We start from the raw sequence: 119,721 nt of genomic DNA on the forward strand, positions 1-119,721 counted from the left end.
GGCTGGCCCAGCTCTGTGGGTTAGGTGTTAGGTCTGTCAGTTCAAAATGATTGTGCCTGGTCCAGTGAATGGAGCCAGTGAAGCGGACGCCAATCCGACCCCAATGAGCGTTATCCCTGTCGACAGAGGCCTTACGATGACTGTGCCTAAAAGTAATCAGGCCCAAATAAAAGCTGCATCCGACAAACGCTGACCCCCATAGAACCCAACAACCTGGTGGGATTAATGCTGTGGAGGTGTGTGTGTGTGTGTGTGTGTGTGTCTGGGAGAGGACTGAGCGAACAGGGGAGTTTGGATGAGGGGGTTACTGTAGTGGAAAGTAACCGAGTACATTCACTCAAGTACTGCAGCTTTGTTTTAAAGTAAGAGTCAGTATATTTATTTTGTGAGAGAACTTTGTTGCCATAAATCAGCTAATACTGTGGCTGCACCACTATACAATATCCATCTGTGTGACAGAATCACTGTTGCTTAATTGGATCACTGGATTCAGAGTCTTAAATAAAGCAAGTTTAGTTCTTCAACCTGCATTTGTACTCTCTGAAAAAGTATCTGCTGGCCTTTGTTAGAATGTGGAAAAAATAAAGGTTTGCAATAATAGCAAATAAGAGCAACAGCAGGTAAAAATTATTTACCAAATCACCAGAATGCCTTGCATACTGCCACATCAGAAGACTTCACAGTGTGTATTTTATAGGCTGAAGCCATAACTAATCTGTTCTATCTTTGCTCTTTTGAGTCAACACAGGTTAATAATACAGTGAACCCCTGTAGACGAGCCATCTTAGTCTGTGGAGCAACATTGCTGAGTGAAGCAGTGCATTCTTTGAAACATTTAAAACCAGGCTGTGTCTAATGTGACACTTTAGTGCACGTCCTGTTGGCACAGAGCTCATGAGCTTGCTCTGGGAGACTCAAGTTTACTTTAGACATTTACATTCCTCCTCCTGCTGCTAATTTCCGTGCAGATGCTTGAACACACAGTATGCATGGTGGCAGACAGACCCATCTATGAGCGTATTTAATTTTTTTACCCCTCAGAAAGTCTGTGCACATCACTAAGTGTGAGATAGACAGGAGGTGACTGGTGTGAGGTTCACACAGTTCATACAGCTCTTGTGAACAAAAATGTTTGCTGTGTCTGTACAGGATGCGTGCCATGCTCCTAGACGTACACTAAGGGAACAAGGTCGTCATGTAATTGCTCAGAAAGACAGTATGAGAACTACATTTTCTTTGTTGCTGGTCTTAATGTGTGTTTTTTTGGGTTTTTTTACAAGACAAAGACGCTCTTTTCTGACATTGTTTAGATCTTAAATGAAAAACTCATTTTCTTTGCAATTGATGAACGCATGTATGTGGGCTTCTTTGCTAAGGAGGCCATCAGACATGACGTCAGTTAGTGTAAGGGGCCTTACTCAAGTAACTTGTCTTCGCTAAAGGAATAACTGAACATTTCCTTGCCAAGTGTTAAATCTGACGTACAGCCAACAGGCAGTTAGCTTAGCTTAGCCTAAAACTAAATGGTTGAAGCCTCATGGCAACTACAAGAATCCAGGAAGTCACTAAAGTTTTCGAAGTGCAGCTAGCTGGTTTTTATAGGCTAGGCTAGCTGTAGCCTTACATTCACAGACATGAGGGTGGTATCTGACTCTTCCCATCTATTTGCTAAAATGTATAACAGCTCCTTTATCAACAATTGGGTTTGTAATGAATGTTTTAACTGCTTGTCCTGTTTGTCCACGACCTCATGACTTTGCAGAAAAGAAATAATATAATTATTATTTAGGCGGAGAGTTTTCTTTGGAAATTCTTATGATTTTCAATTTTAAGTCAACTGCTTTGTTCATCATACAACTAGCACACCTGAATTAAATTAAGTGGCATTTGCCTTCTAGCAGGCTTTACTCTCAGTGCTGCCCGTTTACAAAGACTACCGAAGTTGTGGTGATTTCAGCCAGTAGATAACAACATATAACAGGTATTAGCCACCAATGAAAAATGTCAGAAAGCCCATGCAAGGGAAATGTTCCACTCTTGTTCATGTCAAGAACAAGAACAAGGTTTCTACAGATTTGGCTTTATTCTATGCTCATGAGTTTACTGGCATGTTGCCTTGTACAGCCACGCACCAGTTTAAGCTTTAAGTGCACACAAAGGTTGCAGCACAGTGATTGTGTTTGTGTTTAGTGGGTCGCGGGTTAAAGAAATGAAATAAGCCTTTGTAAGTCGTCCGGTGAATTTGGGGAAAGGGGTCACTTATATCCAGTTTTGAGCTACTGAGTTGATTTATGTATAAGTTACCAACGCTGTTTGTATGATGGTGTCCATCAACAGCTACAACACTAAGATGTTCTTCACAGTCTTAAATAGGATCAATTTGTTAATTTCAGGCAGGGATCAAAGAATGTTTATACAGTTGTTCCTTTCCTGTAATTTGGCTTGTACCTCTTTAAATGAGCCAAATGACCCAGACTGCGATAATAAACATTGCTTTGTGCCATTAAACCACAGAAAATGGGACTGGAGCAAAGTACTGACAGGAAAATCGACTTCATCTGCTGAGACAGCAGAGGAAAGTCCTCACTCCTTTTGGCCCAGAGAAGAGAAAAATCCCTCTTAGATTCTGTTGCTCTGTCATATGTGTAACAGTGAGAACCAATTAAGTGAATTATGTTCGCTTCCCTGGAGCCCTGACAGGAACACCCAAGGGGAGAGTGAGAGTATGACTGCTCTCCCACCGACTCCTGCTTCAAGCAAACTCGCGTCATCCACCTCCTCTTTGTCTCCTCATCCTTCACCTAATCCTCTATATTTCCGGCTCCTTCAACGTTTCGCTCACCTTTCCCCCACTGTTGGCACTCTGTAATGAGGAGGTGAGAGGTTTGTTCATGTACAGTCACAGTAACACCGCTAACACCCCTCTTCCTTTAAAACCATGTTCCTTTCCTTCCCCTTTCTGTTCACTGTCCAGCGTCAAATAGCAAAATTAGCAGCCAATAGAGCATCTAGCAGCTAAATAGTCTGATATAATGGAGACAAAAACAGAGCTGAAAGGACAGTGAATAGTGGACTAACATGTCACAGAGGGTCACAAACAGAACTCAAGGTTTAAGGGCAAAGATGTGCGCCAAAGTCACAAAAGCAAAAGAGTCCAACCAGTTCCCAAGACTGTTTCAGCCAGGCCAACAGATCATAACATGAAGGTTAAGTTAATGTTATTATTTTCAAATAAAGTCTCATTTCTTCTTTCTGTTGCTCCCTCTAAAACAACAATGCACTCTAAAGAAGAAGTCTTTTTCTACGTGCTCTCCAGACTAGCTGACGAGTTATTCCGATGTCTCAGGTTGTTTCACCATGTCTCACTTTAACCTCCCTCTCCACCATCGTCATCTTTCATTTCACAGCACTGGTGTCAGGATCTTGACTTCTCGTCACATGCTCCACTTTCCCTTCTGCTTTCCGCCCCCCCCCCACCACCTCAAACATGCCTGACAAGACAAAGATCTAACAACAAGAGTTGACCCACAGAAGGTCCTTGTGTGTTTAACGTGCAGCTGAGCATTGCGGGGAAGGCAGCTGACTTCTTTCCTGGTGAGTTTCACACGGGCGTCGACTAAAACACCTGTAAACCCATAGACCTCAGATTTATGGTTATAAAGTTGAGTTTCATAAAGAAGCTTAGAGCATACAGTCATGTCTGTCTACAAACATGGCTGCTTCATAGCTTTTATGGGAGTTGTGTTACCCTACATTGAAAGCACTGTCAGTACCATGACTGTCCAACGATTCTCACCTTGGGAATAGACACGACAATAAGCTTATGAAAAACTTTGCAGTGGTTTAATAAGTCTCGCCTGACTGTTTGGATTTATCGTGCCGAAAGGCCTGTTGAGAAACCACTTGGAGAAAGGTCAGCCTGTAATTAATAGTGTCCCTTTTCCTCCCACCTATTAAAGGCTGTGGTTATCTCTTCAGTGTATCTTAAGGAAGTCCCGGTTGTCTTCGGCACGTCTCAAAGTCTCCGTCAGGCCACATTTCCTGATGGCCTATTGTTTGTTTGACAAAGCCTACAAAGCTGAGTCCAAACAGTCTGCGCTCTGTCAGTGACAAAATGTAACCTCATTTACTTAATGTATACATAACAACATTGACATACTTAATGTAGATGAGGACTCGAAGGTCTTCATTAAAGCTTCTACCATATATTCACTTATGATTAAAGCTTGGCGATAAGCAGCTAATTTGAATAGTAAGAACATCCTCTCAAGAACTGACAAACATACCCCAGCTATACGGTACACAAACAGATTGATCTGGAGTGAAAGTCTAAACTTCATCAGCTCTTGTTTCATTCTCCGCTTCTGTTTGCAGTTACATGACTTGAAAAAAATTGTAAATCATTGAAACCGGGGCAGACAAACAGTGTAGTCTGACCTTTAAAATATCAACCCCATTCAGCCTTACCACCTGCAATAGAAGGTCAGTGTGTCTGTGTGTGTACTCCTTCATTGCTCTATCCACTTAGACTGCTTCAAGTCTTACTTTGTTTGTGTTATCATGAGCAACAGATAGTCTGCTGTATCGTCTGGATGCCCAGTTTCTTTTATTTTTACGAAAAGGTGACAGATTAGACAGACAAAGATGTAACAGAAAATACAGACACCGAGACAAAACAGACGGACATAACAGACAGAGGTTATGAGCTTTATCATTTGGATTTGATATTGATTTATTTTTGTTTTAGAGGCAACACTGTATATGTTTGCATGTATCAGAGTGTGTTGTGTATTCATATGTGTGAGTGGAGGAACGAGTGAGGGGGAAAAGTGAGTAAATAAATAAAGGAAATAATAATAATGATGAAAAAAGAAAAGAAAAAGCAAGCGTGGTGAAGAAAACACCTTCACATGCACCGATACACAACATGAAGACTCCGATGCAAATTTTCAAGGGTTGAGGCTGATTTCGTTTTCTCTCCATTTGTTGCTTTTAATGCTAAAATGTACATTTCCAGTAGGCGTACATATCATATTCTAATGCATAAGCGAATTTAATCCGTAACGTCCCTACGGCTGAGCATGTAAAATGCGTACAGTTTACCGTTCCACAGATTTGATTTTGTAATTACGTAGTGTTTGAAGTCAGTCTCCCCTCACAGAAGTTCCGTTCACACTCTTCATGCTGTGGCCAGAAAATAAACTGCTCTGCATGTTACAGAGTCACTGAGTTCTTTCTGAGGGTTGAGCACAAAGAATGCTTGATGTGAACAAACAGGGATTTACAGTACATTATTTCCCATCTGGTTTTACACACACACACACATACACACACACACACACACACGGATTTCAAAGATCACCCCATTCCTCACTCGCCCATCACCATCACCCCATCCAGATTACAGATCACATGTCCCGTCACACAGTAGTCATAGGGGGAGGAGGAGGAGCAGATAAGCCCAACACTGTGATGACTTGTAGTGGATTCAGAGCAGAAAATGCCAACACTTCCTGACTTTTTATTGCCTGGAAAGACATTTCTTTCTGCTTTTTTGAGTAGAAATGTCCAGGCATTGACACATGGATAAAAGAGCAGGCTGGTAAAACACGCTTGTATATGTATGTGAAAGACACTGTGGGTTGCAGTGTACTCTACAGGGGAAACCATTGTCTTGGATCTGGTTTGTATAGCTTCACTTTAAAGATTTCCCTCATCCTTCCTCTGAGCTTTACAGTCACTCGCAGGGGTCTCGCACTACACTTAGCTTTGACAGGAACTCCTGGTGGGACACCTTGAAAAACAATGATTCTTTGTGGTGTTCTCAAAGGCAAAAATGTATTTCCTCATATACAGCACAGAGCAGAGGCCCTTAGAAGTTATATTTTGAGCAGTTCCATACACCATGTAAAAACAACAGCAGCTTCACTAAGAATAAAGGCTGAAGCATTAAGAACGTTCTCTTAATGTCCTCATTGTTTGTCAGGAATTAATGCAAAGGCACAGGAGTATGTCTCGTACTAGTTGGATTTCTGCCCACATTCTTTAGCTGAGCCTGTGACCTCTGACCTCTCTGTGTGGGAGACCAAAACGAAAAGATTTTTCCTTGTTACTTAGCTGAGATTGACATTAATCCTGCAGAAGCAAGTATGTATAAATCAACCGTGTATACGTAAACAGTGGGCCAGTAAGATGAGAAATGACTGGCCTGAATTGAATATTGGTATTATATGATTCTGTAAACCAGGCCTACTTTAAATCTGTGTTTCATATGTATCACATGAACATTTCTACACTATGTTCAGATTACATGTATGTGAGCTGACTTTCTCATCTGGAGGAGAAGAAGGAAGGGATGGTGGCGGCGTGGCAACAAAACTGATTATTTTAAGCCCAAAGATGAAATGATTTTAGTGCCTAAAGCTGAAACTTAAAGAAACAGTCGAACTAGTTTGCAGGGGAAAAAAAGCATTAATGGCTAGCAACTTTTGATCCCAAACAAAGTCCCTTCCTGGAATCTGAGACATTTCTCTCTGAGTGTTTTGGGGAGATAATAGCACAGTCTGCCTCTGTGCGACCAGACAGGGCACAGCTTGCACAACATTCAGGCACTTGTTGATGAATTCAGAGTTCGGTATTGCGAGGTGCAGTGGAAAGAAAGCCTCCCCTGCAGTTCAGTGGGGCCTCGGCTGTCATAGTTCTGCCCAGCTGTTTGGTTGCTCCTGGAGACTGATCGTGGGTCAGAATAGGTGCCACAGGGCATGTGGAGAGGATTGAGGAAAAATTCATGTGTGTTTTAAGTTTTGGGTGAATGTGCAGGCGTATACTTCGCAACAAACGTATGGATCTGGGTGGGGGTTGATCCCGAGGTCGCACCCACCCTCCAGCAGAGAGTTAAAAAAATACAAAGAGCGGGATTTGTGTTTCATACGCATCGTTTCATGCGTATTCATTTGCAGTCTGGAATTTTAATGTGGATTTTGTGACTGAAAAATGGTGTTTGTTTCTGAAGTCTATTTTGACAGGTGAAATGTTTGAGGACACACATAAAGCCTGTCAAGATTGCTCCTCTGCACATCCTTCAATTCAAACATCACAACTACAAAGCTGTCTCGTCACGCACGGAAATGATCTTGCTTTTTACAAACTGTTATCTGTAACACGGGCCTAATCTTCGCATTCCTTCATATGTGGAAACATTTTGTCCTTGAGTTTGTTCCTAACTTTCCAGGGTTTTGTATTTCCTGTCATCCTTGGTTAGAAAAACCCAAATTTCCCTCGCCTCTTCCTCACAGATTAGATTGTTGCGACTGAAAATTTGTGTCACCATACACTGTGGTCTACACATCAGGTTCACTCGTTGGACCACAGCTTAGAAGCCCTGAATTAAAGAATGAGTGTGAGAGTGACAAGTGATTCCTCTTTAAGCCCTGGCAAAATAAAAAAATACAAAATGGCTGAAATGATAGAAAATCTGCTCAGATGTCATCACTAAAGTGCAGTATTTTGGTACTGCAACGTAATGGACAGTAAAATTACATCATAATGTGGCATGAGAATTAAAGCTCAGACATCGTGTACCTTTAGTCCTGTCAAACAAAAGCTGTCGGAGCATGACAGAGTTTAAGTTTAGGACAAGCAGAGGAAGGGTGTCAACACTGGAACTCAAGTGGAGTTTTCCAGATGTTATGCAAAGGATGTGAGTTCATTCTTCCAAAGTTCAAGACAATCTTTCTTAACACAAAACAACCGCAATGTCAACAAGATATCTTCGCCCATAGGAGCATGAGAACACACAAACACAAACACAGGCAATAAAGGGAAAATTATCAGTTTACATTGTGTAAGTTGTATTAAACATTATTTATTTATCTGATCGTATATTCCTGTACACGACATACAGAGAATGCAAGTACATTTGCTCAAGTTCTGTACAAATTTGAGGTACGTGTACTCAATATCTTGTGCGTTTTATTCAGCTACTTTTTTTTTTCGGACAACTTAAAATAGTTTAAACTTTGCACACAAAACAAATGAAGAGAAATTCTGATATTTTATCATAAATGAAACCACCCAACAGAATATACAAGAGGAGCTGGAACACTCTCAACGCTAGTTGATTGACAGAAAATGAACTGGCAACTATTTTCATACATGCTTTTACTAAAGTAGCCTTTTAAATGCAGGACTTGTACTTGCAGTTACAGCGTTCGTACACTTTTGTGTTTTGCTGTAACTCTCAGCAGGCTTGTCACTATCATGCTCCTTCCTGAACTGTTTCCTAATTTGCCCTCTGAAACCACTCTGCTGATGTCCGGTTTGCCTCCTTCAACTGGGGGCAGCGGAGGAGGATCGGGACCTTTCCCCTCCAGTGGAATACCTCCCTTTCTATCCTGTTTGGCCCCAGGTTAATAAGAGTATTATTTCAGATGGCTGGCCTCATGCACACTGTTAATGTTCGTGGTTGTGTGTTATTTACACTGTCCAGTTCCTGCCTTTTCGAATATCAAAGCTTCAAATGCTAAAAACCATCTTGGAAAGCTACTTGCAGAATGAACTTGATGTCTTGTTGAGCTGAAATCCATGAATAATTAAGAAACACAAGGGATCATCAAATCAAGATGTCGAAGATGAAACAGCGAGGTGGAGATCTGCCTCATTTCCCGCAGATATCCAAACAAAGTGACGGAGATGCCTGTGGATCACAAGCACTGCACCTGTAAGTCAATCTGTTGCAGATGTGATCTTTTCTCTCTCTGGCTGTGAGAAAATGCTCAAGCTTTTGGAGTTTGCTCGCAATGTGCATACAGAAAGCCGAGTATTTTGAACAGTGGGCACAAGGACATTAAGAGAGGACCAAAGCAGGACCTCTTCAGATGAATTTGATCAAGCTTTAGCAACAGACTGCAGACCATTCCCAGCATGCAGTTCACAGAATCACTGTGTTCTCATCACTTTTGCTGCATGTACGTTAGAGGCCATCATACTGGTGGAAAGTAAAATGTTATGTCTTTCTCTTTGCATCCTTTAGAGTAGATCTCTGTTCTTTGTGTCCAACAAAGATAACGCATGATCACATTTCCAGATGTTTGGAGAGTTTGTGGCACATCTAGATGAACCTGTTCGGGGGACCTTGTCAAACCTCCTGGTCCTCATGCAGCAACATTTGATGAGGACCAGCAAATGCGGCTCATTGCAGGCGGCTGCTTCACTGTATTTTGAAGACCCCTAAACCAACTATCAACCACATAGCTGGGCCAAAATTTTCTGAATGTTTTTTGAGGTAACATACCTTCATTCAGACAAATGCATCAGATGAGAACAATACACTACTAGACCATATTTCAATGTCAATAACCAGATTGTGACACAGACAGTGGTATGATAATTTAAGATGTAAGTTTATTTTCAGTGGTACAAAAAAATAATAACAAATCAGTTGTTTTACTGGATGGGAATAGTTCAAGTGTATAACAAAAAATGTAATTATTTTAACCAATTCAGGAAAATGTCTTTGAAGAATTAGAACCATGGCCAATGACACACATAACACAGCTCTACACTGGTGACCTTTGCTTTTAACTTACTGTGATATCTCATCCACTTGGCAACTCCCCAAAACTTCGAATACTGTACATCCTAGACTGCTGCCAGCACCATTGTCCACGCAAAAGGGGAACAACAATGTCGGCCCACAAGACCACCTGTTTTGGCTGTTTTGGCCATTAGGTCCAATCAGGGCTATCTTTTCCCTTTCCTGTCATGGGAAAGTGGTCGTTGCCTCTGGAACAACCCCTACACCACCCCCACCCCCCCCCACACCACCCCAACGCACACACTTGATAAGTGGCCAAAGGGTGGGGACAACCCATAATGCTTTTCGTTTCTCCATGTGCGTACAGCTGCCAGTACATGTGCAATGGGAAATGTTCGACCTCCCAAAAAGGAAGAAGGGACACATTTCCTCACTGACCTCTCTCCATGATGCTATCAATACCACTACAAATAAAGGAGTCTGTGTTTCTCATGGAGTCCCTGTCGACAGACACCATACATCATCATGATGGCTGACAGTTTACTTTGTGACCCTCTAAATAGAAAATATATTTTTGCTTTTGTCTTCTCACCAAAATAAGGAAGCGTGAAAGAAATGCATAAGCCATCGTAGCTGGAAAAAGTGATTTCATGTGGAATAATTACACACACACATACACCATTAAACCATTTAAGTCAGGAAATCAGCTTGTCAGATTAGGTGGTATGTTCTCATTAGAGTACTTTTTTGTACAGCATTCCTCAGCATGCCCTACTAACTGGAATGCTTTCAAGAATGTCATAATTGAATTCAAACGAACTGCAGAAAAACTGACTTACAGTCAACCAACACCAACTCACATCAAAGAAACTCACAAGAGACACAATTTTTCGACAAAATCTCATTTTATTTCAAATCACCACAACAATTCCAAATGAAACCAAATGTGTCATGTTGGAGAACAGAGGCACAGAAATTTGATTTTGGCAACACAGTGAAGATAAAAGAATAGGAAGAGCAGAACACGCCATTACTTTAATTTGGTATTAAGCTCATTGAACTGAGCCTGACTGTCATCCTGCAATGCATCTGACGAGAGGGCTCAAGGCACCCCCCCTCACGCCTCCTTTACATATGTCCTCACTGCGACCACGTCTCCCATTACGCATTTCTGTGGGAAAAGAGGGGGATCAGGTGAGGGCGGATGACCAAAAGAGGTGTATCTGTTAAGATGGTTATGATAAATTCCTGCAAAAGTCTTAAGTTTGTGGAAGAACTTAGTCTGCAGTTATCAGGCAGAGACTAATTTCATATAACTCTGTGTGCGGTATTTCTACAGTTAGTGTTAGACCATATTCCTATTGGGGTGTTTGTGTGCAGTGACTTCCTTTATACAACTGTCTTTTATGATGTAAGGGGCTACTCTTTATAGTGCATCATTATATTGTTTCACCAAGTGAGGCTACATTATCATTTCCTGTAGTTCAATGACATTTTAATTCATCTTTTTTTTCTGAACGTTAGATGCACCATTGGTGGGAATGACTGGTCATGAACACAACACATTTGCATTATGCATTTGAATGGACAGCATATTTATTGCGACAAATGTGAAAAGAGGAAAGAAGAAAAGAAGAAAATATCATGCAGTGATGAGGAGGCACTTTAGAAAAATAAAATCCTTACCGCTATCAATTTCCCATCCGCGATCTCCCTCTCGATATTCGTTTCTTTGCCATCCCAGCTTTGTTTCTGCACAAGTTTGCCGTTTTCCAGAGTCACCACGGACTGCAGAACAACAGAACAGAGACAAGCCGTTAGCTCCAGCACAGAAAAGACCCCCAGGCTTTTTGTTTCTGCCCTTAGACCACACTAACCCTTGTCTTCCTGTCGTCAGCGGTCGTCTCCTCAAATGGCTCGTTGAGCTTGAATTTTATTTCAGTAGTTTTGAAGGTGCTCTGAGTTTTCATGCATACATTCCCTTGATCGTCCACGGTCACGACCAGATTGGGCTTGGTCCGATTCCCCACCTGCCGGGTCGCAAATCCCACACCTGCGGGGCGGGAGGGCAAGACGTGCAAGAAATAATCCTTTTAATCAAACAATCAACATTTCTATCAGATAATTCAATTGGACTTTATCAATGAAACTACAACTACAAATTACACAGCAATATATCCAACATGAAATCAATAGCCTATAGGTTAGATGTAACTTTTAAATAAGTTTAAGTTTAAAGTGCACAATCTCCTACCAATTGCTTTCATGTAGTCATCAAAGTTCTCACTGGAGACCATCTTCCACGTCCCAACAAACCTCTCAACCATTTTTGCAGTTTCTGATGCGATACCCTCAACAACAATCTGTGGAGTGTCCCTGGGTTCAAGTCTCTTCAGTGTGGGAACAGACTCGTTTTTAAAGGGCCAGCTCGACATGCAGCGCCGCAGTGAGAACCAATTAACGACTGCCACGTCACACGGAGCCTGAATTCCCACCTCTAGCCGCCTAGCTGCTAGCATCTGAAAATGAGCTTTCTCATTAAAGGGAGGTCTAGATTCCCCTAAAGCTGTGACATTACGAATTTTTTGTTGATATTCTAAGCTAAATGCATACTATGTCATCTTTCTGGATAGGAAAATTTGAACATTGCCATTTTAATCAAGGAAAACCATGGTTATTATGTTAGCATGTAGCAATAACATATCACTTGAAGCTGCAGATACACTATGAAAATCTCATGGGGAAGTGTAGTCCTCTGTGGGTATAAATGGTTATCAGTGACTTTGTTAATGGTTCAATTTTTCTTTACTTTTTGTGTATTTATTTAATCTGCTTAAAAGACACAGCGTACAGCTCAAATATAAATGCCACCATTTGTTTCTTGCATAATACAAAAGTAGGCACAAAAGCACATCACAGTTTGCTTTAAGTTGGTTTTGAAAGTTCTGATTGGGCTGCTGCTCTTCACGGTGTCAAACGGTGGCTGTTACAGACAAATCTGATGTTATTAGTGCTTTAGCATATAGAGCAATTAAATTAAAACATCTGGGTTGCCAGGTTCAGAGAGATCCCTTTTGGTCCGATGCAGACTTGATGGTTAAAACACTTTATTCCATTCACTTTATAGTATGAATGTTAAAATCCATGCTTCATCCTATCAGGAAAACTATCATACAAAATATTAATGTCATAATAAATTATCCGTGGAGAAAATCCATTATGTCACAGATGCTAATAGGACAGGGCAGCTAACAGAGGAGACTGGATTTCCATGATTAAATGAAAGGTTTTTTGTTTGTTTTTATTTTCTTTTCACTGGGGTGCATCCATCTAAAACCCTGTGCCAAATTACAATGAAGCCAGCAGGGTCAAAGGTTGGATCTTGCATAATGTTCTCTCAAATGCTGGAATGGTCTCTTTAATCAGGAAAATGGCACATTACACAAGTACACACCACGACCTGCTACTGATCATAGCACGTTTTTAGCAGTTAAAGCATTTCAATTGATGTCTGTAATACAGTGAAAAGAAACCGATAGACTAATGTGGAAACTACTGGCCCTTAACAAGAGGGTACAACAATTTTCAGTTTGACAGCAGTAAAGTCTATGTTGACAGCAAAGAACATCTCATTCATACATGGTGGGAGAATTTGGAATTTGTGACTCAAGGAGGAGGAGGAGTAACTGATTCAGTGTGAGGCCTGTCCAAATTTTGTGACTGAATCATGTAAGTCAAAAGGTTATTACACTGCAGAATCATCACACTTATACAAAACCAGTTTATTATAAACATTCAATAATATGTTCATACATACAGATAAATTCTACATATTTAACATGAGGTTCATTCATTTTTCGTTTGCAGCTTTTGCCTGTGGATCCTTGGCTGTGCATCGTAACTGAAAAGCACCCAGCATCTCTCTGCAGGTCAAGTTTGCCCCCTTCATCACCAGCCTCTCTCCATCTACTGTGGTGAACAAAAACACAATGAGATGATTCATAAAGCCACAATGACTGCTCTCTCTGTATAAGGAGTACAAGAAGGAAAAAGGTGAAAAGTTAACTCTGAGCAAAAGTCAAGTAACACAATGGGCAACATCCGCAAAATATTCTGCTGACCTAAGGCAGACATGTTTTTAACTCTGTTTAAGTACTTGACTCACTGTGTGTGAACAAGCCCTGATTTGTATATGCTTGGTGTTGTGTTGCATGTACAGAGCCTCTTTTGTATTTAATGAACAAGCATGGTTACTACTGATGCTGCTTTTTTCCAGTTACATCCCCTACACTACAGGGGTTTCAAAGACAGAACCCCCACCCCCCTGACTAGTCCACATACCGGTGTGCACAACATCAGTCAGCTTCATACTGCCCCCATAATGTCTGACATACATATTACATCATGTTACATATCTTCTCCTATATATCTGTCGCTGGTCAGGTAATACTTACCATACGTAACATCCACTACTGGTTCAGATTTGTCATGTTTCACCGTGGTTGTCACCTCACAGTTAATGTTAGTAGCTCTCGCCTTCTCTGAGCCCACCAAGGCCAGGAACTCTCTATGGGGCAAGAGGAGCTTATTACAAGCTGATCACATGACAGCAACGATGGAAAATGAGGTAAATTTGTTTAAGTACAAGTTGAAGACCCATTTTCTTCTCCTTTACACTTTAACATTATGCAAATTTATACGGTATTAAGAAGTAAGTGAAAACACCTGTGCGGGTCTTCTACTGCTTAAAATTAGATCCACTTCAACCTTTTTTTAAAGTCCAAACCAAATATTTCCCTTTTCCTCCTCAGCAGCAAAGTGTAGTAAGGGAGAATATGTACTAAATATGTTAGGGGTAATGTGTATATGTAGAGGAGACAACGGGTAGGCTAATATTCTTACGCAGTCTGTTTTAGCAACTTATTATGTAATTAAAGCACAGCCGAGAAGACTGAACTAGCTAACAGAGCTAGCTAACCTGCTGTCAGTGACTGCTGTGTGCAAACGCTGCCGCTAACTGTTTGTCCACAGTCCGGTCACTTAAAACGAGCCCTCCACACAACGACACATTAAACGCACATTTCTTACCGCGTCGACCGAACATTAGACTCGAATGGAGAAAACTGAATAGCTATTTTCTTCACAGCCTTCAACACCACGGTCGTTTTACTGGAGGCAGCCATGTTTCCCGTCGTGACCTCAGTTGTGACGGAGATTGGCGTCTCCCGCCTGGGCCACTAGAAGGCGCCAGAGGACAACAAACTCATCAGTGATGGCTGAAAACCGGTGCTCGTAAAGCACACAAATTTAACTAATTGGCACAAAATGAGACAAGAGGACAGTGGATTAAGTCTGAACCATGTAGGTCTAAATGTGAAAATCTGTGAAAATCCTGTAGCTTATGTTTATGTCGATTCATTAGTTAAATTCAATTTTAATCCTCAGCTAACAGGCTTTTTAGTGATCCATTTTAAGCCTCCACCTCCATAGTTTCATTAACGTGTAGGCAGGGCACCTGACTAACAGATGTTTTCTTCCTTATAATCCCTCAAAACATTTGATTCGCATGTTATCCCTGTATCTGTGTCAATATTTGTGAGTTGAGTTGTGAAATGTATTTGTTGTGGTGCAGTGTGCCTTATGTGTTAATGTATTTCAGCATGGGGTCTAGGGAAGGTGTTGTCTAAGACCTTGTTTTTGGTGGTTCAGTATCAGACTAGTGCTGGAGGTGTCCACATAATTTAAAGAGTCCGTGTGTATCCATACAGATAGTATTACGACTCGCAGCCTTTATACTGGAATTTTAAAATGTCAGTGACATGACAGAGGACATTAAAGCAAACTCGCAGGGAAACGAGCTGTGGCACCTTCCTGTAATAATCTGACAATCTATGTCCAGGTCAGAATTGCATTAGGAAGAAAGATTGGGGTGTCTGTCAGGCGCTAAGTCAATAAAGGAGGTGCTGCTCTCCAAATAGACAATCAAACAGACACATCTCATAATCAAATAGACAAGGATGGGAGATGGTCCCAGGCTACTGCTGCTTCCTGCACTCAGCAGATGAAAAAGGTCAAAAGCCTGTCAGGGTGTAAAGACCACATGTCAGAAATGGGAATGCATTTGAATTTTGACTGTCTTAGCACTTCAGTCCAATGTAATCAGGCCATCGACTGCTTCTGTTAAATCAAAGAGCACCTGCTGGTGATGAAGGAGTTTGGAGCATCAAATCAAAAGAACGCTTTTTGCTGGCGAAGGTTGTCAGATTTGATTTTCAAGGTGAAGAGTATAACCTAGTGAGTGTGCGTATGTGTGTGTGTGTTCATCTCTTAGCCACATTTTGTTCTCCGCTGTAAATTCAGTCTTTTCTCAATAAACTGTTAAGTTTCAAGTCAGATATTTTTCTCTCACATCTAAAAACTCCAAAAAATAGAGAGAGAGAAAACACTGCATACTAATCACCTATAACAGCTCATATTTTGTACAAAAAAAAAAAAAAAAAATTAAAAAAAACAATTCAGCATTGCATTCGCACTTCCCTCTCCTCTAGTCAGTACATTTGGGTATTTATAGCCAGCCTGTTTTCAGGGCGTGTGAAGAACAAATGTGTTATTCTCAGATCAGCACACCCGAGCTCATACAATTTATCCTGACTTCGACATGCCTCAAGTCTCTTTCCTGAGGGGCCGACAAGCCGACCCAGCCTGTGACGGCTGGACAGCGGAGGCACGGGGCTCTAAATTTAGACATGGGACCACTGAAAGGCAGAAGCATTTCCTATACACTCCCCATACCCACCCCAACACACACACACACACACATTCTTATTAAGTAGAGTCCAGCAATAAGACAGTGGGGAAGAGGGCCCTCAGACACAATGAATGCTCAGGGGGATTATTGACCTCAGAGAAAAAAAAGGGGGTATTGTCTTGTTGCAGGATTTCATCTATCAAGCTCTCTGCCCGAGCACAATAATAAGTCATGAAATGTCCTTTTCATTATGATCTTGCAGGAAACACTGTTGTTTGGGGTGCTCTGCTTGTGTCCTTTTGCAAAACTGCTGATGCTGCTCATAAACGCGGTGCTGCTTGTGACTGCGCTCACTGTCGAAGATTCAACAGTGTATGTGGGAGCGTTGGAGAGGTTTCTTAAGAAATGCAGTTATGTTCACTCTTTGAGGGGAGGTATTTCGCCCTCGAGAATGACACACAGTACGCAAGGACGTGGCACCGTATTCGTTAGTCACCGTTCAGGTTCTGTCTGCCGAAGGAACTCGCAGAAGGTGTGAAGACACGCTGATAGACACAAAACAGCAATTTGCATTTTGAATTATATTTCTTACTTGTTTCACGCTTCTCTCCACTGGTGAAATATGCAACTCATAAATCAACATAAACATTTTTTGTCAGCAAAAAACAAAAATCTCCACAAGTTGTTTTAATGCTGTCAGCAACAGGCATCAGCGAAGCTTCTTCGTTTGAATCCTGTGAGGTGTTTTGGTCGTCAGTAAAAATACTAATTTGTCAAGTCAGTTTTATTTCTATGCTGTGGCCTAAAATCTCAAATCAGCCTCAAGAGGCTTACAGTCTGTGAGCAACCACAGACCACACGTCAGACCTTTAGTTATTATACTTTTAATATGTTATATTTCTACACAACTCTCTGTTGACTTGGTGCACTTGTCTGCTCATTCTGTGTGTTTCTTCTTCCTTTCATTTCCGTGGGGTTTTGCTGAGTCTTGTAGCTGTAGTTTAGCCTTTTTTTTCCCTTTTGTTCTCTTTTTTCCCCCCAGCATTCAGGTCTGTTGTGCAAGCCTGTGGTTTCTTGAGCTCTGCTGTCACATCTGTTTTATTTCTTTTATCTGGCTCAGACATACATATATTTTCTCACATTCTTTTATGTACCATTTATTCTGTACATCTCCAAATACATCTAATATATATTTTTGATATATTCAGTTCATTTATTTATTATATAGTGTTTGTATATCATTTGGCATTAAATTATTATGTGTCGAGATTTCACTTTATAAGCCTCCACCTCACATTCTGTTTGTTATATTGTTGTTATATTTTATTTTGCCAAACATAACATTAACATTGAAAACATTTCCAATCTTTAACGACATATTTCTGCTTATCAGGCTATAATAATAATAATTAATTAATTAATTAAATTTTGACATGCCTTGCAACGTATCTACCAAGAGCCAGCCAGTCTTAAACTGTTTACCCGCAGTGAACTACATATCCCATGAAGCCCGGCGCGGCAGCTCTGTGGCCCTCCCCCCTCCACCGCCGCCTCCCAGCAGCGTCCTGCCCGCCTGCCTGGCGGAGCTCAGAGTGGAGCAGACAGATGAGCAGCTCCGTGTGTCTCTCACGTCCAGAAAATGTGCGCAGGGTGAGGACCGAGTCGCGTCTCCCTCTGCAGCGCCCGTCAGTGTACACTTCAGCCTCGCTGGGAGCTTTGACGCCACGGACGAACGAAACGAACCCGAACACTTTCCTGTCCGAGCAGCCGCTGAATGCTGATTTGTGCGGACGGTCCCTTTTCTCTGGTAAGCGCTCGTTTCATGTCTTCACTTCTGCATGTAAAAGTTGTGTTGTGGTTTATTTATCCTGTCACTGGTGCACCGACCTGAGGATATGAGTGTGTGTGTGTTAGTGTGTGTGTGTGTGTGTGTGTGTGTGTGGAGGGACGCAAACTTCACTGACACAGTCTGTAGTTGTGGACTGCGGCAACCTCAATGGGCGCAGCGAAGCCTAATTTGAGAAGCGGCGACAGTCGAGCCGGAACAGGGACTTGTTGCCTTCCACCCAAACATTTCTGGTTTCCTGTTAATATCAATCAGCCCAGTGACAGTTAAATAATCTGGGCGCAGCCGTCTGTCGCTCTCTTGTACCTTCTGTATTTGCTCTCATTTAAAATTGACTAGCAGTTTGTTTGTCAGTCTTATCGGGGAAAATTCAATCTGATTGTGTCGATTAAATATTTAGCAAATATAACTGCATGACCCTGGTGATAAACCTCCATGTTCAGTTATATAAACTGACTTATATCTGAGGTTAAAATGCCACCCTGCCTGGCTGCATTCACATATGAATTTGGTTATGTTTTGTCGTGTGTTGTCCTGCTCAGCGCGACATTTATGGGAAAGTGTTTCATCTTCTTTACAGTGAGATGTGCCTGTACTTGTTTGTGACATGAAAAATCAACTTCTCCCATAGTGACAGATAGACTGGTTTTAGACACAGACTGGCACACACGCACAAGACACACAGAGACGCGCACATCTTAGCCTACCATATACTGTATGGACTTGTGTGTGTGTGTGTGTGTGTGTGTGTGTGTGTGTGTGTGTGTGTTGCTGAGCCCTCTGGTTATCCTCAGACGTGCATAAACGCCTCTATCCTCATTCATGCTGACAAGTACATGACATTGCCTTCCTGAAATGCAAGCATGCGCGAGCCAACATGCAACTGTATGTTTATATGTGATGCACACACACACACACACACACAGACACACACATGCTGTTGTACACACTTCATCCTCTGTAATTGTAAAGGAGAATTTCATCTCTGCCAACCTGCCACATAAATAAACACCTCTTTTCACACTCTGTCAGTTCTCCTCGAGGTCTGCCCTTTACCCCCCCAACTCTCTCTCTCTCTCACACACACACACACACACACACACACACACACACACACACACACGGGCACATAGAGCCACCAATAGACCCCCCCCCTCCACCAGTCTGGGCTGATGTTGTTGAATAGGCACTGTTGGCAGCCCCTCTACCCTGCAGCAGACTAGCTTTCACAGAAGTTGACATTCACTTCAGCAAACACAATTTGCACTTTGTTTTTAGATTCCCTTTGCTTTCACTGCACTTCCCTGTGCTATACGCATAAACATTCATAAACCTGGCACTTCCCTGTCATCTTTCAACATGAATATGGTTAAGAAAATCCAAAAAAAAAATAAACAAATAAACAGCCGCTCTGCTGAAACTTGCAGCAATCGTGTTCTGAATCCTAAATCTGTAGCTGAGCCTGACATGAGTGTGGAGGTCTGTTTTCTGTGTTTAAGTCCAGCGTGGACACAAAATGGCGTAAATGATGCCAAAAAAAAAAATCCTAAATGTTTACCTTTCTTTGTTTTTCTTTGTTTGGTGTTAAGAAATTAGCTGGTGGATCCTACAGCACGCACCTGTCAGGGTTGGAGCTGGATGTTAGTGTGTGACCAAAAAGCAGGATGACAAATGCTTTGTGACAATTTTAACATCAGAGTATTCATAGCATGCAGCTAATGCTGGCATTTGGATGGAGACAAGGTCGGGCACGTGCAGCTGTTGCACGTAACAAGGAAGATGAGCGAGGAGCAAAGTGGGCCAAGAGCGTTCGGCAGGTTTAGCGCTTTATCACACTGCACCAACAAGTCCAAGGGGTTTGTTTTATGGTGAAAGGATCACATTCAAGCTGACCAAACGTTTTTCCATCCGGCTTGGAAGGGAGGGTGTAGCCTCACGTTAAATCTCAAAACGCTGCTCTGATTATCTGTGGTAAGCTGGAGTCAGCAGTCACTTAGCTTAGCTTAGCTTAAAGACTTGAAATGAGGGGAAATGACTAGCCTGTCCCAAAAGTTAAAAAGAGTTGCCTTCCAGCACCCTTAAAACTCTCTAATGAACACACTGGATCTTTTTCTTGTCGTTGTTTAGACATACAAAACAAAAAGCCTTGCATATTTTTTGCCTGGCAACAAGCAGAGACTAGGAAGTCACATCTTTTGGCCAACAAACTGTCCTGCTCATAAACTCTCTGAAAACCACAACTTGACCTTTTCACACATCAGCTCAAACAGCAGAGATATAACATGTTACTTAATGAAGTTTCTATGCAAACAGAGCCAGACTGTCTGTTCCCAGTCTCTCTGCTATGCTAATAACGTCTCCTGGTTCCAGCTTTACATTGAGCCGATGTGGGAATTTTGTCAGTCTGTTCATCGAACCGTTTCTGTGTTTGTCAGTTGCTCTCTCTAAGTAATTCAGAGCAAAACCATTCAAATCTGCTCTTTTTTTTTTAAAACCTCAGCAGACCTGTTCAGTCCTTGATGTAGGCTTTTGAGTCATAGCACCTTCTGGTAAAATTATTATGTAGAAAGTCATTTGCATGATCTGGACTGTTTCCTGTTCAGGATGGGCGAGGCTGAACATCTGCCTGCGGTTCTGCCCTCATTAGAAGTGTTGCTAATGTGTCTGGACCGACGGGAGAACACAGCGTTATGTTGCCACACTGGGCCTGCAGGTTGTGCTGCTGAAAGGAGAGAATATAATCGCACCCTGTCTGACTGCTGTGACAGTTGAGTTTCATCATAGGCTGTCAAGATGTCGTTTAGCAGACTACTCACATTTCACACTCACTTAGGCTTTAACAAGCAATAACCCCATTCCCCCGTCTTTGGTAGGCAAACAGCGGAGCGTTCGGCTCTGCACCCCAGGTTTTGCAATTACCCAGCACGGGCTGTTTGACACCCCTGTCCATCTCAGACGTACACCCCAGGGGATCATAGGCCGAGGATTGAGTCTGGTGGAAGCGGGTGTTGCTGCGAGGCTACCTGAGAATTTCTGTTAAATGTCAAGCTTGCTTTGGATTGAGCAGGATTTTCACGTGAGAATGGAGAATAGTCTTATGTGCTGTTATTGGAAAGAGTATTTCATCTTTGGCTGATCTGGAGTGGAACTAGAGGAGCTAAACGTTCTATGTTCCCTTTGCGTGCCGTCCCTGCTGTGTTGGTCACAGCTGAAGTGCCGTCTCCTAAAGGATGTAAGCGAACCCAAATCAACCCGTCGACCTCTGCTCTGTTTTCATACTACTTTGCGTGGTATATGTTGTTAAATTGAAAGTCGTTTGAGTTCTCACATTTGATATGTGGTTTTCGCTAACAAAGGGGAAATACACTCACAAACCAAAGGCCTTTCATAGTCAGCACACTGATGGAGCGCCGCCTCTGTGGGCTGAAACCTGTTAGATGATACTTGTTAACCGTCAAGGAACCGCCCGTTGGTCTTACTTTGGAGTTATTACTTTACACATAACATTTACAGGCACTACATATACACAGCTTCATGGGCTGAGCTGATGAGGTTTCAGCTGCATTAAAATAAAATCAATTTTCTAAGTGATTTTAATTTAAGGCCTCACCAAGCTGCAGTGCAACAAGTCTGCGGTGAATATTTCCCTGTGATATAAGCGGCTGATAATCATTACTGTCTGTTTTAGATTCAGCTCTTTCATTTGGTGTGATTGCGTGAAGTGATGCTCATTTATCTTTAATCTCGTAGTTTTGCTCTGTGTGGCCTGTCATTTTAGAAAGCACGAGGCGTTCTCTGCTGGTGCAGAAACCATCAGTAACTTCGCGCGTATTCGCTGCTGTTGAATTAGAGGCGGCTGCTGCAAACTGCCTCGTCTCCTCTGCTTGTAAGGATTAGAGGGTGCAGAGTGACAAATGGGACAGAGGAGCAGGGATTCAGTCGGAAAAGTGAAGTAGGATTTGATAAAGAAAAAAAGCAATTCTGCGGAGTATGACAGAGCAGAATAAAAAATGAAAACCACAACTGCAAGAATAAAAAGAGGATATTGATGTACAGTGCATCAGTCGGGTTACTACCAGCGTTCTCCTCAACACTATTGACCCTTGTAGGATTGATTTTTCATCTGTTCTGCACAGTGTAATGCTCTTTGAAATCCCATTTGTGGTGGTTATTAGAGCGCCCAAAGTGCCGCCGCTACTTCTTCTGAGGGGACAGAAGTATACAATCATCAAAGGGTTCACTCCACAGGGTTCACGGATCTGCAAAAGGTTAAGAGCTGCACTCGCCTCAGAAATGCAAATTCCCACAGCGAATTGGGCCCAGGTCGAGAGAGAGACAGATGACAAATGTCTTTTCACACCTCACTGAGATCAGGAAATGCTCCTAACAGCTTATTCAAGGCAGGGAAACTCCCTAATGTTATGCTGAGTTAAAGCATTACCCCGGTTCATCTATGATGGATTAAAACCGTTAACCCCTAACTTAGCATCCAGTGAGGGAGTTTGTAGTGGAGATGAACTTTGAACAGCATTTTATTCCAGTAAAGGGAGGGTTGGTGCATTTATTACTTTGATTATTTCTCTGTTCTCTGTCTGTGATTGGGGTACATAAGAAAGACAAGGAAAGTGTGTGTGTGTGTGTGTGTGTGTGTACATGGTTCATTTTTAAGAGTAGGAGGTAACGCCACTGAGACAAGAAACAGCTGAGCTCATTATGTAAGCATACCAAGCTCAGGAATGCCAAACCTCACGCATGTGTTTACGTTTGTGTCTTTGCCGGCAACACGTCACTCATTGTTGTAGCGAGACTTGTTTGTCCTGACGCACAGCAGTTGGAATCCTGCCCAGTCCTGCTCAGAAACACATAAAGCCACAACGCACAAGTCCTGACAGACATACACCGATCAGCTGCAACATTAATTTTTGTAGGTTCCCCCTTGTGCTACCAAAACAGCTCTGAGCTGTCAGGGGAAGGGACACGGGACCTCTGGGGGGATTTTGTGGTCACCGTGGTCCTGTGCATTGAGGGTGGGATTTCCCTTATTCTGGTGCATCCCACAGATTCCCCATCAGGTTGGGGTCTGGTCAGTCTGCAGGGCTGCTGCTGACGGGAAGCGCTTTTGCCATGGGGAGGATGTATTTGGTCTGCAATGTTTAGGTGGGTGGAGTGTGTCAAAGAGCATCCACATGATTGCCAGAACCCGACACACACACACACAGAGTCACACACTGCAGGGGTGGGATGCTATAGTGTTACACAAGGGGAGGATCCTCATCTCGCAGAACATTGCACTGTAAACACACGATTAAACAGATATTCACTTCACCTGTCAGTGGCGTTAATGTTGTGGCTCATCGGCGTACAGCACACGTGCACCAGTGACTTTCTCTAATACACATAAGCAAGTCCCCAACTTCAAACACACTTGCCTGCACATCAGTTTTCCCTTACACACATATTACACCATAGTTTAGCTCCTGCATACATACAGCACACAAAGCCACGCGCTGTTATCAACTCAAGGCAAACCAGGCGTTTCAGCTTGTATTCATCAGTTCTGCAGCCTTGTGTTTGTGTTCAGACTTTCTCTATGCTACAGCAGGAAGACCTCTGCGCTGCTGCTGCGTGACAGAGCAAGAGAGAGGGAGAGCGAGGGGCCGAGGGAGAGCGTGGCGTGTTCGAGGCAAGTAAACACTGACGGATGCGATTAACTGAGATTGCCCTGGGAAAGCTCTAATGGGAAATCAGAGTCCCTCTTCCCAGGAAAGGTGGGGAACACAAGTTGCAATGTATTCACCCGCTGATGATAGAAGCTACTTTGAGAGAGGCGACAGGTTGCATTGTGGTACGCTGTCACTGTCTTTTTTTTGATGTGGGAAAAGATTAAAGCTCTATTTAGAGCTTTCAAATGTACCGCACACTCTTCATCAGGGAATAGAGTTTGCTCAGCTGGGATGAAGATGCAACTTGACATGAAAAAGTATAGACTGACACCACGTTTTACTGGTTGTACTGCATTTTCACTGCTTTCGTGGGCTGCTATTGTTGCCTCTTTCCCTTCTAGTCAAATGAAGTGATGTTGCCAATGGCTGGGAAATGGGGTTGGGTACTGAACTCTCTACTTTTAAGGACGCCTACAGAAGTACTTTGGTACTATGGAGTACCAATTCATGTTAAATCAGTGACAAATTTCAGCACTTGAGAGCACATCTGGGTGAGAGAGTAATTCAAAGATAGTTCAACTCTCCGTGAATGATAGAACTTTAAGTGAACTTCACTGACATCTTCATTTAATTTAACCGGCTAGTTTGGATTTGTTGTTGTTGGAAATCCGTAGGCTAGGATGATGCATTTTTTTCCACGGTTAGCCTTCACTCAGCCACCGAAATTCCTGACCAACCTCCTGTTAAATATGCCTAAAATGGTTAGTACGGCTGGAACCTTATGAACCAGTAGTATGTGAGTTGCGTACTGTTTATGAGGAAATATTACATCATATACATTGGCACTTATACAACTTGTAACAGTAAAAGTAACTGTAACTGTAAAAGCTCCTGGCATGTGTCATGTATTAACAAGCTCATATGGTGTCCAAATGATGAGCAGAGTGCAGTGGAGAGGTAAGGTGAGGTGATGGACAGGAGACACGGGTGACTGAACAGAATGTGTATAGATTGTCCCCTCTCCTCTGTGTAAAGTGCTGCTGATGCAGCAGACGTACACACACCCACCCACACACACACACACAGAGTCACACACTGCAGGGGTGGGATGCTATAGTGTTACACAAGGGGAGGATCCTCATCTCACACTCTGCTGGCTAAAGCACTGCAGGGAGGGTTCACACACATACATGTACATTAAACACACACGTACGATCCACATGAAGGTGCATACACGCTTCTTCTTGTACTGAGCCTGATTTGTATTCCATGCATCCTGCTTGTTTTTTCTCATCTTTGTGAGAACAATATCAGTTTCTGTGTGTTTGCCTTTCTGTTAGACTCACCTGTGTGGCTTTCTGCATATGCAGTCAAGTCTTTGTTCTCGTCTTCATCTCTGTCTCTGGGCATATTTGCCTTTAAAAACAAATGCACAGTACAGCAGCATAGTGTTCTGTCAGTGTTAATAAGGTCATCATGTGTTTATGGGGTCAAGTATTTGACATCGTGTGCTTGGAGAGAAACAGAATATCTGTTCATGTTACAGTTTGTAACTGCAGCTGAATGAGGGTCATTGGGGACATGCAGAAAAGACAAAGACATGATTGTTGGTTGGCTTTGTGACATCTTTCTGTGTGTACATATTGTATTTATCTGCCTTGTGTGCAGCGAGGTGTGTGTGTTTGGTCTGTGTTTATGTGTATTCCATCTAAATTGAACACAGCGGTGAGGCACACGCATATCAGGTTATAGTGTAGTGAGGGTGTGTGTGTTTTACGGGGCGGTTGTTTGCACCGTCTCTGTACAGATGAACAGTGGATTGACTTCCATCCATCACCAAGGACCTCAGGCTGGCTGACATGGCTTTGCACCTTTTTTCTCTGTCAGTCTAAGTCTGCTATTCCCTCTTTCTTATCCCCTCCTCTTTCGTTCATACTTTGGCTGCATTTTATCAGTTTATTCCATCTTCCATCCAATATACCTTATTTTCCTTCACCACCCTCCCTCCTCCTTTTTCTGTCTCCACCCATCTCTCATCTTCATCTCTTCTTGCATTCCAGTCCTCCTCTTCTTTAACCCCCTGCCAACATGTCTCACACTTATTCACTGGTGTCTTTTATTTGTAACCTTTCCATTCTTCTTTTTATATTTAGCACCCATCCCTCCTCTGCCACTTTTTTTGTCTTTCTTTCTTAGGGTCTGAAAACCTGCATCGTTGCCACCGGTATCAACCCTGAGCAAAGGCAGTGGGACAGACTCACACACACGCACACACGCACACACACACAAAGTCAGTCCTGCTTACAATTAAAGCGTACCTCCCTCTTCCCTTTTCCCAAGCAGGCTCATAATAGGAAATGCCCCTGTTATCTCTACGGGCACCGACGTATTAATATAAGCCGTAGACAAACAAGGTGTGGGTACGTGCTTCGCTATGATCTGCACTCTGATGCAATAGTACGAGGCCGAAAATTGCATAGGCTGCCATTTCAGGCTGTTATCCCCGAGTGATTTGTACTTGTCAGTGTGGTAGTGTGCTGGGAAAAGGTGAAGAACAGGCGGGGGTCGGGGGATAAAAGCGAGAAATGTGGAAAATGAAGTGAAACATAGAGCCCTCCAGGGTCAAACGGCGGTTTTTAAGTGCCGTTTTGGCTTTTTATTTTGTTGATTTGATAGTTTAGAGAACTGAGATTGGAGCATAAGGAAAGATGAATGATAAAAGCCAAAGGGCTGGAATCAAACTGTCACATCTGGTAAGGTCACTTGTGTTAAATATCTTGTCTTTATGGGTTGATAATGGAGGACTCTTACGTGCTACGTGAAACAGGTCAGTTCAGGGATTTTCTGAGGCTACTAATGATGCCAATTTGACCAGCAAACCTGATAAAACCAACAGCTATGAAACACTGGCAGATAAACTTGCTAATTTGTTATCTCCGTGACTGTGACTTTGACTCTGTCTAACATTAGTAATAAAGGAAGTGATCACTTTTGATTTCTAGCCTCAGACTGGATGATTTTTTTATTTATTTATTTTTTTTTAAAAAGCCATTATCTGGCTGGTGCAGAGGAAATGAGCATCTAGTTTTATCTAATTTTCTCTGGAGAGTAGCCTTTAGCCTGATTGTAAATGACTGTTTACTGCTGGGACAGTGTTTGTTAATGGACTATAGGGCATTATGTCACCAGAGAGCGTGATGTGTGTGTTTGTTTGTGTGTGTGGGAGAGAGAGAACGAGCCAGACAGTGAGTGTGTTTGTGCAGTCGAGTTTGAATGCATTTGATTTGAAATCTTGATAAGGATACAATTTTAGTCATTAGGACTTTTTTCACATGTTGTATTTTCCCTGAAATGAGGCTGTTGCTTACTGATACACACAAGTCATACAGGGAATTTACTCTCCGTCTCCCTCGGTCTTTCCCCACTCCGTCCTCCTCCTTCCTTCTTCCATCTCTGTCAATGCCGAACCCTTTGAATAGGCTGCTTGTTTGCCTCTGCTGGCTGCTAGTAAATATGCTTCAGCGTCCAAGAGTAGACAATAGCACAGCCAAAACATATAGGATGGGAAGGAAAAAATAAAAAGAGAGGGATACGCAGAGAGTGACACAGACTGAGAGGGAGTTCTGAATGAATGAGTAAATAGATTTGGAGAAAAGATGTTTGAGCCAAGTGGGAGAACAAAGAGTTGATTGTTGAGGTGAGTCTGAGACCTTTCAGTTCCCGGACAATCAGTCCCTGATGTTTTTCTTAGATTCCCTGACGAAAAGCTAGAAGGATGAGAATGTTCACTGTGCTGATAGTTTCCCTCCATGCTGCCCATCAAGGAAAAGGGGGCAGTGTACAGTTTAATTTAACTATTTAAACCCACAGTATGTTATTTCTGCTGCAGTATGCACCATGGAATCAGGGTGAGTTGTCTTCATTTTTAAATTCTTTCTATTTGATAATAACACTTTTAGGAATGGTGGGAATTGATTAATGAATTAGTAAATGATCAAGTGTTAACAAAGAGACTTTGGTCCAGATCCCTTGCAGGCTTTTTTCCAAAGGTAAGTCATCATTTATTTTTCGCAACCTGGTAACAATGAAGTTGCTCATTTAATTGTTCATAACTCATCAATAAAGCTTTAGTAAATAATATATTAACCATACATGAAGCCATTCGTTGGAACTTATTATACTGGCAGGTTTTGATTTAAATAGTTTGCATAAATTTTACTGTTTTTGTAGGCAAAGTTTTTGTATGTCTGCTTGTATTCAGGCAACATTAGAAATCTGCAAGGGATGCATGCAAAGCAGTTTTATTTTGGTGTGGGACCTCAAAACATTTTCAAACAATATCCAGCCTAGAGTATACAGTAGAGCTGAAACCACTTGCTCGATGAATCATTTAAATCATTTTTAAGTCAAAATGCCCTGTTGCAACCCGAACACAAGCAGGGTTTTGACTGTTGGTTGGACAAAACAATAAAACAATAAATAATAGACTAGTTGTGATGCAAAAATACAGCTGCTGACTGTTACAATCTGCACTCAGCTTTGTCAAATGTCAAATCTTTTTCTGCTCAGCTCAGTGAGGTCGTGATGAGTGGCTCGGGGAGGAGCACAGTCGAAAAATGCCTGCAAAGCTCAGCCGCTGAAGTTGCGTTGCGGAAGCTGCACCTTTTCTTGGATAACAGGAGTGGGAGTTTTGACAAGAGGAAGAGAAAGAGGGAAGGGAAGATGAAAGAGGTTTACCTTCCAGCTTTGGGTAACGGAAGGAATGCGAGTGTCGAAGAGAGGGAGAGGGAGAGGGAGATGGACCCCAGCAGGGCGCTCTGCTGAGCTGCAGTCAACGGTGACATGAAAAGGTTTTGAACCACAGCCGGGCCTCTGAACTTTCTACAAATACTGAGGGACCAAGCAGAGGAGGAAAAAAGGGAAGGAAATGATGGGAGGAGAGAAAAGTTTGTTAGAAAATGGAGGATTAGAAGGGAGGGGTGAAGATAAAAAGAGCAGCATGGAAACAAGAAGAGAAGAGGAAAATAGGAAAGGACAGTGAGAGAAAAAAGTCTTGAAGGAAAGTGCTTTCCAGCATGTTGTTTCAAGTTGACAGAGTTTGGGATGAAGCTTGGGAGAGATGACTGATTTGTAATGCAGGGCTTTAACTCTGTGGGATACTTTCTTTCTTTTATCAACTACTAAGATTCTTTGTATGCAAGGGAGGCAAGAATGTGCAAGCTCCCTTAGACGATGTGAGGAGATAACAGTTGAACTTGTTAAAAGCTGTACTTTGGGAGGAGGTTTTGATATAACTTACACAACTTAGAAATGCGTTCAGGAGCGCCTCTGGATCCAGAGGAATGTAGGATTGGAAGGATGGAAGTGTGGATGAGTGATGAAATGGAGAGGAGGAGGAGGAGGAATTTGGGGAAATGAACCAATTGCAAATCAGACAGACTAGGAAGTAACAGCAGGATATCCAAGCTGTAATCAGACCTACTCGAAGCTGAAGACATAATAGACATAACAGTTTTAGCCCTCAGATGTAAAGTTTACATAATCCTGAAATGAAGGACCGAATACGTCATAGTTTTTAGGATAAAAATTTGGATCATCTGAAAAATATCAAAGCTTCGGTGAAATGTCTTTGGAAATGATTGGGAAATGAGGTTGACTTGTTTGGCTTTTAGCAAAATGTTTTGAAAGCTATTGGATAAATTGCCATAAAGTTTGGTAGAAACATTTATGCCCCCCTTAGGATGAGTTGTAAAAACTCTCCTTGACTTTTCCCATAGTACCATCATCAGGCCAACATTTGTTCAGTACTCTGTGTGTGTGTGTGTGTGTGTTTAGGGCAAATTAGCAAATGCTAGCATGCTCACAGTGATTCCAAAGCAAAACAGTGATGGATCAATTGTATGAAAATCCATTATTATATGTACTTTCATATGATTAGTAGGTAAATAATTTCCAGTTTGGGCTGGGAAACAACTGAGCTAACACACTAAGCTAACATGGTAAACATTACACCTGCTAAACAGCTGCATGCTAGCGTTGTCCTTGTTAACAGGCTGAAATTGACATGGCATTGGCTTGAATCGTTTGTTTTGTCAGAACATCAGTCCAAATCCCTAAGATTAGGATGAAGTTTATTATAATATATATGCCAAAAAACAGTAAAATCTTTACACTGAGAAGCAAGAACCAACTATGTGTTTTTCATTTCTGCTTGGGAGGAAGGACTGAAATAACTTATAAATTAATCAAGGTAGTTGCTGTTCTTGTTCCTGATGATCAACTAATTGATTAATGAATACATTCAGCTTTATTCCCTGCACTTAAATGAATACTGAAAACTACAGTGGTTCACTTGGACCAAAAAGCTTGCTAACGTTTAAGCTGATGATGAATCTGTGTGTACAGGCGTAGCTGCTTGTTGGCGTTTCTCTGTTTGCTGTGTGCTGTGCTGCTGAATTCTCGATCTGATTTGAATAAATGTTCAGAGAATTGTTCCCTCTCAAGTTGTCAGGGGCAATAAAGAATGGCCTGTTTTTATCTCACAGTAAATAGTGCCTATTCATTCCTCCTGTGTTGCGTTTGATAAAAACAGGCTGCAGTGGCTGCTGCAGTGCTGAAGCAGGAGAGACGCAGGATGGGTGGGGGGGGATTCCACAACAGCTCTCACTGTATGTTATTTGTCTCCCATCTCACACAGTCACCTTTCCCTTTCTGCGTGACAATGAACAAACACACAGACACACTGACTCTGGGCGGTAGATACACACCCGGTCATAAACCGCTAAAATAAAAGCCTGACTCAGAGCAACAAATGAGGCTGGGGGATTAGCTTCTTTTCAACCCTGTTATGAAGGTTATTTTTAGGCTCCTCTCTACCACACAATCCCTCATAAACAAAACAAAGTGTGTAGCGTTTGGCTCTTGAATACACATCTCTGGCTCTGCGTCTGTCAGATGGGCTTCAGTGGCATCTCATTGAGTTTGACTTCCAGTTAATTTTTTTCTTTCCCCTAAATCCACATGACATAAGAGAGTTTCTTGTGAAATATACATGAAAAGTGACCGTATTTAAAATACATGTGGGGTTTTGTGTCTCTGCTCGTCTGTCTCAGTTTCAAACACACGCTAATGGACCTTTCCCTCTGAAAAACGGACAAACCCCCTGCCTTGTGCACATACACATTGAAATCAGTTTGGGCCCTCTGCCTCCACAGTAACTAATCTCTCAGACAGCGTGGCCGTGCCCTCTCATTAAGCATGCTGTGTGCTGAAAGCAACATCACTAACGACTCTGCATTGCCTGTTACACACACGATACGCTTAGACTTAATGTCATAAAAGCTTGTTTGTGCTACACAAACTCTGCAGACAGACAGATGACACTCCTGCCCGGCTCTTTTTGCCTCTGCGGGGGTGTGTTGCCAAGTCGCAAAGTGCTTGAGAACATGTGAGTTCTTACCATGAGATATTGAAACTAGTGGAACAAAGCTGCCAGTTAATTTCATGCAGATAAGTGCTGTGCTTTTCTGTTCTCTGTCTGTAAAAGAAGCTATGCAGAGATGGTAACCTAAAGCCCCCCTGTGGGGCTCTCCCAGCAACACCATCAGCAATACCATCACTGTTCCAGAAACTTCACATCCCATTTGTTCTGACGTCGGTGCTGCAGCTTTACTCTGAGGTTTTTTCTTCGTCTTCATGCTGTCATCTTGCATCTGCTGATGGCTGGAGGTTAGCATATAGCAGAGTTTATTCTGGTGGAGATGGCCTGGTTGCGAATCATGAACTTGACATTGTTAGCCGAGCACGCACGGATTCCAGCTACAAGAATTTGCAGCGAAGCGGATCACAGCGGTGTTGAAGTCACTATTGTACAATCTTTTGTATAGCTCTCTGCAAACATTTGGTTCAGAAATACAAAGATTTTCTTTTTTCTTTTCTCCTTTACAAATTCATTTGGACATGCATTACTCAACAGACTATTGCTGACAGAAGTGTCCCCACTTTGTGGCACTTCATGCTCTGTCTTTCGACTCTTGTTTGCCAACTCTCCCGAAACAGAATGTCATTTTGAATTGTCTTGTGCTGTTAGCTGGTGATGAATTGCACGGATAGCATAACAGCATCGATTTCTCTTCGGTCAATGTGAGGAAGCATATTGACTCTCTCAGTAACTCAGTTGCTCGGATAATAGCACACAGGAATGAGTGTGAGTTTGTACACAGACTTGTGCTTGATATTGTCTTTAATTTTTTCATGTTGTGATTGTGTGCAAGTATGACAACATGAAAACATATGAATTTGGAGGAGGTATTTGTCCATGTCTTTGCATACTCAAGTGTTTTTCATGCTCTGTGTGTGTGTGTGCAGATCTGAAAGGTCTGCATTACCAGACTCTTGGCAACAAGTAAAGCCAGGACCACTGAGTTCTGTTCAGTGTTCATCAGCAGGGTTGCTAGGGGATGGTTGGACAGGCTTGCATCACCAAAGTGCCAGTGAGGAGTGTGCAGGCTTATGTATCATGGTATTTCTGCTCTTTTTCCTCGCTGTCTTGCACCTTCATATTGTACCTGGAGATGCCTGTGTTTTTATTAAACTGGTTGTCAAGGAGTCATAAGGCTTGGACACAAAAGTGATGATGCAGTATAGAAGCTAGCATGGAGTTTAATATATACTAGTCTGTTTTCCTCGGCAGGTGTGACTGAAAAAGGCACTCCCCCAGCAGGGAATTGCAGATGCTAATACTGAGCCTAATACCAAACAATTTGGGGATTAGGAAGCAAAGTTTGTGGGCTTGAGAATATTTGCCTGTTAAAATAAAACCGCTGCATGAACAGGGCGTCTTCTGTCCTGACAAACAGGAAGCGAGCTCGGCGTTTCATCTTCCTCCAGTCCGAACCAGCCCAGTGATTCTCATTCTGTCACAATTAGCAGGCGACAAATCCTACATTATGAACGGAGTTCCTGTTTGCTTCAGTTATCGAGTTGTCCTGGTGATGAATGTGCGTGTTTGTGCATTGTAGTCAATTAATAGACGACATCATTTATTATTACTGGTCCATAAATAATCGAGATGCAACATCGGGGTGAATGTTGTTTTAAGATATGTTGTGGTTGTAAAGTGTGTGTGTGTGTGTGTGTGTGGGAGGGGGAGAGAGAGAGAGGGGAAAGGAGTGGAGGTTTGAGGCGCCAGCAAAGAGGATATGTCTGGCAGCTGTGTCATTTCGTAGAGTAAAGGATTATGGGAGAATTACAATGAATGAGCAAGAGTTAGCGGGACTGTTTGTAATGCTCATTGCTCAGTTGCTGCTGATGACTCGATGCTGTGGCATTCACTGCAGCTGGCACCGCTTCAGTCACAGTCTACCTGGGAATTCCTGCAAATGCACACATTAACATTAAGCCATGACACGCCTAGTGAACACAGGCAGGTAAACAAAATAAAACAAATAACTTCAAGCTTTGCAGGGTGACAACAAGGCTTAATAGATTATTTACTTTACGTTTACCAGATATGAAGGGTTACCACAGTCTTCTGGTCTGCATTACTGTATGGTTACTTTAAAATCTAATTTTAAGTTGTGGGCTTATTTTAAGACTCTAGTAGATATTGACAGGGGCTTGTAATCCTCCATTCTGCTCTTTTCAATCTTAGCAACACTTAGTTGCAGAATATCTCATTAACTTGTCATCAGGCCAAACCCACACAGACACATTAACTCTCTCTCTCTCACACACACACACACACACCCCAGACACACTCCAGCGATGTCCAAAGCCAGCCAGTCATCAGAGATAATCGGTGTGTAATTCGTCTGTGCTTTCTTTGTGTCATCTCACATCTGCTATTAAGCCACACTTTGAAGGCTGTTCGATACCCGCCGACGCCTCCCCGAGTGTTCGTCATGCATTGTCGTTTTTACACAATGTTATTGGGACACGCTGCTTTGGTGTGACGCGGCCTGCCAAGCAGTGACAAGACTTGGGGAGGATGTCCGACCTCTGAGCATCAGGAGGGGTTTTAACAAGCTTTTCCTGATCCGCAGGGTGTTTGTCATACAACACACACACTTTTAGCACAGACTATAATATAGTCACTATAATATAGACACACAATTCAGAATTCATTGACACGAGGACAGTCGGAGAGCTTCAGTATCTTGCATATTAAACAGCTGCTTGGAGTCCAGTCATCGATTCACTTTGGTACCTAAAACTTTGACTGTGCAGTGGATTTGAGCAGACTGCTCTGTTGTTTTTAGGGCTGTGACTAAATTAATTATTTATTAAAATATTATTGTTGTTCTTTTTTATTTTAATTAATTGGTTAATAATATACGTAGGGTCAAACATAGTGACAGATGTTCAACCAAAAGTGACTTCAGTTACCATATTTCTTCTGACAGTTGATCGGTGGTCCACAGTGATACTGAACATGAGGCTGTTTTCATCAAATCTTTACATGGCTGGTTTGCATTGTATTTGATAAAGACTAAAAAAGTAATCCATAATTTATTCCACATTTTTTCGATAAGTATGTCGTGTATCCCATCAAGAGTCATGGGAAAACGAAAATGTTTTCATTACTGGGTAATCTGCCAAGTTCTTTTCCTCAGTCAAACAATTCATTGTTTGGTCTGTTCATCAGTTAGAAAACACCTGAAAACACCAGCTCTCTTCCAGTAAGTCTTGTCACTCCATCTTGTACGCCATGAAAACAGACTTTGACAGCAAACATGTTGGTGGTTGGTTTTCTGTCTGTGGACGTTTCTGTCAATCTCACTTTAGGACCACAAAGCTGCGTTCAAATACTGGAGGACTATAAATCTGGCTGCTTCATCAGCAGTTCCTCCGTATGGGTGAGCGCACTAATGAACACCATGTGTGTGGCCGGTTTGAGTCCAGGTTGTAACATATGTCACATATCACACCTTTTAGCACATCCTATCTTTGCTTGTTGCTTTTAACATTGCAGCCAACAAAATCTATGTCCGCTCAGAGGCTGTGTGATGCTCCACTCAACAAATCCCAAGATCAGGCCCTGGAGCTCATTATTGAACCATCATATGGATCAGCAGCTCCACATGCAGATTAATTATTCAGAAGAATTAGTCTGAGTTGAATGACAAGCGCCTAATTATTCAGTCACTACTGTGTACGTTTGTAAAACATCAGCCAGAGATCTGAAGTCAATAACTTTCTATTACAAGGGCTTTATTTGCCTCCCAAAGAGGGTGAGATTATGCGCTTTACTCAGGGGACCAGACTGAGTAGGTCGTGCTTCAGCAGTCAGTTCATGTCTTCTTATACTTCCCTTCCTCTATATCTCTTTCATTTCCTGTAGAAATCTCAGAGGATGAGGTGGGGCCTATTTGGACCGACTCCAAACATCTGCCATAACTTTTTTTACCTACATGGATCTGCACATGAAAGGCCTCTCAGCTTGACAGTTTTTTTCTTTTCCTGTTGCAGTCTGGAGAACTTAATGGGCCATAATGACCACACAGTGAAATATGAGGCCAGTATAACTTCATACAGTGTGAGTTGCTGACTGTCTTTCTTCTCTCCTTTTAATTAATGAAGTAAGGAGATCAATGGGAAGAGAGCTTTTAAAGCTAAGTAGTGATTTATACACAATTGGTAAGAAAGGTTATGAGTAATGATGAAGTGAAACTTTCAGTCACAGCAGGTTTCCGTTGTTAGTCTCTTTTTTTCCTCAGATCTTGAAGTGTTCTTGGGTTTTAGATCCCTGAGTCACTGAGAGGAAATTCACTATTAAAGGTTGAAAATACATTTTACTTTTCCTGCTAGCTGTTAAAAAATAGTGTGATCTCTCATGGCTTTTATATTTCCTCTGATGCATTTCTTTTCATTCACCACTGAGGTTTTTCCAAACAAATCTGTCAGCCGATTTTGCAGACAAAACACACTATAAAAGGACTTGAAAGCTGAAATGACGCAGTCTCTCTCCAACTTGAAACAATGGGAAAATTCAGCCCTTCAAAAGCAGACAACTCCTTGGGAGCTTTATATGCAACAGTTGTGGCTTAGTGTGACCACAGAAACATGGGGCGCCACCAGCTGTTTATTTGTGGCCTGTCAGAGGAACAATAGCTGTGGCAGCCACAAGCAGGAGGAAAGCTACCTCTGCTAAGCTAAGAGGCAAAAGTAACCACGAGACAAGGCCAGGAGGAGCCAAAACAGAGGAAATTAGCGTCTATTTACTTTCGCTTGTCTAGACTTGTTCCTACTAATTAAGAGCAAACCCCCCCTGTGAATTTCTGATCTCTAAGGGATGAACTTTCAAGGTTACCGCTGGGTGTTTCATTGTTTGTGCTGCTTTTGAGTTGAAGCAGTGTTTGACCCATTTGTGGCCCCCAGGACTGTGCGCCGAGGCGTTAGCCCTACTGTAATCCCCCCACGACCCAGAAAGTAATTTCTAGAGCAGCTGGTTATGTGGGCCATAGGCCTAATAACACAACAATGTCATCGTACGGCTGGGAAAGTGTAAAAGACAGCAGGGGTTTGGCAACTCTGTGTGCATTATTAAAAGCACAGTGCCTGAGAGTCACGTCACTGACCACCACACTGCTCCTGCAGTTTAGCCGTCCTACGAGTGTAATCGATTATAGCAGCTGAAATGCATCTTGGGAATGTGAACTGCCACAGAGCACACACACACACTCGGCATTGTAGCAACTGTCTGTGACCCAGAGGGTTTTATTACCAGAAGAAGAACTGATGTCCCTCATCTGAGCTACGCACAGGATTAGAAGGAAGTATTGTTTGTGTGTGTGTGTGACAGGGATAATAAAAACAATGCAGCTGATCATTTTACCCATAATCCTGCAAGATTTTGTACACAGGAAGTTTATTTGACTCTTTTCCCAGTATGGAGTCATATTCCTTTAGTTTCTCACGGGGAGTTTTGGAGGACGGTGCGAGGATGACAAGGGGACAGTCCCAACAAACTGTTCTCTGGGGCGTCTTTTCCGGATGAGGCCATCGTCTCATGGCCTCTGATTAATTACTCTGAAAGTAACTGTGTGTGTGTGTGTGTGTGTGTGTGTGTGTGTGGAGGGGGGTGGCCTGTTTACATTCCACTGATTCCTCACGGGAATCCTGCTCTCTATCCCCAGTTCCCTGACTTATTTGCCCGAGAAGGTACGTGTGTGTGTATGTGTGTTTAGGATATTTTTAGACTTCTCACTGGAATACAATTGGCAGCTGTCCTCACACCAGAGCTCACCCCTGGCCAAACTTCACTCCCTCACAAACACAAACAAACATCCTGATAGACTCTTTAACCTTGAGTGGACTGCTGTTGGAGTTGCAAGCGGGAATGCAGTGCTCATTTGTACATCCGCTGTGCACCCCAAACGCATCGTAAGTCTCTCTTCAATTTAATGATTCCAGTTGTGCATTTCTAGGAAAATCTTGCACAACGTATTTGTCGTGGGAAATGAGAGGATTGCAGATGTCATTTTTGTGCCCAAGCAGCTTATTGCAAAATCTGCAATCTCCTCTCTGGCTCTGTTAGCACTTTTAATTCCTCCTTCAAGACATGATTTCATGCTCTTTGCTGTGTCACTGATGGTTAACTGGTTAATTTCCCCTTAATCTTCAGAAGCAACAATCACGTAAAGTTGACCTGGGTTTTTTCAAAGTTTAGTTTTTTATTATATTTAGATTTTGTTGCATAATAAACAGCAGAGACAGACTGGAGGAGCAGCTGATAGTGAGGATGACATCTACGAAAGATTAAGTGGTGGTTTATTTCACTCAGCATCCTGCAACATCCTGTCTGCTCTGATTGCCTGATTCACAGTAACTGATGTGATACTGATAGACAAAGTTCTTAAGTAACCAAACCATAAAGTCAAGTCATTATCACCATGATATGATGTCATAAGTTGCTTTACACACTTCTCCCAGGGTGAAATCAGCATGAGGAATCACCATCAGCAGCACTCTGTGGGTCAGAGCTGAGTGGAGTGTGTGTGTTGTGTAGAGTGTGTTAAGCATCCAGGGCATTGCTAATGGCCAAATATGAGTGTGTGGTCACGAGCACAGAGAGGTAATTTACAAATGCTGCAATGTAATGGCTCTCGATATCAAGAAGCACTTCAGAAGAGTGTGTATATGGTTGGAGTTCAGGTGTGTGTGTGTGTGTGTGTGCGTGTGTGCTTTGTCAGGTCACTTAAATGTTTTGTTTAAGTGACCTGACGGTGCCAGATTCAGTTACATTTACAGGTGCCAAAAATCATGTTTTACACACCCAAACAGTTAAAAGGCATAGATTTCCTCACTTGCCCATATATGTCAGCTTCTGTATGTGCAGACTGTACACACAAACAGTATACAAGTGGGTCAGGGTTAAGACAGCACATCAGTAAACATGGCCACCTTTGCTGGCACCCAGTGTAGCCTGAACAAAACCACTACTCGTGGTGGTGGTGTAGATTGTGATGTAGACTAAACTGCTAATTATTTTCTTGAGTCATTATTTAGTGGAGAATATTTTTGACATTTTTTGCTTGAAAAATGACTTAAATCCTGAATAAATTATCAAAAGGTCCAGAGACTGTTGGCATTTATACCAAAGAACACAGAAACTGTTCTGAAACTTTTTGACTCAACATATTTCTAAGACTTGGATGGGTTTAACTTTGAATTGTCACTTGTCTGTACTCAGGACTATCCATTTTATGAAAGTCAGGGTCAGTACTCCACTTACTTTTCCCCCTCCGTGTCACTCTGTGAATAATACAAGTGAGTGTCACCCCTGCCCGTCCTGCTCTCTCCACACATCTTGCCACATTATCCACCCACTGTGGCAGGACGGATTTGCCTCTGGCCACCTCAGATGCCTTGAAAGTGTCAGAGTGTGAAGGTGTCTCAGTTGCATCTTCCCTCTCAGGCTGCTGCCGGCACACTGACTGCTTTAATGTATTCTTTCACTTCGCTCACTCCTTCCTTCTCCCTCCATCTCTCTCTCTCTCTCTCTCTCTCTGTCACGCTGATGTCTGTCGCCTGCTAATTGGTTCATCTGTGTGTGAGTGTGCATGTGTGTCTCCTTCATGCTCTATTTTTGTGTCTAAATTCCCAAGTGTGCCCGTGTGTGCATGTGTGTAAATAATTGTGTACGTGTGTGTGTGTGTGACTGACAGCAGATTTTCCGCCACCAGCAGACATTCTGTTTGCTGCTCTGATGCACATTCAGTTGGTTCATTTGGTTTTCAGCTCTCCTTCGGGACACACTGAGCTGCCCCCATTAACTGACTTGTGAAGGGCTGTGGCAGCCACCACCGCTTTGTAAATAAATATTCTATCGTGTTATATGTTTATTATACACAGTTTGGCCCTCTAGTTCGTGCAGTTGTTGAATATAGAGCATAGTTTGTGGATAAAGGAGGTTCATCAGTGTGATTTTGCAGGCTTTGTGGTTGTGAAGAGACACCTGTGGTGTTGAACAACAGGTGATAGTCTTGGTTAATAGTGGGTCAGACTGCTTTGACTGTTAGTTTAATGAAGTTTGACATTTTGAGAAATTTGCAAAATTTGTCTTCTCGCTGAGAGTCAAATGAGAAGATTGATGTACCACCAGCAGGCGGTTAGCTTAGCGTAGCTTAGCTTAGCGTAGTGTAGCTTAGCTTAGCGCAAAGTCTGAAAACAAGAGGAGACTGCTAAGCTGGCTCTCTAAACTAAGCCAACCAGCTGCTGGCTCTAGCATCATATTTAACATACAAACATGAGAGTGATGTCAATCTTCTCTTCTAATTCTTTGCATAAAAAGGAACAAAAACAAAAATTTGTGCACATTCTCTCGCTGGTTTTGATTCCCCTTGTCAGACCTGAGGTGCCTCTTCATCAGTGAACACCTCTCCTACTTACCTCCATGAAATATGGAATAAGCTTTTGGCTTGTGAAATGAGAAATCAAATGGAATTGCGAAAAAGGTGGCAGCAGAACCTTCTCTACCTCGTACAATCTTCCAGAGTTGCTCAGGCGTACGGATTTAACCAGAAACCTGAAGATTGCTGTCTGAGGATTGCCATGTATGTTTGACTTCAACTCCCCTCCTCCCCACGGACACCACAGCCATCCACCCCATCCCCCAGCTGCTGTTTCCGATTGTAGATATGCCCTTTGAGTCCCTGCAGGCTTCCATATTTTACCATATCTTTATGGGCTAGCAGACGTGTTGAATATGCTATGGTCTGCAGAGGGACATGGCTCTGGAGCGACGGAGGGAGAGGTGAGAGGAGAGGTTAAGGGCGAAAGATGAAGCAAGAGAGATGGAGGGAAAACAGACCAACGTGTTTGGACCTGGACAAAGAGAGGGAGAGACGATGAGAACAGAGAGACAAACTGTAGAAAGAGCAGAGCAGGTAAGACAGTTAAAGAACTGGTGGTTTATGTGAGGCAGAGGACAAGGGAGAGGTGCATCGCCTGAGCCAGACAGGGAGGAAGAGGGCTGAGTGTGTGCGTGGTGTGATATTAAACGATCCCTGCAAGTACTCTGAAGTACGTCTAAAAAATGTCTCACGCCGAAAGGTCACAAGCTGCATCAGCGTGCCTCAGCCTCCCTTCACTCCTTCACTTTTTCATCCCTAACTCTTTACCATCCTCCCTCCTCCCTCCTCTCTGGCCCTTAACCTCTCCTCAAATATGCACAGCCGCACTCCCATTAGCACACCAGACCCGTGTTCCCTCTCAAGCACATCAACAATGTGTGACCGTCCAAAGCTGCAGAGGGTTGAAAGGGTCCGACCCCCTGCCATTCGCCCCGTCTGGGTAGTCTAATAAACCCACCCCTGCTGTGGTTAGAGCCTTGTAAAGACGGATCACATTTCCATTTCAGTTGCTCATCAGCTCTCTCTCACATGGACACACACACACAGATACACACCTCCTATAAATTTCCCCTATTGGCCTGTGCCTTTTGTCCAAAAGGCTGGTGTCACAGGGGGAGATAAATGAAGTGCTGCCTTGCGGCGTTTTTTCAGAGCAGCAGGGATGGTGTGCAGCCTCCACAGCTTTGGGGTGTGTCTGGAAGTCCTGGAAGAAGAAAGAATGATATCAGGGCTTGTTAATGCGTCTTTGATAAGCAAAGTGTGTGTGTGTGTGTGTGTGTGTGTGTATGTGTTGTTCATGCATATTTGCAAGAGCGAGAATGGGAACATGCGTCTGTAAGCATCTGTTGCATCTCATTAGCAGCATTAAGAATGAATTACCTCACACATCTCTCTCTCTCTCTCTCTCTCTCTCTCTCACACACACACACACACACACACACACACACACATGCATGCATACATCCTTCATCCTATTCCATCCACCCTGATAATCCCTTTATCTTGGCGGCGATTCAACACATAAAGGCCAGTGCCACTGAATAATGATGTGGTTGTATCTGCTCCTCATTCACTCTAATGCTAATCTTCATCTCAAGGTGACAGCGACAGAGAAGTTTAATGCACACAGTCATTCAGCGAGGAATACATTTAATGCTTCCTAATCGAAGGTGTCCTGTGTGTGTGTGTGTGTGTGCGTGTGTGTCCTCGGTTTGTATGAGCACAGTTAAAGGTCTGGGTTTCGAGTTGAGTTAGTTTAGCTGGAGAACAGGAGTCACAGTGACACACGGACAAGACACACGCATGCACACACACACGCACACACTCTCTCACACACTCACACATGGACACCCTTTTGTTAGGAATTTGCTTTGCTGCCCTGTCCTTGCTCTTCATCCTCAAATTCCCAGAGTTCAACAGTTCAGCATCCCCCTCTGACCCCCCACCCTCCATTAGTGTTTGCAGAGGAGGTCACTTACAAAGTGAGTGACAGTCCCTGAAATCATTACAACAATCCGTCTCTTTTTTTCACGCTGCGCGATCTCATTTACATATTTGGATGACACGCCTGACTGGTTTGTTTAATCACAGAAAATTGCTCCACTGCACAATTACTGAAGTATTTTTTTTGTTTGTTTGTTTGTTTTGTTTTAGCCTTTTGTTATTAGCTGAGTGGCAGCTCTGTCACCAAGCTAATCAATTTGAGATGACATTTTTTTTCTGCCGCAGCGAGGGGAATAGCAGTGCTTCATCAGGACATGGAGAAAGGGGGGGAATAAAAGAAAAAACAGCTCATGTGCTCTCATGTGGAGTTTAGCACAGTTCTGTGAATTTCAGTTGAAACGATGTTTGCTCGCGAAGCAGTGTGGCAAGAACATGAGCATTAAATTTGTGCTGAGGAGGTTCTTGCTTGTCATCATTTTGGGAGTTGCAGACAGCCTGTCTGTACTGATGGGTGAGGTGCTTAGCAGCAGTCAGTTCTGTACGCTTCCCCTTTTCGAGGAGCTGAAGACAGTGTGAGCGCTAGAATTGAAATCGAAAGACTTCTCATGTGTACATAAGAGAGACACAATGAGGCGAGCCTGAGAAAATCTGTTTATCATGAGGACCAAAGAAAGGAGGGAAGGAGAAAAGTGGAACTGAAATTGAAAGGCTGTAAGAGGACGTGCATTATTTCTGTAGAGTGTGTGACACAGACACACACTGTTGGGCTCAGTTAAAATGTTTTTAATAAACAGCAACGGTCTTGGTCAAAAAATTGGCAAAGAAACAAGATAATATGATAAATAAAGGAGGAGAAAGAAGGGTAAAAGCCAACCAGCAATGCAAGCAGCTGAACAAGTGCAATTTATATTCCAAATACTGTCCTTTATTTGTCACAAAAACAACCAGAATTTCAGAGCTTAATGTTTTACGCCCAGTAGTCTGATAACTAAAACATGAGACGAGCTCCAGCATCAACTGAGTTGCAGCTTTGTGTTCATACAGTTAAAATATTATAGATTCTGTTTCACTGGAGTTTCTGTGCGCAAGAACGTCTGCAGGCCTTTCGAAGGCTTCATGGTCATCAGTGTCCTCAAAAACAGATGGAGAGGAAGACAGGAAATGTTTCTTTCCCACGGGGCTGTGTGATATTAACTAGAGGCTGATGTTACAGGCACACACACATGTTTACACAAAGCCTACACATATACAGAGCCTCTGTGGACTGTAATGGGTCCTGACAGGACATAGAAAAAGCTCAGGGAGAGAAGGGACGTGGTTGTATTTATGGTGAGGACGTAAGACACATCTTGCTGCTTCTGTGGCCTTCCAGCTGGTAGACATTCAAGAGGAGTAAAGGTGAGGTTGAATTCTTGAAACCAGATTTTCCTGTTAACCACGAGAACCTGTAAAATGTTATCTTGAAGTAGACCAGTGCAAATACTGGAGGGCATAGTTAAGATGTAGACAGTCTTTTGTTTAAAAAAAAAAAAAGAAGCTTGCATGTGTGCAAATGTTCAGTGTACTTTGCAGAGTGAAAGATAAGATGCTCGGCTGTCGTATCTCTTTGAATGTTCAGGGAGTGAACTGTTTATCTGCTCGGTCGAAAACGCTTCATATTTCGTTTATGTGTCCCCAGCAGGAGATCGATATAAACGCTGCCACTAGCACACAATGCTGCTGTGTCTTGCAGGCAAGAGGAGCTCAGTCCTGCGTATGGATGAACACATAACATGTATATTTGAAATATGAGAGAGGGAGAGGGAAAGAAACGAGGAAGCCTTGCTAAATTATGCAGTTTCAATTTCCCCATTTAGGTAGGATGGATCAATTTCTTACGTTAAAACCATTCACCCTGAGGATGGGCAGAGTCGCCATGGCAACATGAATTATGTCCCTTGATCAAAAGCACCTGTTTTCATCCTCGCACAATCTTGCAAACACACACGTACACAGGCATTAGTTAGTAAGTTAGATTCACTAGTTTCTTTCTGTGTGTTTGTGTCTGTGTACTTAATTGCATTGTCTCAGCCAGGGCAGGGTCCCTCTTGCATTGCAGCCTGTGGGGAGTTGTATTTCATCAACCTTCCCCTGGGATGGGTGTATGTGTTTGTATCTGTGCCTCTATGGCTATGCACACACAGCGCATGCAGACACCTTTCCCTGTGTTTCCTTTCTCACTTCTTTCTGTATTTTTTTAAGCATTTCTTCCAAGTGTTGCCTTTTCTTTCGGTTGCATCATCTGTGAATCTTGATGACCCCCACACCCCCCTTTCTCTTTTAATCTTCCCTTCTCTCCTCCCTTGGCAGCAGTCCTCTATCCGTCGTCTCCCCTCCCCCACATCTCCCTTCCCCACCATCCAAATGGCCCTCCGGTCAGGACACAAGATGGTCAGTGGGTTGTTATGTTATGTGGTGCGTCTGTGTTCATTGTTTTACTGTTTCTGTAATTACCAGTTTAAAATCCCTTAGCTATTTGAGCAAATGTTTTTTTCTGCTTGTAACTTCTGTGCATACTCTATGTATTCTTTGTCAGTGATTAACCTCAGCCATGCTCACATCACCGTGGTGATATTATAATGTCAACAAACGTGCTGTGACAACCACTAGCCGGCCAACAACGCTGGGGCACAATGCTGCATGCTGCTGGTGGGGGGCGGGGTGGCGTGGAGATGACAGTGGCAGATGGAGGTTGTTTGAGGAGGCTCTGATGTATAAAAGTTATTTTTCTTCTTTAAATGTGATTTTATTTGGTACTCGGGGTACACAACAGTACAGAGAGATGCTCGTGTGTTGTTGTTAGTGAGCATAAGGGCTTTGGGTTGTGTTTACTCCCTGCAGAACTGCAGAAAGTGTAGTGTCTGTGGTAGCATGTGTGTACTGCTTAATGTGCATCGTGTGTGTTTATATTTGTATATATATCTATTTCCCAAAACACTGCACAAAAAAGATTGTCTGCAAGCGTAGCACAAAAAAAACCTCATTGTTTCCACTGAACTCCAGTTATTACTTTCTTCTCTCCTAACTCCTTTTTATAATTGTAGTAATGCTTCTTTGCCTCACTAGCATGACTACTTAAAGAAAGTTGAGGCTCTTGCTCCCCTAAAAACTGGATTATTTATTATTGTGGAAATGCCTCTGGCTCTCCTCTGAGAAGCTTCCTGGGGCTCATTTCTCATCAGCCATCCAGCTGTAAACCTTCGCCGTCTGTGTGCACCCAGAGGACCCTGCAGAGGGAGGCGTCACACAGCCACAAAAGCTGTATTTCTAATTCTGTATTTCTCCCTCTTCTGCTGCCGTCCAACATCTTGTCCAACAGATGAAACTCACAGACACACACACACACACTCTTCCTGGCTGGTATGCCTCACTGCAGTGTCAGGTAGGGTGTCTGCCTGTAGAGCAGCAGGGTTCAGATTGGATTCCTTGGCTCCCTGGCTCTAGTTTCTTGCATGGAAGGTTGTGCGTTGATGTGGCTTTTGGTTAGTCTCAGGTCTGTGTGGGTGTTTGTGTGTATACAGCTGTGCAAGGGTAGAAATTGGATTTCTGCCTTTTATCCCAGAACACATTCCTTTTCAAATGGCTTTTCCAGTCATTTATTTTCTATGGCATGAAACACAAGACAGCCACACTGATTGTCTCTCCTCCAAAGCTTCTGTTTTCTTTCATCGAAGTGCCGGGAGAAAGAGAATGATAGCATGACAGAATACGGTTATAGACCTTGGCTTGGTGTCGTGTATCACATGCTGGTTTCCCATGGGGCGTTTTCCACCGTGAAAAAGATTTTCAGAGCTTTCATGTAAAATGTTTGTCAAGTGTCTAGGAGTGCAGTGTGTCCTCAGAGGGAAGAATAGATGGTTTAATAGATGGCTCAACATTGAAATATTTCAGCAATTTTATCCAAAGCTGGATCTGTGTTTGTACCCAACAGGTTCTTCATTTTATTTGAGATGAGATTGTGCAGACGTGACATAAACGGTGGCATAGCACAGTCTGAGACAGGGAGTGCTGTAACAAAAGGGGATCAGGAATGTGCTGGAGTGTTTTCAGCTGATTTGGTTTATCCTGCTAGTTACAGCATCACCTGTGCAAAGAGCTGCTTGCTTTTAATTTTTTCACGTCATTATAAATTTAGCACCATTTTTGCAGTGCATCTAACAGTTAAGTAATCTAGGAATGCGCCAGTCTGACCTGCTAGATTGAACTGGTCCAGTGATCTACAGTGTTGTGTTCCCTCTGTAGAAACACTAACCAGCACTCACTTTTTACTTCATATTATGCTAACACATAAAATTGATCCTAATGAATACCATACAATGTTATATCATGTATACTGGTACCCAAAACTCAGTTCATCTATGGGAAACAAAACTGGGAGAGTAGAATCAGATCAGCTTCAGTGTAATCATGTCAAGGTAGTTTCACTGGTTCATTGAAATTTAATGAGAGATTATCTAAATTATTTAGTTTGTAAATAGTCTCAACGTTTTCATTTATTATTTTGTTGGGCCTGCTCAAATTAGAAATTTAATTTTGAGGTTAAGTTTAGTTCATTAAACTAAACTTAATTAAATTAAACTAAGCTCACATAAACTAGCCTCTGTCCGATGCCGGCGACCACACCATGACAGAGACCTGTTATGATATCTCCCCATAATTTCCAAACTCTGGTCACATCATAATGACTAAACCATCCCAATGACCACTTGAAGGCCATAAGATGTGGTTGCAGCCTTCCAAGTAGTCTAGAAGCAGACCATCAGCTTTTAAATTGACTTCATCTCCCTCATTGTCATCCGGTACAACAAAGGCTGATCTAAAAACCAGTGTAAAGACATAAACATGCACATTAAAAAGCAATAACACACACAACACCACAACCTGCAGTTTAATATTCCTACACAGTACAAGTTGCATTCAAAACATTTCTGTGGAGTTTTTTTTTTCCTCTTTGCCACCAGAAATAGCGCCGATGGGAAGAAGGGGATGTTGTTGCCATGGTGACAAAGTGCTGTGGCAGCCGGTAATTATTCTGGTTTAAGTGCCAGCAGAGACGCATGCGAGCTGGCACACAGTGGCTGATAGTGGCACCTGGACACGAGCCTCTCGGACGAGACCCAGTGAAGGAATTCATCGGGCTCATCAGTGTTAAGGGTGGAAGCCCGGCCGACCACATGTAGGCTCTGATTGCAAGAAATTTCAGGAAAAACATTCGAAATTCAAGGTCAAAATCTTACCAAGTTTGCACAGACTGAGACACAGCAGTTTAGGGATTGTATGTGTGTGTGTGTGTGTGTGTGTGTGTGTGTGTGTCTGTGATCCGTGATCTTACACATGTGATATGTGATACAGTGATGTCACCTGGTTATTATCCTCTCAGTTACATGGGCAGACTGGTCAATAAAGTGGACATTTGAGTGTGAGAGAGTATTGCAGAGACTGCACATGGATGAAGGTGTGTGTGTGTGTGTAGGTTGTAGGCAGCCTGTGTGTGTGTGTGTAGGTTGTAGGCAGCCTGTTGTCCAAAATGTATTTGATATGGGTATTAAAAAGCACAAACATACAACTCCCTCGCTGCTCTCCCAGTCACACACTTGCCTAGCCTATGTTCATGCATCCACACACACACACACACACACGCGCACACACCCTCAAGGGATAATATTCAGCTCAGTGCTTTACTTTACCAAGCAGTAATCCCCCCTTCCTTCTCGTTTTTATCTGCTCTCTTCCAGGCGAGGCCAACCTGACTAATCATCCAAGGTGTCAAGGTAAGGTTGTGTTTGCCTCTCAACTGCCACTCACACTGATAGCAACATGAGCCCCGGTGTATTTTTCATCTGGGAAAACACAACCCGGCGTTTCAATAAAAACAGGAATTTCTCTGTGTCCTTTTGAAGAAGAAGTTAAAATTGGCTTCTGCATCCTCCATTTGATTCCCTGCAAAACTTTCTGCGCTGCTAGAAGACGGAGGAGCGCTACCCCAACCCCCTCAGTCCCCAGTCACATTAGCATAGGCGAGCACAGATACACAATGGAGTTGTTCACCACCGGCACAAAATACACATTCTGTGAGCACATACACATTGCTGCAAACAGGAGTTTTGCTCCTGCATACGTCATAGAAGAAGAGACACATTTTTATCACCATCTCCCAATCCTTCTGCTGTAGCTGTCATGTTGTGGGAAGAAGTCACAATCTGGGAGAAAACACTCCTGGTTTTGTGTGTGTGTGTGTGTGTGTGTGTGTGTGTGTGTGTGTGTTTTACTCCCTGTCTTTCCCTGTCAGTCAACCTGCACATCACTTTGTCTTTTTGATCATCTTTTTGCCTCTCTGACACTGCAATGCCAAATGTCCTCACACACACATATCCTCCACTCTACATTTATTTGTTTTATTCTGAGTTTTCTGACGCTCACAGTAGCACACGAGCTCATCCCTGCCACCCCCTGTCCCGCCGTGAGTCGCCTGCAACGCCATCAATCACCCATGATAACGTCAGGGGTTCCATCAGTTCAGTGAAAGCCAACTTTGGCTGTTAGAGACGTGATGAGGTTGCTTATGCTCTGGTGTGAGGGCCACTGCAGCAGACTCCCTGTCTGCACTGCAGTCAGACTCTGCCATGTGCTGCCACCTGCTGGGCATAATATGCAGTTGAGCTCATTAACAGAAGATTTGAGAATATTATTAAACCTTTTTTTCCTTCATTAATGTTTATGAAGGGGTTAAGAGGTTGTGGATATTTCAGGACCTGCAGGAAAGTATGGTTGCTGGGTGTCAGATGATAAAACATGTTTGATTAAAGATATCAAATTGTCTACAATGGTCAGAGTCAAGGGTTCATCTCGCCAGTCTTTACTGTTTTCTAAACATATTGGTGGATGATGCAGTGAAACAGCTGCACCAAAAATCTATTGTGTGTTTTTTTTTTTTTTGACATATAAGGCAGTTTGCACAGTCAGGTTGGTTGTGTCCCTTAGAGAATGAAATACTAATCCTCAACCAGCTGAAAAAGATTTGTCCACTACACATTTAATCTCACTTATGGTAAAAAAGTGTGGGTGTTCCACGTGATTTGTTGCTTAAAGCTGTCAGTGCCTTTTGCAGAGAAGGAATGACCTCACAAGAAAATCATGATTTTGTTTGTGGGTTTTCTGCAAAGAGCTGAAGAAGTGATTTTTAATGTGTTTCTTTTTCATTGTGTTTCCCCAGCTGGTGCCGCCGATGTCCTCTCCTGTGTGATGTGTCATGGCTCCGGTGCTGAGTGGAGTGTGGTGGGGGCCGGAGGCGGGTGTCGTCGGGTCCGGGGCGGCAGCTGCGACTGGGGTGGCGTCGTGGCTGGGCAGTGGGCAGCTGGTCCTGGCCATCACCCTCAGCACCCTCACTGTCCTTCTGCTGGTCTCTGTGCTGCTGCTGCTGTGTGCCAGCTGCCAGGGGTGAGCGTCACCTCTCACACACACACACACACACACGCACATATGCAGACACACAGGCTACATGAACACTACTGATCCACGTGATTGTATCTGCTGTTGTTCTGGAAAACTCTCACATCCGCAGAAGATTTCCGGAAAGTCTGACATGTTTCCTGGTTTTACTTAATGACACGCCCTGCAGCCAACTATCTAACCAAAATCTACTCCTGTTCTAAATGCCAGGTCTGCACTGTAGTGTTGCAAATAGCACAAATACCTAAGAGGGCATTCTTAACTATAGTAATTGGTGCAGCAGAGAACAGTTCTGCTGAGTCCCAGAATGTCCTCAAGGATATTATAGCTTTGATATAACAATTATGAGTAAGTATGTGTGCTGTCAAAATGGGCTAGTATGTCAGAGACTAAAACCTAAAAGGTCAAGTACAAGCAATGAATAAAACCATTAATGTGCACAAGCTAGTGCCAACATTGTAGATGTTATTGTCACCCTGAGAAAGCAGCAAGATAAGCCTGAAATCTGCAGAGCACTCATTCTGTTTAATAGGTAATAGAAAAATGTCTCCAAAACAACTCTGAAAACCAGCACCTCACAGTTATTGTTTCACTGAAGTCAAGAGCCAAAACAATGAATAATGCTGAGGCCTGCACCTGATCCGAGGAGAGAAGCAGCTTCATTTTCCTTTTAGATTCACACAAGACGCTGACACCACAGATTGCAACATTGGGACCGTCTGGTGTCCTCCGTGTTTTGTAATCCACCTTTTTTCCCCCATCTCTCTATTCTCTCATCTCTCCATCCCTCCCTCGTTTCAGGCAGAAGAAGGCAGCCAATGGACATCCAGTAGGAGACCATGAGAACCTCATGAATGGCGTGAGTTAGACTTGAGCGTTTCTCTTGTAGTAGTACAATAGATTGCCCGTTAGCTTAGCTTAGCATAAAGCCTGAGGACCAGTCAAACAGCTAAAATTGTCTCTGTAAAAAGGAAACAAAATCCACCTATCAGCACCTGCTCACTGGTTAACATGCTATTTTTCCTTTGTTTAATCTATGCAAAACCCAGATTGTGAAAACAATAGGGTTTATGGGGTTTTTTTGGGAGAAATGAGTTGGACCAGTTCTTGACTTGGTGCATTCGTTGCCTGACAAACAGCAGAGACACATTTTAAAGGCATACTGACATATCTACATCAGGTTTCAAGTTTCGCTTCCTTTGCTGTCTTTGTTTCTGATGTATATGTGTGTGTGTGTGTAAGTGTTATCTGTGTTATATCAGATGTGGAGAGGAACAGCTGTGAGTTTTGAGTCAGATTGTCGCGATGTGTCAGACAGATTGGTAATGACGTGAATGTGAGCATTCATTCTTTTATACACGTACATGCACATTCGCCCTCCTCTCTCTCACACGTATGCAAATAACCATGTGTAGGGTTCAGGAGCACCTGGGGATTTTGGGAATTTCAAGAAACTCAAAAAATTAAATCTAAACATGCTCACACTCACATACAGTCCCCATTAGTCCCAGCGTGTGATATCTGCAGTCAGGCAACGTAACCACTCGTAAATGAGACTGTGGAGCTTCCACATTATCTGTGTGCCTGAATTACGCTTACACACAAACACACACCCTCTGACATTTCTTCTAACCTGCTTCCATCACACAGACATAGAAACAAACACTACACACAGCTGATTGACAGCCTCCGGTTGTTGCAGAGATTGTCTCTAATTTGGCAGCAGCCGCTGATGGGGAAGCTGTCACTCCTACTATGAGAACACATGTGGGAGATTCCATCAAATGCTATTCACATGTCATGATATTATAATACTGAAGCATGCAATCTTTTTTTTTTTTTTTCGTAAGTCATTAAAAAGACAGATTGAAATTAAATCCAATAAAACAATGAGTCACGGGACGAGAGATCAAGATATATACTACTCATAATGACGCTACGTGTTCTTGAACATCGTGTCATGGGTGTAGATGGTAACTGTCTTCGGTAACCAAGCAACATTGAAGTGTGATAAATGCCTGGCTTTCACATACTAAGTGACATCCACTTACTCTCTTATTCTGTCACTCCCCCTGGGGCTGTGTGTCAGCCTACATGCTCCCATGTGCACATACACATTCCTTAAAGCCTTTTTCCCTTTGATGGATATCTTCACTGTAACCCGCAATTGCAGGGTGGTCAGCTCGTGTTCGAGATGAGCCCATTTAAATGACGGACCATGTCACAGCCTGATAGGTTCAACGGGGGTCTTTGTCTTTGCGGATGAGTAGTTTGTCTCTTCTCGTTCATCTGCAATCAGTCCGGCTGTCCTCCGCTGTGGCCGCGTCCTAACACTGTGAAGGAACTGCCTCCCTTGTCTTCCCCTGTTAAAATGTTTAGCCCATTTTCATTTTGCAGCTAGACTTAGTAAAACACCACGACTCATGTTTTTGTGAGATCCAGCCAGAAAAAATATCCTTGTGAAGATGATAAAATGTCTGAAGCACAGTTGTAGGTTATAAGGAAAATGCGATTTCCCACATGTTCCTGACTCTCTGAAATTATTATCAGTCACTCGACCATGAGACCTTTGATAAGGATTTGGATGTGGAATAAAATGAGAAAAGATGAAACTTGAATGACACTGAGACTAAGAGAGAAATCTTGTTTTCCTCATTTTGTGACTGTTTCCTGCCTTGGTCAGGGGAGTAAAACAAAAGAATAACAAGAGATATTCGGGTCATAAAACAGTTAAAAGATTACATCATTAATACTGGTAGTTATGAGAGTAATTGGCCACTAGGTGGGGTTGCAGAACTTCGAATAGACACCCTTTTGCCCACACAGAAGGAAAACAACAAACCTGAACAAAGAGAATCTTGGCTTGCACTGCTTGATAATATTTTCAGAGCATTTTTAAACCTGTTAGTAGCGAGTGATGGAGTGATATCTTTGCCTACAGAAACAGGGACTTTAAGTTTATGTTTAAAGTACATTTCGATAAGTCACGGCTCAATGCAGCAGGTGCTCGACACATGTGATGTCCGTCAGTACAGTTTCTTTTTAGACTCTGTTATCGGGAATGTCAATTTGAGTGTTTGCTCACTCGTCGAGCTGATTCGGCTGCTGATTTCGCCATGTGATGTGGCAAATGTGGACACAGCCTTCACCTGGAGGACGTAAAGGTGTAAAGACTCAGTGTTAGAAAAATCTGCTCTGCTGAAGAGTGAATCCCTGCCAGCTGCAGGGTTGCTGTTCTGTGGAGAGGGTGGTAGAGAAGCAAATGTCCTTGTGGGTATCCATAAAGTATCATCTGCTATGGTTTTCATTTTTATTCATGTCATACCGCTAATGCTTGCGACTTAAGCTTCCTCATTCGCACGGTGCTGTTATTCTTGACTTGGTTTCAGTGTTTCTTATTAATGAGCCAAAGTGACAATAAAAATCTAAAGTAAGACGTGTCCTTGCAAGGTTTTAGACACTATAAGAGCGATGTCAGTTCAGCTCAGCCACAGACAAACCTGATTACATTATAAGATAAAAATAAACAGTGCTGTGTCTTCACTGCGTACATCAATCAAAAGTTTTGCTTTCTTACACTTGCGAAAATTGTGAGCATCTCTAAATATGTTTTCTTGCTGGGTAAAAATACACTGCATTTAATTAAGCTTGTGTAACTGATAATGAGCATGAAGTAATCAGTAATGCGATTGGAAAAGCTAAGAAAAGCAGAGATAAAGAGTAGGGGAGCGAGAAAAATTTAATCAGTGCTGCAAATGTGAGAGGTGTCCTCAAAACCCTGAAGATCCTAAAAAATAATTTTCCAAACACATTGCAGTCAAAGGTGTGAAAGTCATCCAGCTTGTGTAAGCTGACAAGTGCAGATTGAATCTTGAGCTGCCACCTCAGAGCTTAACCCAGCAGTGACAAACATCTTATCCTTTGTTGTGCAGGTGTCAGAGAGAGACACGGTCAGCCAATCAGCAGACAGTCCCACGACTGATGTGGCCGTCAGCAGCTCTCACAATGGTCCTCTAACCAGCGGTACAAGTAAGCCAGTTAGCTTTAGCTTAACAGGTCACGTGTTTGTTGTTGTTGTGGTTGTGATATGAGCGCCACTGCTGCCAAAGTGCAGCATGTTTCTGCTGTCCTTTGCTTTTGTAGTTCAGCTTCATGATAATGACATTTGCTTAGCAGCTGGTGTTATGCAATGTCTTTGATGTCTTTCAGCTCTGGTTCATTTTAGACATCAGCTGTTGTTTTTTACAATCATACCTATGTAACGTTCTTAGTCATTTTAACCCAGGTGGGTAGTAAATATCAGTGACAGATAACTGTAGATACCAGTGAATCTATTCTGCAGTGATGAATAAGGAAAATGTGACTCATTACAAAACCTGAAATAAATGCTAAAAATACATCTTTCTCTCATAAAAAACACAGTTAAAGTCATCAGCTGAGAAGCTTTTTACTCACTCTGACTCTATTTTTTTTTCCCCCTGCACTCCACCAGTCCTCACGGACACACAGGACACCAGTCCCCAGCCGTCAGAGGAGATGCTCTCCAGCCAATCAGAGCTCCGGTCCTCCAAGTGTCCTCAGGACCGAGAGCTTCCCAGCATTCCTCCCAATAACGCCCTTATTGGGGAGGGACCTCCAGCCTCGGGGGACGGCACCTATGAGGTCAGTGTTGAAGTCAGACAGAATCATGTCTTTACTTGCGCTGAGCTTGAATGTGACTATTACAGGATATTGAAACTCTGATTGGCTGAGCTGGTGATTGATTATTTCACTCGACTGAGCTCAGGGTCAAAATACAGGGAGAAAGAATTAGATTTTTCCTCCACAAGCTGATTGATTAAGTTTATAGTGAGAAAACAGAAGGATCAAATGTATTTTGATACTTGAGAGGCATATTAAAGAAATCAATCTTGTATATGATATCCAGATGGTCAAGGAGATTGCGGCGACATCACGTGATGTCAGTGCTGAAGACTCCCTGTACGAGACTGTCAAGGAACTCAAAGACCCCCCAGCACAGTTCGGTCTCCCCAATGGTACCATCCAGCTGAGCCCCGATGAACTTCCCCATCATCCCCCTGCCCTTCTCAACGGCCACCTTAGCCCCTGCACACCTGAGCAGGGACCCCTGTGCACAGGGGCAGAGTACGCCTCCATCGACCTGAACAAGAAGACCCGCCACAGCGCTGACATGGAGGCCAAAAGGCGTTCCGATAGTGCCAGCATTCCCTCCCACAGGCCTCTGGAGGAACCAGAGGAGGACTTACCTCCGCCGGTACCAGAGAAGGTTCTGGATGAAAATGACAACCAGCCAGTGGTGATGAATGGGCTAGTGGGGGCTGGGCTTCACAACGGAGAGGTGAGAAGCATTTGTGTGTGCATGTGTGTGTGTGTAGAGACTTCTGTAGGTTTTAGTGAGCCTTTATTTCCATAACGCAGGTTCAGACCTAATTTAATGGAACTGAGGTAATGATGAAAATCAGCTTTTTGACGATGAAAAAGTACTCTCAAGTTAGTTTCTGCTCACTCTTGGAGTTCGATAAAATCTTAAATTATGAGGGTTCGAAACTTAAAACTGAGCAACATTACATGATCTTTTTTAACTCCTTTAACCGTGGTGTGATATTCTTTCTTTCATCTTAATAACCTCATCCTACTAACACAGTTTATCCCCATTTAAACCTGAGGTGCTGCATCTGCTCTGCAGCACTGTGTGAAAGAACCAGTGTTGCTGGCTTGAGAAAGACACCAAGGAGAACAAAGAAAAGGGGTGATATGTCGCCACTGCAATTATCATCTGCTAAGCTGCCAGCTCAGTGCTGCTTTAGGGAGAGTGATAGACCAAGGAGGGGAGAGAGAGCGAGAGGCAATGGTGTAACAGTGGAGGGAGAGGAGAAGAATGAAAATGGGAGCTGGAGTGGGATGAGCTGGAGAGAGAGTAACAGATGAAACAGAGATAGTGGCAGAGAGATGATGGGAGATTGACTCAAAAAGAGATGTGAGGACCGGGAGGCATAAGGGGTAAGAGATAAAGACAGCCAAGAAGAGTGAGAGACGGTGACACACAGGGAAAAAGAAACCCAGTAGCATACAAATATAGCCATCTGTAGTAGTGAGGAAGGGAAGATGGGAGGATGATGAAGAAGAAACGGCAGCGTGAAAGATGGAGGAGAGAGAGGTGAATAGAAAGGTAACAGTTCAGTGTCATGCACTGAACAGAGCTGCTCTCAGCATGCTGCCTTCCACATGTGGAGATACACACCTGGAGGACACACTAACACACACAAACCAACAAACACGTGCACGGACACACTCTCAGAGCTCGCAAACATCATATTATCACTCTGTCACAAAGCTGCACGAAGAGGCAACTGTTCCTCTCTACTGTTCATTCTCTTTGTCTCCTGTTGCAACACTTTGTTTTAAAGGATAATTACAGCTTATTATAACTTACCACATGGCTTGACCGACTAAAGTACCCCAACAACCACTGGATGGATTGCTATTAAATACAGATGACATTGATATAGCTGTCCATGGTGCCTTGAGGACACCATGAACTTTAAGTAAGCATAACAGGGCAAACAGGGTGGGTCAACATGAGGCACCAACTTGCTACTGATGAAAGTTCTCTCCTGTGAACGTTGGTTAGTTATAGTGGCACTGTGTGCACAACTGCCAACTCCAGTACATCGTGATGCTCTGAGCTAGGCAGCTATCCTGGTGCTTCTGCTAGCTAACAATTAGCCGCATGCTGGTAGTTGTACCCAGCTACACCCAACAAATGTTGGTGTTGCTGGTTCGCATTAAATTAAACCACTGGTTTAAGCTCGTACGCTTACTGTTATTTATCTTAACCAAAGAAATTGTGCCAAATCTATGAAAATGTGATTCATTATAATAAACCAGAAGCATCCTTTAATATGCTGTATCTCCTTGGTGGTACTCATCTCTTCCCCTCCTCTCAGTTCTCTTTTCTCCTTCTAGTCACATCCCTCCATTCCTTTGTCTCTGCTGTGGTAGCCAATTAGATAATCACTGCTACTCATTTGGACAGCAGGCGAGTCTAGCCTCATCTGACCCCCATATCCATGATGAAATCTTCATCTACTGAGATACAATAGAGCTCCACATCCAGCCACACACACACACAGACACACACACAAACACACAATGTACTCTCTTATAGATACACCACCATGTACCTTGTTGACATGTCTAGTCAGCATGAATTCTGTTATTTCTCTCCATCCCCCCATATTACACAGACACACACACACACACACACACACACACACACACACACACACACACACACACACACATACGCAGATACAACGACATGTGTGTGTTTACATATATTCTGCAACATAGACTCCCATGGGCTGATTTAAGGTTAACCCTGAATGTTCCCGGCTCCCTGTGGTTTACGCTCGTGTATGACCAGGAGCTGTCGGTGATTTGTCTTGTCAAACCAAGTGTGTGTGTTGGCCGTGTGTGTGTGTGTCTGAGCCTAGTGAGCGCCAGCTGGCCACCATCACTATGACAGTTAGTCTGGCTTCATGATGGATGATACGTGCTGGAGAAACTCTCTCTCTCTGTCTCGGTCTCTCTCTCTCTCTCTCTCACACACACACACACACACACACACACACGCACACACACACACTCATCTGTGCAAACGATGGGGTGCCTGTATGCAAAAGACGAATCCCCTCAGGTAACAGCTCTGTAAATGCTGCTAACACACACAGAGGTGAGCTATCTCATATGCACACATTCTTCCATACACATACCAGGTTTGTGGTTGAACGTTCATTGCAGATGCACTCAGAAACTCTCTCTCACACACACACACACACACACACACATGCTCACACAGTTTTTTGTGACCTTTCATTCACAGTTTATTTGATCCTGTGCAGTTGTGCAGTTATTGAACCGTCATAAACAGCAGTAACACTTGTTTGCAGTCATTTGCTTGCGTGTCGCCTGTGGGCTTTTCATGTGAGGTGCAGGAAATGAATTTGACCCAGCCGGTGGGCTGCTGGGATATACACTAGGGACAAGTAAACTGCTGGTCAGCACTGTTGAGCTGCTAAAGGGAATCACCATTGTTAGACAGAGGATTTAAGTATGTAATATGTGTGTGAAAGTGTGCGTTATAAGCTAGAATTTGAGTTGGTGTTGACATGGTTTAAATATTTTGTATGTCTAGAGTTTGTTTGGAGTCAGACAGGGAATGCAGATAATCTGAGCTGATGTATTCATACTGATTTATATGTGCGTATGTCAACACTGCACGTCAGCACGACTGACACACTGACACCTGAGTCGTCCGTCTTCTGAGTAATCAGCTTACTGTCATACTTGCATGTCCTGTACGTCATTGTATCTCCTGCGTACACATCAACATATTCCCATAATCCCATCTCTCATACACACATGCGAACATCTTACTGTAACATACCAAAATCTTAATCTCTCAGATGTAAGGCCTCCGTGTGTACTGACACGACACCACCGACACCACCACCTGTTTGCTTACTGTTATAGGTCTTAATGTTACTTTGATATGCATAAAATAAAGTTTATAAAACTCACATCGAATGCATCATGTTTATTGCTGATTATGCGACGAGCTTCATTAAAATTCCACTTTAATTTGCAGTAATATCTCAACCAATAATGCAGAGGCTGCAAATTAGATGAACAAATATGGTAAGACACACTCAGAAATGCAGTAACTGGGTCAAGTCACCTTTATGTGTTTCATACGAAGTCTTCTCCGGGGCACTCTGCTTAATTGGCCGGCTAATTAAAGCGAAATGAAAAAGGCATCTGCTGCATTACGGAGTGTGCGTGTCGGATCTATAAAAGTAATCATGTCTTCAAACATACGTTATCCATAAAGTAATCGCATTGATTTAATCTCTTTGAGACAATGCTGGAGAAACATGTACCTGCATGAAGGTACTCCGACACGCAGCCGGTGCTGGCGGCTTGATGGATGATCCCTGTGCACAGTTTTTCATTCAGAACGTAAGAGCGGAGCTTGTGTGAAGACGTGCCCTTGAGGAGCACCAAACACTGGGCCTCGACAAGTGAACAGCTTTCCCTTCTTTCAAATGCATCAGCATTAACCTTGGTGCCTCTAACCAAGGACTTAGTAAATGTGAATTTATTCTTTGCCTCCAGTCAGAAAAATAACACAAAGAGCAATGTTGTGTCTAAAAATTTCACGAGAAATGAACTGTTTAGTCAACGCTGGCAGCAATATTGAGCTTCTTGTTAGACTCCTGAGGTGTTTGCCAGCGCTGTCAGATGTGTTTTCTTGATTAATGGTTCCCTCATCGATCATAAGGCAGACAGAGGCTGTGTGCAAAAACATCACACTCTCTGTCACTGCCTATTGACTTTCACTCAATAATTTTCTTAATGAATGGGTGGTTATATACAACATTAGCTTCATATGTATAACAGCAGAAACGGCAAATGCGGAGCTTGTTTCTCTCCCACTGCTGGGAATAGTTTAGTGGTTCACCTTATTGATTGCTTACCGAACACTCTCCTAAGACACTCAAAGAGATTTTCCGCTGGTGTTTTTGAGAACTTGTCAATAGTTTATCAGCATGTTTTAGTAATGCATATCGATAAGAACTGCAGCCATATCTTAATTGCAGTCCTGCAAAATTGTTTGTAACAGCTATGTTACTACTAAGTTTCACCAGGTTACCACTGTACTGCTTTTGATTATGAGAGAAAGGTGACATCCCTGCAAATGTTCCCAAAAGCCACTTTCAAGAACAGTAAAGCATCTACTCAGGAGCCTTAGGAGTGTTTTTAACATCTGAACCTGCGCTCAGTCCTTTCCTTCTGCCAAATCTAAACTGCCTTTTTGTTTTTTTTCTCCTCCAGTTACACTCCCCTCTGTCTCCTGCACAAGGGTTCGACAACCACATTCTGTCAGACAATGAGGTAAGTGGGCATCAAACTCCCTCTGCCTGCCGTTTTCGGTCCCCAAACAGCAGCACTTTACTCTGTGAATGCCAAATGCTCCAAATACCAAAAAGATAAAAAGAAGGAAAAATGCAGCTAAAACAACCATACAACATCAGACAGCTTGCCATGAGGGAAAAACCTAGCAGAGATCTTTTGGCACAAATGCATCAGTGTTCACATTCTTGTGAAATGTAGTTATGCTTATGACACTTTTATAGAAATAATAACCACAATAAGCAATTCACATGAACCTTGTCTGTCCTCTCTGTCCTTCAGTCAGCAATGTACTCTACAGTCAACAAAACAAACTGTGACAATGCTGTGAACGAGGACGACAAGGAGCACGACTACAGCAGCATCGCAGAGATCAAAGGCCTCGTCTCGACCTCTTCCTCCAGTGACCTGTACGCCACTGTCCGAGATATCTACACCCAGCCCGACGAGCCCCTGTCGGGTGAGGACCCCGTCTTGGACAGCACAGATCCCGGCTACGAAACCATCCGCATCCCAAAGACTAGCTCAGGTGATGACCACAGGGCTGGGCTGGGGGAAGAAGGGTCAGACGCTGCCAAGGCAGAGCCCGACTATGAGAGCGTCGGAGAGTTGGGTCTGGGTCGGGAGACGTCCCGCCTTTGAGTTTTTCCTCCTTGTCGTTAGGGCAACCCTCATTTGTGACACCTGGGCAGAGGCTCCCTCTCTGACAGATGTGACTGTAGTGCTGTGAACCTGCCACCAAGCATGCTTTTGGTGCATGACTTGGGGCGGGGACGGCTGTAATGGCTCCTCATAGCGTCTGTCATCAACATATGAGTATCCTCTTTACAGTTATGGTTTGTGATACCGCAACTTTTAACTTATCAACCAGGGTGAATGTCATTGGTACTGGTAGGCCTGCTAGATCATGAACTGTAGCACCTCAGCCATTGGGCATTAATTATGTGGAAGAGTGCACTTTGGATCATCATTAAATTCTCCTTTTGTCTTTTTGACACATGCATCACATGGATTGCAACAGCGGAATATGAAAAAAGATCAAATAAATAAACTATCAAATCAATTTCTAACCGCAGCACACATGCAGAATTTTAAGGGTTAGCTGAGGACATTGTCAGTGCCTGTGATACAAAAACAAAAAAAGAAATCAGTGCCATATAATCATAAAATCCATGCACTTAGTGTACATATGAAGGTATTATTATTTGTATGCGCTTATTGAAGCTGCTATTGACTTTCCTACTAGGTGACTCTCAGTGTCATGTTTTATTGAGGTGTCAGATAGTGTATTTCTTGGCTTCTCTTTGTCCAGTACCTCCATTGTGCATTTTGCATCGCTCAAAATTCCTGTGAAAGGCTTCTAGGCATGGGAAGCAAAAGTCAGTCTTATCTGTGACCAAATGCTCAATAAAAACAAACATAGCATTCGATAGATGTGACGGGACAGGAGATATGAAAAGTGATCGTCTTCAGAACCAAAATGTAAACAAGACGTGAGGGAAGGCGAGCAGTTTCAAAAATACTTTTTGAAGCATTTTTAGGTGTTTTACAGTCCATATCAGTGTTTTTTGTGAGATTCATATTTATTTGAAGATACATATTGTCGTGTAATTGTGAAATATTACAGAGCGTCTGTGAGAGAAAAGTAAATAGGGTTTTATAGAAGTTTCTAGCATTTTTTTATTAAGACATGAAAGTGAGTTGTAAGATAAAGACAGTTGTAAAGGTACGCTCCCCCTGGCTTTTTTATTTGCTGTTTTAAAAAATACATACGATGAGACCGTATTTTCTCTTTTTTTTTAGTTTTGCACAGGGATCAAAACAAATTCAAAAGACATGTAATGTGCAAATCTGTTGATCAGCTCTATGTTGTTTTTTTGTTGTTGTTATTGTTGTTGTCATGTTTTTTGAGCCTACTCTCGGTACAGAATGCAGACTTCAGTTGGCATCCCGGATGATTTTAAAGCACAAGGTTTGATATCATGGTACTGCATTCATGTACAGCTTAGCAAAAGCAGCATCACAAGCCAGATGCACAGTTTGAATATGCTTTTAACTTAGTAGAAGCACTCTGAGAAAACCGTATCAGTCTGTCTGTAGCTTGTACTGACGACATGCCAACCAAGGCCTGTATATAGTTAGAGCACTATTTTAACCAATGTTACTCGCTGGAAGTTTTATGTATGCTTTTACTTATTTGTACAATGTCCAGAATGGTATCATTTCAAAATCAGCCTGTTAAGAGCACAATGTCTGCAACCCTGCTTTTTACCTTGTGTTGTTACTCAGAGTTATCAGATTTCAGCTTTTGAGTTCTGAGAAGTAGTAACCAGTCAAATTTTGGAAGTATGGTACAACATTTTGGTACATGCATTTTAAGAAACAGCAAGTGTGGTACTTTTATTTAAAAAAAAAATTAATCAGTGTCTCAATACTGTTGTTTGGCTTTTGTTTTCCCATTGACAGGGAGACTAAAGCTTCTTGCTATAAATATATCTTTCACTTGCTCACGACAGTATCTCTTTGCAGGAAAAAAAAAAATGGTGTCAACTCATCTGTTTCCACCCACATCAAAATATTGCAGTCTTACAGTAACTCTAGCCTCACTACATGTTTCATCAGACATGCAGGAGCATGTTGCTGGCTAAAACAAACACTGCTAGCCTGCACTGACTGGTATTAGATACATAAATGATATCAGACATTTGAAATGCTGTTGCATCCCCCAGCAAGACTACAGTGAAAGAGGATTTTAAATGCACTCCACTCCTGGTATTTTAGGAAGGAAAACGGATAAATGGAGCCCTAAAAAATTCCATTCATTTCTGCAAAGAGGTAATTATCACTGTTATTTACACCCCCAAAAACATTGTTCCTACCAAGTGATGTGTCTGTGTGTCAGGGTGGGGGCCACCATTTAGATATAATGGTGTTCATAGAATGTTATAAATGACCTCAAAAGAAATTATCTGTCAAGGGTGGTGGTGGTGGTTTAGTGCCAAATTGAATAAGAACAGCACACACACAGTTAATAGATACTTACCTAAAATCACTTATGCTCTCTAGCTGTCTATCTTGGTCATTTAAACACACACACACACAGAGAAATGGGGGTGTGGTAGACGGTTGGAGATGCTCCCTCACTGCCCCTCCTTCAGCTCCGCCACTCCTGTAATGAGACCATTTGTTCCCCCTACAACCAGCAGACGACTCCATGGTGACACCTGCCTTTTATCACAGGGCAAAGCCTGTTTTGGAAGTTATGGCCCCATCTGTCACTCTGCTCTGTCCGATTTCCATTTTCTGCATGTAAATATTTTATGACACGAATTGTTCTATTAAAATATATATATAATAAATTGTGTCACTGTGTGTTTTTATTCACTCGGGGTGGTGTCAAGGAAAGATTGTAAGCGGCATATGATTTTCCAGAAACATTAAGGTTGACATTAATTAGGCTATTCGTTACTGTGATAACATTTGCTGGTATATTCCCTCTGTCACAGTGGATGATAATCACGATGAGTGAATAGGTCTTTTGGTAAAGATTTATCAAAGCACTGTGAACTTTCTAATGAAAAGGAAGAGATATGTTCTCTTATTTTCTCAGCGATCAGCGACTGGTGTCTCATTGTGAGATCTCACTCTCTTATTTAGAACAGGTTGAAGCTTTCAGGAGAGTGTTAGCCACCTGAGAGTGCTGTCATGTGCAGAGTTGTAATGAAAAGCACAGCACTCTTTAAGTTACCCGATGGCACAGAGGCTTGGACTTGGTTGGCTCTCGCCTGGGCAGATGTTGATGCAATGCCTTTAATAAAATCAGCATCTTAATGAAAACCACATAAGCAATTAAATAACCTGTTGTGTTCACAATCACAAAACCAGACTGGTGGAGTCCATTACTTTCATTTTAAAATCAGATCATAGTAATTTAGAAGTCCCATGGCATCTGGAAAGTAGGCCATACACGCCTTGAACAACTAGGTTATAGCATAAAGCCTGCCTGTCTGGTCGAAGTTTTCCTTTCCTCAGCCTAAATTCCCCTTTTCCCTTTCTTTCCCTCTACCAAACCCCCTCCCGTCTCGTTTCCTCTCCATCCTTGCGTCATTGTTTTGAATGGAGCATCCTCCCGGCTTGCATTACCTTCTGTCGGAGGAGAACGGGGAGCGGTGGGGGCTTGTGGAGGCGTGTGCTGCATCGACCAATTGCAGCCCGCCTTCGCCGCCGGACCGCACATGTTTACAGGCAGCATTCCGCCGGTAGAGGCTCTGCTCGGTCGTAGCCACTCACGGAGTGGAGCCCCCCTGTAGCCGGAGCTGGAGTCCCCTAACGCTCGTATTTCAACTGTTTTCAACATCTGCGGAGGAATGGCGATGTATACGGCCGAGCGAAGTGAAATAATTCGACGTATTTTCTTCCGCCCTCCAATGTCCAAGTCGTATTTTTATGTATAAGCCGCCATTTTGTTAAATCGTGTACAAATGTCATCTCGGTTCCTGAAGGTCGTGATTGGTCCGTGTTTTCCCGCCGCCCGCTCAGCTCGCAGGGAGCAGTGGGGAAAACAAACAGGTCGAACGGAGGAAGATTGGTAGCCGGTTGGATGTGGAGGTTGTTAGCGGCGAATGAATCGTCTTCGTGTTGTTGGTTTTTGACGGGTGCTAATTCAAACTTGTTCAGTTTTCGGTGCTTTTGAGTACGGTGCATTTAGGACCTTGTTTGGAGTTTTCGCCTTCCGAGTATGTTGCCGCTTTCTAACATTTTATCAGGGCTGTTGGAGCGCGTAGTCTACCCGCTGCGGTTTTGTGTTTTCCTCGACGTTGTTTACCGGCTATAATTCGACGTTTAGTGTTATAAATTCACCGGTTCGCCGGCTCTGAATTCGGTGAGACACTTTTAGACATGCATACGAGGCGTTTGGTGAAGCGGTCGATCCTGGGCAGCCGCGTTTATGCGCCGAGTCCGACGGGGGACGGTGCCCCGGTGACAGGAGTGGTCCAGGCTGTCAAGCAGGAAAACAGAGACGTGTCGGCCGTAGGAGCGCGGCGCAGCGTCTACACTGTGCTCATGCAAGACGGGAGTCTCAAGGAGTTCTCCGAGGAGGAGATAGCCACCGGGTTCAACCACACTGCAACCAAAGGGCCCCTCAAGTCCAGCCTGAAGGTGTGTGTGTGAGTGAGAGAGAGTGCGGGGAAAGCGCCCCGGCCGGCAGGCAGCGCTTCACTGTTTTTGTTGTGCGGTGTTTTGCAGCGTTTAACCGCTTCCTGCACGCAGCCGATTTAACGGTGTCACCGCGCTTGCTGCCGCTGTTGGCAGATTTGACCAACATGGAGAAAACCACATTTATTCAGAATAACCATGATGCAAATTCGCTTGCATATTGCATCAAATCACGAGCTGTCATGTCATTTGGCGACACCAGATACATGGGACAAAGGGCTTGAGAGGGCCTGCGCAATGTTTATGTGGGCTAGTGGGTGGGTAAGCCGAGGCAAACAAACACGCTCTGACTGCAGCGTTTTGGACTGGTGTAAAGAACCGGTCCGAGGTTTTTGCACATAGGCTCGTGATTTGTATATCACGTTTATTACGGAAAATTCTGTGCACCATGCCTCTCATTGCAAAATTGCACTCAAAGAATATATTATTGGTATTTTTATTGATAGATGGTGAAGCCTGTCACTCAGTTAACTGCTGTATGTCTTTTTGTGAAGTCACTCTGCACAACAAAGCTAGTATTGTTTAGCAACAGTTACAAATAGATCATGCGGGCTTCCTGTGGTACTGGGGGTAGAATAGGATGTTGTGATGATGTGCATATTTGTAGTCGTGATATGGACCAAATCAACAGTGACCCAATTGCCTTCATATCCAACTTGTGTGCTTTAGTGTCCCATGGCCTCAAATAAAGATTGTATGAGGAAGACAAGTCATTTAAGATTTTGGATTAAAATACTGTCTCTGGGATTGGGGAAGTTTGTGTGTGTGTGTTCTGTCCTTTTTATAGTGAGGGAGACACTAAGGAATGCATGTGATTAAATAACCACTTGTTTATAGTCTAATTTTGATTTATTTTGATCGGTGTGGTTTTGTGCCTTCTTGCGTTCGTGTGTATCGTGTTGTGATATTTGATGAAGTAACTTTCAAGCTGTAATCATAATGCTTATTTCTGTAACCAAAACGGAAGTGTTCAGCCACTGTTTGTTACCACACATGCTGGACTGCTCACATTTCCTTTATTTTGTTTATGTAAATGTGAGTTATGGAGATGGGGGGCAGGGGACTTTTACAGATACAGTTGCAAGACACTGAAATGCTTGTAAATCTCAAATGAAGTTGTAAAAATATTGTTTATTACTTTATACAGACGTCTCAAACCTTAACAAAGGGGAAGGCAGCAGCACTGTATGGACACTTTTCAGAGCTTGGGGTGATTGGAAATGCAATGCAAACTCAGGTTCCCTTGTTTTGCATTTGCATTTTGCGAATTTGCAAATTTGTATATGCAGTGCTGCACTTAGAAAAGCTGTTGCACAATACAGCTACAGTCACCAGTGCAGGCAGGAGTAATGCAGCCTGAGAGAGAGAGCGTAGTCCTGTCAGCAACAATGGTCAAGTCTCTCTCAGTGCTCCGTTCGCACTGAGGTCGAAAACAAGCCATAAAACGAGGAGGAGGGGTTTGCAGCATGTTTGTGTGTGAGTGCGTGGATTCACATGTGCATCTGTGTGGCTTTTTTGTGTGCATGGATGGGCTTTCTCTCACGTGTGTATTTTTATATTTAATGAGTTAGAGCTGATTATTTGACATTTTGGAGTGGGGGTTGTTTGTGAGGGCATGTGCCCCGTCTGAGCAGCAGCTGTACAGGCAATAAAGGAGGCACCCCCAGGTTGGCATTGGGTGGCATCCTCCAAAGAATCTCGATGCCTGGCACATTGCCCAGAACGACAAAAGAATGCCTCCTGTTGTCGGGGTAGGATTGTGGGGTGGGGTTTCGGGGGGGCATGGGGGGGACCACTTGTTGACTCATTGGTTTATGTAGCAATGTCACACAGATCTCCTATGCTAACAAAGAGGGGCCACTTGTTTTTGTTTTGCTGGTGCTTTTGTTGCTTTTGTCATGTGGGAGTCAATGAACAAGCTGGTTGACAGGAGCTGAGTGACTCCGTTCTGAAGCGCCAATCCCAGGCATGCTGTAGACGGCCTGTCCTTATTGATTGGCTGAGTAGCATCAGCACGAAGCACAGCGACCACAGGGTTAAGTCCGGCTGCAGCTCACCTGCCCTGTGATGATGTTTGAGTAATTTGTTTAGGGTATAGTTGCTGTATGTGTTAAATGCATTCTGTGAATGCACAAGCACAGGTTTAACACACATATTTAATCCCCTTGACTCAGTCTTATTCTTACATATGTACTGTACCTCTGGAGTATTTCTCTAATTGGCAAAAATACTTCCCGTATTACACCAAAAAGGGAATAGGTTAGGAGCAGGTTGTGCAGTTTGTAAAAATTGCTAGTTTTGTTATAAAAACATCTGCACCAATTTAGCTCATATTTAGCATACTTATTCAGTTATAACGATCTCTGCATTACATGAGAAATTGTAATTTGGACATCTCTTGGAGTTGACATTAATTAGTAAGTAGCTACAGTGCGGGAAATTTTCTGCCATGTGAATTCAGTATGAAACAACTGTTCAGCCCTAAACTCATAAGTTATGTTGATCGCAGCATGAGACCACTGATTAATCATTACCGTAATGTAATACCGTAACCTAATCCTTAAAATCTTCACCGAATGTGGTAATACCAATACTTCCTAACAATAAAGAAATATTTTAGTCAAAAGACACGGTCGGTTTGGGATTTATGACATTCGGTCCACGGGATTCAGTTTATGGTATGTGTCAGCTTGCTTTATTATGACCTTTGACCCATGAGGGTTCAACAGTCTTTACATTTGACAAACTGCCCAAAGCAAGTAGGTTATTAAGAGTTTCTCTGTGAGTGGGAGAGAGAAGGAGGGGGAGAGTTAAAGAGACGAGGGATATGAGAGACACTTGAGGCATTTGTTCATGTACACACACACACACACACACATACTGTACATACACCAGCTTTGACACATGCAACTCAAATTTCACAACCGATTTGGCATGCTTCACAATTTCCTGGCTCCGTGAAATGCCATCATTCATAAGTCTGGCGAAAGGATGGAATCGCCGTTTGTTTTATCCGAGAAGTACACTCGTCCTACACACAACACCTAATCTCTATCGAGCTGGTGTAATCCATCTTGTTGTTTTATTCAAGTCTGTGTTTTCACAGTGCATTTTGCGCACCAGCGAGTGTTTGAGCGACCAGTTTCTATCATGAGTGAAACTGGATACTCATTTCTCATGTTTTTTTTTTTTTTTTACCTCATTAATCGAAGTAAATTGTTCTCCGTGCGTTTGTGTGTGCATGTGTGTGATTTACTAGGCTGCCATTGCTTCTTCTACAGTCAAGCCTAATCGTGTTACAGTGCTTTGAGATAATGATCTAGATCACACACATGCAGACACACACACACACACACACTGTCCTGCATGTCATATTCCTCAATGCACTGTTGGCACAGGCAACCTTGCGTGTCACTCTGGCCATGTTGACTTTAGTATTTACAGAGACGTGTGTGTGTGTTGGTGTGTGCGTAGGTACATGCAGGTATTCATGTGCAGAAGGATGTCATTCTTTGCTGTTGTGTAAGAGAAGTTTTTTATATACATTGCTACAGGTAGGCGTTTTCAGAGCATTGTGATGGGAGAAATGGTTTTCTTTTCTGACTGTGTGTCAGTAACGGTATGTGGCATGGGAAAATGTTTGGTGTATTGCAGTCTTGCTCTATGAAGTATGTCTTTGTGTTTGTTTGTGTGTGTTATTGCACGTGGTTTACAGAGCTGCTGTGTATGTGTATTTTGTGGGTGGACCCGAAAGGGCTGAAAAAAACCCACAGGATCTATTTCCAACACCTTGACGACGTCGCCTTGAGCTTTAAATTTTATTGTTGTCAAAAATGTAATTTCTGCAAGAAGAAACCAATGGTGATGTAAGATACAAACAAAAAGGGGACCTGCTCATGAAACCATTCATACAAAAACTCCACAGTGTACCTTTAAGTAATGGTTTTAGAGCTACCATCAACAATGGTTTATATCACAGATGTATAGTTTAGTTTACTTTTGATCATGACAGGTCAGTTTTGGTGGAACTGTAAACAGTATCTTGTGGTTTGAAACCTCATATCTCCAAAATATCTACAGGAAGTAAGAAAAACAGTCTTGTTTTATAACTGACCGCTGAGGAAAGGTTTTTTTTAAAGCTCAGGAGGATGGAAAATTTTCTTAAACCATATTGGACCATGTTCTCCTTCATTTGAAATGTAAACAAGAAAATCTTCGAAATTTGGATTACAAGCTTTCAACAGCCAGATCCAGAGACCAAAACTATGTGTATGGTGTTTTGCATGTAATTTAAATGCTTTTAGTCTGTTTACTTGCAGTAGAAATACAAAATATGACACATTCATCACCCAAGCAGGCTTGTTTCTGTACTTCTTATCAACATTTCCCACCACTCATTCCTTTGTCAGCATTGTTACTACCCTGCATGCATGGTTCTCTACCCAAATACTGATGTATTCATCTTTGCGTCCCTCTCCAGCAGAGCTCAAGTAATGGAGCTCCAGAGAGCCTGAAGGTAGAAGGCAGCTCCCTCAGCCCTGAGGCGGTGGAGGAGCAGCGGGTGGTGGACGGCAAGCGTGCTGGCCGGGACCCCGACACCCGATCAGTGTCCCTGCTAGAGCAGAAACGTAAAGTGGTCTCCTCCAGCATCGATGTTCCTCACTCCAGGTAGGACTGTGTGTGTGTGTAAGTGCGTGTGCGTGCACGTGCACATGCATGCTCACGTATACGAGGGGCCAGTTCTTTGACAATGAGAGTCTGATTCCTGTCTAGAGGGAGTTTGGCTTGGGATCATACATGCAAAGTTCACTGAAGGTTTATGACATAGATATGTCATCTCATAAATAGGACAGAGTTTATATGGGTTTATATCCCATTTTTTCATCTGATCCTCAAAGCCATTTTGACAGAGGACCGAATTCAATGTAATTTGACAGGAGTCCATTTTTGTTCCATTACATACTTTGTGCATATATATTTTATCACATGCCATCATCCATCATGTGCTGCACATCAGTGGTGTCAGTATGTTGGCTTGGGTGTATTTATCCCTGTCCCACATATTTAAGCGTTTGTGTGCAAAATGTCATTTTTGGAAGAATCCCATGCTGTTGCCTTAACTTGCTGGAGCAATTATGGTTATGGTTATTTAAATGGCATGCCTCTGGTGGTTTCCCAAATTGTGAAAGTGGCGCAACACGGACTCAAGGCCATGAGAGTCAACTAAAACAGTAAATCACATCAGTTACTTTCTTGCATGTTGTATGTTCTGTAGCAAAGACAGTATGGACTCAGACATACAGTAGCCATATAGCCAAGATAGACATAACAGTAAATATGTTTGAAATTTGTATGGGAGAACTGTTATCTCATGACTTATCGCTCAAGTATTATTATTATTAAAACTGGGGCACATAATCCATTTGATCCTGCAGTATGTAACACAGAGTCCCACACAAATGAAAAAAGTTATTATGTTGTGATGCATGAGATGTTCCCTCACACATTCAGTGATTGTCCTTACACCACACACACACAAATATTATTTTAAGATAGTCAGCATAATCCACCACTGAGGCTGATCCACAATGGGGCAATTAAACATTAATAGGCAGCAGTGCACGATATTGAAGAGCCATCCAATAAAGAGACAACACTCTTTCACTATTAAATGTGAAACACTAATACCTTGTAAAGCACCACACCATTATTGAACGCTACTCCCCATTACTTATACTCATGCCACCGCAGTAGTCCAATCGATGACAACTTCCTGAAAAAAGTACACTAAAAGTCTCCCATTTGGGCAGCTTTATCGCCACAGCCTGAGCCCCTGCTTTAAATTTAATAGTTATTTGCTGATGAATCATTGATTTGGCCTTCTCTCTTGTTGCCTATTAAGAGGAAAAAATTCTTTTTAAATTGAATCCATCTCATGGATTGGGCAGAAGTTATACACCTTTCCTACTATAATTACCTCCTTGCATAGGGATTGCTATAATATTGATATTTATATTGTTATTGTGGGATGGATTATTGATCGTCTCACTGCCTTTGCACAAGTTTAGCTATTTGCCTCAGCACTGGGACGATCATTTTATAAACCCAGTTCCTGTCTGTCCTAATGAGACTGACGGACAACAACCAAAGCCATGGGGAATGTCTTATAAATCAGAACTAGCCCTCAGCATACAATAAGCCTGATACAGTGGTTAAGAGAAACCACAATCTTTTTGAAAGCTGCACATCTTTTCAGTTATCACTGGGCACACATACAAAATTCCAATAACCCACCCAAGTTGTTTTACTATCCAAAATTCCAGCAGAAATGTGCTAGATTATGTTTCTATTTTGGCTGTCCAGGCATCTTTGAAACATCATTAGTGTCAGAATTTTCAGCCAAACCCCCCACTTTTGTATAAACAACTAGAGACAAAGGTTAGATTTACTTTAGGATCTTTGTATTGTATGCACAAATATCAGCTGTGCCTAGTTTTGGGGGACAGCCGTGATGAGAAAATATCCACATCCTTTGAAAACATATGATGATGTGGCATATCAACCCGAAAAGCTATGAGTGTATTTAGAGTTTTTATTCTGTTTCGTCTCCTGACAGGACCAGCGCTTTTTCTTGCCACTACCACTGATTCAGTGATCTCCTGTCAGGTACAAAAGAAAAGAGTAACTGTAAGCATGGGAAGGCCATGTGTAGGGAGGAAGCCCTTGAAATGATCAAAGACATCCTGGATTGTGTGCGTATGTCTTTGTGTGCTCAATATGTAATATTACAGTTAAAGCGCGAGTGTAAAGTAATCCCATCTCATCTACCTGTTGTGTGTGCCTCATAATTTACTTTCTGTAACTGAGATTTAGAGAGTAGCACTTAACTCTCTTATTACATGATTCTTGCTTTGAAATGTCCTCACAGTTAAAGTTCAGCCAGTTCGTCCCCTCATAATGTCATGGGCTTTTTTATGTGTTAATGAAAGGCCGATTTCTAGCCAGCAGCACAGACTTGACAAGCCTGATACTCAAGGTCCAAAGATCTATTGTTCCTGTCAAGCACTAAATCAAAACAAGTGCAAAAATCCATTTCAGTCCAAATTATAAAGTGTGCTCACACAATGGAGAACATGAAAAGTTCATTCCTGCCACATCTTTGGAACATGTATGAGAGACTGAGCTGCTTTCACGGATATCCCTATAGTGACCTCTTCAGTGCACAGCCCCATTATTGCCTTAAGATTAAGATCCATGGCTCTCATCTTCGGCACACCTGCGACCGATTTTCAGCCTCGCTCTGGAACTGGGGAAGAAATGGTGTCGCCACCGACCACAGAGTAACGTTTATCTGTAATGGAGACAAGAGGGGGGAGAAGGAGGGAGGAAGGAAGCTTGGAGGGACGGTGGAAAGGGGACGAAGGAGTAACAAGGGAAAAGAGCGAAGGGACTGTGTGTGTGTGGAGAGGAGGGCAAGAGGGTAAAGGAGATGGAGAGAATGTGTAGCCATGAGGATAACAACAGGAGAGAGAAGAGAAAGAGAATGCCTCAGGATTTTTTTTTTCCAATGCTAACTCTCCAGAGAAGTCTGACCTTGAGGTTGTTAATTGCACTCTCAAAAGTTCCCTCTCTGCTGGTGATTTACCAAGAAAATGTCTGACTGTTTGATGGCTCTCCAGGTCCCTTGTAACCCAGATTGAATAGGTTTCCTACCTCAGTGGGAGACACTGAAGTACCCCAATGCCTTGTCTGCAGTCACTGGGAAAATGGAGGAAAAATGACATTGTGTCATATAGATGTTAGGCCTCGGGGGTTTGTGTAGGTACATTTTATGATTCTGTCAGCCGGTCCCACTCTCATTACTTTATCGAGTAGTCTCCTCCATTGTATTTGTTTACAGCACATTTACTACGCCTGCATTTTGGCAGATCTTGCTCCAAAAATCAATAGGTGTCATTCAGTGATTGACCTATTTTCTGTGTTGCCCCAACTCCCAAATTCCCAAAGAAATGGATTCCTGTAAGATTTTTTTTTTAAATGAGCTTTGTCTCAAAATTCAGAGGCAGGAATTGCTCACAGTGGCAGATTTTTGATTTGTTTGAGCCATATTTATGGTCCTAGTCTCTCTTTGCTGAAAGTTCAGACATCTCCACACATTGTCACACTGTGGTCTTAACCAGCTGCTGGGCCTTCTCCTTCCTCCGAGGGCTTATGTTTTCTCTATGCAGGAAACAGTCAATTGTAACAAGAGCTGGCGGGGGCAGACCAGTGGAAACGAATGGCTTGGCTTTTGACAAATAGCATTCTGGAGACTAATTGCTAGCAGGGGAAGTGAAGTATGACCTTAGTTGAAGGGGAAATCAAGCGAGTACTCGACTTATTATTGCAAAACCCAAAAACAACAGATCTGAGGGTTCAAATCTTTTCTTCAGACTGCCAACAGTCAACTTTCCCTTTCTAGTATGGACTGAGGTTACTCGCGTTTCTGAAAATAACTGGACACCTTGTTGAGCCTTTGTGATGTTAAAATTTCTTCTTCTTCAAATCCAACGCAATGAAGGCATTTACTTTGATTTGTGGTAACTGATTCCATTTAGCTGTAATTTAAAGCAAGGAAACTGTGGGGGTCAGTCAGACTTCAAAACCCAGTTCATTGCCAGATCAAAACTGTTTGTTATTGTTGATAATTTTTATTGTTGATCGTTGTGCTTGCAGTTTACTATGCTGAGCCAACCATGTGTTCCACACTAGCAGCTCGGCGCATCAGCCAACTCAGACATGGAATGAGGCCAAATACTCCCCATCCTGTGCAAAAAGAGGCCCAAAAGGCCTGTCAAATTATCGTTTGTCTTTTGATGAATTGTCATGGCTTTTTGATTCTTTTATTTCCCCTTGTGGTTTTGGTTGTCTTTGTGGTCATTTCTTACCTTTGTTTGGAACACTGTTACTGATATTGTTCCTTTTGCACAATGTGTTTTTGTGTTTGTGGCGAAAGAGGGCGTTTGAGTTTCCAAACAAGAGATAGGAGGGGAGGAATGGGGCGTGTACGTGAGAGCAGTGGGTTCTCCAGAGAGTGAGTGACAGAGAGAGAGAGTGAGAGAGATGCTTAGTGTTTGCCAAAGAAAACAGTTTTCCTGGTTTGGATGCCAGTGGAGTTCAGAAACCATGCGATTACCATCTGAAAAGACAGCTCTCTCTCAGCTCTCTCTCTTTCTCCCTCCCTCCCTCCCTCCCTCTCTCTCTCTCTCTCTCTCTCTCTCTCTCTCTCTCTCATTCACGGTCTCGCTCTCCCAGACTCAATATACTACTATCTGATTGAACACTGAGGTTTTTTCCTGTAACAATTTACTTGACCAAACCCAGTGTGTTGATTCAAATATTCTCTTAAACTGTATCAGATTGGCCAAACTACACACAGCTAAATATATCAAACAGAAATGTGCTTGTCTTGGAGGGTAATTGAAGGTTTTCTTTTTTAGGCACAACAATGGTTTACAAACCTGAAGGGGGATGATTTTGCTACATCCTTCGAGAAAAGTGGCAAACAAAATGGCTATAAAACAGTTGTATTTGATGTGAAGGGTTGCCTGTGGTGTATTGCACAAAATCTGAATAGTCAGCAGAAACACAAAGCACTTTGCAAAGTAGTAAACAGACCAACAGTAAAAGTGAAAATAAATACAGGTGTTTTTAGTAGTTTTTAAGAAGGGGTTTAAAGAAATGTACAGATTTTGCCAGCATGAGCTCATCTAGCTCATCCAGGAGCATTGATGGGAAAAGCCTGATGTTGTTTTTAATCCCATCCTTAGAACAGCCAGTAGGGATCAAAGTCAGGGTCCAGAGTTGGGCTCATAACAAGTTAAAAAGTCTGTGTTCATATCTTGGTACCAGGTGCTTCATGTTTTAAAAGGGATAAGCAAAATCCTCTGAATCAATTTTGGGAGTATCAGATAACCAGTGCAAACAGGCTAAAATTAGAGTGGTATGAACTCATTTTGGCCAAGCTTCACATTAACCACCACACACACCATCCTCTCAGCTCCCACTTTCAATCTTTATAATATAAAAATGCATAGTATAATATTAACTCGAAGTAATGGGATAAAATGAGATCTTCTCTGTGGTGTAGAAGAATAAATGCACAAGAGAAAACCAGATGAGACAAAAAGCACCATGTGTAGTGTAGATTGCCTCTATGATTTTCTAGCATGAAGGATTTCCTTGAGGGAGCATCTTATGACACAGTGGCCTGTGTGAATCACTTAAATATCGCATGCATGTTTATTGGCTCCTTTTGTCTTCACATGGCTTGATCCGTTTATTCATTGGAGTTTGCTTTGTTCAAGGCTTGAAAACCACCTCACACTGAATCTCTGATCACACATAGGATTGTTGGGTATTTATGGACCCACCCTGCTGTTAACTCCACTTTAGATTTATTGCACATAGACTAATCAAAGGGAAAGCCCTCACTCTTTGTCAATACCCGTGGCACACTGGTGGGAGCTACATCGTGTTTGGTCTACGTGGGCTCATTCGACGGGTTCTGGCTCCTGAGAAAACTACCACCTGTGATGCCGCAGGAGTGGAATTGTGAGTTTAAATTTATATGCAAATTGGCTCTTTAATTAAGCGTGTTGAATATCACTGAGTGCATGAGTTGGAGGATGGTTGGCCTCCGCACAACTGAGCATTTGCAATAGTGCTGGACCCTGGCAAGTGTATGTAGGCAATGCGTGCACTGTTGTTATCTCAGTTCAGGATTTACATTCACTTTAAAAAATAATTTGTCAGAGTACATCCAACACACTAATTACATTATCAGGTATTGAGAATAGAAGAATTGTCATAACATCTGTGCTGTATTTTCCATCGAAGGCTTGCTTAACTGCACCTTAAATGAAATCCATAGTGTCTACAATTTGTCTAAATAATGTATTTGACATTAAAAGTCATATGCTTATTACTTTGACGTTAGCAGTGGAATTGAGTATGTGTGTGTAAGCGTAATATTCATTTTGGAGTCATCAGCAAAAATTTGTTTGCAGGTTATTGAAGTCGTAAATAAAAACAACGCTGCTTCTTAGGAGTTTGAACACTCTTTATAGCTGTCCAGGGAGCGTGGCAAAATGCATCAGCCTGACAGCATCAATGTCATGAATCAACAGACAAATCAATCTGAAGCCTCACAGAAAATGTCAGTAATATGCTAATATGCTATTTGTCCTACATCGCCGTTGTTGTATCTTTTAAGGTAGTTTTGTGCTCTGTGATGCACAGTGCACTCAAAGAGACTCAAAGCCTGTGTTTATGTGACAGTGGGCTTTGTTTGGCCTCTGCTGCTTCAGACTAATCCATAGTCCCCAGCTTTAATGGACTGATGGCACAGAGTGCTACAAGGGGAAAAAAAAAGCTCTAATTGATTCTATTGACGGACGTGCATTATGGTCATCTATAGTGTATATATACGAGGTGGTACTAATTGACGGCAGTGTCAAGTGTCACACACTGCATCCAAACAGAAGCACTAATGAGGAGGTGAAATTAGTGCAGCATTAACTGAACATCCATTCTTCTAGGTACGAAGTGAGAATTTTACTTGCACTGGGCACCGCCTGAAATGATGAAAACTATATTGACTATATTTGCATTATATCAGATTTAATTCAATCAATTAAGTTGTTTTCTGATAATGCAGTGGCAAATTAGCCACATTTGTTTTTTACCTCATGTCCAAAAAAGAGAAAATTCACTCTTTCTTTGTTTTTTGCTTTCAAGAGATTAATCTTTTGTGCTGTACAATAAGTTGCAATAAATGTTCTAACTATAATAAAGAAGAAAAATACAAAACTACACTCAAGCAACACACAAACAACACAAATCTGTAGTACAGAATGAGCTACATAGGGATTGCTAGTTGAATAATTGTGCACCTTCTACCATGATTTGGTATTAATATTACTGTACAGACCCGTGCAAAGTTTTGGTTTGGGGCAAAGACACTGTGACACAGTGGGGAGGCAACATGATTCTAACCTATTAAAAAACAAACCCAGCCCTGCAGAAGTACCTTCTCCCCACGTTATTTCTAATTATGGCCATCAATTTTGATGCTCCATTGACCTGTCTGTTTTGAATTATTGATATCTGTCAGGCTGACAGGCTTTATTAATTAAAATGGAGATGTACTAATTAAGAGCACGGCATGAGAGTGTCATAATTGTAGCCCCGATTTAATTTGAGTGTCACTCATCAATTTTATCGCGGTTTAGCAGAATAGGCGCGGCGTGACAGAGGAGTAGGTAGAGGTGCCCTCATGTGACGTGTGTGTGTGTGTGTGTGTGTGTGTGTGTGTGTGTGTTTCGATATACGTGTGCTAGCTATCATTTGATACCACTCCACTTTTCAGATTGTGAGAACCGCTTGCTTTAAAGACCAGATGTTATAATGACTTCCTTTCTTTTGCGTGACAGTTTGCATGAGAACATTAATTATTCTTTGTCATAATCTGAGGAGATAAGTGCAAATTAAATTGAAAAGCAGACCCATCCAGCAGCAGAACGTATCAGTTTCTCCCATGAGCTGCTCGCCACATATTTGTGATGTGGGGGCCACTTAAATGTACTTTTAATCGATTAAGACGCTGAATCTCTTTCCGAAGCCGTGATCTAAAACAGTTTGTCTGCTTCACCAATTTTTCTTTTTCTCATGCATTCGCATATTTCAGAAAGGAATGATTCCTTGCGAAGGGTCCCCCAGATGAGAGTCTGTTTTCTGGGCTTGGAAGGAAGCATGGAAAAATGCTGTGAAGTACTGTGACTGCCAAAGAGTTTTGTATGGCTTGTTTAGTACGGTTCAGTACATCTGTTTATCACAGTACTTGTGTGTGTGCTTGTTCGTTTAATCTAACTTGCAGACTTGAACTGGCAATCTGGCAATTCTGGAAAATGCCAGATGGGCCGGCTCAGTTATTATGGGGCTGCAAGGCCGCCACAAGCAATGTGAGAAAAATAATGTGAGGGGGAAAAAATTGACCGGACGCAGACCGCTTGATGTTTGAACAGCCAACCTGATTGGGGTTACATGGTTGCAAAATTGTCGGTCGACTACCTACGGTATACTGTAAGGCAGATGCAGGAAATGGTAATAGCTGGCCTCACCTCCGCTCACCCCATCCATCCATGTAATGTCAGAGGTCAAGCAGGAAATAATCAAATGAAGGAAAGGCACAAAGAGCAAAGTTTGAATTGAAAATAAAGCTAAATATAGACGACAAACTGAAAAAGTGAGGCACTAAAGCTCAGAAAAAAATCTTTTGGAAGCTGATGCTGTAAAAATGTTAATGCACTTATTATTCAAAAATAATATTCCTGCCAGCTGTAGTGATAACATTAACTGACAGCTCCGAATGAAGCTTGTGGTTCATGCTATATTTGTTATCTTTAGTCTTTTGTTATCTTTTCCATGCTGCCCAACCTGGCATGGACATCTGATTTCTATGATCCACATATTGGATTCAGCATAGCCTTTTTACATTGGTTCCCTTCCCAATGCAACCCTGCCATTTATCCAGACTTGGACCTGGCAATTGGAATGCTGGCTTAAGGAACCAGGTTTAGTGCCTTGCCCAAGGACACTTTCACATGTGGACAGGAGGAGGCTAGGATCGAACTGCCAACCCTATGATCATTAGAGTACCCGCTGTACCTCCTGCCAGCTGCCCCCAAAGGCATGTAGAGTTACTCACCCTTCGCCCCTTCGAGTCATATCAGGTCAGAAGACAGGTGTTTCTGCTTTCCCAACAAATGTTAGGCTGTGCTAGCTGTTCAGACAAATCTCACATCCTCCCACATGTCCTCCAAGTCCCTTAGGAATGTCTGGACCACCTTTGATCCTGTCAGTAGTGTCTGTACTGGTGTAATGACATCTGAGTCATTGATAATGAAAGGACACTTGTTACCTGCAAATTTAACATTTGAAAGGGCAGGATATAATAACGTCTTGCTGCAGACCTTGAATGATTCAGCTGCCCTTCAGCACTGTCGAAAGCACCCATATTGTAAGCAGCAAGTTAACATCATTTTTTTTTAAATGTTGACAGTAGTTTATGAAAGCAGGTTCCTGCACATTTCACAGTCACAGCTGCCAAGTACTGAAAGGGGTGTCACAGATTTGTAGACCAAACCGTTCCTTCATATGATCCTAACTTGTGTAATGAATCAAAACCGTGGTGCCTGCACTAGTGTTAATTCCCAGATGTGGTATGAATTCACCTTCTGGACTAACAGATGTATCAAAGGTATTGACACTGCAGGAGTGGCCATAATGTGTTTAGTGCAGTGGCATGTAATTTCACCTCCAAGAGAGCAAAGAGATAATTTTTCACACAAGTGGCAATCATGCAAACTTAGAGTGGTAATAGTGCAATGGTGCATTAGAAGATCTTTCAGCACACACTTGCTTGATTTACTGATTCAGATTCTTGGCCAGTTTCATGTTTGATGACAGGAATAACATCTACAGGGAGTTATAAAGCTATTTGATATGCAGCATCTCAACAGTTGGCATCGTTCAACTGTTGCTCAACACTTGCATCCAGTGCACGGTTAGATAAACAAGACATTTATTCAAAACAATCCCACAGATGTCTTCCTCAACAAAAAGACCTTCTGTTGTGAGGAGGGAGCGATAAAGTTAATTGAAAGTTAGCCATTAGTTAGCCTGACATCTAACAGCCATCTGCTGGGGCCGATCTACATAAATTGTTCCTGAATAGGACAACAGTGGAATATCCTCTTACTTCATAATCCAATAAGGCGTCTCCATGGTCTTTGGTGTCTCCAGTAAGATCTAAAGCTGCAAGTAGGCAGCAGACCAGAACTGTAAATAAGAGACTAGGCACTTCCAAAAGAAAATTTAAAAGGTAATCCATCATCTGTTTGGTTTCCAGCTCATGCTCTTGGCCACATGTACAGTGCAGCCTAACAAAGAGAAACAGAGATGGCAGCTATTTTACATGGTTGAACTTTTGTTTTATTGAAGCATGAGGCTTAATATTTGGAAAAGTGAAATTTTGTGAAATCTTTTAACAGCTGTTTTATTTTTCCAGTTGCCTGCAAACTATTCCTATTCGCTTTTGCATTCCTGTTTACACCAAATTATTAAATGTTGCCCAGTCTCTTATGATTTTCCCTCAGAAATCATTGTGACATTTAAAAGCCTTGAAATGCATGAACTTCCTCTTTGTGATGCTAAAATTGTCAACTTAAAATGGAGTGGACCCCCATCTGCTTCATAAATATACCCGATCATAATTGGCCCTTGCCATAACCCATCCAGCCTTTCAAATAAGATAAAGCTTAGGTTGTTGTTTCTCTTCTCTGTTGGTCCTGTATAATATTCTCTCTCTCTTTCTCTGTATGTTTTACACACACTCACTTTCTCTTTGTCTCTCCCTCCCTCTCTCTGCCGTCCTTTGTTCTTCAGAGACATTTGTCATTAGCTTCACCAGCTTCACCTGCAAGCTGGCTTGCAGTGGCATGGTTCACATTCACACACATGCTCATAGACACACACACACACACGCATACAACTCTCTGAAGGTAAAGGTTAGTTTTTCACTGTTCTGCTTATCTTCAGGTTGTCCCTTGTCACTGTACAGAACAGCTTGGAAGGGGGTGAACGGTCAGCCGTGGCACTTCTTGCTCTGGGGGTTGATATAGTGTGTGTGTGTGTTAGTGTGGGTCGTGGGTGTGCACATTCGGGTTGATGTTGGAATCCTAAAGACAGCTGGTAGAGTTTCCCCCTCTACCCCCATTTGGAGAGGTTGTTCAGACCATCTCCTGTTTTCCTGAACACACACAGACACGCACACACACACACACACACACACACACACACACACGCAACCCCCACCATCATAGAGGTCTTAATATCATCAAGGCAGGAGTTTGCCTGAACTACATATTTGTCACCTCCTCCCCCTTCCTCCCATTCCTCCCTCCGTTCTGGTAAACATTGGAAGCTAGTGGCTTTGGTCACGTGGACTACCAGCATTTGCAGATGAGGTTGTTATTGTTTTGATTTGGGTTCCACATGCCGAACCCGTCTCCCATGTGAGCGGGCTGTCTGTGGGTCGGGCGGGACCATAGCATTCTGCCAAACTTGAGGGCTGTCTGCAGAACTTTGTGTGTCTGGGCGTGTGTTTGTGTGTATGCTTGAGGATCGTGGTAGTTCTGGCAGAAATGGATGGTCTATCCCCCCCTCTTTCTCTCTCTTTCTCCGTCACTGTCGCTTATTTTCCCTCTTGCAGGCTTTTGAGGCTCACAGTTTTGATGGAGGGAAACCAAACGTTACTCGTTAAACTTGAGACATACACACGCACACACACTTAAAAGCATTTTCTGGAGTTTAGGACTGCAAACATTAAATGCACAGACATACTCTCATGCATACAGATACACACAAACCATGTTATAGAGCCATACTCCTCCCTATAGCATGCATAATTTATGACCTCCCATTGACATCTAAGTAAACATGGGTGCTTCCTTCAGCTGCTCTGTGGTGGGTCTTTGTTGGATACTTTCATCCAGTAACAACTTACCTCAAGGAAGTCACTGTTTTTATTTCCTCTGCTGACTTGTGCTGAGTTACATGTTAGTTAAAGCCACAACTTTCACTCATGCAAATACAACTAGACTGTCTATTTTTAATTTTTAATTATTTAATGTGCAGCACACGTCAAAATGATACCAAGATTTTATTTAGAAGGCTGTGTGACTCTTCTGTCTGTGCTTCCGTGTTTGGAAAAAGTCAGACTTGATTGTGAGTGTATTAAATTATATTGGATTAGAATTTTGCTGTGGTAAGAAATAATGTCTCTTCACTAAAACAAAGAGCTCAACCTGAAACTGATAACCTACTCCTCTTCCTCCCTGTCTCCCTTTCTTTCTTCCCCTTTTGTCTCTGTTTCTCCCACTCACACTACATGTTCCCCTCCCACTGTCCAATTTTCATTCTTTCTGTTTTTATTCTTTCCATTTATCTCTCATTAGCTGCTTTGCCCCAGATGGCTGAACATGCTTTCTAATGTTGTTTTCCACCTTTGCTCTTCCTTTTTCTCCTTTTTTCCCTTTCCTTCTCTTCCTCTCTGCTTTCACCTCCCCGGACTTGCTGTTTTCTATCTTGCTTTCTTCATCTCTGCTTTCCCGCTCATTTCCCCCCTTGGTTCCCCCCATGATCGGTGTGTCTCCCACCCTCCCTCACTCTAGCCCTCCCTCTCTTCCTTTGTCTCCTCTCACTGCTGCTTGCTTTGTGTGTGTGTGTGTGTATGTGCGCGCGCGTGTGTGTTTTTCCTCTGACAGACAGAGAGAGATGTTAGCCCACTGCTGAGCTGTGTGCTGGCACTGTAGAAGAGGTAGTGTGGCTAACTTGCACTAGCATATGAAATCAGTAGCGACAACCACAGCAAAGCGAGTACAGTTTGCTTTACCTCAGCTTTGTCTGTCAAACAAACTTGTGTTGAGTTTTGGTACCAAAACATTCTCCAAAAAAACATCAAATCCGCCTGCACACGGCTCACTTTCCACTACTGTCTAATTGCTTCCAGTTGTCTGTTTTCACAAGGGAAATTTAGTTATGTAGAGAATAGCGGTAATTAATAATCCACACAGAAATTAGCATGCAGTTTGCTAAACATACATGCGGATTCTATACCCACCAAACACACCCACACATGCACATTTCCTATTATGTATGCAAATATGCCAATCATTTGCAGTTAACCCCCACAGGAAGGGTTAATGATTAATGCTGGGTGCACAATCACACATTTACAAGTGATTATGATATCATAGACAGTAAGGAGGAATCCCCTGCGCAGTTGTTTCAAGTTGTTTACAGTTTGTTTTTCATGCATTTCTTTGCTTTTATTGGATTGTTATCAACTGATTGTTATTTTCTTCTGCTCATTTTGTGTGCTTTTTTATTTTTTTTGTTGTAATTGTGTATTCTTTTTATATTACTTGTTTTTCTCCTTATGAGAGGTGAGGTCCTTTGTATAATCTTGTGGCTTCTTGAACACTCCTGACATGTTTTTTCATCATCTGGATTTTGTGCAGCCTTATGTGTGTACCAACAAGAAAAGAAACATCCACTTTGTTGTATCTGTCTCTTTTTTTGCTTTGTTTTTGTTTACATTTTGAATTCAGGCAATTGTGAGCAAAGGCACGCAGCATTGACCCAAATTCTAAGTGACAATTGGCACGTTGGCTGGCTGAAACTGTCCATCAATTCGCTGCCTTGCCTACGGCTGCTCGGGGTTGTAGCAATGAGGACGTGTGAGGCATACTGACACACACACAGGTGGTGGGAGTGCAGCTCCGGAGTCCAGATATATTTACATATGTTGGCTGAAGGGTTTTATTCATGCCGTTTTGTGTTGTGCCGTTATGTTTTGTGTTAAAACTTGTAATTGGGGGCTTATTTAAAAATCCATTTGTAGGTTAAAATCACACTGCACATCAAAGCGCAGGCTATGCTGAAGAATGCTGATATTCTACACAGTAAAGACCAATAAATAACGTGACATGTAATAATGTGAATGTGTCATTTGAAGAATTTTTATGCTATAATATGTTTCAGAAGTCAAACATATATATACTGTGATATTGTGTGCAGGTTAGTCAATTTTCTTTTGTCTTTAGCACCCTAGTGCATTGTTTTAATCTTTTCGACAGGGGGTTAATTTCCACTGCAGACACTTTTCAAAATCAGTTTTGTGTCCCCCACCTACAGTTTGAGTGGTGTCATCTTACTGGCTTTGGCTCTGAGTTGATAAAAATTCAGGAAAACACATCTGTTCCAACACACGTGCACACACACACACACACACACACACACACAAAAGAGAGAAAGAAAACCGTCACTGGCACAGCCTGTTCTGTTCCTAATAAAGCTCAAATGAGGAAGCCATGTCACCAAAATAAGATCACAAGAGAAATACAGATTCTGACATGCTACATGTTTATGTGGATTTACAACAACCGGGTTACTGCAGTGCATGTAAACGTGCTCTCCGGGTTACCTGTGTAACCTGGTTTCTTTGAGTAATCTGGTTTCTAAAGTGCATGTCAACACACCGTTAGTTGCTTTTACCTGTTTCCCTGCCTTCACAGCAACTAAGCGCATGAACTGCAGGGAGCCTTTCGTGCCTCTTTGTCCCAAACTGTCATGTTTGATTGAATACCTCCTGTAAGGCTGCATACAAGCAGCCCTAACTCTCGGTCTGGTTGGGCTTGCTTGTGTGTGTGTCTGACCCTTGTTAGGCAGCGGTATGTTATTAGAGTCGAGGCACGGTCTTAGCTAAACAAAAGCTTAAACCTTTGAAGCCTGTGCTCTTCATATGAGCATTGACAGCTCTAACTATGTGTAGTTGTCTTAATTGATTAAAATGTTTGCTTTCTTTTTATAATTTAAATCAAAATACAAAAATATCTCTACTTACCCATGATATTAAATTTGATGTTTGCTGGAGTTACAAAAGAACCTGTTATTAGACAAGAGTGAAGTTGATATTGTTTTTAAATAGTTGCACTTAGAAATGTGAGCATTTGTCTGGTATGGATGCGTCAGTACAGATTTATACAACGGAGTGGAGGAGTCTTTGTGTGGACTTGTTGACATGGTTGAGAGGGAAGAAGGAAGGGGTGGGTTCTCTCTCTCGCTCTCTGTCTCTCGCTCCCTGTTTTCTTTTTTTTGTCATGGCTGTGTCTTCACGCTCAGTGTCACATCCTCATACCACACAGCAGTAAATTAATCAGAGATAATGCTTGCCTGATGGAGACCCCCCACCCCACCCCACCCCAAAAAAAAACAAACAACCCCCCCCCCCCCCCCCCGTCTGTCATTTTTTTGTTCTCTTTTCAACAGAATTTCCATTGTCAAAGAATGTCTAACAATAAAGGTCATCTAAACATGCTTTGTGACTCAGATTGATTATCTGACCACTAATGAGGGATTCTCTCTGTCCTTTATGAACCACTATTAAGGTGCCAATGGGTGAGACAGAGAAAACCACACGTCAGTTCACTTTCCCTGGGCAAGTCAAGGTTAACAATCGCACATATCGTGAATAAACTGGAGAGGAAGAGAGGGAGAATGAAATGGGGAGAGCGGGGGTGAGGGTAAAGGGGGAGGGGTGTAAGTTAAAGGCCTTTAGGTAAATGTTGAAGTGGCGGGCAGATCCTTTGTCCTGCCTTGGGGCTGTGTGAGGCGATTGGACCAGCTGATAGGCCTTTTATAATGCCCTCCATCAGCTCAATCTCCGGGGCTTTTATGAGCACCTTCAGCAAACACACACACACACACACGCACTCTGACACACACATCTACCCCCCTCCCTCTTTCGAGGTGTAATTGGGAAAGAGGCCCCTTCCTCCAGTGTGTGTATCGCTCTCCTGGGAGCTGAGGGGCTGGAGGTGTGTATGGAAGTGTGGGTGTGTGTCAGTCTGCTGTGGTCGAAGGCAAGGTGTTTATAATCAAACTCGGTGGTGATAAAAGGGTGCTTGTGTGTGTTTATGTCTGTGTGGTTTATGGCACTTATTGGCAGGTTGCAGGTTGTGTCCAGAGGGCTTGTGGAGAGAAAGGAGCACTCCAGTGGGCGAAATCGCACTGCTGTTGCGACCCCCATTATCACCACTGCACTTGCCACTAAACACTAATGAACACACAAGCGCACACACACTCAAACACGCTGATGAAGTGAAAGGTAGCTGGAGAAGCAGGTTACCCTGATCCTCCTCAGGATTCAGCTGAGGTCAAGGTGATTTTTCATTAACCTTCATTTAGAAAATCATTTTCCACTATGAGTCTTAGTTCAGATTATTTAATGAAACAAAGCAAGTAGAGTCATTATAGCTTCTTACATGTCAACTAACTGTGATAACTTGTCATAATTACTGTCAGTGAGACAGTTAATAAGCATGTCTTTTTGTGTGTGAAATGCTTGATCCCGATAGGTGTTTTATTACTCTTACAAATGAATGTGGGAATGATATTGTAATTCTACAGTGTTAAGGCAAGTCTTGTTTTAAGCTTCGAGTCTATTTTCTTTGATTTCGTGCATGTCATAAGAGTGATTGTGTGTTGGGCTCTGAATGCTGCCAAATCACATGTAGCCCGCTCTTGGTTCGGAGCCTGAATACATCCTGTGTAGGCACTGATGGAGGACTGAAGCTGCTGCTGTGCCAACGTGTTGCATTTTTGCACCACACTTTTACAATAACTGAAACATGTTTTTGTGGTTTGTGACACGTTTACGGCAGTGGGTATACCAATATCCATGGATACCATTTTATATTTTGTTTTGTTTTGATATTTCGCAGATTTTCATTGCTAATGTTTGACTAGTGCTTAATTAAGTATCACATAAATGTATTCAATATATTTGTAAAATATCACACAAGCATGCATTTCAGACCAGTTAGGGTCAAGGCTTATAGTTTTGATAGTGGAGCTTCTTTTGAACCATACCTGTCTCCAGATTATGCTAGTGTGTTTAATCAATTCCCAGAGCCTGAACTATAATCAGAACCAGAGTACGTCTACCAGAACACAAATAAATGATGTTATACCATGCAGGAAAAAAGGGCAGGAGGGCGACGGAGAGAAGACATCCTCTCATGTGAGTTACTCACTCTCAGGCTCTTCATACACTCATTCCTCTAGCCGCTTCCTTTTGTTCACTCCAGCAGTGCATTGCATGGATGAAGGGTGTCGATCCAACATGAGAGAGAAATGGAGGTGGAGGTCGGAGAGTTGGAGGTCATACAAAGATGAGTGAAAGAGAGGAGGGAGTAGAGGGACATGGGGGGGGAGAAAGGAAAAGAGGAATGGAGTCAAGGTGCCGGGGGTTCACTCTCAGCTGCTGCCTTTGTTCATATCAGTGATGACCTCGTCACAGCTATACCAACTCTCTCTCTCTCTCTCTCTCTGTCTCATCATATACAGCATGCATTCGGGCATCCATGCATTCAGGCACTTACAAGCAGAAACATAAACATCTCACAGAAAGTGACACATTTACTCACACATGCACACACGCAGTCATATGCGTGCACATGAGACCAATTGAAGAGCTCGGAGCAGTGAGATCCTGCGTATTCCCTCTGCTCATTAGGGCATACAGGAACATCAATTCAGGGAAAGCCCATCACTCTCTCTCTGTGTGTGTGTGTGTGTGTGTGTGTGTGAGAGAGAGAGAGAGAGAGAGAGAGAGAGAATGGCCTATCCTTGCTCCCAGCTCCTAGACCTCTCATCCTCCATGTCCCTCATCATCACACTTTGCATTTTAAATTTCTCTCCATCATTACACCTTTTGTTTTCTTTGTATCTAAGTATTTTGGGGACTCTTTTGCTGTAATTAAATTGAATGCAGGAGGAGAATCCCCATACGGTTGTTTTGTTTTTTGTTTTTTTTTTTTCTTTAATTGTGCTGAATGGTGGCAGAGGCTATGTGACATGCTGTACAACAGAGAGCTCAGAGTCCCAATTTTCTTTTTCATGGAATAAAATTCTGAGTGCATAAGTTCAGGTAGCAAACATTCGATTGAAATCGCAGCTTTTTAAAGCTGCGGATATGGGATGCCCCTTAGCCTTAAAGGAGGAGACAAGATTGTGTTTGTTGTCCATGCTTTCACAGTATGTTGAAACCTGTTTGTCAAGATGCTTATTTGATTCATGAGGAGATTCACTCGTGAGAAAAGCACGCTGAGATGCAGTGATAGCATTGTCACGGGATTACTTCAGTACAGCAAGATATGAGATAAATGCAGAAAAGTATATCAAAACATAGCTGTGCAAAAACAACTAGGTATGTAATCATATACCCAGTATTGCATAGATAAGGTGGAAGCTGCATTAGACTGGAAGTGGGGAGAAGTAGTTAATTGTTAATTATTTCCTTTATTGATTATTTCCATGATCAGTCATTAATTGTTTTTAAAATATTAAAAATTATTTGGGCGTATTTTGCCCAAACAACAGTCCAAAAAGAATTTTCATTTACTAATATAAATGACTAAGAAAAACAGCATATCCATACATGTAAAAAACTGGAACAATCATATGTTTGACTTTTTTGCTTGGCAAAATGGCTCCATAATTTATCAATTATCAAAATAATTTTCTTTCAATCAACTTATCCATTCATCGCCTAATTGCTGCAGCTCTATACATTCAACAGCTTGAGACTTGAAATTGTGTAAATGAATTTGCTGAAACACTACGCAGTCTGCATGTAGGAAAACCTCTCTTTCCTCATCAACCTCACTTTTCAGTGTTTTTGTTTATCTGCCACCAAGTGTGCTTCCACCTGTCGTTCTCCTCACCTGCTACTGTGATATTGGATTAAGGGGAACCTTGATAGCTGTGTGTGTGTGTGTGAGTGTGTTCTGTGACTGTGACTTGTACATAAGTGAGACCTCCAACCTATATCCCCTATCTAGGGCATAACCACCAAGTGTGTGTGTGTGTGTGTGTGTGTGAGTTCACCCAAAGCCCATAGGGTAGGCTGCATGTCGGAACCCCAACCTATAGTGCAAATCTAGGGCACGCTACTGAAGTGTGTATGTGTGTGTGTGTGTCAATCAAAAGGCGAATTAAAAGGTAAAGTGCAGCGGAGAGAGCGGATGATCATATTCCCTCATCTCTGTCGCTCAAGGGCTTAACTCTTTATGGATGTGAAATAGGAAGAAATCAGGACTTATATACATCAACCTGACACACACACTTGCTGAAGACCTGGTTCTCTGCCCTGTGGCTGTTTTCCTATAAACACATACACACACTACCTGGAGACTGAAAACTTTCTTATGCTTATGCATCCCTGTATGTCGCTGCACACAACCTTTGATATAACGTTTACCTTCAGGTTCAAAGGTTATCCATTCAGACAAAATAGGTTAGCAGCGTACCTCTTTTTATTGCCCTTTGTTTTAATAGAAAGGCAAAAGGAGAAACCGATAAGGAATATTGACATATTTTAAAGAGCTGAGCAAGCTGGGAATCAATTCAGTCAGTAGACCCGCACTAATGTTTAGAATTTGTAGCAAAAAATAAATGAAAAAACAAACTGATGTAGAAGATACTTGTTTACTGGATACTTGATACTAGTTTATAAACAACGGTTAGCAGCATCCTTCAGAAGCTTTAATGATACACAGCATACCTGAGAACACCTTTAAATGTTTTTTAATCAACACCTTCTTAGTCCCACTAATGCGCCGAGTCTGTCAGAGCTTGAGTGCAGCTCAAAGACTTTGTGCTCCAGATGATGATATAAACATCACGTTTTAATCTGTCAAAAATGGAAACTAAATGAGCCTAAGGGCTTTTTTTTAAACACATTTATTTGTGCATTTGTTTAGCTGTTGCATGTAAGTGGAAATATCTGTTTCTCCCAAGTGCATGTGTCTCTGTTTACATGTATGATCTAATTTCCAATTTTGTTTGTGCATGGGTGTTAGTCTTATTCCCTTGCATATGTGTGTGTGTTTGTGCTTGCATGTCTGCCAGCGGTGTGGTGTGTGTGCGATTGAGTGTGTTTGTGCTTGTATGTCTGCCAGCGGTGTAGTGTGTGTGTGTATGTGTGTGTGTGGCTGGATATCTGGGCTAAAGAGCAACACAGAAGAGGGAGACTGTTTTCTTTCTTACTGTGAGACTGTAGACCTGCTTTACTAAAAGAGAGAGCGAGGAGGAGAGATTGAAAAGTGCTCAGTCTCTACCTGTTTGAATTAGACACTGAGAAGAACGTCTGCGTGTGTCAGTAGGTCAGTGTCGACTTATTTGATCCATTCACGCCATGAAACGTATCTCATCCAGTCTTGGCACATTAGAAGCAGAAAAGAACAAAGCCAAAGTACAACGTGGACACATGCACTGGTGAAGCCGTGGTCTGTTGATATGCAGATAGATCAGTGTAGCCACCGTACAGCTGTAACTGTCTGTCTGCATGAGTAACACACACACATTATACACGTACACAGAGGGTCTTTGGCTCCATGCCCAGCTAATGTACGCCACGCCCTGTTTGCTCTCACCAGAGGGCGTTCACTGTGAAGTGTGTGTCCGTCTGAGAATGTTGTTTAAAAAAAGGGAATTGACAAATGCTGTTTCCATCTGCACATACTGTTGCTTACTCATGTATAAAAATGTGTTTGTATGTAGCTCTGTGTCCTTTAGTGAGTGCATGTTGGTGTGTGTTTGGAGGACAAGCAGAAAGAGAAGCAGCTAAATGAAGCATGCTAATGTGTAATCAGCTAGTAATTAGCTACTAGCAAATGTCAATGATTAGGCACAGTGAAGATCTTAGCAATAATATTGTTGAGTGTTAATAACTTCATCATATTGACTATTCTATACGTGACCAGCCTTATATGTTCAATCAGCCATTCTCTGTACTAGTCGATGCTGTGCAGGATTTTCTTAGCTTTTAAAGATGGTGGAAGTTGAAGAAGAGGAGCCATAACCTGTTAGATACTTCTTATTCCCCTCAATCAATACATTCCTCTGTTCTTTTTCTTGATGGTTTATAAAGAAGAAACTAGCAATGCCTTGTTTTTCATGTCTGCAGAATAATCAGTGTTCTCTGATTGATATTAATTGTACAAAGCAATTTCCCAAACACAGTCCTGTTTCCGGCTTTGATCTTAAAAGCTTTGAAAGTCAGCAACCGTCTGTAATGATGTCTTCATTGCCCTCTCTTTGCAAATGAACGTGCGTTCTAGCAGCTACGCATCACAGGAATCTTCTGAGGCCCAGCTGTCTTTTTAAATTTCTAAAGAAAGGAAGAACAGCAACAAGTTTGCTCATCAAATCTTCTCGCTTTTGTTAAAAATATCATGTTAAAGTCCACTGTGAAAATGTAGGCAATACACTGTTAGACCTCGATATTTGCCAAAATCTTGGAAGGTGCAGAACATCATGCAAACATATCTTCATTGCAGGTCAACTGAAAGAGCGTGGAGAGAGAAGGTGGATGTATTTCGAACTTGGCTGCTTTTTTTAAAGAAAAGATTGCTTCTTTCTATTAGTCAACTGTTTCAACATGTTTGTAGCATTGTCCGCCAAATAGCCATCTATATCTTTATAAATATGTGCAACATGGGACAACTTTTCAGTGCAAGATTAATGAGGGATTACTACACAATTGCATTATTGATTAAATATGACAGAAAATACCACAAAGGAGTAACTTTGCGTGGGATAACTTTGTTTTCTAGTTAGATAATGCTCAGTCTCTCATTCTTCGAGTCCCTTTACATGTTGTAATATAAACCATCTTCTTCATGAATGTTTCAAAAGTGAAGCATCAACGCTGTATCAACTTTGTAATGAGGGTATCTTGACATTTCTGAGAAAACGGTATGATCTTTTACCAGTGGAGGAACACTGATCCGGGCTACAGTTCATTGTAAAGCTCGAGTTACAGTGAATCAGATGGAGATTTGGCACTTCTCCCAGCTGAAGTTGAGTCTGTGTGAAGGGAAAGATTCCCATAGCTCCTATTTCAACAGTTTCAAGGAGCTTTCTGCCGTTATTAAGGTGAAGAAGATAAGAAGATGACTTGGTCCTTTGATTGTCTTTGTGCTCTTCCAGAGCAGATGTGAAGTTCATACATACTGAAAAGACATATGGGTGAGTAACATATTTAGATCTACATTTTAATACCTGCACCAACACTATGTAAATCCGATACCTTTAAAAAACAGCTTCAGAATCATTTTGACGGTACACTGACTTGTAAAGGGGGCCGTGGTTCCTCTCTCATTCCCACTACTACCTGAATGCCTGTTCTTGCACTATAGCTTGCATGAGCAGGTAGGATACCTCCTGAGAAGCAGAACAGCGGAGAAGAGCAGAATGATTCACAGCACTACATCCATTACCTTTACCATTACCATTACCTACCTATTGAAACTGAAGCATATGTTATGATGGAAATGTTTTCTGATTTTTTCCCCCTGATGTCCTCTCGCTGCCTCAACTCTTGGTGATTTACAAAGTTTCCAGATGGGCCGATAGCTTTACTTGTTGCTACAGTAACCGCTAGCTGCTACTAATTTCAGCTTCCATTAGCTACTTATCTCAGTTAGTCATGCAGGTATACTGTAGCTGACTGTGTCCAGACTGCACTGGGGGCTCTTAGTACCAGAGGATTGTTGGTGTTTACACTGCTAGTGTGGTAACTTTGAACCACTTTTTTGCATAATGTTGCTTTAACTTGTAAATTGTTACCACTTGTGGAGTTGACACTGTGGTAACCAACCAAACTTTTAAGTAAACTAAAAGCACTAAAACCTTGCCAGTAGTGCGTGTTGAGCATTACAGAATGAGTAATAACAAGTTTCAGTACAATAAAAATGTATCCCACTTATAAAACGTGCTCTGCTCTACAGTAAGGGAAACATCAGCCTGCAGCTGTCAGCAGCACCTGTCCAAACCTCACATAGAGCTTTGTTTATGATAGGTGTAGGCTGCACACGTACAGAACTCTTCACAGGAAATTGAATAAGCAATACAATAATGTAATATGCTTCTGTGTGTATTTCTCAGGGCTTATTGAAAAGCTGTTTTTGTGGATGTATGTGTTTCCCAACAAAGGACTTTTATCTGTGGGATCTCTAGAGCCTGAATGATGCACACAAGCATGTCAAAGAAAATTCCTGTGTGTCCCCCTTTATACACATCTGCCAATCAAGAGCTGTGCCCTTCATGCATGTTAGCTCCGTGTCATATGCAGATTCCTTTTGTGGTTTTGATGTCATCTGTGTGTGTGTGTGTGTGCGCATGCGTGGGTAGGGGGCGATCAGATAAGTACATGGTAGAGGAGGAGCTTTCTGATTTATAGGAGCTTATTGAGGAGGAAATAGTCGTCATAGTCCAGTGGCTGTAATAAATGAGTAGACCTCCCTCCACTACTCAGCATCAAAGAGACAGGCCAACCACAACACACATGCACACACACACACACACACACACACACACACACAGTCACACTCGTTGTTGTTGTCTTCCTTGCTTGCTTACTTTGCTCACAGTGAGACTCGGAGCAACAAAAGTTGAAGAAGCTCAAAGTGTGGGAGGGGAAAGGCAGCAAGGGACAGAGACAGTTTAAAGTCAGTCCAGCAGGGGTAAAGGGAAGAAGAGGACAGAGAGAGTGAAGTGGAGTGTAAGCAGCACAGTGTAGGAGTGAGGGGTGAGCTTGGCAATTCAGGGGAATTCCTGTTAACCACCACACCTATCAACTGCCTTCATTAGAACTGATTGATAGTTTTTGGGTAACATACAAACTGAAGCTACAGGGATTTTTTTTTGTGTGTGTGTGTGTATGTGTGTGTGTGTGTGAGAGAGAGAGAGAGAGAAAATTGTCCTTGGCCCATTTAGTCTAAATTAGTTTGGAGAGGGAGTTTGTTTAAAAAAAATATATGAATTTTAAATGATGTATTGCACTGTGGCTTCATGTGAAACATCAACTGCACCATTTCTGAACTTGTCAAGAATTTGACCTGTGATAATCTTGTTGACTCTGGACAGAAGTTTTCCCTCATTAGCCAGAAGCGGAGAGATGTTGAGTTGTGTGTCTGGAGCTAAATATTGTACCAGGAGAAGTAGAGAAACTTTCCCTTGAAAGCTTGAAGTAGTGTGACCGACTGCCTTATTCCACAAGACACAACTGCAGTGCGCCTCCTGTAGCTGATACTAGCAATGAAAGAATATCTATTAGAATTCTTAATAATGTACACAAAGAAACAGACAGAAGCCTATATTAGTATTTGAAGATTTACCTGCCACCATCCAGGTAAAATGGCAATTCCTTAAATTACTCAGTGTTGTTCTGAAAAGAAAGAGGTTTACATTAGAACATAATTGCACTTTGTTCATGCTGGATGTCTAATGTAAACGTGATGAAAAGCAAAAACCAAACCCCCCGGTTCACTGGATCACATCTGCCTGTCAAACTAAGACATCCACAGTAACTCGAACCCATGTTATTGTCTCTCTGTCCCTGCTTAGTGTTTTGTTTGTAACTGGACACTGCCTGTCCTCCATGATGGTGGAGACTTGGCCTCACTCACCTACACCCCCCCTCATGTCTTACTCTTTCCCGTGCAGGCTCTTTGTTTTGTTGAATTCACTGGTACCTAAATTATGAGTTGACACATCTGTCCAGGGAAATGCAGCACATGACACACACACACACACACACCTCCAAACTCATCAGAACCCCTGAAGAGGGAGCTGTTGTTTTACTTGTACCTCCATACCCTCACTGAGAGGAATGATCTATTTTTCTAATTTTAACTCCTTTGGTTTCTAATTTCTGTTTTCAGCATGTTCCCATGATTTTTACTGATTTTCTCAGATTGTTTCTACTTGCTCTGTACCTCCTCTGTTTTTGATGCTCTCAGGTCCATGCCCACCAGCCAGCCTGAGCTTTAACTGCTATCTAGTTACAAATCTTCCTCAGTCACAACTCAAGTCAAGTTCTCTGGAAGTTTTGTTTGTTAATACAGAAATCTTCTTCAGCCCTGTTTACATTTTTGACACAAAAATAACCGGGCCATATTAACTCTGTATTAACTGTAATGTGAATGCTGTTTAAATACAAAGGAAATAGAGTCTGCTGCCCAGTGGAATAGAATGTCTTCAAAGTCCAGTGACATAGATGTAGTAACCATTTCGATCACTCATTCAGTCTTTCAAAAGTCTTTTGTCAAATATTCTCTGGTTTCAGCCTCTCAAGTGTGAATATTTTCTAGTTTTCTATGTCTTGAGAAAATAGCATTCAGATTAAGCAACAATGAAAATAGTTGTTAGTTGTCTTTCCAATTGTATTTGTCTTGTCCTGTTTCCGTTATCGCCATTAAGAGAGGAGTTTAAAGAGTTAAAGCTTTTGGGAATGAAGAAAACTCCGTTGTGGCTATTTATTGTGTGCAGGGGTTGCTCTTTTTGTACCTGAAAGCATCTCATAATATGAGTGACAGTCAAGGTAAGGTATAAAATGAACACAGATATTTGTTACTGCATAATGATGCTACCTCAATAGTACATCAGTTTATAAGTCAATGGCTTTTTTCAGGTCATTAAAAAAACTTTCTTTAAAGGTGTTAACGACATTAGCAGCATCAATAGTAATATGTTTGTTTGGACCCTGAAGATAAACTCATTTTCCATTTATGAATAGCCTGCAGCAAGATACGCATGGTTCTGTTTCATGTAATCTGCATTAGTAAACAAGCTCCGTACTTTCACTGTGCATCCATGATATTGTTCCTTTTAAGAAGCCTCGGGGATCAGATATTGGAGGATGTTTTATTGCAAGTTAGTGAAGTAAGAATATTAAAATTCATGCACACACACACACACACTGGCACATACAGCAGCACACAAACATACCAACATATGAAACTCATTTATCAGAATTCACTTACCAATCCATTAACCATCCCAGCATGTCTCCCGTGTCACATACATCATGCATTTTAACATGCCTCTCTAACACACACACACATGCACATATGCTCCCAGTGTGTGTTAATTATAGCCATAATAAGCACTTGGATGAAAACTAAGTTTGATAAGACGACTAATGGCAAATGTGATTTGGGAAATTCCCTTCCCACTCTCTTTCTTTTCCTCCCTGTCATACATTACACCTTAATTATTAGTCCTCCTAATGTGTTTTCCTGAGATTTACTCTTTCACATTTCAAGATAAACGAAGCACCCAGTAATTATTGTCTGTCACTGTTGCCGTAGAGATAACATCTACAATCACATGTTGGCCTCCCAAGGTGACCAGGAAGTGGTTTTACAGCAACATAAGGTGGTGGTGGGGGTGTAAAAGTGTGTGCTTGGCTTAATTTCTTGATTTATGTGGAGGCTGTAATGACATCATAATCAGACATCAGCTAATGGAGGCTGAGGCTGTTTTCTTTGTTAGCTGACGCTCTTCTCTACTCTTCTCTTCTCTTCTCTTCTCACGGGGTGACCCAGTTTCTCTATTTTGCCTGTAAAGTAAATAAACTTTTAGCTTTTGCATTAATGTTGAAACTATGATTTATTCACAATGAAATTATTGATAACAAGCCACTAACTTCTGAGAGTCCATAACTTTAACTGTAGGGCAAATCTTGAGATCTTTGTGCACTAATGAAACCAAATGGCTTGGATTATATTAATAAATGTTCAAATGTTTTGCTATTTTACCTGTGGTCTGGTAATATTTTTAGTTGAAATGATCTGGCTTGTGTTTTATATCATTGTTCTGGCACAGATTAATCAAAATTCTACAGGTAATTAGCTCTTTTTAATTGTTGCTTTAATTGTTGGAACATTTTTCACTCTGTATGGAAAATGTTTATTCTTAGGATCCATATGGATACTTTATGTGCACTGAAAAATTTATGATGTGACAATGCGTCCTTGTAGTCAGAAATATCTAATTTAAACCACATTTGCTTCTCTGTGGAGTTTTGGCAGCTTTAAGCACTTTAATTCATCTTCAACACATCTGTGTTAGTTTTGGGAATTTCTTTTTTTCTAGATTTGCTAAAGCTCGGTCAACTCGGATAGGAAGCGTCTGTGCCTTAAGGCCATTCTAAAAATAAACATGGGGAGTCACGTCTGGGCCTGGAGTGGGCCACTCAACAAGTTTAACACTGCTGTTTTTAACCCTCTCAACTGCTTGGTTTTGGTTGTACAGTATTCTTTTGGTAATGCTGGGGTGTAAATTGTCACCCCAGGTTTAAAATGACTGAGGACCTCAATATTAACTTAATTAGATCCTGTAATTATATGTAAACTGAAATGTCATTGGAAATGAACTGGGAAGACACGGTTGCAGAGTTTCTACATTCATTCCCACATCTCTAATCTCAGTGTGTCATTGAACTGAGCAGATGTTTATGCAGTTTACCAGGGAATCCAACTTTTCTTACATTCCTTGTTCCCTCTTTTTCTTACTATTTATCAAGTAGAGTCAACTGTTTTATATATATAATGTATAAAACAAATGTAATTGTTAAAATCTTCATTCGTCGGGCGGTATATGCTCAAATTTTGATGGGTGATTTTGATCATTTCTCTTGCTTTCATTGATTTGATTGATTGATTGATTATTATTGATATTTATATGTGTTCAACATGTGGTTTACCTCCAATCTGTTTGTTACTTTACTTTAATGAAATAATTTAAATAGTTACGTTGAAGAGGTGCATGTCTGACACACTTTCTCTAATTAAATAGTTCTCAACTTACAAATTAAAATTAAAATTTGCCTTGATCAGACAAGAAAAAATGTATTGTTAAGACCAGAGAAGCCAGCATATGAGTGATAAGTAGTAAATATTGCATATTCTAACAGATTTTACATAACTTTTAGAATTACCTCACTTTTACATGGGCATTTATTTGTTGTTTGACAGCCCATAGAAAAGTAAAAGATGGGTTATTTATTCCAACAGTTTGTTGCCATAGTGGCAACATGCCAATTAAGATGCAGTGTAACCTACCATTTGATCTCAGCAGCAGTCAGAACGCGGTGATGGCTGATGTCATGTTTTTCCAAGGCAGCAGGAGATTTCATCATTGTAATAGAGTTGACTTTGATCAACACACACATACAACCCTTGCAGAACAAAACACACTTGTGCATGCACAGACACACACACAGACATACACACAGCTTGTCACCTCAATGTTGAGCATGTAAGTATACTGACAGTAAAACGGCTATTCACATCTCTTTGATCACCGGGACTTCCTCCCTCTGGGGAATACATGTGAGAGGATTAAGACACCTGTCTTTGAGTGCATGTTTGCTTTGCGCTAATTAGAACAGACAAATACTCGTGTTGTGTGTGGTAACAGTCTGTCATTTGGATTGGCTAGTGTGCTTACTGTGCAGCTTATTTTGATAATGCAGGTTTTAGTGATCGAACACAAGACCCACATCTGTCCAGTGTATTTTTGCATGTATTTTCTATTGTACAGGAGCATTTCAGCTGCTGGCTGTTGATTTTTATAATGGTGTCTTGGCAATTGCATCAGTCACCCACATAGGACAAAAAATAGATAAAAAAAAAAATAAAAATCTAGACCACCATGTAATTAGCAGCTCATGTTGCAGACAGTGTAGCAGATGGCAATGCTGAGTAAGTTTAAGACCAGAAAGAAATGATTTTCATCTGAAAACGAAGAGACACTCACTCACACACTTGATGTCCACCTTAAGATTTTGCTGTGTGTTTGTATGTGAGTGTGTGTTGCGGCCTGTTTAAAATCTGCATCTTTGTCGTGGTGTAATGTTTTGGGAGCAGAAGATGCTCAGTAAAATTCTCCCATTTTCCTCTTGTGTTTTTACAGACGGTCTGATGAGGAAGTGGACATGGACAAGGTGACGGCTGCCATGGTGCTGACAAGTCTCTCCACCAGCCCGCTGGTCAGGAGTCCTCCGGTCAAAGTCAACGGTGAGTATCACCACTAGTTAGCAACTCGCTAAGTGAAGGTGTCTTTGAGACAAATACAACATGCTTTAAACTTCACACCTTGAAAAAATACACAGAAAGTCGTCCAGTCTAAGTGTGTAATTTGTATGTTCTTCTCTACACTGATGGTTCCTCACAGCTGTTATCTTATGAATACATGTGGAAGCTTAGGTTGATAAATTACTGCCACCTGCTGTGCTTTAGAATTCTGTTATCAATGACTTCGGCAAATCCACAGAAAAGCACTGGATCGCTGCCACTCGTCACAGAGGCGGAAATCCAAAGAGCTCCCTGTAACTGCAATCACGTGCAACCACTTAGATCATCAGTGCAACCGACCGACTGCCCATTCAACCAAGCAGCCAACCCTCCAACCACCATGCATGCAGTCACACACATGTGCTCACAGACACACACACACACACACACAGTCAGATGTTAAAATGTACGTCTCATACGTCATGCACAGGTGCACTGAGTGGATTATAGACTAACTGTACAGTTTCATCTTAATGAAGTCACACAGATGTCACACTCATGTGCCCATGTTGGAGATCATACAATGTGCTTTTACATCAATGCTCTCAGTAGGTTCTCATGCATACTTAGAGAGTCTAGTCAAGCCAAGCGTACTGGTTGTCATTTATTTCTCATAATCTGCCATATGTTGTGGAATCAATTCAAACTCTAATTGACAAGTGTTTTCTTATCTTTACATTATTAGCTTTTCTGCATGACAAAGCCAAATGCATATCCCTGTTTTCTTATTGTCAGTGAGCCACTTTCTTTGTTCTGTTAAATGTAGTGAAGAGACAAGACTGAGAGCAGAGAAAATAAACCAAACAAACTAGGTCTGTTCTCAACAACTCACATAAAACCCCATAAACTTTCTCATACACACTCGTTTACACACTCCAAGGATTTCCCCAGCCTCAACCTTCACAAAGTGAAAAGCCTCTTGCATTCAAAAGAAACATTTCTTTGATCTTAAAAAAAACCTTGGAAGAGTCTCAGTGGAATCACAGAACAAGAAAGTAACCTTTATTTTCTTGTGTCACAGTCAAAAGTCGGGCTGGTGTGAAGTGCAAATAGAGCCGTCTGAACTTAATTGAATGTCTTGATGTCCCGTCATTGACAGAGGAACCTGTTTTGATGTGATTATTTTTCATCTACACACGACTGAAGCAGTTGGATTTATTGTTCGAGTTACTCTCACGCTTTACGTCTCATGTTCACTTCCATTTCCTCTCCCTGATGTCCTCCTCCTTTCTTCCCTTCCCACCATCCCTGCATCTGTCCCCTCTCCATCCTCTTAGAGGGTCTGAGTGGTTCGTGGAAGGACAACGGCTCAGCTGGCCCCTTTACCCCTTCAAGCAACAGCTCTTCCGGGGGCTACTGGAGCTGGTCTGCCCCCAGTGACCAATCTAACCCCTCCACACCTTCTCCACCACTGTCCGCTGACAGCTTCAAGCCCTTCCGTGTGCCCAGTCTGGGTGGTGTGGGACCTGGTCCTGCAGGGCCCGAAGACCCCAGTCTGGATGAGCAAGATGGCAGCAGTCTGCTCTTCGATGAGCCCATCCCTCGCAAGCGCAAGGTGAATACTGTAGTCTGTAGTACTGCCTGTTCTGCTGCTGTACGATGAAAACAAACCTTGGTGAATTAGTAATAAAAGAAATGAGCACACGCAAGGTGTTACATTTGAATGAATGATTTTGTCCTCACTGAAAACACCAGACAGTAAGAAAAGTGCTAAATTTCTTCTTATTATTATTGTTGGTTGGCAAACATCAGAATTGTTCATGACGGCCTTCTGATGAAAAGTGCCACAGACACAGCCTGTTTCCTCCACTGAAACGCCGGTGGTTGAAGCTGCTGTTCCTCATCAGTGACTGTGCTGTCTTTTCACACCTGAACTCCGGATTTAGTTGTGCTCATTTACATGTTTTCTGTTTCAGCACAGAACAGTGATTTCATTAAGGTTTTAAAAGACCCCGTCTTAACCATGTTATTAGTAATTTGTGCACTACACTACTGAGACATCAATTAAGCAGATTTTTTTAAATTGTGTAATTAAACAGCCTACACATAACAAATAGCAAGTCTGTCCGGTTATTCACCAAACATGAAGACTCGCATTCAAGACTGCTGAGTGAACAGAAACTTGTAGGAAACAGGAAGTTGTCTTGCTTATCCAAAAGTTCTGTTTTTCCGGAAGGTGACGTGTATCCGCTCACATAAAGTATTCTTTTAAAAGATTTGTTCTGGGGTGTGAGAAATATAACGCAAGTGGTGGTTTAGCGTGGACAAAGGCCAAAGTGGAGAGGAAAAAAATGCCTTTTCAAATTTGAGGCTTCAATAGCATTCAGAATAATAAACCTTCATTCATTTTTTTAAAAGCCATTTTCTCTCTCTGGCTGTGAGTTCCAGTTAAATTGGCCATTTACCAACTCAATCTTCTCACATTCTAGGAAACTGGAAAAACGCTGTTTTGTGATCATGACCTTATAGGCAGCCATAGCAGTACTCTAAGACTTTTATTTCAGCGTGGCTCTGTCACAGACTCACATATTAAAGGAGTTTTAAAGAGAATGGCAGCAGCTCTTCTGATAACAGGCGAATCTCTCAGCAAGAAAAACGGTCGTGACTCTTGTCTTTGATAAGTTGTCAGATGGTACACGAGCTGCTTGATTCCCCTTCTTCTACACACTGTGATGTTAACCACTGAGGTTATGAGACCAGACTGTGACTGACTGATTGGCAGAGATGAAAATACGTCAGGAGAGGACACGCAGACTTTTGCTCCAGTTGTAGTTTTGTCTTTGCTGCCTAGCTGTTAGGAGCTCAACAAACACACACGCACACATGCACACATGCACAGTTTCTTTGTCACTCATCTTTTCAGTAATTTCTACGCACCGCTGACAGCTCATCACATCCACGGCTCAGTGTCACTCTCATTATCTTTTCAGATGTATATTGCTGCTCTCTCCTCTATATCTCTATCTCCTTATCTGCTTGCCGGTTTGTTGTCCGTTGTCGGTCTCATCCATCCATCCCTTCTTTGTCTACCCCCCCTCCTCCCCGTTTTTCTCCCTTCGCTCTGTATGTGTGCATCCTCCCCAGACATTTGCAATGGCAATAATGATTTTAATAACGGCTACAGCAAACATAAAGATCCTACCGGCTTCAAGTCTCCTCTAAAAATCGATTAAGACTCTTGCATGAGCTCCACATCGGCACATCACATTTATTGAGGACTTACCACAGAAGAAGGGTATGGAGAGGATGAGAGAGACATTTAGACATTTAGAAGTGGGGAAGAGGTTACAGATGAAGAATTAAAGAGGGACTAACAGGAATTAAACGGACAACAAAGCGAGAATGGAGCGTTGATGGAGACAAAAACAGGTTCTCTAATAGCTTGGATGACAATGTAGCTGACTCGGATAAACACACACATGTGCCATATGTGCAATGCCAAGGTTTCCACATGAAATTATCTACATGCTCCTTTTGTGCTCTCGCTTCTCTCGTGGCAAGACAATACCGTTTGGAGCTCACCATTTAATTAACTGTGAAATGCTTCCTTTAAAGGGAATAACACACACACTAACGCACAGAACGGCCCTTTTGTTAACCAAGGACAAAACAATGCAGCGATGGGGGGGGGGAGCAGATGATTGTTGTGTGTGCGTGTGTTTCTGAAGGAGGAGGAAAATTAAAAAAAAAATAAGAGTCTAACATGTTGTCAAAATCAAATCAGCCCTGCTCAACAATAGTTTGATAGACAGGCCTGTAAAACCATTTATAATGGCCCCAAGCAGGGGAGCAGGTGGGCTGGGAGAAAGCTCACAGGGCTTTTCTCTCTAAGCAAAACAATGTACAGTCTCTCTAGGAGCCCACCAGTGTAATTACAGTAGACAGGTAAAAGATAGAGGAACCTCACCAGCTTACCACCAGAGGAAAACCTACTGTTATTCAATGTCATTCAGCTCTGAGGTAAACAGACGGGAAAGGATAGAAATGAAGTAGCAAAAAGCCGTGTGTCCATTTTGCACATTTGAACAAAGATGAAGGAGTATGTAGAATAAAGTTGTTTTCTTCCTTTGTTCACCGTATATTATGAATGTTCACTTTTTTTTACTGAGGTTTGACAGGTTAAGTTTGACAGCGTCGGCGAAATGGCACGAAAAACAACCATTCCATTTGTCCATTTGTTGGTCAATTTTATACCGTGTTTTAAAAATGAAAATCAAAAATTCCAGAAAAATTGCATTACCAACATAGAGGTGTACCAGAAATCATCACTGCAATCTGAAGGGCCTGAAGTGTGCTCCTCAGGTTATTTCACTGTCCAGTTTCTCGGTGATGTTTCATGTGAACTCTCTGTTCCTCACCAACTGCATTTGCCTGTACAACACGTCTGTTTTGTGTTGTGGGTGTTTGTTCAAATAAATGATCCACAATGCAGTTTCTGTATTTGTTTTGGATAGAGCTCCTGGAGTTCCCTGAAAAGTCAGTAAACACTCACATCTGCCATAGTTTTTATTTCATCAACTAGACATTAGCATGTGAGCGAAAGGATAACACGGACTGTAATAACCATAGATCTCATTCAAAAAAAAAATGAAATAAAATCTAAAACCGACTCCTTAAAATTTTTGAGTTGGTTAGATAAAGAGCCTCAGTTGCATTGACCAGCCGCAGTGTATTTACATTATGTTATTCTATTACTTGCCTGATAATGTGGAAGAACTTGAAAAGATGCTGTTACTTTTGCGGAGCTGATCAACCCTTTAGGGTCTATAGAGATGTAGTGAATGACTGAGGGAGATTCATATATAAATACATATAATATGAAAGAACAGCACAGGGAGTTGATCTGCACACTGTGATGTCAACGATGATAAATTCAGAAAGGAAAGATCCTCAGAGGAGAGAAATTTGTTTTGTTGTTATTGTCATCTTCTCAGTGGTTACATGAGAACACCACCCACACAAACAACAAAACGTTTATGTGTGACTGCGGCTGCTCCGTGTGTGTTTGTTACAGAACTCCATGAAGGTGATGTTCAAGTGCCTGTGGAAGAACTGTGGCAAGGTGCTGAGTACCGCTGCTGGCATCCAGAGACACATCCGCACCATCCACCTGGGGTAAGACACCAACACACACACACACACACACACTCTGCATATCTTAGCTCGAGTTCACTGAAAGCTACTTTGTCACTTCCTCTCTGACCCTTCCAGCCAGCTTCATTGTCAAAACAGCAGATTAATGGTTGATGGATTATCACCGCGGTAACACGTCCTGCTCCAGATGCGAGCAGGAGGTGACAGGTGAAAGGAAAATGAGTGTGGCGGAAGACAATGATATCACACATTTTTACTGACATTCATTTAAACTGCAGCCACTCTGCTCCACACTGATTAACTGCAGATGACAGCGTTTAGTAGGTTGTAGGCATGACATTAATGTTGAAGGGAGAGTGGGGGTCTTGTGTGATTGCTATGACACGTTTTGCATGTACATGTGGAGTACCCAGCATCCATAGGGAAAGTTCTCATTATTTTCCTTTTATTTGTTTTCACCCGTATGCAGGCGTAACTGTGACTCGGACTGCAGCGACGGCGAGGAGGACTTCTACTATACAGAGATCAAGCTCAACACGGACTCTGTGGCCGACGGGCTGAGCAGCCTCTCCCCTGTGTCTCCGTCCGTCCTCTCTCCTCCTCCCCCACCCTCCCCTCTCCCCTCTCTCAGCCAGCTGCCGGACTCCCACAGACCTCCACAGCCCTCTGACACCAAGGAGCCTCACACTGGGGGCACCACTCCGCTCAGCCGCTCTGCACCCAGCGCACTCTACCTCATCCACACGGACCATGCCTACCAGGTAATCACACACACACACACACACACACACACACACACACAGTGGCAGAGATTAAGATCAATGTACAGCACACACTGTTGTACTCGACGTGAAGATAAAAAGATCAATGCTCTCTCTCTGGATCAATATACACACCACACTTATCAGACCACACACATACGCACACAAAATGCAGAGCTTTTCTGGCACACACACACACACACACTACTATCAGGGTCCTCATTATCCTGATTATATGTCACAGTGTTTACAAAAAAACTAATGATGTCACAGCCACTTGTGGTCCCTCGCTCCCGTCAGCAGCTGTGCTAACAGTTGTGGTGTATCGACACACGGCAGCAGGTTTGAACAAGCAGTTAAGAGTGGAATAATAACACAATCTATCGTTTTCAACTCAACTTTCACGCATATTAATCTGTAAATCTGACTGGCAAAAAAATGTAACGACTGCATGTGCATAGCTACATGTGTAATTGAAGATATTTTAAAATGTGAGGAATATGTGAGAGACAAACATCCTTTCTTGAAACCAAACACATCCACACAACTCTAGGTACTATTGCACAGAGCTTTTGGTTCCCTTCTCAGCCTCACCTATAATAAAAAGCTCACATATTATTTGTAAAACAATTTTCACTGAAAGATAATCCAGATGCTACAATTTAAAACCTGACGTGAGTCAATCAGCAATTAAAACCACAAGAAAAATTACAACATGAGCTTTGAGGAGGCCATAGAAATACTACATGTACATTGTTCTGTGTGGATAGCAGATACGACCATGTTGACCTCTGACCTCTGCCTTCAGGCCACAGCTCCAGTGTCCATCCCATCCAGCAACAGTAACTCGGCCGGCTCAGCCTCCACCAGCTTCACTCCTACTAACAGCTCCAGCTTTAGCATCTCCTGGCAGTCACCGCCCGTCACTTTCACTGGGAACACGGTGAGGAAACGTCAATGTGCGTGCAAAGACCTGGCAGACATGACTCTACTTAAGTTCTTAACATCACAAATATGTCTGCCCCCTCAGGTGTCTCCCAGTAAAAGCCAGGGCTTCGGTGAGCAGCGCTCCCAAACCATCGCTGCCCTCTCATCCCCTCCCCGAGCCACCACCGCCCTCAGGTACCAGATCCTCACTGCTCGCTGAGTCTTACCTGACATTTACTTCTCGGCTTTAGTTAAAGGCCAAACAAATATTAGATATTAACAATAAATGCATGTAATAGGATATTCAACTTGAATTCAAGTGAGTGAAAATAACATCATGTGAAAAATGGAATATTGACAAATCAGCTCAATGTCTCCTAATTAAAAGGAAGTTGTGTTCAGTCGGCTCAGTTCAGCCTTTGATTTGGCTAATCCACGTCAATACAGAAAAAAGCTGCTTTAGATGGTGTGATTTATGTGGTGTCTCCTATTTACCTCATTAGGACATGAATAATTATTGCTGGACTCAAGATGGGCCAAAGTTAATGTGTATTGAAGTCATTGTTGTCTGCTCATGGTGGTTTAGCTGCTGTTTAAAAACACTGAAGACTGTTAATGTGAATGACATTTGGAGAAAGATGCTTGTCGGCTTACTTTAATTGGATGAGATGTTTGATTACCGCACTCATATATGTGTGGTGAAGCTACAGCCAGCAGTGGGTTAGCTTAACTTAATGACTGAAAACAGAGGGAAACCGTTAGCATCGTTCTCTCCAAAGGTATCAATCTTCTCTCAGCAAGCAAATAAGGATATTTCCTAAAATGTTCATCCGCCTGTTATTCTCCACCTCTCCTCTCCAGTAGGAAGGTGCGTGGTGAAGGGAAAAAGTGCCGTAAGGTGTATGGGATGGAGAACCGCGACATGTGGTGCACCGCCTGTCGCTGGAAAAAGGCCTGCCAGAGATTCACCGACTGAGTGTCTCCCCGCCAGCGTCGCGGCGCAGCACGCCAACAGGCTCTGCTGCCTTTCGCCAGAGAACGGGGGGGAGTGGCATCATTTTGCATGCATTTGGTTTTCTTCAGCTCAAAGTCGCAACTGTCCGTCAAGCTCCAGCTCCGTTCCCCCCTCAGCTCCGCTGAACCACTTCAGGTGTGGAAGGAACCTAAGGACAGCGGAGTCACCTTTTACATTGCCGTCCAGGATTCCCAGTAATGCCTCGCCATTCCTGTCATTCCCAGTTTTGGGAAACCCCAGTGCAGCTAAACAGTGTAAAGAGAAAAATAGATCTAAAAGATTTCTCCTGTTTTTTATGTTGGGTTCAGTGTTGCATCTTTCTATGTTTTGTAAAGCTCTGGTTTTTAAATGGAAAGTCTTGTCAAAGAAGGGGTCCAGAACAAAGGCCAAAAGCTTTTTTTGTGTGTGTGTTTTGTTAAAAGAAAAACATTTTTATCCAAAAGAAGAATGGGCCTCTTTGCTGCGGTTTTTGAAGAACATTATGAAAAAGCATGGAGGCAAGGCTCGCAGTTTTTTGTTCTTCCTTGTTCATCTCTTGTTTTATTTCTGGACTCTTTGGAGGTGATCTTTTATCACCGACTTCACAGCCTCTTCCTGTATCTCACCTGCTCTTCACTCCTGACAGCCCCGAGGGAATGTACGGCAGAGCCGGGAAGGGCAGGTTGACATGCAGAAAGAAAGGAAGGAAAGGAGACACACAAGGTGAATGATCAATGCAAAAAAAAAAAGATAAAATTTACAGTCAGGGAAAGCAGATGGACCATGCCAGTGATTTGCCACATAAAAACAGCATTAACACACACACACATACACACACACACACACTCAAACAAACAAACACACAATCAAAGCAGAAGACAGGAACTGTTTTCTATGTCACTTTGATTCATTTTCTTTGTTTTATCAGGGATGTGATTCTAAAGAAAGCAAAAACCAGCAGCTAAAAACTTGGGGTTATACTGTATACAGCACTAACTCAATTGTTTCTCTTTTTCATCACACATGACAACTTTGCAACCAAAAACTACTTTATCTTATTTTTTCTGTTTTTGGTTTTTGTTAAGGTGCCATGTTTACTGTTGTTGATGTGGTTCTAGTCCCCCTGCCCCATTTTGGGTGAAACCAAGACTGTTTACCTACAACCTGCTAAAGCAAGTGTGTTTAAAGACCTTCCCGACAGCACTGGAAGCATGAAGTCAGCAGTGTGTGAGGCCATAAAAAGTCTAAACATTTTTAATCACATACAGAGAGACGAGATTGCCCTCCTCCTCGACTTTTACACCTTCCCAAAGGGAACAAAATATCTTTATGTTTACGTTTGCCACAGAGGCGCATCTTAATGATCTGTTAACCAAAGGGGGAGGGCTGAAAACCAAAAGTGAGGCACTTGCACTGTATGTGTGTGTAACGGAGCACTTGGTACATTTGTTGCTACTTCTGCAGAGTTGAAAATGTTCCTGTGTTCCACAAACACAAATACTTGACCACCCAGACGTGGCTACTTCCCCTTTGTCAAACCATTATGTGCTCCAAGAGTTTTGAAAAAGTGTGGAATAAGATATAAGCACTTGATTAGATCACTCCCTTCGTTGTTTAATGTGCAATGCACGCTTCATTCACTCGGCAACGTGCAAGCAAAGCTTCGGCTCAAGCTCCCGTGAGAGTCGTCGGGATCGACACGTGAACTCGTCACAACGTAAAGAGTGGCATTGGTTGAACTCATGCAGTTATCTGATTTGTCATTTGAATGTGTTTATTTGAATTCCAGCCTCCTTGTTGAGTCAAAGGCAGGAAACTAAATTATAAGGCCAAATAGTGTACGGATGTTCACTTTGTACTGATAAATGGACCAACTGGGGCTGCGTTCAGCTTTGTTCATGTACTCAGATTGATAGAAATGTCCTGTGTTCAAGCTGAGACAAATGTTTCCACCAACAGGAATATTGTGATTCTGTTTCTGCATTTATTATCTGCGTTATATGAAATGTTGCCGAATGCGCGCTGAAACCTTTATTGGCATTTCTGTCAGATATATACACACACACACACACACATACACACGCGCAGGTTTGTTCAACAACAGAATTATTCAGAACCAACACCAGCTAATACGCTCACATGCTCCCTCCATTTAATACACAGTACTTCCGCACCTGAAAATCGTAGCTCTGTCATGTTTGCTCAACTGTTTCTATTTTGTCATTTTTTTGTGTGTCTCTTCATGTATGTATATGTAGTTCTTGTATTTTCTTTAAGCTTCACGTCTATGACCAGTTAGCTCGGTCATCACATCTGCCACGTTATGAACAAGGTTCGAGTGTGACGTCGTGTGAGGAAGTGATGTTCCTGTTCACCGTGTCGGGCTACTATTGTTTTGAATATATGGATAGCCTTAAAGTCACTTTTTAAAAAGAATCATTGTGCTTCTTCCATGTCTTTACATTGATGTTTCAGTAAGAAATATTTAGATTATCTCAAAACTGATTTGCCATTGTATTATGTGAACGTATTATTGTTTAAGAAAAGATAAATCTATATATACATAAAGAAAAAAAACACGTTGGAATTTTAGATTCAAAGCAAACAAAACATTAATTTGGCTGCTTTTTTCATATATATATATATATATATGAATATATATATTCTGTTTATGAATTTTGTTTTCATGTTCTGCTGAAGGTTTTTTTTTTGTGTGGTTATTGTAACTATAGGAGGGAGCCCAGGAGTAATCCTCACTGCAAGCCAAGCTTGTTATGCTCTTTTCAGTCAGTGTGACCCACACGCTCCCGCCTGGAGCTCCTTCACATCACGCTCCCCGCTGCTGGCGCTGCTAAGCAGTCGAAAACCGCGGCTGATTAAAACCTTTATCTTATTTCCAATTCTCCCCTGCCGGAGTCACACGAGCCCACTTTCAATTAGTTTGATTGACATCTCGGTGTGTTTGCAGCCGTGTGCGCATTTGCACGCTTCTGTTTGTGAACGTGAAGGAGCCCCTGGCAAAGTATCCCTCCCTCCCAAGTATTTCTCTCGCTCCTCCTGAGGAGTTACACACCTTTATCAAATGGCCTGTGGCGTTTAGGTGTCAGGGTGTGTGCCGGTCGAGTCCATGGCGAGTCACCTGACAAACATGCTTTGGGGGTTCAAGGATGTTTTTGTTGCTCCAGACCTCAGTGGCTGATGTGTTTTTTTTGTTTTTTTCATGCACTTCCCATTCCCCATCATTGTGGTGCTTCGTGTCTTTGTTCGGACCGTCTCCTCCACTGGTGCGTGGAAATATCTGGCAGCCAATCGGATTCTTTCAGGATTCTGTCTAGGAACAAGTCCCTGTTTTGATTCTGTAAATGGCAGCATCTCCAGGCAGCTAATTTTAAAAGAAGTTCTCTCTTGATTGCTGATCCTAGATCAGCATTGAGTCGATCAAATGGCTTGTAATAAAATTTGTCCAAAATAAGCTAATGTCGCACCCTTGTTCAGGGTGAATCCAAATGACCTCAAAAGATATTTGCTGCCATCTCCTTGTCGGTCAGTGCGGAACTCGGGATTTGTTTGTGGGCTGCATCCTGGCCTGAGAACACCTTGGTCCCATTCACTGCCAGTGGCACAAAGATGGCCTTCACTTTAAGGGGCTTTCAAAGACACTCAGCCCAGGTCTGTCTCTGCATACTGTACATTCTGGTGCTGTGGCGGGGGAGACATGGAGGTGCTATGCTCCCATGCAGTGCTGTTTCTCCCATGTGTCTTCTGATCATATTGACTCCATTTTGTACAACGTGTTATGCTGTAGAACATGAAAATAAAAACACCCTGCCTCAAGTATACCAAGTGTCCAGACACGAGTTAGTGAATGGGTCACCCCGGAACCTCTGTTCGCTCTCCTGCTTCCTCATCAGTTTTGATGGTTGAGTTCATTTCTGTCTCCTCATTTGTTGGGTTCAGATGCGTAGGTCAGCACAAACCGGATGAACGTCATAGATTAAGAAATAAGTGCATTTTGTAAGCATTTTGTATACTGCTACATATGGGAAAATTATATTCAGTGTATTCCAAAGTGGCAAAAATATCCAGCACTCAGACTAAGCTGATGCTTCATCAATGACCTTAGAGGCAACAGCTTCAACTCAAAGCCACTGGTTCTGGAGCTTTTGACTCCATCACGCAGTCTTCATCACCAGATTGAGTTGTCATGTACCTGTTGTCATGCAGCTATAGGTGTTCAAACTTTTCTTTCATCTCATAACAACTGAGCCATGTGATATGGTTAAAAGCTCCAGGGCGAGTGAGTGAATGGGCTGTTTTGTTGACTTGTTCTTAATTTTCCCGTGATGTACATTTTCTTTGCAAAAATGAAACAAATGATCAACTGATATCATCGAGTCTTTGCTGTCTAATACTTTAAATTCATACCCAGCAGATGAACATGTTGCAGAGAAGTTTGGGATATTGGATAATTTACTTACTTGGGGGCAAAACTGGCAGACACAGAGTGATCAAGACTCAATTTTTATTCCCAAATGATGCCAAACATGCCATATGGCATCGTCCTCCTGATCATTTAACTTATTCATATTGGAACAGAAGTGAGCTCTCAGTCCTGAACCTGGAGGGGGGGCGGCTGCTAAACACGAGCTCAGGAACGGGCTGCCATCATAAACATGTGTTCGCACAGCAGAATTAAAACTGGTATCAAAGAGCCACAATAGGCCGTCTTGTAGCTCTGCTGAGAGTGATTTGAATACTTATGAGGACCCTTTCTCTTCAAACGGAGCGGCAGCGGCTGTTCTGGCTTTTGTTCTCCGGCGTGTTTACCCCCTCCGCTGCCGCCTATTAAAGGGTTGAGTGTTCAACCATGATTTATAAGCTGAATAAAACGAGATAGCATTATTCTGCTTACGGATGGTATAAAACTCAACTCTTGTGAATTATGAGGGACCCTAAATGTCTTCACATGCGCACGCACGCGCACACACAGACACACATACACGTTATGTCCATGCAGGGTTGTCCAGCTTAGTTACTGAGCAGTGATGGCTTTAACAGCAGTTGACAGTTTTATTAGCATTCCTGGTTTATGTATCTGATCCCGACTGAGATCAATATTTCATACAGGACAAGACTTGTTTGTGACAAGAAGCTGACACTTATTATACCTTATATCATCCAAGTATAGCTCAATATGTGCTACAGTATGTACAAAATAAGCTGCAGTATAGTGTATCTAAGCTACAGTATCAGTGTGTATCAGTATATTTATGTGATATCCCTGACTTTAAAACTCTCAGAGTTCCTACTTATTTCCATTTTGGTTTGCACTCTCAGCCCAAACCGCTCTGAAGTCAGCGTGGTTTGCCTTTAGTCAGGAGGCCCTCAGCACTTCTAGCAGGCGATAAAACATGTGAGCAGATGCCCTCAGGGTCATTATCTGCCTCGCTGGCCTGCAGCTCCTTCACACAGAGCCTCCTCTGTTCTGCAGTAATACTACTCAACAATAGAATGACAGCAGGTGGCTCACTGTGGAGTCATGTGAAAACGACTGGAAATGCATTTACACCTATTTTGAAACTGTGCTTTAAAAGCACAGAAACTGACCGTGTGTGTGCAGCTGCATACACCTGAGCAGTCATTGCGTTGCCTTGCGTGACCCCTCATATAGTAGCCGTGTGTCGGGGCAGGGTGGCATTGTGGTCAGTAAAAAGAGGAGGGGACCCTCCATCCTTCAGTCATTCATTCATTCATTCATTTGTTCAGGAATGTGAAGGAGGAGGAGGGTCGAGAAGTGGATGAAATGGCTTCTGCAAACACTCTGGGGCCGTTTTTGGGTTTGGCCATTAATGATTAAAAAGAAATCTTTTGTGTGTGTTTCCAGGAGCTGCCTCAGACCCGTTATGTTTATCTTTAGGGGAATATAGGAGTCCTGAATGTGCCTTGATGAGTGCAGAGTTTCTAGAGTGGACCTCAGCAGTCGCCACGTTATTTCTAGAAACTCTGTGTGGAGGTGTGTTGCTGTGATATGCAGGGCCACAGCGACGGTGATGGAATGTCTCTGGTGCTGGCTAGTCTGAGTTCTGCTTTCTGTACCTGTAATTCAAAGATTTGTGATACAAAGAAATGTCCCGTGAGTTGCATTCAGAGGCTCTTTTGGCCCCTTCTTGGTTCTAGGAAGATGTTGCAAAGTCCAAGAGTGACTTTTTTTTTTTTTACTCCGTGTTGTAACTTGTAAACTTTTTTCTTTTTTTTTTGACGATGATGATGATTCTATATTTCATTGTGTTTATTTGTCTCTTTCTGTCTCTTTGTTTTCCCAAACATGACTCCTCGCTCCCTTTTGTACAAGGGCTTGTAGATAAATGTATATCGGTGTGACGAATCGTTGTTGTGGTGCAATCTATAAATGTTTGGGAATTCAAGGAAGCCTCTCTCAGCCAACAGCACGTGAAACAGTCGGGTGAGATGATCCATTTTTAGCGTGGAGCCGCTAAATGATTTCCACAAGAACCCGAAAAGGCTTCACGTGCTTTGTGTGAAGGTGGGTGAATAATTACAGGCAGATAGAAAGACACTCTCACAAGCCTGACTTCTATTATTGGGTTTCATTAATATTCATTCTGAATATTAATAAACACTAAAGGGTAGCCTATTTCTGCCTCAGCTCCTTCAGTTTTAACTTGGATATGCAACAGAGAGCGTGCTGACCCGCCCTCTCTTCAAACTGGATCATCTCATTGGCTGTTTTATCTAATTACAATCATGTAGACCTCAAGAACTCAATGACTGTCGCACTGGATTTTTACACACTTTTTTCAAACAGTATATATATACTAAATGCTCTGGTCTAACTGTATTTTTAATACTGCATGTGCATGCAAAGAAGAAACTTATGTGACTTTATATAAATGTGCTCGGTTTGTGCTTTGACGTCCGTGACAGGGTTTGAGAGCAGCCAGCGGTTGCATCCGTTTATTTTATTGCGAGCTACACACTATATTGTGGTTTCCAAAATTCAAGATTGGAATAGAAAAAGAAATCCATGTGTCATGTTTTCAAATTAATACAAGAGAGTCCAAAGTAGCTGTGATTCCCTGCCGGCTCAGACCAATCTGCCACAGTCTGAGTAAAGCTCTCGCCATCCTTGTTGTGAGTGTATTAACAGTTCGCTGGTCCTGGGAGAGTTTAGTGGGATGCTTGTGGAAGACAGATCACTGGGCTGTGTGTCAAAGCCTGCAGCTCACAATGTTGCAGCGATGGGAAAATTGCCAGCTGGAGTTGAGAGGAAGTCTTAAGTGTCAAGTCCCAGTTCTTCTCCTTCTTCTTCTTCTTCTTCCCTGCTGCATCCCAGACCCTCTCTTTGCTCGATTGATATTTTTGGTGATATTTTTCATCTGTGTGTAATCAGATGAGGCCAAAATCACATGGTACTTGTCAAGCATTATGAAAAGCACCTAGGTCTGTGTGGAAGCCTGTAGTATACAACCTTAATATGATACGAAAGGCTGTGATTATTTTAAAAAACTATGCCTGAAATCATACAGCACTCCTGTGTTTGTGTATACAAAGACTTCAGATGACAGCGGCTGCTCTCCACCCCGACATGGCCGCCACAGTATGTTTTATATCCTTTTGAAGCCTCTTAATGTTAAAATTTGATATCATACTATCGTCCTTCTCCAGATGTGTTCATGCCATGGACAGGGCATTAGGGTGGCATGTTGATACTACCTTGTCTAACAGAAACATGGAAGATGGTTTTGGGGATAGTGTTTCTGTGCTGAGGTGAAGCCAAGCTCAGGATGCTATTTCACAAAACTCCGTCAGTTCAGCTTTTGGTTCACTATAAAGTACGGAAACATTTTAAATGAATCGTTGGACATTTGGCGGAAAGTACGAATTGGCTAGCTTACCTTAGCATAAAAACTGGGAGAAACATCCAGCCAGGCTCTGTCAAAAGCTGACAAAATCCACCTACCAGCGGCTTTAAATTCATGAATGGATACATTAGGTTGTTTAAATAGCTATGCAGCTAACTGAGACTCCTAGAAGTTTGTGGTGCTGGCCAAGAAATACTGCAGCACGTAAAATGTGGTTTTACGCCTAAATAAAAGGATTGAGCAAAAAAGATTTATCGTGTCATTTAGTAAGCTTTAGAGGTACTAGTAGGCGGATCTTATCAGCTTTTGACTGAGCCAGTTAGCCCGTCCACCATCTTTCCAGTCTAAGCAGCGCTAAGCTAACTGGGTGTTAGCTCCAGCCACATACTGTGTACTGTGCAAATCGGAATCCTTTTAGTGATTTCCATAAATTTGTCTTGTCCAGTCACTACTATTTATCTGAACTTTATGATTCTGAAACAACAGCACCAGAGGGAAAAGTTTCATTTTTTCCAAAGGCTGGGGAATTATTTACAAAACCAGAGTGCTCTGATATCTTAAACGCTGTAAGCTCAAATAGGAGTACTTGCCCCCCCACCCCCAAGATTCTCCTTACAGCTCTACTTGTTTTATATTTATGTGGAGAAAAGAAGTCTGGGAGCTGTTTGAAAACTACAGGATGAGTCCCACAGGTGTACTTCCTCTGGGTCGTCAGGAGTAGCAGTGTGTTTTCATCAGCCTGGTGTTTCATGGCTGCGGGATGAATGAGACAACAATCATTCTGCACCAGGAAGGCTGGCAATAGTGTGTGCTTCATGTTTACAGCAATTGGCGAGGCTAACCCTTTTCCAATCCACGTTTCAAGCAATTGCGACATTCCTATTAGTCTGCATCATTTAAAGCATTTGAATATGCAACTAGATATCTTAGCTGCAAACATTTTGTTGCCTGTGATTTATTTTTCATAAATACCTTTTGGGCAGGTTTTCTTTCACTGCGCTCATGCATAAGCTGATATTACACAACCGCAGAGCAATCCCTCCACACACACACTCACACAGGAATGTTATGAGTGAAAGAAGTGTGAAAGCCAACAGTGTGTTAGATCATGTCGCAGGGCCAACATGTGCCCATCCTGCTCAACATATGTCCCCGTGGCTTCAGGTCTCTTCCTGTGATGATGTGAAGAGCTCGCTGGTGGAAGCTGCTTGCGTCTCACCGGGCCGCTGGTCCAAACGCACAGCTCCACCAAGGAGTTGATAGCATCTTAAAGTGTGTGTGTGTGTGTGTGTGTGTGCAGCGTGAGAGGATGGAGTGTGTATTTCAGATGACCGCCTGAGGTATGTCCCATCTGCTCAATGTAGCATTTATACCTCCTCCTGTTTATCTGTGTGTTTCTGTAAGGAAAGTGTGAGCACAAAAGCTTATTGTGTCTCTATGTGTGTGTGTGTGTGTGTGTGTGTGCACCTCTACTCCCTGATCAAGCCATTTCTGAGGCCATAAGTGCACATGTTTGAATGTGCAAGCTGTCATACCTCATGCATTATCAACTAGTCCATTGATATAATATAATAAACCTCCCCCTGCTGCTTTTTATCCCAACCAGAGCCTGTGTGCTTCATTATCATGCCCTCCATCAGATGACCAACATGAAATGTAAGGAGCTCATGTGTTTATGATGCTAAACATAAGGTCACATTGTACCTGGTTTAAAACCCCCCTCCAGTCAAAAATGTGTTTTACTTCTCGCTCCAGTTGTTGAATGTTTGAGCTTCACGGTGTAGAATGATAAATTTTCTCTGTGCTCTATGAAAATCTGAAGAGGTGGAGCTCATGAGCAAGATTTGTGACATCACAAATAGTTTTGAAGCCAGTCCTGGTCCAGTGTTTAGTGTACACAAGTGCGATGTGGAAACTCACATACGTACACTGAGAGTGGGCTTTACAGTGAAGCGGGAGACATTTTGTGTACAGCAATTAAAACTGTGAAATGAAAAATATTCACATAATCTGGATTTTTTTAAAGAAGGAGAAGGAATAAGTGCCATTTTACAGATTTTAATGTGGTAATTATACGTTTTTTTTCCCTGTAAAAACATGTCAGACACACATTAGAGAATATTCATGTGTGCCTTAATTTATATGTGGAGGGGATGTTCAAGCTCACTGACATTTCACATGATTCAGTGACTGCCGTGTTTATCCGCGCCGTGGACACATGCTGTGCACTTGTCTGTCTGCTCTTATGAGCCATTTGAGCAGCAGGTTGAAGAGCAACGAAGGCATCGGTGAATCAGGCTCACATAAGATGTTTTGTGCACAGGGAGCTGTTTACGTGGACGTGTGTGTCCAAGTCATTGAATAATTGATGAGGGCGATGAGAAACAACACATGTGCTCAGGCTCCATCTGTGACCTCAGCCGATAAGAATCGCTGCCGTCCACGAAATTGGTAGCTTCCCTTTTGCCGTGAGGTTCAGGAGGTTCAAACCAGGGGGAGGCTGGGGAGGAAGAAGTAGAGTAACATATGGATCGGTTTTATACAAGCCATGTAGCTTTTTTACATTTGAAACCTCAAGGCAAAGAGAGACTCCTGCAGTTGCAATAGGAAGATCTGGTTTAGGAGAGAGTCAAAAATTAGAATCTAATCAGATTCTGCTGTCAGAAATATCTCCAAACCGTAGGTCATCAGGGTACCCGTTTCTTCAGAAGGAAAAATGCCCTATTGCAGGATCTTTCATTTTATTTTAGATGAAGTCACAACTGACTCCCTGCTCTTTGAAAAGTGCTCAAACTTAAAATTAAAAAATTTTGGCTTGAAATATAAGTTACGAGATGTAGATGTTAGCTTAGCCTAGCATAAAGATTAGAAACGAGTAAATGGCTTGTAACAAAAAATTGGCCTAACAGCACCTGTAAGCTGAATTTTTCTTGTCTATTTTTCTTGCTGAGAGTAAACTGAGAGGAGACTGACACCACTCTCATGTCTGTACAGTGTGAAGCTAACGCCACCGGCTAATTAGCTTAGCTTAGCCCAAGAAACATGTTGTTTTTTTACTTGGTTTTTGTACAGATTAAACAACTGAGATGAAATGTGTTCATCAGTGAGCTTCAGAGGCGCCGGTCGGACCGAGCCAGGCTGACTGTTTCCCCTCCTGTTTCCAATCTTTGAGCTAAAGCTAATAGCTTTATATGTAACACACAGGCATGAGTGTGGTGTCAACAGATTTCCCAAAACGTCAGCTAATTCCTACGAACTGTACACTCTCACTCTACTGGGTAGCGGGAAGTCATTTGAGACAGTTTCTGGAGGATTTTTTTTGTTCTGTAAACTCACACATAGGCTACCGAGCCATGTTTGAACTGAATGTTCATATGACACACACAGACAATTGTCAGTGTCACACTTTCAGTCCGTACATGTTGATTCTTTATTGCTAACACAACACACAAAGCACTTGCAATATGTAGACCTATATGTTTTGTCACAAATACTACACTCTGTTGCACCAATGATGTTTTCTTATATTTTTTCTGACTATATAATCAAATGAATTCTATGAATATATGATGATTTTTCACAAAGAAGAATCGATACACGCTGACTGTTAACACCTGTATCAATTTTTTTTTTCTTATCCAACCTGTGTAGAAACTGCCTTTGTTCTTGTTGTAAATGGTGTTTACTGACAAATTTTGTTCTGGTGCTGTTGTTGTTTGACTCTGTGTGCAGTTTAGACCTTCTCCAGAGTGATCTGTGTGACTGGAAGACTCTGGAGGCATCTGGTTATAACTGAATAAAGATTTTTTGGCAGCTGTTTGTTAGACGCTGTCACTGTGTCTTCTCTCATCGCTGCTGAGTTCAAAGAACACTTCACGCAACGCTGTGGGTCAAAAGATACACTTGAAAGTAAAAAGCAACAGGAAAAATTGAACATTTGAGTACACTTTTGAGTTACTTGTACTTGACTAGTATTTAAATTTTGTGCCACTTTTTACTTCCACTTCACCACATTCAGATATGAATGACAGCTGTAGTTACTAGCTTTTACTTGTGTAAAACATTTGAACTGTTCCTCCTTTCCTCTCCCACACAAAAAACACTTGAAAATGGTGACTGTTAATAATCAGAACACTTTGATGAAAAAGGCCCTTAAATTTGATAATGGAACTGTTTGATTAATTTTCACTTTTCTCAACAAAAAAGAGACTTGTTTGATTTACAAAAGACTTCAAAACCCCCAATGGACTACGAGTGACTAACTTTTCCCTACCAGACACAAACCACATTATTACAGTGAAATCTAAATTTGTGCTTCTGCTTTTGTCGCCATTTTAAATAGAATCTTGGCATTTCCCTACAGACACTCTTCTTTATGGCATGAGGTGTCAAAGACTCCTTTGTTTGTAAAGTTTCAATTTAAATCCTGATTTGTCCCGACAAACACAGCACATCAACTTCCTCAGTCCTGCCCACCTAAGACCAGTGGAGAAGCAAAGACAAAACTACAAATAATCATATGAAATAACACAAACTGTTCAGCAAAAGCTCATCATTCAAATCAGACCCTCACTGCTCATAGTTTGAAGCTTAAAAACATTTTGGGACTCTTATTTTCTCTACTCTTATTTCTCTTATTTCCTCAGTGTCCTCCTGAGACTGGGTTTCGAGGGAGAGCACGACTAAGTCTACCAGCAGCAGTTAAATCTATGAGTCAGCCCAGTAGGAGCAGTCGGCCTTGTCTCCAGGCAATCTGATCCAGTCTGGTTTTGAGGAAAATAAAAAAAAAAAAAAAAAAAAATGAAGCCACCAGGTGTTGTCTCTGTTCTTGGCTGCCCTCTTGTGTTCAATCAACATACTGCAGTCCTAATGCTGTTTTTGTCCTCAGTTTCAGTTTTAACCCAAGATATAACACTCACATTATTTATCACCATAGGTGTTTTTACTATAAAAGACATCTTTTATGATCCATCAAATACAGTTGTATGTACACTTGGGGAACTTGAGTGACCCCCAGGATTCCCATTTTCACCTATTGTTATACTCAGACTCAGAATCAGGTCACTTCAGAGGTATCTTTTAATTAGAGTACATCTCTTAGCGCCATGGCTCCAATTAAAGAACAAACAAATCCTGTGTGTGAGCTGTGTATACAACTAAATACAAATAGAAGCCTCGTGTCTGTGATAAAACGCTCTAATGAATTCTCTCAGTGAACCAGGTCATGGCTGGAAAGTGTTAAACGAGGACATGAGATACTGTAGCGCTGCTGAAAATCCATCACACTGATGTTGAGCCAGCTGTCCACCAGCAGGGGAAGACGTGTACCGGGCTGGTCCTGTCCTGGCACAGGAGAAGTGTCTGTGACCTCCATTTGGGCACCAGAGAAGACGATAGCTGTGTTCAGATCAGCTCTGTTTGCCCTTCACGTTTTACTCAACCTCAGTGAGTAACCCTGTGCAGATTAGTCGACTAGAAAAATGTCTGGTGAAGGTTAACTATTCAGGTGTTTAATAGTGTCTATGATATAAACATATGCAGCAGCATGTGATCGTAAAGTTTTGTAAAGGTCTGTATTTTGCAAGCTGACTAATACTTAACTAATTCATACACTTCTCATTTAGAAAAGATGTTTAGTCTGTGATACAGCAGCATTTTCAGCAAACACTGGTCATGATCCTGCAGTTTGCCAACGCTCTTATTATTCATGCACGTTTCTAGAAACTTCCCAAAATAAAAATTTAGTAGGAACAAGATCAAGACTGAACACTGCTAACATGCTGATGGTAATCAGGCAGAATGCATGCCTTACATTAGCGTGTTAACATGCTAACATTTGCTATTTACTGGTGGGAATGTCATTAGCCTTGCAAATATTTAGTCATAAAACAAAGATTTGGGCAAAGTGAAATTTAGGCCTGATGAGGGTGCTACAATGGGAAGTTATTACAATTCATCCTGAGGGGGACGCAAATGACCCAAATTACATGGCAGTCCATTCAATAGTTGCTAGGATAATTCAGTATGGATTAACCAGCCAACAAGCAAGATTCCAGACTCATACCACTAAGAAAGAAAAACTAAGATAACCTATTTTTTACATAATTATCCTGTATCAGTGTACAAAATAACACCCAGCAGAGACTCTTGCCTTGCTTTTTTATGTGCATGACAGAAAGGG

At 42.3% G+C, this 119,721-nt stretch overlaps 4 protein-coding genes across 9 annotated transcripts; 2 read left to right on the forward strand and 2 right to left on the reverse strand.

Annotated features, from left to right (window-relative positions):
* Positions 1–10,421: 10,421 nt before the first annotated feature.
* Positions 10,422–11,949, reverse strand: fabp4a (fatty acid binding protein 4a). The gene is made up of 4 exons (XM_046418168.1): positions 11,790–11,949; positions 11,413–11,588; positions 11,222–11,323; positions 10,422–10,706 (listed from the first exon to the last, which is right to left on the reverse strand). Exons 1-4 carry the CDS (start codon positions 11,860–11,862, stop codon positions 10,653–10,655), a joined length of 405 nt encoding a protein of 134 aa, XP_046274124.1. The 5' UTR covers positions 11,863–11,949; the 3' UTR covers positions 10,422–10,652.
* A 1,347-nt stretch (positions 11,950–13,296) lies between these two features.
* On the reverse strand, positions 13,297–14,796 carry mrpl53 (mitochondrial ribosomal protein L53). The gene is made up of 3 exons (XM_046418169.1): positions 14,624–14,796; positions 13,990–14,102; positions 13,297–13,504 (listed from the first exon to the last, which is right to left on the reverse strand). The coding sequence occupies exons 1-3, from the start codon at positions 14,716–14,718 to the stop codon at positions 13,386–13,388; spliced, it is 327 nt and encodes a 108-aa protein (XP_046274125.1). The 5' UTR covers positions 14,719–14,796; the 3' UTR covers positions 13,297–13,385.
* Positions 14,797–17,837: 3,041 nt separating this feature from the next.
* Positions 17,838–60,069, forward strand: pag1 (phosphoprotein membrane anchor with glycosphingolipid microdomains 1). 4 transcript variants are annotated; one of them, XM_046417705.1, is made up of 10 exons: positions 17,838–18,090; positions 23,729–23,812; positions 47,365–47,400; positions 48,843–49,066; positions 49,880–49,937; positions 53,011–53,107; positions 53,571–53,740; positions 54,006–54,437; positions 58,997–59,056; positions 59,357–60,069. In XM_046417705.1, the coding sequence occupies exons 4-10, from the start codon at positions 48,879–48,881 to the stop codon at positions 59,714–59,716; spliced, it is 1,365 nt and encodes a 454-aa protein (XP_046273661.1). In that variant the 5' UTR covers positions 17,838–18,090; positions 23,729–23,812; positions 47,365–47,400; positions 48,843–48,878; the 3' UTR covers positions 59,717–60,069. The 4 variants fall into 4 exon arrangements, with proteins under 4 accessions (XP_046273661.1, XP_046273662.1, XP_046273660.1 ...); XM_046417706.1 differs by lacking the exon at positions 23,729–23,812 and adding an exon at positions 35,262–35,328; XM_046417704.1 differs by lacking the exon at positions 23,729–23,812.
* Positions 60,070–63,130: 3,061 nt separating this feature from the next.
* znf704 (zinc finger protein 704) lies at positions 63,131–109,496 on the forward strand. 3 transcript variants are annotated; one of them, XM_046417703.1, is made up of 9 exons: positions 63,131–64,234; positions 68,772–68,959; positions 97,721–97,824; positions 99,159–99,436; positions 102,896–102,996; positions 103,445–103,736; positions 104,545–104,679; positions 104,767–104,858; positions 105,528–109,496. In XM_046417703.1, the coding sequence occupies exons 1-9, from the start codon at positions 63,974–63,976 to the stop codon at positions 105,637–105,639; spliced, it is 1,563 nt and encodes a 520-aa protein (XP_046273659.1). In that variant the 5' UTR covers positions 63,131–63,973; the 3' UTR covers positions 105,640–109,496. The 3 variants fall into 3 exon arrangements, with proteins under 3 accessions (XP_046273659.1, XP_046273658.1, XP_046273657.1); XM_046417702.1 differs by having other exon boundaries at positions 68,775–68,959; positions 105,525–109,496; XM_046417701.1 differs by having other exon boundaries at positions 63,206–64,234; positions 105,525–109,496.
* Positions 109,497–119,721: the final 10,225 nt, after the last annotated feature.

Source organism: Scatophagus argus, chromosome 17 (assembly GCF_020382885.2).
Source record: "Scatophagus argus isolate fScaArg1 chromosome 17, fScaArg1.pri, whole genome shotgun sequence".
In the NCBI taxonomy this organism is placed as follows: domain Eukaryota; kingdom Metazoa; phylum Chordata; class Actinopteri; family Scatophagidae; genus Scatophagus; species Scatophagus argus.

Excerpts from the sequence above, each read along its gene's own strand:
- pag1 (XM_046417705.1), top strand. The coding sequence starts at position 48,879 with ATGGCTCCGGTGCTGAGTGGAGTGTGGTGGGGGCCGGAGGCGGGTGTC. Across the intron at positions 49,067-49,879 it reads CTGTGTGCCAGCTGCCAGGG|GCAGAAGAAGGCAGCCAATG; the intron begins GTGAGCGTCACC and ends CCCTCGTTTCAG. Across the intron at positions 54,438-58,996 it reads CTGGGCTTCACAACGGAGAG|TTACACTCCCCTCTGTCTCC; the intron begins GTGAGAAGCATT and ends TTTCTCCTCCAG.
- mrpl53 (XM_046418169.1), bottom strand. The coding sequence starts at position 14,718 with ATGGCTGCCTCCAGTAAAACGACCGTGGTGTTGAAGGCTGTGAAGAAA. Across the intron at positions 14,103-14,623 it reads TCTAATGTTCGGTCGACGCG|AGAGTTCCTGGCCTTGGTGG; the intron begins GTAAGAAATGTG and ends CTTGCCCCATAG. Across the intron at positions 13,505-13,989 it reads AGTAGTGGATGTTACGTATG|TAGATGGAGAGAGGCTGGTG; the intron begins GTAAGTATTACC and ends TGTTCACCACAG.
- znf704 (XM_046417701.1), top strand. The coding sequence starts at position 63,974 with ATGCATACGAGGCGTTTGGTGAAGCGGTCGATCCTGGGCAGCCGCGTT. Across the intron at positions 97,825-99,158 it reads TCCTCCGGTCAAAGTCAACG|AGGGTCTGAGTGGTTCGTGG; the intron begins GTGAGTATCACC and ends CCATCCTCTTAG. Across the intron at positions 104,859-105,524 it reads CGAGCCACCACCGCCCTCAG|TAGGAAGGTGCGTGGTGAAG; the intron begins GTACCAGATCCT and ends TCTCCTCTCCAG.
- fabp4a (XM_046418168.1), bottom strand. The coding sequence starts at position 11,862 with ATGGTTGAGAGGTTTGTTGGGACGTGGAAGATGGTCTCCAGTGAGAAC. Across the intron at positions 11,589-11,789 it reads TGACTACATGAAAGCAATTG|GTGTGGGATTTGCGACCCGG; the intron begins GTAGGAGATTGT and ends CCCGCCCCGCAG. Across the intron at positions 11,324-11,412 it reads CTGACGACAGGAAGACAAGG|TCCGTGGTGACTCTGGAAAA; the intron begins GTTAGTGTGGTC and ends GTTGTTCTGCAG.